Below are 102,438 nucleotides of genomic sequence, written 5' to 3'. Positions count from 1 at the left end.
CCTTTCTGAGCCTGACTGTCCAACCTGGACAGAAATACTGCTGCAAGATGCATGCTTTTTCTGGATACCATTTGGAAACATAATGAAGAGTTCACTCAGGACCAACCATCAGGATTGTCTAGAAGGGACCCCAGGAACTGCAATCTGACTGCAGAGTTAAATACTTAAAAAGAAAATGAGTGACACAAGCTTTCATAATCTGGGTGAGGAATGTAGGTGGCAGAGCTGGAAGTGGGCCTCGGAGACAGGGAAGAGTGCAGTGCACAGAAGGACACCACAAGATCAGTTGGAATGTATGCCATGACACCATGAGCTTTTAGGGATAAGGCCAAGGAAATGAAGGGTATGACATATGCCCTTTATTTGGGAGTGCAGCTCGAATATATGGAGCTCTGCCTAGGGGTGGACAATGGGCCGACTGAGAGTTTATGGGTAAGGATTAAGGAGAGGGAAAAAATGGGTGACATTGTTATGGATGCTTGTTATAGGCCACCTAATCAGGAAGAAGGCCGCCTTCTGGATAGAAGTAACGTTTAACCACCCTAGTATCTGTTGGAGAGACAATACAGCAGGGTACAAGCAAGCTAGGAGCTCCCTGGAGAACATCGATGACAGCTTCCTAAGAATCTAGTCCAGACCTGAAGTACTTACAAAAACAGAAGGACTGCTTGTGGATGTGAGGGTTGGGGGAATCTTGGCTACAGTGACTGTGTTGGAGTTCTGGATCCGGAGAGAAGGACGCAGGGCAAAAGGCAGGATCACAACTCTGGGCTTCAGAAGAGCAGGCTTCAGGGATCTGCTTGGAAAAATCACATAGAATATGGTCCTAGAGGGAAGGAGGCTCCAAGAAAGCTGGTTGATATTTAAGGATCACGTCCTCCAAGCTCAAAAACAGTCCATCCCAGTGAGAAGGATGTTGAGAAAAGGTGGCAGCAAACTCGCGCGGATGAGCAAGAAGCTCCTGGCAAAACTCAAATATAGGAAGGAAGTGTGCAGAAGGTGGAAACAAGGACAGGTAGCCTGGAAGAAATACAGAGGGCATTGCCCAAGCATGCAAGAATGGGGCTGTGGAGGCCAAGGTCCACTTGGAGCTGATGGACACAGAGTTCCTGCAGTGAGTCCAACAAAGGGCCGCTAAAATGATGAAGGGACCGGAGCATATCTTATATGAGAGAAGTCTGAGAGGGCTGGTATTGTTTAGCCTAAAGAAGAGAAGTCTCAGAGGGATCTTATCGCCGTAAATAAGTATCTGAAGAACAAGTATAAAGAAGACAGAGCCAGACTCTTCTGAGTGGTGGCCACTGACAGATCATAAGGCAATGGGCACCAGCTGAAGCACAGGATATCCCATCCCATCTGACTATGTAGAGAAAAACTGCTTTCTTCCTGTGAGGGTGACTGAGAACTGGAGCAGGTTGCCCAGTGAGGCTGCGGGTCTTCTTTCTTGGAGATACTGAAAGCTCCTCAGGCACAGTCCTGGGCAGCCTGCTCGAGGAGGTGGGTTGGACCAGGTGATCTCTAACGGTCCTTTCCAACCGCAACCGTCCTATGATTCTGTATGAACAGGCCTAAGGCTCCCCTTCAAGCTACATCCAGCTACCTCTTCTGACTTTATGATGGGATGGGCTGCTGGATGGAGGTACCAATATGTATTGACGTCTTCTTTTTAAGGTGGTTTAGATTCCAAAACTAAAGCCAACAGAGAGAAAAAAAGCCTGTAAAGATCATGGTCCATCATACTGAGAAAAAAAATGCAAAAGGGTCAAACATGGAATTGCTGGGAGTTAATAGAGCCGTTGAGATGACACATCAGTCACTGTTAATCAGGAAACCTTGATTAATAATCCATAATCAGCTATGTAATTAAAGCTGTGAAACACATATACTTGAAGATCGAATGTCTTGCCAAAACACCTCTGTCCCCAATATGCCTCAGTTGTTTTGTATCTGGCTGTTTTGTATCAGCTTTAAGTAACAGAAGCATAAATAGTGTTACCAAAGATCAAGAGATATACTAGACTACCAGCATGTAGTTATTTGCCTGCTGGAATCCTCCAACGCTTCCCCTAATTTCTGTGGGGCCTGACTGCTCACCTATTTTACCGTGTGGCTGTGGCTATAATTTAGATGCTGTAACTCTTGAACTGTCACCCTTCAACTAATTATGTGCCTCAGTAAACTTATATCCCTATCTTTTGAGGGGTGGTTCTTAGACTTCGTGGCGTTTTATCAAGTGTGGTATTTGAGCGAGGGAAGGGAGCACGCGGTGATTAGGAGTATGCATGGGATGTGATTGTTAGGATTCATCCATAGACCTTGACCTGCCAGGCCTTGGGGAGATCCCCAGAACATTCAACACACCCCAAAAATGGATCATGATAGTGAAAAAAAATGAGAGAGCACAAAGTGTGAGATGCATGATAAGTCATCTCTGCTATTTGATTGATTGAGTCGCAGCACTAGTCATCCAGGAGGGTTCTGGCACGGAGCCTGATCCGCCCTACTGATGATCAGCTTCCAGCACCATCAATTCCTGCCCGTCTCAGTGTGCTACCCAGCAAGAATTACTCGAGGGTGTGACAGACAGCTTCCAGAAAGGGACAACTGGCTCACTCCAGCACCCAGAGGTTTTCCATAAGCATGCCTGGAACTGTTTCGGATTTTGCAAGAAGGAACATCTTGATGTTAAGAAAGTGGGATCCCAAGATGCTGAGACCAGAGCGGGCTGAGGGGTGGTGGCATGTGTACAAGGCCTCTGCCTGGGCAAAGATGAAACTTTCTGGATGATGATTACAACAACATCCGCTGGGAGATGATGAATTACAGTTTCTAAGGCATCTTTTTGAGCCTAATGCTTCTCCGTCTTGCATTCCACAGTCAGGAGCTTAAGGGATTTCACTTTGACAGTTGTCATTGCAGAGCTGCCCCCTTCAACTTTCTCCCATCGTTAGCAGTTCCTAAACTACCCACAATTGAGGAAAACGTGCTCCTTTCCCCCTGCCAGCTTGGACGGTGGGCAACTGATGGGAAATATTTCTCCTATTATTTTTACCTGACTGGGCAGATGAAGGAGGCAGTTCCAGAGAACTGCTGGGACACAAAACAACCCAGTGCTTTGGCATACGTTTGACAACAGACTGATTTAAAGCTCCTTGGCAGCTAGTGGCAACTAAGAGACAGCACTTGCCCACTGAGGGTGTACACGTCTTGAAGGGGGAGCTCTGGCTTGGCCTCAAGGCAGATGTTGTTTAATAGACACTCCTTGGACAGAGGTTGGAGGTCCTGTTTACCCTTCCCGTGTGGGTTGTGGAGCAGTGGTGGAGATTTCGTGGAGCATCCTCAGGTTCTGTAAAAGTGAGAGTGACCATATCACTGACCATCCAAACTGTGAGATCTTAGTGAATTTGGATTTGTGAATATTTTCTCTTCTTGGCACAGCTAACTACATCCATACCCTGGGAAGAAGTAGCTGGGAGCCTACATCTTTCTCCTGAACACGTCCTATGAAAGCACTGGTTGGCATCTTGCTCAACATCCTGCCAGCTGTGCTTGCCCTCTGACACACTTTCTCTTCATGCACTCTGATAGCCAGCTGCTAGGTTAGAGCTGTGTATCCTTTGGAGGAATTAGGTGCTTAGAACATAGATGTGGCTAAGCTGAAGTCCTCTCTGTTCCCAGAACACGGCCAGACTGCTCAGGGCCACCAGAGATCCTGAATGGAGTTCCATTGCAACTGGTGTCTCCTAGAAGATCTGCTGAATTGCACAGCTGTACATTTGTCAGGAGGCCAGGCAATGTTTCCTTGCTAGAATTTATATGTAGAATTTATTCATGAAAATGAGATTTTTCAAAACTCATATATATATATATATATATATATATATATATATAAAATAATCAAATTATCTAAGTTGTGAAAGGTATGTATATAAAACACACATATGGTGGGTAGCAAGATCTCCTGGAGAGGAGCACTATAGTGTGGGAAATGCTCTGTGTACATGTGGTGAGCTTGCCATGTAGACTGCAAGGACAGTAAGAGTACTGCAAAAAAGAGCTGCATGAGTTGGGTCAAAACTCTTGGACATGCAACATATTTCTACTGCTGAACACCTAGCAAAAGTATGTGGCAGGGGCAGGAGGCACCGGGTGAGGGTGGGACATGATAACTCACTAATTAGGAACTGTGCAGTAGCAGCCTTGCTGAAAATGACCTGGGAGTGAGAGTGGATGCCAAGCTGAATTTGAGCCAACAATGTGCTCTGATTGCGAAGAGAGAGAACCAGATTCTGGGCTACGGGAGTAGGAGTGTGGCCAGCTGCTCTTAATTAGCTGTCACCCCCTTTATGCAGTGTGAGAGTGACCACACCTGGATAGTGGGTCCAGTTTGGTCTCCATGGTGTTGAGAGGCATGTGGAGACACCATCCAGGCCCCACGAAGGCTGCCAGGGTGGCAGTGTCCCTGCAGCAAGAAGCAGAGGGAGCGGAGTTGTTGGGTCTGACCAGGCAGGGGTTGAGAGGACTCTCACAGCAGTCTGTGACTTCTCAGAGGACAAAAAAATGATACAGTTAAGTGCTTCTTTTTGGTGGCAGATATGACAAGGGACAACTACCTTTTGCCAGAGAGAAGCGTATTCTCTATCTTCAGTTAGAGGATAGTCGGAGCGGTCAGTGTTTGATCAGTAGTCAGATACTCAGTCGGAGTAGTCAGTGGTTGACCACCCAAAGGCAGGGACAATCTGATTCAGTCCTGGGAAAAATTTTGCTCCTAGTGCAACACTGAAGTAGAGCCTTCTAGAGGTCGTTTCCCACCAGCATGAGGGAAATGTTGACCTTGTTTGAGCCCTAGATTATGTAATGAAGCTCAAGGGGCCTCACCTTCATCCTGGTCAGCCACCGCAGCCGTGATGCTTTAGGAAGGAGTGTAAATGACCTTTGAGAAAAATCACCTTGACCTGGGCATCTTGCAAGACCTTTGACAATGTCCTCACTCTTGCAAGTGCTATGGGAACTCTTAGGACTATGGCTTGCACCTTTCAGGGAGGACAATGCCTCTGGATGAGTATGAGCAAAAAAATCCCTAAACTTTCCTGGGATTATAGACTTCAGTTATCCATTTCCTGAGAAAATGAAAGACAATACATGCTTTACACATGAAACTCTGGCTTCTGTCCCTTAAAAGCAAGGTGCTTTTTACCCTCAAATCTCTAAAGAAAGCAACAAAGTTCTAGTATGGAAACATGGGACCAGATGTGCTCCTAAACTGCCAAATCCTGATGTGGACCTTGGGCATATCTTAGGTCCCTTCAAGGTTGACAGCTGGAACGTATCTTTCGCCATCATCTGTGCACTGGGATTTTCAGGGCAGAATAATCAGGAGCACAGGGCAGAAGACAGACACAGCCCTACCATGGATGAAGGAAAAGGATAAACCAGCACTGTCTGTGTGTTTAGGGTCTCTTAATGATTTCTTGTGAGGGTGTGAAGAAACAAGGATGCTTTCACATGGTGCCTGGAATTTAATCTCAAATTGACATTTAATAGTTTTCCCCAGTATTGCTTAGCAAAGTGGTGCATCATCATTTCTAAAACATAAGATCTGCCATTAAACTTGCTGTTTAATCAATTAACCATTTCTCTTGTACTAATTAAATAAGAGGGCCATCGAAATGTGAGGCTCGAAACTTTCTTCAAGGTTATCGGTTAAAAACACTTGGAGATCACCTGTAAACATCTGTCATCACCTGTAAGCATCCATCTTGACACTGCTTAAACTGAATTTGCCAGATCTGATAAACAAATTCCGGGCAGGAGAAGACCTTTCTAAAGTATGTTATTGCCTAATGATTTCTTTGTTTAATATCTCTGTGTTTACGTTTGGGCTTCTCCATTCTTGCTACTCCACCCTTGAGGCAGTTCAAATAGGGTTGTCTTCAGAGAGGTGAAGAGCGCCGTGCAGCACGTTGGCTAGAGGTGACAAACAGTGCCTTGCTGCTGCCTTGTGCCCCAACTTCCTCTCCTCCTGCCTCCGCGCGCTAGAGGTGGCTTTGGTACCGTGTTCGTCCATCAGAGGCATTGACGTTTCACTGTCTTCTATAGGAGCTACTCTGCCTCTCAGCTGGCCTGGTAGCCTTTGCCTTTTAAAGGTAAGCCTGGGAAAACTCCCTGTAGAGCTGGTTCTCTCCCTATTTGTGCCCATGGGTGTGAATGATATTTATGGCTCTGACCAAAGGAAAACAACTCCTAGCTGCCTTGGTTGGAGAAGACAGGAAGGAAATCTGATCTGCTGGGTCAGAACAGAGATTGGTCTAACCCGGTTTTCTGTGCCCAGTGTTGGTAAAAGAAGAGGTTATTCATGAGGAGCATGTGGGACTGGCCACTTTCTGCATCTGTCCATTTGTAGTCCCCCAGAACCCACAGCTGTTGTTAGCAGGGATGTCCCCATCCCTTAGTATCTATTTACATACCTGTTGTCCATAAATTTGTCTAAAACCCTTCTGACTTTGCAGTTCCCCTTTGCCTTCTCCACCTTCCACTTTCCACTGTAAAAAATCTACTTTTACCTATTTTAAGCCAATCACCTACCAGTGCTAAGTGACTCCTAGAGCTGCTAGGAGATACATTGCTCCTGTGTAAGGTGGCACAAGTAACGCATACATTTACACTTATGTATCTCCTTCAATGAATGGTATGTAATTAATTCGGTTGCTTTTCTAGGATCAAGGAAAAGGGTGGGCGTTTAGAGATTTTCTTTTCATTATCTTAATTCTATTTAGAGAACTCATGAAACATTGTTGGCTCATAATAAATAGAGCAGAATCAACCTGCTCTCCTCACTCTATCACCTGGCTAAACTAGGGCAGCTCTCTGAACAGGTGGTGCAAACAGCCTGGTGATGTTATAAAGCTCTCCCCGAAAGAGTAGCGACTCGATCACACATTCTCCTCTAGCGCAGTAGAAGTGGCGGGCACTGTATCATCATTTCACAAATACCCCCCTACATGCTTTGTGTATTGGTAAGAGAAAGTCTAGGTTAGGATCTGGATACAACAGGAAAGCAAGCTAAAAATATTTGGATTATGTAAAGGAGAGAGTGGTTTATCAGATATTGCGGCAGTTGTGTCATCACTAGCTCGTGCTTGCCCCAGGCTCAGTGGGACACACCGCTGGACAAGGATCGAAATTGGAAGTTCAGGCATGGAATAACAGAAGAATTCAGTGCTCAGAGCACCCTGGAGCTCTCTAGTCCAAGACCACCTTGCAGCAGAGCCGACACCAAGGCTACGTCCAGGCAAAGCTGTCCAACTCTGAGGATGGAGATTCCCTAGTGCTCAGGGACCTGTTCCAGGGATGCACCATCCACATGGAAAATGAATATTTTCTTAGGTCCAGCTGGATTTTCCCAGACTGTAGCTTCTGATGGTGTCTCTAGTGCTTTTTGCCGTGTCTCTCAGAGCAGAGTCCTTCCCAAACATTTCTGTAACCCCTTCAGGCTGTGGAAAATGCAGTTGGATCCCTCTTCACCTTCTCATCTCCTGGATGGACAAGCCCTGCTCCCACAGCCTCTCCTTGTATGCCCTGGCCTTCAGTCCCACCATGTCCCTTGCCCTGCGCTGGACATTTTCTCAATGGCTCCTTCACTGGGAAGACCCAAAGCAGTCCCTGTACTGAGGTGTGCCCAAGCTGGGCCTGCTTGCTGCTCTGCAGCCAGTGCAGCCCTGCATGTGGTTAGGCTTCATCCTGCAAAGGTGCAGCCCCAGAGCTTCTTTCTTTCTAATCTATCACTTTTTATCCATTCTACCCAGCTCGTACAGTTGTGTGGAGTTTTCCTTGGATTCCAGCAGCTAACCATGTCCCTAAATGCCTCATCTGCAGTGTTAAAGAAATGTGTAGATGAGGCACTTAGGGACATGATTTAGCAGTTACAGTGTTGAAGGGCTGACGGTTGGATTAGATGACCTTGAAGACCTTTTCCAACTATAATGATTCTATGATTCTCTGATCCTATTGATCAGGGATTTGTTCTTTGCATGGCAGACGGAGGCACAAGAGTGTTTTCAGGGTTTTGTCGTTGGAGCAGATCTATTTACACCAACACTAACAGAGAAAAGCGTGTGATGCTATTTTTCAACCCACACTGCATTCCTCAATGGCCTGTAAAGAACACGGTGGTGATTGCTTTGCCTATTATTCAGATTTCTGAAACTCTGTTCCACCCCACTGAAAATATTCTGCCTGGGATGTATTCCCTTACCCAGTACATATACATTAATGCTTGAAACAGTTATCAAAGCCACCAGGCTAAGTCTCAGTCCTGTCTGAGTTGTTTTCCTGCTCAGGTCTCTCCTTTAGCTGCTGTAAATCCCCAACTTATAAAGAAAGCACACTTTTCCTTTTCCTTTGCAGGAGCTTCTGGACCTCCTGAATTTTGATCGGTAAGCAGTGTTTCTTTCTGAATATCAAGCAGGCCCTCTAAGCAGCATGAACTCAGAATTTCGTAAGTACAGATAGAGCTTGAAGCTCTGTTGATTTTGATGGCTTTGCTGCAGTGGATGTGCCGTTCTAGGCAAACCCAGGATGTGGTGGCTGGCTTTATTTCTGATCTCCTTGGCCCACGGGATGGTATCTGAACATCAACTCTTTCGTCTTCCACTTGCTAAGAATCCAGAAGCACATATGAATATTGTAAGTATCGGGGCAGTGGCAGCAGCATTTCTCTGGGAAATAGCCAATGTAAATTACTGAAAGTTAAATACTAATTTTATGGATTACCTTGATGATTACCTTTATTAATAATACATCTATATTATTAAATATATATATTTATTTGTTTTTACTTCTTGCAGAGTGAAATGATTTCCTTCTGGGGTTATCCCAGTGAGGAGTATGACGTTATAACAGAAGATGGCTATATTCTTCAGATTAACAGAATTCCTCACGGGAGAGAAAATGCTGAAAACCAAGGTAAAGCTAATGTCTGTATTATACAGAAAACTACACCTTAAAGCATTGGCTTCTGCACAAGAAACCAGGGATTTGTGCAGGCTTTTCAAGATAAAAGGGATAGCTGTGGTTTTGGTATGTGCAAAGATTTTTTTTTTTTTATCAGAAAGAACTTAGAGGAAAGGATATTTCCCTGCAGTGACATGGCAGGGTTTTCTTCCCCCTGGGTGTGGGTGATGTCCTATGCACCCAGCAGGCTGCAATCCTGCCATCCATCCCACCCACTGATGCCCTCTACGCTCCTGGCACCATGCGTTTTTTCTGGGAGCTTGGCTGCTCTTGCCCAATCTTGCACCTGCACGGAAGATCAACAAAGCAGTTTCATCCTCCAGTGAAAACCTTGAGCAGCTTCCGCGGGGCCATGTGTGTCCTGTGGAAAATGACACTGAGGGGAAGCACAGACATCCTAGCACCTGAGGGGGGCCCTGGCCCTCAGTCCTTCCTGTGTTCACAAAAGCAGAAGGAAGGGAGGGGAAAAGTGAAAGACTGGGGAAATTGAAGGAGGCAGAGATTTGAGCAAAATTAGGAGGCTCTAGATTTGAACTGAGAAGTTCCATCTTACCACCTTACCTGTCCAGGCCCCTTCATGTTTGACACTGAGTTCTGCTAATGCTCCTGACAGAGCAACTTTGCCAAAAACACTCTGAAATGGAGACATCTCAAGTGCTGTCAGACTGCATTAAAGAGAGATCATCCTGATGCCTGTCTTTCAGGTCCAAAGCCCGTGGCGTTTCTGCAGCATGGTGTACTTTCAGAAGGAAGCGTATGGGTTACCAATTTGGCTAACAACAGCCTGGGCTTCATTCTGGCGGACGCCGGCTACGATGTTTGGATAGGAAACAGCAGAGGGAACACTTGGTGCAAACGGCATCTGACTCTCTCCCCGGTGCGAGAGGAGTTCTGGGCTTTCAGGTAAACAGTGATAGACTGAGGACCTAGCTCCTTTCGTGTTCAAAAATGGGTGCTGTCTTAGCTAGGTGAGAAATGAAGTGGGCTGAGTTAAAGCATATCCACTTATTTTAAGTGCACTATAAATAAACTTTTTCAGATGTGGTGAAAAAGCATGGCTACAGTCATCCTTGACAGATGCGAGTCAGACTGTTGTTGTCTCTGCCTGCAATTCCCCTATTCTCACCTGAAAATATTGTCCTGGTGGACCTTATTAGTTCTTTCAAAAAGCTATGCAGGAGGAAGGCAAGTGGCTTACACAAGGACTCTCTAGGAATGCACAGAAAATGTCTCAAAGATAGGAGCTTTCCTAACCATGCGCTTACCAAAGGACACACTAAGCAGCATGGAGAGATTTATGGGGTGGTTGTATCACCACACTGGGTTTTTGGAGGGATTTATTGATGATTGAGATTGAGATGTAGATATTGCATCTATCAGTAAGACAGCTAATATTCCTTTTGCAGCTTTGATGAAATGGCTAAATATGATCTCCCAGCAATGATAAGTTTTATTGAACAGAAAACCGGACAAAAGCAGCTGTATTACATTGGTCATTCACAAGGCACCACTATAGGTAAGTGGAGTGAGAAACAGCTTTCTGCAACATTATTTCTAATCCTTACCACTTAGGCCATATTGTTTTCTTTCCACTGTGCTGGAAACTGAACATGAATATCTCAACCTGCTGTCTTCACCTTGGCCAATGAACCAACCAAAATACAATTCCTTCAACCCACCCATACTTGTCTTGATTGGTAGCACATGCACTGCACTGTTGACAGAAATAGCAGAACAATTTCTATTATTTATCAAGCCTCAGTTTTGGCCAGTATAGACAGAATAATAGATAATTCCCAAAGTAAATAGATGTCACTTAATAACTCATTTTTGGAGTGACAGTCAGATGTGAGAGAGAAGTTCAGCCTGAAAATTGAATCTCAAGCCATCCGAAGCAGGAGGAGCACTTGCAAATTGGCTGGATCACTGCTCCCCCATGAATGTCAAGGCAAAGTTTTAGCAGGTTTACTCTTTTTGACTTACCTTATGACAACATAGGTGGTCTCCACATTCTCTGAGATTTTTAAGAGAGTTCTTACAAAAGTTAACTGTGTACCTGAGTGCCTTAAAAAAGTAAGATATTTTTCTCTCCTGTTTTATATTTTTTTGCTTTGTTTGTTTGTTTGTCTTTTTAGCTTTTGCTGCCTTTTCCACTATACCTGAACTGGCTCAGAAAATCAAATTGTACATTGCTTTAGCTCCTGCAGCCTCTATTAAGTTTGTTCGAAGTCCATTAAAAAAGCTTGCACTCTTTTCTGACTATGGGCTTAAGGTATGTTGGTCATAATGGATTCTATTTTGCTTAGCCGAGATTAATGAGATTTTTATAGGTATTCTGAAATGACTCACATAGCATGTTTCAGAGCATTTACATAGTTTTTGACCACAGATGCTTAGTGCTCTGTCTGTTTTTGTAATGAAGAGAATCACCCATTACAATTCAGATTTTTTCTGTGTTACCCTGAATTTAATATCCCAAATGTTACAGAAGAGCTAGGATCTAGAAAGCTAGTGGTATGGACAGATGTGCACACAGCAGGGTAGCAGAATGTTAAATAAAAATGATATGGAGAACCCTATTATTTAAAGTAAAAGTACAATGAATGTGGGTTGTCATGCATATAAATGTATGGAAAGAAAAACATTTTTACTGAACACCATAAAGGGCTACTTATGAGCAAGATGGATGTCTCAGTATGGAAGGAAGATAAAAGCTAGGAAGTGGTAGCCCTTTGAGGAAAAGCATGACCAATCTATGTATTTTATTGGTACCTCTGTTTGTAATCTTACAGGCAATGTTTGGCACCAAAGAATTTATGCCACACACTTCCCTTTCAGAACTGCTCCTCGGAAAATTATGTCCTTATTCAAAGACCTGTAGGAATTTCTTGTTTACACTCATCGGCTTTAACTGGAACAATGTAAATAGGGTATGTAGGACCAATTTACAGCAGGCCCTCGATATCTTTCCAAAATATGAAGTCTTGAGACGGGCTGCTCTGCTTTGCAGAGCGGAGTGAAGCCTGTTGAGAAAGGCCCTTGTTTCCTTTCAGAGCCGAGTAGATGTGTACGCGGCGCACGCCCCAGCAGGAACATCAGTGCAAAATCTCATCCACTGGATTCAGGTAAACTTTCTCAGCTAGTCTCCTGTCCAAAACAGTGTACAGAGGATTTTAATAGTCCTTTAGGGTTGACCTCTTGTATACATCTGCTGCAGCATATTATCAGCATCTGCTGCAGTGATATCTGTGTTGGTTCTGTGCTTTTCCCGTCATAAAATGCAGGGTAGCTTCTTTGGCCATCTTTAGGAAGTGTTGTTACTTAGATATTTTAGACCTCATTCTGTATATGTCCTAGGACAGACATGTGAGATGCATCTGAAAAATCTTCAGTGATGATCACCAATTTCACAAACCAATTGGCTGCGTCCCCAAAGAGTTATAGTCTAGACCATAATGCCAGGTTTGCCCTGAGAGCGTCACGTGCAAAAGTCCCTCTAAATTTAGCAAGCCAAAGACTTTCTCTCTGTGTACTCTGCCACCAGAAGGAAATGAGAAGGGACTGGACGTGTCCTAATCAAAATGGACTTAAGCGGTCTGTGACCACCATTTATTTTCTGGAAAAAACACAAACCTTTAAGAAATCCGCTTTATCCTTGCAAATATATCCTGAAGTCTGCCTTCATGTCAATCTCCCCGTTCATTTAAAAAAGATGGAAGGATTTCCTTCCAAACCTGAAGAAAATGCTAATGTTAACAAATAATTCAGGAGCCAACTTTTGCATACTTATTCCGACTAGGTCACTAAAATATTTCCCTGTGATTTTTGCTGTAGGGATTTCAGAGTGGTACACTGAAAGCTTTTGATGGGGGAAGCATCTATAACAATCTTCGCTATAGCCAGGTAAATTGCTTCAATTATGAGAATTGTGACTTTTTTTTCACTCACATGTTCTGTTCCCATCTGTCTGTGCTTGCCTAAGCCTGTTCTTATTCCCCTGAATTTATTGACCTCTCTTAACAAAGCACCCAATTTTGATATGCAAACAGTAAGTCAGAAGAACCTTGGCTTGAATCAACAGTGCTTTCTATTCTAAACTTTATAAGTATCTTCCAAATTGATAAAGTATTAGATATTTTCCACTTCTCCAGAATTTTCATTGGGCACCATAATCCAAAATACAAAAGCTATAATTACTGCGTGGCCAGTTTCTATCTGAAACTTGTAAAATGGAAGTCTTTGTCCTGGTTGTAAATTCTATCTGCTTTTGATGGAAATTGAGGCAGTAAACCCTTTTGGTACCCAGACCTGACATGGCAAGGTGAAAGATGAACAGTTAAATTTGCAGCTTTTGGGAGCCTAGGTAATTCTTGTTCAATGGCAAGAAGAGTATCAGAGCTATGTAAGTTATGTAACAGTGCAAAGCAGGAGATTTGGCTCTGAAAAATCACCTGATGACAAGACCTTGTGGTGCTGAGATAACCCAAACCTCCAGATATATCTCATTTCCAAAAACCTGCTTCCAAAGCTTTCCTCCTATTAAAAAGCTGAAAGAAAAGCTATTGCTTGTGTGAGGAATTATCACAGAATCACACCAGAGCAGGTTGCAAGGGACCTTTAGAGGTCTCCAATCCAACCTCCTGCTTGAAGCCAGGCTATTGCCAACATTGGATTAGGGTAAACATAATTTTGTCTGCTTATCAACTGACTTACAGAATAAGGACTAAAGTCTAGGTGCAGTCCTGAGGCTGTAAAAAAAAAAAGAAAAGAAAAGAAAAAGAAAGAAAGAAAGAAACAGGAGAGAGATGCATTTGGATTTGTCTTCCTGAAGACACTGTCCAGCTGTGCCTTAGGATGTCCCCTCCCAGTGCTGCAGCCTATTGTAGTGGAAGCCACCACTGCCAAGGTCAGTGTGACTTCTCCAGGCCCTTATCTTCTACTACATGCTGAATTAGATCCACTTAGAACAAGAACCAGAACTTCTAGCATGGAAGAAGCAGTTTACACCTGTTCTCTGGGCAAAATTGTAACACATGTAATGCGTCTGCATCTTTTAATACAAATTTCTCTCCTTTCTAAAAGAAAAGCTTTGCAGTAAATTTTGTTTAATTCGAAATTAATAACAATTGCTCCTTTTAGAACCTTTTTTCCCTTTGCAGCACAAACTTGTTCTCTTTTGTGAAACTTTATTTCCACCTCCTTTTTTTAGATGGCTCCACCGTTCTATGATGTGAAAAACATGAGTGTACCGACTGCCATCTGGAATGGAGGAGCTGACTGTCTGTGTGATCCTAGGGATGTTGCCCTTCTCCTTCCACAAATACCTAACCTTGTTTACCACAAGTTAATTCCTGAGTGGAACCATTTGGATTTCTTACTGCATCTCAATGTGACAGAGGTTTTATATAAAGAAATCATTGATGTGATGAAGAAGAATCCATAGACACACTGTTTGTGGACCGAGGATTTGATATGTTGACATGTCTTGTTAGATCAATATTATTTTAAGAATTTTAAAATTTGTGACTCTTTTGACCATCTGAATGTACTCGAATAAAAAGCTTTTATGTGGTTACCTTTAAAGTACTTGCAGATCCACTGAGACCACGCAGACTTAGAGACCTGGGTGTCTAAAACCAGCCCTAAGTCTGGATACTAGCAAAATTTATCAGGCCTAGGGAATTCCCTGTTCCTATTGGCTCACACTGCTATTCCTGGACTTGTCAAACTACCAGGATGGGTCAGAAAGAGATTTAATAAATCCAACAAACAAACAAACAAACAAAACAGCAATAATACATATGTGAAAAATACCCATACCTGCAATGCTAGTGTCTCCAAAATTGAATAAAAGTAATAGTTAATCCCATTTTGAATGTTATCTTTTTTTCCCAGAAGGATTGAGAAGTCAAAAATGAAGAATCTACAGAGAAGCAAATGATCAAATGCAACTATAAGAATTACACTCCAACAGTTGTATAATGCAAGATACAAAAGCTAGAGAATGCACAAAGTGCCTAAGTCTCAAGCTGTATCTGAGGTGCTCAAGTCATGCATTTTGAGCAGTTTATTTGCTGACTGAAGCACTTGGTTCAAATTCAATTTGTGCAGCACCAAGCAATGCCACAAATACCACACATGCATACAGTTAGTAACAGAGGGAAGAGGTGGGTTTAATTTCTGTGTTAAGTATAGTGATGACACTTTCTCCTGTTCCAAAAGATAGCAATTATCAATGCTTTAGATATAACTGGAGAGTGATGAGCAAGAGCAAACAGACCAGGAGGTGCCTCAGGTTATTCCAGTTCTTAAACAGGTCCATCTACTTTCTGCTTGTGAAGGAAGCCTTCTTATTCCATGGGATGCTCACTAGTTGTATCATGTTGAGTAGCTGTTGTTTAAAAATAGACACTTTTTCTTCTCTGCATGAAATAACTTTAATCTTTCAGTGTAGAGGCACATCCTTCAACCTGGTTAGCTGCCCAACATACAGGACCTGCTATGATGGGTCTTTGCATGTTTTGCCCTGAAAAGATCACAGAATCCCAGAGTGGTTGGGGTTGGAAAGGGCCTCTAGAGATCATCTAGTCCAAATCCCCTGCTCCAGCATGTGGCACAGGGTGGCATCCAGGTGGGTTTGAAGACTTCCAGAGAAGGAGACTCCACAGCCTCTCTGGGCAGCCTGTGCCAGGGCTCTGGCACCCTCACAGTAAAGAAGTTCTTCCTCACATGGAGGTGGAACTGCCTGGGGTTCAACCTGTACCCATTGCCCCTTATCCTGACACTGGCCACCACGGAGAAGAGTTTGGCCCCATCCACTTTACATTCTCCCCTCAGGTATTTGCACATATTGGAGAGATCCCTTCTCAAAGAGGAGAGAGAAGAGGGGCCATCATGGTGTGAACAGGACTTGTGAACTGCAACAGGCAGCCTGGATGTCTTGCATGGGACCAACTGAATTGCTGCTGCTGTTCAAAGTGGGAAACTCCACTTACTGCACCTATAATTGTAAAAAACTGCTGCAAAATGTAGTTCCAGGGAGGATGTGTTGCAATTTCTTGGCCTTTTTCTCCTTAGCATGAAGAAAAGCAATTATTTTATAACATCCTTACAACATTCTGCCAGTCAAACTCCCGAGATCCGTCAAGAAAACACAATAAATATGTTAACAATGTGTTTGTCAGAAGAGTAAGGATGATGAGAAATATTTTTTTAAACACCGAAAAAAAATTCAGGTAAAGAACAGTCTTTCTAAATGCTGTTGTGGGGGGGTTTCTTCTTTTTTTTTATAGTATTTGCTTGGTATGAGTGAATGATAGTAATCATCCATTGGGAGTCTGGGAGTCTCCAGTCCAGCCCCAGCTCATTGTAGGGCCAACATCACAGGCAGAGCAGGTTGCTCAAGGCCTCAGCAATCACTGAGGATGATGATCACCTCTGCCCCAGGGCTGCCCTACTCCAGTGGGGAAGGATTTTGTCCTTATGTCTTTATGACCTTTTCTCCATGGAGAACAAAGTCATCAGCAGAAACAAAAACCTAGGAAATGTTATGCATGGAGAAAGGTGTGCTTTAGTTATGGTTTCCTTGTACATCACAAGGCCCATGAATTGTAGTAGCTGATTTATGATTTAGCACTAATTTTCCGTGCTTTTCTCCAAAGCATTTTGCTTTTCCTAAAGCAAACATATTGGGATTTTGCTCATTCAAGTAGCCTGGAAGGTCTGCTGAGCAGTTCCGCTAATGCATGGTTTGAGAACTTCTCTATCTCCCAGTTTTCTCCTCTCTGTCCAAACTAGTAACTCGCCGCATAAATCTATAGGAAATTGTTGGAAGGACAACATATTCCAGGGTATTTTTACCTCCATCTCTGGATCAGGAGGAAAATTCTGCCCAGTGATTTAAAAACTAGCCATAGATTCATGGCAATTAGGACCCACGTGGGAAGAAATACGCCCTCGCCCTATTTTTTTAATTCTAAATAATTAAAGAGGTCAAAACATTATGTGGGCTGAAGGTCAAATTGAGCTCATGAGAGCATGGATAAAAGTTAGCTATTGGCCATTTGGGCTGGAAATTTCAGCTCCCACCCGAACTGGCAAGTCTTAGTAGGGGCTCTGTTGGAACAGGGGGCAAAAAAAAGACTCCAAGAGAGTTTTTGAGTGCAGCTCAGTGTGTTTTATACCCAAATAACATTTTGATGTGGCACGTGCTATAGCAGGAGCTGTGTCGGCTGGTCCTTGGCTCCTGTGTTTCCATAATTTGCTGCAGCAGACCAAAGCCGCATCAGAGGCATCATGATGTTTGAGAGGATGAGATTATGAATTGGGGTACTCCTTCCAACAGCTGGATACCAATCAAGAAAGGGCTGAATTGGAGCACAAAAGGCTCGGTCCTCTAAAGCTGAAGGGAAAGTGCCAGCTGCCATCTGTGATGCAAGATGCCACCACCAAGACCGCAAATGCCTTTGGAAAGGTGTCAAAGCCAGGAGCTGCAAACAGGGCTTTAATGGAGTATCTCCTGCTCGATTTTGCTGACAGCTGCATTAAAGGTGGGTGAAAAAGATCTTGGGTTTTTCTTTTTGTTGTTCCTGCTTCCTAATGGAGGCCAGAAGGCTTCAATTATGGAGCGTTTGAGCCTGTAGATATGATATAAGAGTCCTGCATTAAGCAAAAAGTTAGACTAGAGAAACTCCAGAGGACCCTTTCCACTCAGTTTCTCCTGCGATCCTTTGTTTCAGGGCTAGATGCAGTAATAGGGTAAATGCTATAGCACTTCACAATTCATTCTGTGTAAAAAATCCCCCTTTCAAAAGCAATGTAAAGTTCTGTTTAGAATTTTTTGAGTTCTTATCATCTTATCAAGGAGATAGATAAGATAAGTAAGAATTCATTTCACTTCAAAGAGGAACCAAGAGTGTATTATTTGAAGCTGAACTACTAATTACACATGCGATCAGTCCATATTAACCTTGGTTTAATTTGCACGCTGGTGGCAACCGCTTCCAAGTCTGCATACCAATTTATAACTTACTGTAACTGAACTTCTACTGGGCAATCTATTGACAGTTTAACTTTGATTAATGCTGCCTGAACTGACTTTTTTTTTTTGTCTCCTTAAAGAATGCAGAGGAAGAGTTTTTTGTTTGGTGCATCTTTATGAAAGCTGCACTTTGGCCTCTGCAAGATGGGGAGACTACAAACACCCTCTTGCTCTCCTGTATCTCCAGAAAGCTTCAGAGCAACCTGATGCTGTTGCATGCTGCCTAGGAGCAAAGGAAAGCCAGAGCTCAACAAGTGGGAAAGCAGAGGCCTCAGGTATTTTGGCAAAGCTCAAACTGAGAGACGGTGTGAAACCTTTCTGCGTGCTTGTTAACACTAGGGCATGCAGCTCTTCCTCTATTCCGTATTCATCATAACCAATTCCATATAGCCACTAAAATATAGACAAGGGTCAATTAATCTCACTCAGGACTGGATTCATTAAGAACAGGTAGACCGTACATAGAGATGAGCATGAGGAACAGGTGTCCAGGACACAACAAAGGGTTGGGACTGACTGGGGGATGTCTTCTTCTCTGTAGGAAGAGATGTCTTCTTCCCTACTCATCAACGTCCCCTTGCTCTGTTATGCTCTTGCCCCAAGCTCTGTTGCAGCTTTATCCAGAATCTTTCTTTCTGCCATCACTTTGAAGACTGCTACTAATTCACTGTCCTACGAATTCCTGCTCTATTTAATGTTACATAAGTGTTTGTTCAGAAGATGATTCAGGTTGTAATTTTATGCTGGGGAAAGAGCCATTAACTACTTAACTCCTCTAGGGCAATTGGAGTTAATGGCATGTGCTTCTCCTGTCTTAAATTTTCACACTTAAACCACTCAGAAGCTGAACAGGAATAGCAAGAAAAACTTGACAGGAAACAGTTTGATTGGAGAGGTGGATTCATGAGGTGACGAAGGGCTCAACCCCTTTCAGCTCCTTTAAAATACCTTATAGATAAAAATCAGCCATCGACTTAACTTGGAGTGGGAAGAAGGCTGTGGTGAGTACAATCTCCTCTCACTTTTGCAAATATTTTCTTGGAGGGATTTACTGTCACAAAATATTTGACTGGTCTTTTCCTAGTTATCTTGTGGTGTGAATGATGATATCTCACACCCCTTCTGCAGATACTTCCTCTGTTCAGAACAAGGATAGCTAAAGTGAAGACTTGCTCCTTGAAGTAAGCAGGTCAGGGACAGCAGCACCAGGCATTTTCCTGCCATCTCCTCCGTGTGCCTCTCAGCTTCCCCTGGCTTGGCTGCATGCTTTCCAGGTGAGGGCGGCAGACCAGGAGACAGGAGACTCAGGGATCCCACATGCTTCCTGCACTTCATATGCCCACCATGGGGAGAGCATCAGTCCTGGACACCAGCACACCTTGCCCTTTGGCACAGCAAAACATGCCAGGCTAAAACACCTGCAGCGCTTTGCAGCATCGCGTGGTGGAGGCACTGCCATCAGGCCTTGAAATCAGTGAAGTCTGTTAGTGCATTGAGTGTGTTGACCACCCCGGGCAGGAGCAGGAACGGGAGAGGGAGGCTGCAGGGAGGTGCCTACAAGCATGTCCTCCTCTCACCAGCTCGGTGCTCCTCTCTCCATGTCCACCACGGTTCACGGCCTTCTCTCCACCAGGCAGCTCAACCTGCTCACCATGACCCATGTCCCTGGGCTGTGTTTCAGGGACGCAGGATGTGGCTATGCCTCGTGGCCCTGCGTTTGATCCTGGGAGTGAGCGATGCTGTCGTGCTTGAAAGAAGAAGCCATGAGAACCCGGAGCAGTTCATGAACATTGTAAGTTCCTTGGTGTGAACCCAGCTCTGCGTCATAGTATAGTTCAACTGAGACATGATGATCTGTTGTTCATGCTGGGCTTTCAGTGGTTTGTGTGAGGATGAAGGATGTTAGTGTAAAGTCCTCTCCTGTGTGACCTCAACTTCTACCACAAGTGCATTGCCTCAGGCATCTCCACTGACCTATGAGATGACACCACAGTTTTTTTGCTGAGTGTCATATCACTATGAACAAATTCTTTGGTTCAGAAGGGCTTTTCCCAAATGTTTTTAGGTGTCCTTTGGATCATCAGATCATATTTTACATTTCAGGCCATTCCATGTATAGGAGAGATGGTTACAGGGACAAAGGGGAAATCTGAGCGTTCTTTTTGACACAGTATTTCTGCTTATCACTTACTCTTCACATTCCTTCCTGACCTCATCAATATGTACTTCAGTAGGCTACCAGCTATTTCACCTCTGACATGCCCTAGCTTTGTCATATTTCCTCAGTGATGTACAAGTAAGTACAGCAACACACTTATTTCTAATTAGTTGTATTAATGTACATTGTATTCATGTAATGGGTGTTATGCTGGAGTGGGGGATTTCCTGTCCAGCTGGGCTCTCAGCATAGCCAAGAAATGCAATGACAGCACTTGAGCTTTGCCATCTCCAGCATTAACTTAACTTCCCATGTGAATCCTATTTGGGGGAAGAGCTGCTGAGAGTTCAAGTCAAACACCTGCCTCCTTCTCCAGTGTTTTATCTCTGCTTGCAGACTCAGATAATCCGTTTTCATGGATATCATAGCGAGGAGCACCAAGTCCTGACAGAGGATGGCTATTTCCTCAGCATGAACCGAATTCCTTATGGCAGAGAGGATGCTGCAAACAGAGGTGGGGCACATTTCTCCCTCTGATGAGTCAGAGGATGGAGTTAGGAGATGAAGGGGAAGAAGGTAAAGCAAGGAACATTGCTATTCTGGAAACTACTCTTAATGGCCTGAATTATAATAAAATTCCATGCAGTGTTGTGCTGTCAGCCTTCCTCTCGACATCACAAGAAATACCTTTCCAGAAAGATCAATGTGACTAGAATCCGGTCTGGGGAAGGACATAGAGAAGGAGAGAAGTCGCTTCTTCTGGGAATCCCAAACACTTGCTGAGTAGTGTGAGCTGCTGGTGTGAGGTAGCCCACAGGATGCAGGAACTGATGAGCACTTTTAGTTGAGTGCTGGGCAGTGCCAGGGTGGGGCAATGCCAAGGACTGGACCACATTGTATGTGAAAGAAGTGGTTGTCTTGCTCCTTCCTTGGAGTATACCTTTATCACTGGCTCCCAGATTTCAAAATAGCTCAGGAAATGCACGAAGAAACCTAGGAAGTTGGCTCTGCCTTAAGACAGATCAGGAAATACAAATTGTTTTGAAATGAAGGAGAAGGAGGAGACCCTACTTCTCTTCCTCAAGAATTTTGATGTATCATATATGAATACTCTTCCCACCTAGGTGAGGGGAAAAGATAGCTCTTTCCCACCTCGCAGGAATTCTTATTAAACAAACGTCTTCTATTTATTTTTCCAGGACTAAGGTTACCTGTGTTGCTCCAGCACTGCTTCCTTTCAGATGGTAGTGGTTGGGTTTCCAATTTCCCCGATACCAGCCTGGGCTTCATCCTCGCAGATGCAGGATATGATGTTTGGATAGGGAACAACAGGGGGAACAGCTGGTCCCGCAGACACCTGAACCTTTCGACTGACCAAGAGGAATTTTGGGATTTCAGGTAAGGCAGCTCATGAGATGAAATGTTGGGGGATGCTGACCTCTCAAGGCTGCCCGTGTGTCCTCACAAGGGTCCATGTGGCCAGGGTGGGCAAGTCTTTGTGTTCCAAGGAGGTAGGTGCTGGCTCCAGAAGAGCCCTCACTCATTGGCCATGCCAATGGACACCGGGCACTTTGCCTACAAGGCAAAACGGAGAGCAATCGCTGCACTTGGTGGCCTGGACGATGCTCTGGGGAGTGAGAGCCCCAGGAGAGAAGGACAGAGGTAGGCGATGGGAGAAATTCTGCTAAGCAGAGTCACATCTTGTGGGTGTGACCTGCAGCCATGAGGCAGCCTGTGGTGGCCACATGTGTGGAGGATGCCACTGCTCTGCACAAAGGGCAGGAAGTAGGCACCACAATCAGCTTCTCTCCTTGCTTTCCAGTTTCCACGAGATGGCCATATATGACCTCCCAGCAATGATAAACTTCATTCTGCAGAAGACTGGGCAGCAGAAACTCTACTACATCGGCCATGCTCAGGGCAGTGCTCTTGGTGAGTGAGAAGGAGGATCAGGGCTCTGCTTGGGAGCAATGTGCTAGGATGCCAGGAGGGAAGGGACAGCTCTGCCTACAGTGCTCCTCAGGGACTTGATGTCCAGGGTGAAGTGGAGACTGGTCAGGGCAGAGACTTTTCCAAGACTGTGCTCAGTTGTGCTGGCCCAAAGAACCACATTCTCCACCTGATGGTCTTTCTGCACTGTGCAGGGTGGCATTTCAAATGTCTTGCCCAGTGTAGTCCTTAGCTGTGCAGAAACTGTGTAGTTTCCTTTTCAGGCACTGTCTCCTGAGCACGATGGAAAGATGGGTGAGGAGCAGGGGTTTGGAGGTACTTGGATTCATGCAGTAATTTCTGGAAGGACTTGTGTGATGTCTTGTCATTTTTTCAGGTTTCATAGCATTTTCAGCTGTGCCACAGATGGCTGAGAAAATCAAAATGTTCTTTGCTTTGGGTCCTCTCTACACTTTTCGTCGTGCTAAAGGTCCCGTGCTAAGTATTCTTTATCTTCCTGAGAAACTTTTGAAGGTATGTATTATATTCGGGTTTTCTCTTTCTATTTAATTCTGCAGTTAAAACTTGATGACATAAATCATAAGCAGTTGGTTATGCTGCTGCAGCAAAAGTCTCTTGGAGCTCTTGCCCCACAGCTCTACATCCACATGGCAGGAAATGGTGTAATAGAACTGGTTATCCCCCGGGAATGCCACCAGCTGGAATGGGGAATTCCACTTCCCCATTCTCATTCCCTATGACAATCTGTCTTGTCACAGGAAATCTTATCAGGAAGGTTTTTGGAAAAGAGAGTAGTATAGAAACAAGATCTTTGTGGGAAGCTCATATTCCAAGAAAATGGAATGTGGGAGAATGTGGGAAGCTCATATTCTTAATTTTGCTCCTATTCCAGACACTGACGCAGGGAAAAATGCTTGTCTTGGAGTTGAGTTTTTCCTTGTTCGCACCTTTGGAAAACAGTGGCTAATTCATGAGCACATGTGGATCTTCTTCAGAAGACACAGGGAAAAACACACTGATCTTCCCCAAATGACTCTTCCCTCAGCACCCTAGTCTGCCACAGACAGATGTCTTCTCTGGGCTGCAACAGTCCGGCCACAGAGTGGTCAGGGACTGACCTGCAGTGTCTTATGTTGTTGCAGGTGATATTTGGCACAAAAGAGGGAGGTTTACTGGGAAGAACGCAGAGAGCTGTGCTTGCCAAGGCCTGCAGCTGTCAACTGCTCCACGTACTCTGTGCAGATGGACTTTTCCTCGTGGGTGGATTTGACAAGAAGAACTTGAATGCAGTAAGGACGTTACTCTTTGATTTAGGGTGACCAAATACTACATGTCGTAATGTGATGATATGGCAGAAATGTTGTACGTGTCTGAGTTACTTAGCAGTAATGCTGTCATGGGACAGGGGCACTGAGGATGAAAACAGTGAAGAAGGAGATAGGAGATTATGTTTTCTTTCAGATCCCTATTATTTTTATTGGCAGTTCAAAACAAATCGTAAGTGAAAAGGTCTTACCTGAAAGGTTGTGCAAACTAATTTTGAAGGGTTATTTTGCTCTCAGGGGATAATATTGAAAAACAAAGAACCATTCTGAGGGCTCTTCACTGTACTGTGTTGTTTTAGAATTGAAGAACTCCCTGCACAAAGAATATAGCTCTGAGAGTCTTGTATAGTGAACATTCACAGGGCTATCCATATGTTGGCAACTCAAAGAGCCATCAGCTGTGAAGCTAACAGAGATCCTGATGGCTTGTGACAAAGACACTCATTATCTCTATAGCTATTTTTGAGTGTTTTCTTTCATTTGCATTTTCTTGAAGTGGGCATCAGTGGAAGGCAAGGGAATTCACATACTAACAACAAAACACTGATGGGATAAGATCTTTGCTTTGCTGTTGACATTAGTCTTTATTGGCTAAAGAGAAATGGAAAATTTTGCTTCCTATCACCCAAAGGTGCCCTAATGTATTAATGTCTGTAACTGATAGGCCACAAGGTCAATGGGGCAGCACAAAGCAGAAGGTGCATAATTAATTTTCCTGTCCTTTGGTACTTCCCCCAAGGTTCACTGCATCCAGCACTTGGACAGCCTAGAAGAAGCCAGCAAGTAACAGGCTGAATGATAATCAAGCGCTTTTGACTGCAGCAGTAAACAAGTGCTAATTCCTTTCTTAAGTAAAGCTTTTTTTTTTTTTTCCTATTTTTACTTTTTGCAGAGCCGAACAGATGTGTATATATCACACTTCCCAGACTACACATCCGCCAAAAATATTATCCACTGGAGTCAGGTAGGAACTCTTCTATTTGTCGTGCCTGATAATCTTGTGATTATTCCTGGATAAGTTGGTCCCTCAGGTAGCTCCATTCACTGTGTGGACAGGGAAGGTGGCAAAAGGGGTGAAATGCCCCCTTTTCCAAGGGTTCCTTCCAAGCCTACAGACATCTTGGACGTCAGCCCAATTTTCCACTCTACACATTGGCCTGTTCAGATGTACCGTCTCTGAGACTCACTTGCCTGGCCAGTTCCCTTCTTTCCCTTAGCCTCCCCAAGGCACATGCTGGTCCTTTGGATGGATACCTCTTGGCCAGACTATCCTTTGCAAGCAAGGTGACCCTCGAGGGCTACAGACACCTCTGTCTCTCAGAAGAGGCTCCTTGAGTAGTGGAAGCCAAGACCTGGGGGATGTGCAAACCATGCTAATCTCCCAGGGCAGGAAGGGGACATGAACATGTGAGAGGCCTCTGGAAAAGGGTGAGGGGCAAATAAATGTGTGACTGCTAGTGCAAGAATGCATGAAAATCCATTGCCAATCATAAAACAAATCAGAGTGAGGGAAAAGGCCCATATTTTCAGCTGAATTTGTCCAATGTACACCTCCTTTCACCTCCACGATGAAGACAGTCTAACTTGTTAAGGAAAGAACACATCAGTAAGACCATAATTTGGAAGTAATGGTTGGTAATAAGCCAGGAGCATGATTCTAGACTGACAGAAGTTAAGTCAAGTCCACATGGATAAATCCTCCTTGCATCATCCCTTCCTTGAGAGAATAAGGTCATCAAGTTGATTTAAATTCTAGTCTAGAACCAGAAGGGTCTGAATGGTCATGGCGGGTGGCTTGAGAGTGGGAGATAGAATGCACTTCACCTTTCCTGCTGATTAGAAATTGCTCAGGTCCATCGTCCATCACCTCCACAACCAGCAGGTCAGCTATTGCCAGACATGGTCATGCTGCCATTGCGACCTCTGATGAGCTGTGCAGAACTGGCCGTTCAGAAAAGACCTAATAGGACTAATTTCCCCATAGACACCCAAGAGATAGGCGCCGACAGACACCAGGCCACCCTCATGGCGTTAATTCTTTGCCTATGTTTTGCAGACTGCCAAGACAGGGGAGTTCAAGCAGTTTGACTACGGGGAGAAGAACCAGGAGAAATACCACCAGGTGGGCTGGGGACTTGTCTGGGTGAATGAGGTAGTGAAGATGGGAGAAGAGGGCAGATTGGGATGAAGGCACGCTATGCATTATGCACCTGCGAATTCAGCATACTTGTTCTCTCAGTGGCTGGATTATCCATCAGGGGACAGGTGTTCAACTCTCCATTTTAGCTTGCTCCTCCCAATGGCACCTTGTTGGATGTTTGTCTGTCCCTGCTGAAAGAGTCCCAAGGGGATCTTGCAGGACTCACATGCCACATGTCACTTGCTCAGGTTTCTAAAGATATGTCCCAGGATGTGAATACTTTGTGGTGGCTTCCCCAGCTATCCTGAGAGAGGAAGAGGCTTTCAGCAGTTCTCATGACACCAGATGATACTTTATTATTTTTTTCTTTCTTTTTTTTTTCTCCCCAGCCCTCACCTCCTTTTTACAGGATAGAAGACATGACTGTGCCAACAGCCGTGTGGAGTGGTGGGCAGGATTGGTTTGCTCGCACTGCAGAGACGAAACGCTTGCTCCCTCGCATTCGTAACCTCATACACCATGAGCACTTCCCTGACTGGAACCACTGGGATCATATCTGGGGTCTAGATGCCCCTCAGCGCCTCTACAGGAAGATTGTTGATCTGATGCAGAAAAGTCAATGAAACCTCCATGTTTTGCTTTGTGACGAAGGAGCCACTCATTCCCACATGCTAGGTCCAACTGTTTTTTACAAATGGTTTTTCTTAGGACTATCGCTCTGCTTTTTTTCTATTTTTCTTACTGAACTTCTATTGGGCAATCTATTGAGAGATTAACTTTGATTAATGCTGCCTGAACTGACTTTTTTTTTTCCCCATTAAAGAATGTAGATAGAGATTTTTTCGTTTGGTGCCCCTTTATGAATACTGAGCTGAGCTCTGCGGATTGGGAATTAGCTTCTCTTTTCTTTGGACTGCAGGTGCTTAGAATTTCTGGAGGTTGGGCTTCTTTAACTCTGTATGTTTGGAAACGAACATCTAAGGAGGAAAAAATGTTACCTTTTTTCACTGTATTTCTGTGCTACTGTTGGCACAATTAAAACCCTGTTCTATTTTTTTTTTAAAAAAGCAAATTTTAGATTAGTACCTCTGAAACTTTCCACACTTTGCATCACTGTAGGCATCTTTTTCTATGTACAGAGACTTGCAAGGAAAATCATGGACAATTTTGCATGCAAACAATTATTTTACTTACTGGCTAGCACATGCAACAAATAGATGGGACGGACATAGCATTAACTTCAAGCACAAATATGTTTGCCACACCCGATACAGGCACTGATGAGTCTCTCTCCTGCCCAGGCAATTATCAGTTGGGTGCATATACTGTGGCCTATGTTGTTCCAGGGAACAGACTGATCCTTGCTCTTCCTGAGTCACTGTTTTTAGCCTCTCCATCTTTTTCATGGTGTCTTCATGATGGGATTTTTCTCCTGAGTATTCAATTGGCTAATGAGAAGCCGTAAATACGTCTAACGCGTGGAGGTCCCCCTGAACAGCAGCACAGACCCAGCCACTCCTTCCAGTTCCTCCTTGTCCACTCCTCTAGCCCTCATCAGTTTGTTTACAAGTGTGTAATGGAAGACAGTCTTGAAAGCCTTGCTGTAGTCAACATACGCAATATCCAAAGCTTTACCCTCACCCACTGAGCCAGTCATGTCATCGTAGAGGACTAACAGGTAGCTTAAGGATGTCTTCCCCTTCGTGAATCCACTTTGACTTCTCCTGATCACCTCTTTGTCCTTCACATGTCTGGGAATAGTATCCAGGATGTGCTGCTCCATTGCCTTCCCAGGCCTCGAGGTGAGGCTAACTGGCTAACTGTAGTTCCCTGGATGCTCCTTCTTGCCTTCTTAGAAGACTGGAGTGACATTTGCTTTCTTGCGGTCTGCAGGAAACTCTCCTGATAGCCATGATAAGTGAGAGTGACTTCCCAATGACATTGTGCAACCCCTCAACACCTGTGGTGCACCCCACCAGGTCCCATAGGCAGAAGAAGAAGCCTGAAGATCTCCCTGCAAGTTCTGGAGTAGAGACCCAAGGAGGACTTCTTTATGCTAAATCTCCTCCTCATTTAAAAACACTATTTGTTAGTTCCTATCCCTATCAGTTTCAACATGGCCAGCTTTTCGCCGCTCATTCCTAATGCTCTTGTGCTTGACTTTCCAAATACACACTCATCTTCTCTTGCAGATCTAAATTTCTCTGTATATGAGCTGTTCATTTTTCACTCCTATGCTGATCTCACAAATCAGTGAGAACTAATATCCCCTTTTCACCCCCACAAAATCATTGCTGAACATATTGAGAAGGCTGTGAGAATCCCAGGAGCGGTAAGTACCTTCTCTAGGCACAGAGACCTCCTTGGGAATTACTGTGATGTTCAGCAGCAAGATAGTTCTGGTCCAAGTAATGGTCCCCATTGAATGTAGGGTTCTTTTACATTTTTTTTAATCCTCAAATGATCGTTTATTAATTTATTTATTTTCTGTGTGAATAACCTCAGATTTTTCTAGGGACACAGTGAGACTGTGCATAGGTCACCATAAGGACGACAGTCACTGGGGAAGCCCATGTCTCAGAGCACGCTCCAAGACCAGTTTCCCACCATGGTCTTCTCCATCTGAGAGTGGGAGCAGTGAGCTGCTCTTTCGCCTCTGCAAGATGGCGAGACTATTTCGCCGTAGGGGCATCTCACATCTTGTGTTGCCATCACTGATGATTCTACAAACACCCTCTTGCTCTCCTGTATCTCCAGAAAGCTTCAGGGCAACCTGATGCTGTTGCATGCTGCCTAGGAGCAAAGGAAAGCCAGAGCTCAACAAGTGGGAAAGCAAAGGCCTCAGTTATTTTGGCAAAGTTCAAACTGAGAGATGGCGTGAAACAGTTTTGCGTGCTTGTTAACACCAGGGCATGCAGCTCTTCCTCTATTCCGTATTCAACATAACCAATTCCATATAGCCACTAAAATATAGACAAGGGTCAATTAATTCCCCTCAGGACTGGATTCATTAAGAGCAGGTAGACTGTGCATAGAGATGAGCATGAGGAACAGGTGTCCAGGACACAACAAAGGGTTGGGACTGACTGGGGGATGTCTTCTTCTCTGTAGGAAGAGATGTCTTCTTCCCTACTCATCAACATCCCCTTGCTCTGTTATGCTCTTGCCCCAAGCTCTGTCGCAGCTTTATCCAGAATCTTTCTTTCTGCCATCACTTTGAAGATTGCTACTAATTCACTGTCCTACGAATTCCTGCTCTATTTAATGTTACATAAGTGTTTGTTCAGAAGATGATTCAGGTTGTAATTTTATGCTGGGGAAAGAGCCATTAACTACTTAACTCCTCTAGGGCAATTGGAATTAATGGCATGTGCGTCTCCTGTCTTAAATTTTCACACTTAAACCGCTGAGAAGCTGAACGGGAATAGCAAGAAAAACTTGACAGGAAACAGTTTGATTGGAGAGGTGGATTCATGAGGTGACGAAGGGCTCAACCCCTTTCAGCTCCTTTAAAATACCTTATAGATAAAAATCAGCCATCGAATTAACTTGGAGTGAGAAGAAGGCTGTGGTGAGTACAATCTCCTCTCATTTTTGCAAATATTTTCTTGGAGGGATTTACTGTCACAAAATATTTGACTGGTCTTTTCCTAGTTATCTTGTGGTGTGAATGATGATATCTCACACCCCTTCTGCAGATACTTCCTCTGTTCAGAACAAGGATAGCTAAAGTGAAGACTTGCTCCTTGAAGTAAGCAGGTCAGGGACAGCAGCACCAGGCATTTTCCTGCCATCTCCTCCGTGTGCCTCTCAGCTCCCCTGGCTTGGCTGCATGCTTTCCAGGTGAGGGCAGCAGACCAGGAGACAGGAGACTCAGGGATCCCACATGCTTCCTGCACTTCATATGCCCACCATGGGGAGAGCATCAGTCCTGGACACCAGCACACCCTGCCCTTTGGCAGAGCAAAACATGCCAGGCTAAAACACCTGCAGCGCTTTGCAGCATCGCATGGTGGAGGCACTGCCATCAGGCCTTGAAATCAGTGAAGTCTGTTAGTGCATTGAGTGTGTTGATCACCCCGGGCAGGAGCAGGAATGGGAGAGGGAGTTTGCAGGGAGGTGCCTACAAGCATGTCCTCCTCTCACCAGCTCGGTGCTCCTCTCTCCGTGTCCACCACAGCTCACGTCCTTCTCTCCACCAGGTAGCTCAACCTGCTCACCATGACCCATGTCCCTGGGCTGTGTTTCAGGGACGCAGGATGTGGCTGTGCCTTGTGGCCCTGTGTTTGGTCCTGGGAGTGAGCGATGCTGTCGTGCTTGAAAGAAGGAGCCATGAGAACCCGGAGCAGTTCATGAACATTGTAAGTTCCTTGGTGTGAACCCAGCTCTGCATCATAGTATAGTTCAACTGAGACACGAAGATCTGTTGTTCATGCTGGGCTTTCAGTGGTTTGTGTGAGGATGAAGGATGTTAGTGTAAAGTCCTCTCCTGTGTGGCCCCAAGGCCTACCACAAGTGCATTGCCTCAGGCATCTCCACTGCTGAGGCTTCCTTGGAGAGGGAGGACGTGGCCTCCATAGGCTTCCCTGACACTCTGTGCAAATGTGATCTGGAGCCTGGTCTCGCTTTGCCAGTGACAGACCATTGTGTGCTAGTGCACATCTCATGAGGTGTCCCGTAGACATTGGGAGCTCATGGCCCACTCAGGGATCTGTTCTATGAGACAACACCACATTTATTTTGCTGGCTGTCATAAAACATGAACAAAGTGTTTCACTTCAGAAGGGCTTTTCCTAAATGAGAATGGTTTTAGGTGTCCTTTGGCTCATCAGAATATATTTTACGTTTCAGGCCATTCCATGTTTAGGAGAGATAGTTATACGGACAAGGGGAAATCTGAGCATTCTTTTTCACACAGTATTTCTGCTTATCGCTTACTCTTCACGTTCCTTCCTGGCCTCATCAATATGTACTTCAGTAGGCTACCAGCTATTTCACCTCTGACATGTCTTAGCTTTTCCTCAGTGATGTACAAATAAGTACAGCAACATACTTATTTCTAATTAGTTGTATTAATGTACATTGTATTCATGTAATGGCTGTTATGCTGGAGTGGGGGATTTCCTGTCCAGCTGGGCTCTCAGCATAGCCAAGAAATGCAACGACAGCACTTGAGCTTTGCCATCTCCAGCATTAACTTAACTTCCCATGTGAATCCTATTTGGGGGAAGAGCTGCTGAGAGTTCAAGTCAAACACCTGCCTCCTTCTCCAGTGTTTTATTTCTGCTTGCAGACTCAGATAATCCATTTTCATGGATATCATAGCGAGGAGCACCAAGTCCTGACAGAGGATGGCTATTTCCTCAGCATGAACCGAATTCCTTACGGCAGAGAGGATGCTGCAAACAGAGGTGGGGCACATTTCTCCCTCTGATGAGTCAGAGGATGGAGTTAGGGGATGAAGGGGAAGAAGGTAAAGCAAGGAACATTGCTATTCTGGAAACTACTCTTAATGGCCTGAATTATAATAAAATTCCATGCAGTGTTGTGCTGTCAGCCTTCCTCTCGACATCACAAGAAATACCTTTCCAGAAAGATCAATGTAACTAGAATCCGGTCTGGGGAAGGACATAGAGAAGGAGAGAAGTCGCTTCTTCTGGGAATCCCAAACACTTGCTGAGTAGTGTGAGCTGCTGGTGTGAGGTAGCCCACAGGATGCAGGAACTGATGAGCACTTTTAGTTGAGTGCTGGGCAGTGCCAGGGTGGGGCAATGCCACAGGACTGAACCGCACTGTCTGTGAAGGAAGTGGTTGTCTTGCTCCTTCCTTGGAGTATACCTTTGTCTCTGGCTCCCAGATATCAAAATAGCTCAGGAAATGCACGAAGAAACCTAGAAAGTTTCCTCTGCCTTAAGACAGATCAGGAAATACAAATTGTTTTGAAATGAAGGAGAAGCAGGACATGTTACTTCTCTTCCTCAAGATTTTTGATGTATCTCATATGAATACTATTCTCGCCTAGGTGGGAGGAAAAGATAGCTCTTTCCCACCTTGCAGGAGTCCTTATTGAACAAATGTCTTCCATTTATTTGTCTAGGACTAAGGTTACCTGTGTTGCTCCAGCACGGCTTGCTTTTAGATGGTAGCAGTTGGGTTTCCAATTTTCACGATACCAGCCTGGGCTTCATCCTCGCAGATGCAGGATATGATGTTTGGTTAGGGAACAACAGGGGGAACAGCTGGTCCCGCAGACACCTGAACCTTTCGACTGACCAAGAGGAATTTTGGGATTTCAGGTAAGGCAGCTCATGAGATCAAAGGTTGGGGGATGCTGACCTCTCAAGGCTGCCCGTGTGTCCTCACAAAGGTCCATGTGGCCAGGGTGGGCAAGTCTTTGTGTTCCAAGGAGGTAGGTGCTGGCTCCAGAAGAGCCCTCACTCATTGGCCATGCCAATGGACACCGGGCACTTTGCCTACAAGGCAAAACGGAGAGCAATCGCTGCACTTGGTGGCCTGGACGATGCTCTGGGGAGTGAGAGCCCCAGGAGAGAAGGACAGAGGTAGGTGATGGGAGAGTCTCTGCTAAGCAGAGTGGCATCTTGTGGGTGTGACCTGCAGCCATGAGGCAGCCTGTGGTGGCCACATGTGTGGAGGATGCCACTGCTCTGCACAAAGGGCAGGAAGTAGGCACCACAGTCAGCTTCTCTCCTTGCTTTCCAGTTTCCACGAGATGGCCATATATGACCTCCCAGCAATGATAAACTTCATTCTGCAGAAGACTGGGCAGCAGAAACTCTACTACATCGGCCATGCTCAGGGCAGTGCTCTTGGTGAGTGAGAAGGAGGATCAGGGCTCTGCTCGGGAGCAATGTGCTAGGATGCCAGGAGGGAAGGGACAGCTCTGCCTACAGTGCTCCTCAGGGACTTGATGTCCAGGGTGAAGTGGAGACTGGTCAGGGCAGAGACTTTCCAAGACTGCTCAGTTGTGCTGGCCCAAAGAACCACATTCTCCACCTGATGGTCTTTCTGCACTGTGCAGGGTGGCATTTCAAATGTCTTGCCCAGTGTAGTCCTTAGCTGTGCAGAAACTGTGCAGTTTCCTTTTCAGGCACTGTCTCCTGAGCACGATGGAAAGATGGGTGAGGAGCAGGGGTTTGGAGGTACTTGGATTCATGCAGTAATTTCTGGAAGGACTTGTGTGATGTCTTGTCATTTTTTCAGGTTTCATAGCATTTTCAGCTGTGCCACAGATGGCTGAGAAAATTAAAATGTTCTTTGCTTTGGGTCCTGCCTACACTTTACGTAATACTAAAGGTCCCGTGCTAAGTATTCTTTATCTTCCTGAGAAACTATTGAAGGTATGTATTATATTCGGGTTTTCTCTTTCTATTTAATTCTGCAGTTAAAACTTGATAACATAAATCATAAGCAGTTGGTTATCCTGCTGCAGCAAAAGTCTCTTGGAGCTCTTGCCCCACAGCTCTACATCCACATGGCAGGAAATGGTGTAATAGAACTGGTTATCCCCCGGGAATGCCACCAGCTGGAATGGGGAATTCCACTTCCCCATTCTCATTCCCTATGACAATCTGTCTTGTCACAGGAAATCTTATCAGGAAGGTTTTTGGAAAAGAGAGTAGTATGGAAACAAGATCTTTGTGGGAAGCTCATATTCCAAGAAAATGGAATGTGGGAGAATGTGGGAAGCTCATATTCTTAACTTTGCTCCTATTCCAGACACCCACGCAGGGAAAAATGCTTGTCTTGGAGTTGAGTTTTTCCTTGTTCGCACCTTTGGAAAACAGTGGCTAATTCATGAGCACATGTGGATCTTCTTCAGAAGACACAGGGAAAAACACACTGATCTTCCCCAAATGACTCTTCCCTCAGCACCCTAGTCTGCCACAGACAGATGTCTTCTCTGGGCTGCAACAGTCCGGCCACAGAGTGGTCAGGGACTGACCTGCAGTGTCTTATGTTGTTGCAGGTGATATTTGGCACAAAAGAGGGAGGTTTACTGGGAAGAACGCAGAGAGCTGCGTTTGCCAAGGCCTGCAGCTGTCAACTGCTCCACGTACTCTGTGCAGATGGACTTTTCCTCGTGGGTGGATTTGACAAGAAGAACTTGAATGCAGTAAGGACGTTACTCTTTGATTTAGGGTGACCAAATACTACATGTCGTAATGTGATGATATGGCAGAAATGTTGTACGTGTCTGAGTTACTTGGCAGTAATGCTGTCATGGGACAGGGGCACTGAGGATGAAAACAGTGAAGAAGGAGATAGGAGATTATGTTTTCTTTCAGATCCCTATTATTTTTATTGGCAGCTCAAAACAAATCATAAGTGAAAAGGTCTTACCTGAAAGGTTGTGCAAACTAATTTTGAAGGGTTATTTTGCTCTCAGGGGATAATATTGAAAAACAAAGAACCATTCTGAGGGCTCTTCACTGTACTGTGTTGTTTTAGATCTGAAGAACTCCCTGCACAAAGAATATAGCTCTGAGAGTCTTGTATAGTGAACATTCACAGGGCTATCCATATGTTGGCAACTCAAAGAGCCATCAGCTGTGAAGCTAACAGAGATCTTGATGGCTTGTGACAAAGACACTCATTATCTCTATAGCTATTTTTGAGTGTTTTCTTTCATTTGCATTTTCTTGAAGTGGGCATCAGTGGAAGGCAAGGGAATTCACATACTGACAACAAAACACTGATGGGATAAGATCTTTGCTTTGCTGTTGACATTAGTCTTTATTGGCTAAAGAAAAATGGAAATTTTTGCTTCCTATCACCCAAAGGTGCCCTAATGTATTAATGTCTGTAACTGATAGGCCACAAGGTCAATGGGGCAGCACAAAGCAGAAGGTGCATAATTAATTTTCCTGTCCTTTGGTACTTTCCCCAAGGTTCACTGCATCCAGTATTTGGACAGCCTAGAAGAAGCCAGCAAGTAACAGGCTGAATGATAATCAAACGCTTTTGACTGCAGCAGTAAACAAGTGCTAATTCCTTTCTTAAGCTTTTTTTTTTTTCCTATTTTTACTTTTTGCAGAGCCGAACAGATGTGTATATATCACACTTCCCAGACTACACATCCGCCAAAAATATTATCCACTGGAGTCAGGTAGGAACTCTCCTATTTGTCGTGCCTGATAATCCTGTGATTATTCCTGGATAAGTTGGTCCCTCAGGTAGCTCCATTCACTGTGTGGACAGGGAAGGTGGCAAAAGGGGTGAAATGCACCTTTTCCAAGGGTTCCTTCCAAGCCTACAGACATCTTGGACGTCAGCCCAATTTTCCACTCTACACATTGGCCTGTTCAGATGTACCGTCTCTGAGACTCACTTGCCTGGCCAGTTCCCTTCTTTCCTTTGGCCTCCCCAAGGCACATGCTGGTCCTTTGGATGGATACCTCTTGGCCAGACTATCCTTTGCAAGCAAGGTGACCCTCGAGGGCTACAGACACCTCTGTCTCTCAGAAGAGGCTCCTTGAGTAGTGGAAGCCAAGACCTGGGGGATGTGCAAACCATGCTAATCTCCCAGGGCAGGAAGGGGACATGAACATGTGAGAGGCCTCTGGAAAAGGGTGAGGGGCAAATAAATGTGTGACTGCTAGTGCAAGAATGCATGAAAATCCATTGCCAATCATAAAACAAATCAGAGTGAGGGAAAAGGCCCATATTTTCAGCTGAATTTGTCCAATGTACACCTCCTTTCACCTCCACGATGAAGACAGTATAACTTGTTAAGGAAAGAACACATCAGTAAGACCGTAATTTGGAAGTAATGGTTGGTAATAAGCCAGGAGCATGATCCTAGACTGACAGAAGTTAAGTCAAGTCCACATGGATAAATCCTCCTTGCATCATCCCTTTCTTGAGAGAATAAGGTCATCAAGTTGATTTAAATTCTAGTCTAGAACCAGAAGGGTCTGAATGGTCATGGCGGATGGCTTGAGAGTGGGAGATAGAATGCACTTCACCTTTCCTGCTGATTAGAAATTGCTCAGGTCCATCGTCCATCACCTCCACAACCAGCAGGTCAGCTATTGCCAGACATGATCATGCTGCCATTGCGACCTCTGATGAGCTGTGCAGAACTGGCCGTTCAGAAAAGACCTAATAGGACTAATTTCCCCATAGACACCCAAGAGATAGGCGCCGACAGGCACCAGGCCACCCTCATGGCGTTAATTCTTTGCCTATGTTTTGCAGACTGCCAAGACAGGGGAGTTCAAGCAGTTTGACTACGGGGAGAAGAACCAGGAGAAATACCACCAGGTGGGCTGGGGACTTGTCTGGGTGAATGAGGTAGTGAAGATGGGAGAAGAGGGCAGATTGGGATGAAGGCACGCTATGCATTATGCACCTGCGAATTCAGCATACTTGTTCTCTCAGTGGCTGGATTATCCATCAGGGGACAGGTGTTCAACTCTCCATTTTAGCTTGCTCCTCCCAATGGCACCTTGTTGGATGTTTGTCTGTCCCTGCTGAAAGAGTCCCAAGGGGATCTTGCAGGACTCACATGCCACATGTCACTTGCTCAGGTTTCTAAAGATATGTCCCAGGATGTGAATACTTTGTGGTGGCTTCCCCAGCTATCCTGAGAGAGGAAGAGGCTTTCAGCAGTTCTCATGACACCAGATGATACTTTATTATTTTTTTTCTTTCTTTTTTTTTTCTCCCCAGCCCTCACCTCCTTTTTACAGGATAGAAGACATGACTGTGCCAACAGCCGTGTGGAGTGGTGGGCAGGATTGGTTTGCTCGCACTGCAGAGACGAAACGCTTGCTCCCTCGCATTCGTAACCTCATACACCATGAGCACTTCCCTGACTGGAACCACTGGGATCATATCTGGGGTCTAGATGCCCCTCAGCGCCTCTACAGGAAGATTGTTGATCTGATGCAGAAAAGTCAATGAAACCTCCATGTTTTGCTTTGTGATGAAGGAGCCACTCATTCCCACATGCTAGGTCCAACTGTTTTTTACAAATGGTTTTTCTTAGGACTATCGCTCTGCTTTTTTTCTTTTTTTCTTACTGAACTTCTATTGGGCAATCTATTGAGAGATTAACTTTGATTAATGCTGCCTGAACTGACTTTTTTTTTTTTTTCCCCATTAAAGAATGTAGATAGAGATTTTTTCGTTTGGTGCCCCTTTATGAATACTGAGCTGAGCTCTCTGGATTGGGAATTAGCAGTAAGAAGAATGTTTTAAAGAGTTCCATGACGTGGCCAATGGCGGTGGTGGTGGCAAAGGATGTTTTGAAATCAGCTTTCCAGTCTCACAGGCTGCTTGAGTGGTTTACATTTTGGTCATTATTTAAGTATATGATGCTATGCATATCTTCTTTCTATTGACAAGAAATTTTCTTCTCTATGTCCAATAAAAAGGGATTGAGAAGTTTTACATTTATCTCATTTATGCTTAATTCTCTGCATAGGATCAGAAGTCTTCTTCTCTTTGGACTGCAGGTGCTTAGAATTTCTGGAGGTTGGGCTTCTTTAACTCTGTATGTTTGGAAACGAACATCTAAGAAGGAAAAAATGTTACCTTTTTTCACTGTATTTCTGTGCTACTGTTGGCACAATTAAAACCCTGTTCTATTTTTTTTTTAAAAAAAGCAAATTTTAGATTAGTACCTCTGAAACTTTCCACACTTTGCATCACTGTAGGCATCTTTTTCTATGTACAGTGACTTGCAAGGAAAATCATGGACAATTTTGCATGCAAACAATTATTTTACTTACTGGCTAGCACATGCAACAAATAGATGGGACGAACATAGCATTAACTTCAAGCACAAATATGTTCGCCACACCCGATACAGGCACTGATGAGTCTCTCTCCTGCCCAGGTAATTATCAGTTGGGTGCATATACTGTGGCCTGTGTTGTTCCAGGGAACAGACTGATCCTTGCTCTTCCTGAGTCACTGTTTTTAGCCTCTCCATCTTTTTCATGGTGTCTTCATGATGGGATTTTTCTCCTGAGTATTCAAGTGGCTAATGAGAAGCCGTAAATACGTCTAACGCGTGGAGGTCCCCCTGAATAGCAGCACAGACCCAGCCACTCCTTCCAGTTTCTCCTTGTCCACTTCTTTAGCCCTCATCAGTTTGTTTACAAGTGTGTAATGGAAGACAGTCTTGAAAACCTTGCTGTAGTCAACATACGCAATATCCAAAGCTTTACCCTCACCCACTGAGCCAGTCATGTCATCGTAGAGGACTAACAGGTAGCTTAAGGATGTCTTCCCCTTCATGAATCCACTTTGACTTCTCCTGATCACCTCTTTGTCCTTCACATGTCTGGGAATAGTATCCAGGATGTGCTGCTCCATTGCCTTCCCAGGCCTCGAGGTGAGGCTAACTGGCTAACTGTAGTTCCCTGGATGCTCCTTCTTGCCTTCTTAGAAGACTGGAGTGACATTTGCTTTCTTGCAGTCTGCAGGAAACTCTCCTGATAGCCATGATAAGTGAGAGTGACTTCCCAATGACATTGTGCAACCCCTCAACACCTGTGGTGCACCCCACCAGGTCCCATAGGCAGAAGAAGAAGCCTGAAGATCTCCCTGCAAGTTCTGGAGTAGAGACCCAAGGAGGACTTCTTTATGCTAAATCTCCTCCTCATTTAAAAACACTATTTGTTAGTTCCTATCCCTATCAGTTTCAACATGGCCAGCTTTTCACCCCTCATTCCTAATGCTCTTGCGCTTGACTTTCCAAATACACACTCATCTTCTCTTGCAGATCTAAATTTCTCTGTATATGAGAGCTGTTCATTTTTCACTCCTATGCTGATCTCACAAATCAGTGAGAACTAATATCCCCTTTTCACCCCCACGAAATCATTGCTGAACGTATTGAGAAAGCTGCGAGAATCCCAGGAGTGGTAAGTACCTTCTCTAGGCACAGAGACCTCCTTGGGAATTACTGTGATGTTCAGCAGCAAGATAGTTCTGGTCCAAGTGATGGTCCCCCTTGAATGTAGGGTTCTTTTACATCTTTTTTAATCCTCTAATGATCGTTTATTAATTTATTTATTTTCTGTGTGAATAACCTCAGATTTTTCTAAGGACACAGTGAGACTGTGCATAGGTCACCATAAGGACGACAGTCACTGGGGAAGCCCATGTCTCAGAGCACGCTCCAAGACCAGTTTCCCACCATGGTCTTCTCCATCTGAGAGTGGGAGCAGTGAGCTGCTCTTTCGCCTCTGCAAGATGGCGAGACTATTTCGCCGTAGGGGCATCTCACATCTTGTGTTGCCATCACTGATGATTCTACAAACACCCTCTTGCTCTCCTGTATCTCCAGAAAGCTTCAGAGCAACCTGATGCTGTTGCATGCTGCCTAGGAGCAAAGGAAAGTCAGAGCTCAACAAGTGGGAAAGCAAAGGCCTCAGTTATTTTGGCAAAGCTCAAACTGAGAGATGGTGTGAAACAGTTTTGCGTGCTTGTTAACACCAGGGCATGCAGCTCTTCCTCTATTCCGTATTCAACATAACCAATTCCATATAGGCACTAAAATATAGACAAGGGTCAATTAATCCCCCTCAGGACTGGATTCATTAAGAGCAGGTAGACTGTGCATAGAGATGAGCATGAGGAACAGGTGTCCAGGACACAACAAAGGGTTGGGACTGACTGGGGGATGTCTTCTTCTCTGTAGGAAGAGATGTCTTCTTCCCTACTCATCAACATCCCCTTGCTCTGTTATGCTCTTGCCCCAAGCTCTGTCGCAGCTTTATCCAGAATCTTTCTTTCTGCCATCACTTTGAAGATTGCTACTAATTCACTGTCCTACGAATTCCTGCTCTATTTAATGTTACATAAGTGTTTGTTCAGAAGATGATTCAGGTTGTAATTTTATGCTGGGGAAAGAGCCATTAACTACTTAACTCCTCTAGGGCAAATGTAGTTAACGGCATGTGCTTCTCCTGTCTTCATTTTTTACACTTAAACTGCTGAGAAGCTGAACAGGAATAGCAAGAAAAACTTGACAGGAAACAGTTTGATTGGAGAGGTGGATTCATGAGGTGACGAAGGGCTCAACCCCTTTCAACTCCATTAAAATACCTTACAGGTAAAATTCAACCATCAACTTAACTTGGAGTGGGAAGAAGGCTGTGGTGAGTACAATCTCCTCTCACTTTTGCAAATATTTTCTTGGAGGGATTTACTGTCACAAAATATTTGACTGGTCTTTTCCTAGTTATCTTGTGGTGTGAATGATGATATCTCACACCCCTTCTGCAGATACTTCCTCTGTTCAGAACAAGGATAGCTAAAGTGAAGACTTGCTCCTTGAAGTAAGCAGGTCAGGGACAGCAGCACCAGGCATTTTCCTGCCATCTCCTCCGTGTGCCTCTCAGCTTCCCCTGGCTTGGCTGCATGCTTTCCAGGTGAGGGCAGCAGACCAGGAGACAGGAGACTCAGGGATCCCACATGCTTCCTGCACTTCATATGCCCACCATGGGGAGAGCATCAGTCCTGGATACCAGCACACCTCGCCTGGTTTTCCCTCTCACATTGCCCGGAGGTGGGACACTGCTGCCAAGCCACCCTTTGGCAGAGCAAAACATCCCAGGCTAAAACACCTGCAGCGCTTTGCAGCATCGCGTGGTGGAGGCACTGCCATCAGGCCTTGAAATCAGTGAAGTCTGTTAGTGCATTGAGTGTGTTGACCACCCCGGGCAGGAGCAGGAACGGGAGAGGGAGGCTGCAGGGAGGTGCCTACAAGCATGTCCTCCTCTCACCAGCTCGGTGCTCCTCTCTCCGTGCCCACCACGGTTCACGGCCTTCTCTCCACCAGGCAGCTCAACCTGCTCACCGTGACCCGTGTCCCCGGGCTGTGTTTCAGGGACGCAGGATGTGGCTGTGCCTCGTGGCCCTGTGTTTGATCCTGGGAGTGAGCGATGCTGTCGTGCTTGAAAGAAGGAGCCATGAGAACCCGGAGCAGTTCATGAACATTGTAAGTTCCTTGGTGTGAACCCAGCTCTGCATCATAGTATAGTTCAACTGAGACACAAAGATCTATTGTTCATGCTGGGCTTTCAGTGGTTTGTGTGAGGATGAAGGATGTTAGTGTAAAGTCCTCTCCTGTGTGACCTCAACTTCTACCACAAGTGCATTGCCTCAGGCACCTCCACTGACCTATGAGATGACACCATTTTTTTTGCTGACTATCCTAAGACTTTATGAACAAAGATTTTTACTTCAGAATGGCTTTTCCTAAATGAGGATGTTTTTAGGTGTCCTTTGGCTCATCAGAATATATTTTATGTTTCAGGCCATTCCATGTTTAGGAGAGATATTTATTGGGACAAGGGGGAAATCTGAGCATTCTTTTTCACAGAATATTTCTGCTTATCGCTTACTCTTCACGTTCCTTCCTGGCCTCATCAATATGTACTTCAGTAGGCTACCAGCTATTTCACCTCTGACATGCCCTAGCTTTGTCATATTTCCTCAGTGATGTACAAATAAGTATAGCAACATACATATTTCTAATTAGTTGTATTAATGTACGTTGTGTTCATGTAATGGTGTGGGGTATTTTCTGTCCAGCTGGGGTCTCAGCACAGCCAAGAAATGCAATGACAGCACTTGAGCTTTGCCATCTCCAGCATTAATTTAACTTCCCATGTGAATCCTATTTGGAGCAAGAGCTGCTGGGAGTTCAAGTCAAACACCTGCCTCCTCCTCCAGTGTTTTATTTCTGCTTGCAGACTCAGATAATCCGTTTTCATGGATATCATAGCGAGGAGCACCAAGTCCTGACAGAGGATGGCTATTTCCTCAGCATGAACCGAATTCCTTATGGCAGAGAGGATGCTGCAAACAGAGGTGGGGCATCCGGTCTGGGGGAGGACATAGAGAAGGAGAGAAGTCGCTGCTTCTGGGAATCCCAAACACTTGCCGAGTAGTGTGAGTTGCTGGTGTGAGGTAGCCCACAGGATGCAGGAACTGATGAGCACTTTTAGTTGAGTGCTGGGCAGTGCCAGGGTGGGGCAATGCCACAGGACTGAACCGCACTGTCTGTGAAGGAAGTGGTTGTCTTGCTCCTTCCTTGGAGCATACCTTTGTCTCTGGCTCCCAGATTTCAAAACAGCTCAGGAAATGCACGAAGAAACCTAGAAAGTTTCCTCTGCCTTAAGACAGATCAGGAAATGCAAATTATTTTGAAATGAAGGAGAAGGAAGAGACGCTACTTCTCTTCCTCAAGATTTTTGATGTATCTCATATAAATACTCTTCCCGCCTAGGTGAGGGGAAAAGATAGCTCTTTCCCATCTCACAGGAGTTCTTATTGAACAAATGTTTTCTATTTATTTTTCCAGGACCGAGGTTACCTGTGTTGCTCCAGCACGGCTTGTTTTTAGATGGTAGCAGTTGGGTTTCCAATTTCCCCGATACCAGCCTGGGCTTCATCCTCGCAGATGCAGGATATGATGTTTGGCTAGGGAACAACAGAGGGAACAGCTGGTCCCGCAGACACCTGAACCTTTCGACTGACCAAGAGGAATTTTGGGATTTCAGGTAAGGCAGCTCATGAGATGAAATGTTGGGGGATGCTGGCCTCTCAAGGCTGCCCGTGTGTCCTCACAAGGGTCCATGTGGCCAGGGTGGGCAAGTCTTTGTGTTCCAAGGAGGTAGGTGCTGGCTCCAGAAGAGCCCTCACTCATTGGCCATGCCAATGGACACCGGGCACTTTGCCTACAAGGCAAAACGGAGAGCAATCGCTGCACTTGGTGGCCTGGACGATGCTCTGGGGAGTGAGAGCCCCAGGAGAGAAGGACAGAGGTAGGCGATGGGAGAGTCTCTGCTAAGCAGAGTGGCATCTTGTGGGTGTGACCTGCAGCCATGAGGCAGCCTGTGGTGGCCACATGTGTGGAGGATGCCACTGCTCTGCACAAAGGGCAGGAAGTAGGCACCACAGTCAGCTTCTCTCCTTGCTTTCCAGTTTCCACGAGATGGCCATATATGACCTCCCAGCAATGATAAACTTCATTCTGCAGAAGACTGGGCAGCAGAAACTCTACTACATCAGCCATTCTCAGGGCAGTGCTCTTGGTGAGTGAGAAGGAGAATAAGGACACTGCTTGGGAGCAATGTGCTAGGATGCCAGGAGGGAAGGGACAGCTCTGCCTACAGTGCTCCTCAGGGACTTGATGTCCAGGGTGAAGTGGAGACTGGTCAGGGCAGAGACTTTTCCAAGACTGTGCTCAGTTGTGCTGGCCCAAAGAACCACATTCTCCACCTGATGGTCTTTCTGCACAGGGTGGCATTTCAAATATCTTGCCCAATGTAGTCCTTAGCTGTGCAGAAACTGTGTAGTTTCCTTTTCAGGCACTGTCTCCTGAGCACGATGGAAAGATGGGTAAGGAGCAGGGGTTTGGAGGTGCTTGGACTCATGCAGTAATTTCTGGAAGGACTTGTGTGATGTCTTGTCATTTTTTTCAGGTTTTGTAGCATTTTCAGCTGTGCCACAGATGGCTGAAAAATTTAAAATGTTCTTTGTTTTGGGTCCTGCCTACACTTTACATAATGCTAAAGGTCCCATACTAAGTCTTTTCTATCTTCCTGAGAAATTATTGAAGGTATGTATTATGTCCTGGTTTTCTCATTCTATTTAATTATGTAGTTAAAAAAATGATAACATAAATCATAAACAGTTGGTTATGCTGCTGCAGCAAAACTCTCTTGGAGCTCTTACATCACAGCTCTAGATCCTTGTGAAAGGAAAATATGTAAAATAACTGGTTATCCCCCAGGAGTTCCACTAGTTGTGTTCTACTTTTCCATTCCCGCTTCTCGGAGATAATGAAGGGGTTCAGCTGGATCACCGGATGGAAGCTGGATGTAGGGGGAGATACAGTGCCAGATAAGAAGAAAAAGGAAGCAGTTCCTTCTATATTCCCATTGGAGAGGGGGAATCACTATCACAGGAAGATTAGTTTGGAAGGGGTTTCTGGGGATCATCTAGTCCAACACCCCTGCTCTCCCTGCATCTACTTAGGTAGTCATTCCATCATGGAAGGCTATCAAGTTGATTAAGCATGATTTCCCCATGGAGAATCCGTGCTGACCATCCCTGATAACTCTCTTTTCTTTCCCATACTCAGAAATAACATCCAAGATGAGCTGCTCCATCACCTTTCCAGGGATGGAGGTGGGGCTGACTGGCCTGTAGTTCCCTAGGTCCTACTCTTGCCCTTTTCAAGGACAAGAGTGATAGTAGGTGGAGGGAAAAAACGCAATCAACATCAAACTTCTGTCTCATGGTAAAAGGCCAGGCTTTGAAAGGAGGGAAAAAAAAAAAAAGAAAGATAGAGGGGATCAAAGGAATAATGAATCTCTCAGGAAGACAGCTTCTTGTCACAGGCACCCTAATCTGGAAGGTTTTTGGAAAAGAGAGTAGTATGGAAACAAGATCATTGTGGGAAGCGTGTGCTTCTTACCTTGCTCCTATTCCAGACACCCACGCAGGGAAAAATGCATATCTCAGAGTTGAATTTTTCCTTGTTCGCACCTTTGGAAAACAGTGGCTAATTCATGAGCACATGTGGATCTTCTTCAGAAGACACAGGGAAAAACACACTGATCTTCCCCAAATGACTCTTCCCTCAGCACCCTAGTCTGCCACAGACAGATGTCTTCTCTGGGATGCATTAGTCCTGGCCCCAGAGTGGTCAGGGACTGACCTGCAGTGTCTTATGTTGTTGCAGGTGATATTTGGCACAAAAGAGGGAGGTTTCCTGGGAAGAAAGCAGAGAGCTGCGCTTGCCAAGACCTGCAGCTGTCAACTGCTCAACAAACTCTGTGCAGAGGGACTTTTCCTCATGGGTGGATTTGACAAGAAGAACTTGAATGCAGTAGGGACGTTATTCTTTCGTATGGGGTGACCAAATACTGCATGTCGTAATGTCATGTTATGGCACAAATGTTGTACGTGTCTGAGTTACTTGTCAGTAATGCTACCATGGGACAGGGGCACTGAGGATGAAAACAGTGAAGAAGGAGATAGGAGATTATGTTTTCTTTCAGATCCCTATTATTTTTATTGGCAGCTCAAAACAAATCATAAGTGAAAAGGTCTTACCTGAAAGGTTGTGCAAACTAATTTTGAAGGGTTATTTTGCTCTCAGGGGATAATATTGAAAAACAAAGAACCATTCTGAGGGCTCCTCACTGTACTGTGTTGTTTTAGAATTGAAGAACTCCCTGCACGAAGAATATAGCTCTGAGAGTCTTGTATAGTGAACATTCACAGGGCTATCCATATGTTGGCAACTCAAAGAGCTGTGAAGCTCACGGAGATCTTGATGGCTTGTGACAAAGATGCTCATTATCTCTATAGCTATTTTTGAGTGTTTTCTTTCATTTGCATTTTCTTGAAGTGGGCATCAGTGGAAGGCAAGGGTATTTACATACTAACAACAAAATATTGATGGGATAAGATCTTTGCTTTGCTGTTGACATTAGTCTTTATTGTCTAAAGAAAAATGGAAAATTTTGCTTCCTATCACCCAAAGGTGTCCTAATGTATTAATGTCTGTAACTGATAGGCCACAAGGTCAATGGGGCAGCACAAAGCAGAAGGTGCATAATTAATTTTCCTGTCCTTTGGTACTTTCCCCAAGGTTCACTGCATCCAGCATTTGGACAGCCTAGAAGAAGCCAGCAAGTAACAGGCTGAATGATAATCAAGCGCTTTTGACTGCAGCAGTAAACAAGTGCTAATTCCTTTCTTAAGTAACGCTTTCTTTTTCTATTTTTACTTTTTGGAGAGCCGAACAGATGTGTATATATCACACTTCCCAGACTACACATCCGCCAAAAATATTATCCACTGGAGTCAGGTAGGAACTCTCCTGTTTGTTGTGCCTGATAATCCTGTGATTATTCCTGGATAAGTTGGTCCCTCAGGTAGCTCCATTCACTGTGTGGACAGGGAAGGTGGCAAAAGGGGTGAAATGCACCTTTTCCAAGGGTTCCTTCCAAGCCTACAGACATCTTGGACGTCAGCCCGATTTTCCACTCTACACATTGGCCTGTTCAGATGTACCGTCTCTGAGACTCACTTGCCTGGCCAGTTCCCTTCTTTCCTTTGGCCTCCCCAAGGCACATGCTGGTCCTTTGGATGGATACCTCTTGGCCAGACTATCCTTTGCAAGCAAGGTGACCCTCGAGGGCTACAGACACCTCTGTCTCTCAGAAGAGGCTCCTTGAGTAGTGGAAGCCAAGACCTGGGGGATGTGCAAACCATGCTAATCTCCCAGGGCAGGAAGGGGACATGAACATGTGAGAGGCCTCTGGAAAAGGGTGAGGGGCAAATAAATGTGTGACTGCTAGTGCAAGAATGCATGAAAATCCATTGCCAATCATAAAACAAATCAGAGTGAGGGAAAAGGCCCATATTTTCAGCTGAATTTGTCCAATGTACACCTCCTTTCACCTCCATGATGAAGACAGTATAACTTGTTAAGGAAAGAACACATCAGTAAGACCGTAATTTGGAAGTAATGGTTGGTAATAAGCCAGGAGCATGATTCTAGACTGACAGAAGTTAAGTCAAGTCCACATGGATAAATCCTCCTTGCATCATCCCTTCCTTGAGAGAATAAGGTCATCAAGTTGATTTAAATTCTAGTCTAGAACCAGAAGGGTCTGAATGGTCATGGTGGGTGGCTTGAGAGTGGGAGATAGAATGCACTTCACCTTTCCTGCTGATTAGAAACTGCTCAGGTCCATCGTCCATCACCTCCACAACCAGCAGGTCAGCTATTGCCAGACATGATCATGCTGCCATTGCGACCTCTGATGAGCTGTGCAGAACTGGCCGTTCAGAAAAGACCTAATAGGACTAATTTCCCCATAGACACCCAAGAGATAGGCGCCGACAGGCACCAGGCCACCCTCATGGCGTTAATTCTTTGCCTATGTTTTGCAGACTGCCAAGACAGGGGAGTTCAAGCAGTTTGACTACGGGGAGAAGAACCAGGAGAAATACCACCAGGTGGGCTGGGGACTTGTCTGGGTGAATGAGGTAGTGAAGATGGGAGAAGAGGGCAGATTGGGATGAAGGCACGCTATGCATTATGCACCTGCGAATTCAGCATACTTGTTCTCTCAGTGGCTAGATCGTCCATCAGAGGACAGCTGTTCTACTCTCCATTTTGGCTTGCTCCTCCCAATGGCACCTTGTTGGATGTTTGTCTGTCCCTGCTGAAAGAGTCCCAAGGGGATCTTGCAGGACTCACATGCCATGTGTCACTTGCTCAGGTTTCTAAAGATATGTCCCAGGATGTGAATACTCTGTGGTGGCTTCCCCAGCTATCCTGAGAGAGGAAGAGGCTTTCAGCAGCTCTCATGACACCAGATAATACTTCATTATTTTTCTTTTTTCTTTTTTTTTTTTTCGCAGCCCTCACCTCCTTTTTACAGGATAGAAGACATGACTGTGCCAACAGCCGTGTGGAGTGGTGGGCAGGATTGGGCTACCCCTACTTCGGAGACGAAACGCTTGCTCCCTCGCATTCGTAACCTCATACACCATGAGCACTTCCCTGACTGGAACCACTGGGATCATATCTGGGGTCTAGATGCCCCTCAGCGCCTCTACAGGAAGATTGTTGATCTGATGCAGAAAAGTCAATGAAACCTCCATGTTTTGCTCTGTGATGAAGGAGCCACTCATTCCCATCCCCGTGGGACAGCTGGTTTTGTCTGAGGACTATCACTCTGCTTTTTTTCTTCCCTTGAGCCTCTCCTACCAGTCTGGCCTTGTGTATTTAAAACTTTTAATATTTGTCTGTCGCTCCTGTTTTATCTATCTTGCTTCTTCCTGGTGTGCAGTGATTTCTTTTTTTATGGGGAGGAAGGGGCATTTTTCAATAGCTTATGCATTACCACCACGGTCTGACCCTTTCCATCCGTCCTTGGTAGGCACCACTACAGTTGCACTTACACCCCATTACTGCAGGCTAGGTGGCTGCAATTGCTTCCCGGACACCCATCTCTTGATATTACAAGCACCTTTCCAGGCACTCATCTCACATCTAACCCTCTGGGACATTGGAAGTGGCAGACAGGGCACTTTCAAAGTGCACTGAGTATTTGGTGCCAGTATATGAATCTTCTCTCTCTCCTTTTCCACTGGTATACCCCGGCCTCGATACCCCATCCTTGCAGAGGCATTGGCCACTCAGCGTGATGTCCTGCAGAGTTCCTGTTCAAGGCCAATGACTGCTCAGCCAGTTGTGGCCATGTGCAGTCTATTTTCCCTGCCAGAAATTCATTAATGCTGGCAAGGAAGAGACAGGGAGAACATGACTTCCTTTTTTTTTTTTTAGTTTTTTGTATACAATTTTCATCAGTCGATGGCATATTGGTTCTTCAGCAATGTTAAATCCATAACGGGGTTACTTCGGGTTTAGTGGAAAGCTGCAGGGGATGAGGTTAAGAAGACACTTCCCCTGTAACCAGCTTAGGTCCTGTGGCCTCATTTCAGAAGGTTTAGGCAGGTGCTCCAAACTGACAGACCCTTGCCCTGAGCCCACACAGCAGTTCCTACCACTGCAAGCCCCTTCCCTGCGTTAGGCACAGCATACCACCCACAGACTAAAGGATCCCAAGGAGATGGGACAGGGAAGTAGGAGGCCAGATGAGGGCTGGCAATGCACGTCTTCTCCAGCTCCTGCAAAACCTGAGCTTGCCTTGAAATGATGCTCCTGGTTGCACCTGGATACAGAAAAGTGCTTGGTACTTAAGTTGTGAATCAACCTGAAAGCCTCCTGCTCCTACCAGAGTCCTTCCTGTGAGAGGCAAAGCACTGCCCTCTCCTGGGAAGTGAACACCGTGGCTGCCCCCAGGCTGTAGGAAGGGAGCAGGAAATGCGAGCAGCACATCATCAGGGCCACCACATGGGAACACAAATGGTATTAATGGCATATCTAAGAGGCCTAAAAGCTGCTGCCATGGAGGATCTGAAAGGGAGGAAAAGGGACATAAAGTGGTGCTCACTTCTGGACCATGAGTGAGCAGCTTTATTGTAACTCAGGTCCTATCAAGTCACCAGGTGATGGCGTCTGAGGGCCCCAGGGTTCAGATGGATGGGGCTAAGGGCTCCAGGGTGCACCCAGAGGGAAAGCTTGTCCCCTGCTCCTCACAGCCCCAAGGCATACATCCCTGTAGAGGATGGACAGGCACATCTACAGCAATCTCTAGAAGTTAGGTCAGGATGAAGGGAAGGTCGCCTTGCATGGGTTGGTATTTCCACGTGCTTCCCTGTCCAGTCTCCAGGGTCCTGGGGCTCTCAGTTTGGTAATGTGTCCTTGAAATCACCAAAACTTTTGGGTATCCCTTGCTCTGAACCCAATAAAATGGCAGTGCAACATCAGCTAAAATCTGGCGAAACTGAGATGCCCGTTTCTTCCCTCTGTGAAAAGAAATTGTCTCTTCAGCCCCCGCCTATTTCTTCCACACAGCGAAAACTTAGCAGCAAGCTGTCCAGCAAGACAGAAGATGACACTTGCTTTCCTAATCTTTAAGGTATTTGAACAACTCCAGGTCTCTTGTCCAACTCTCTGCTCACTTCAGGGCCAGCTTTGCAGCGACTGAAGGTTGCTGAAGGACCAGACCATAAATGAGGACTTCTTAGAGCTTCTCAGCACATAATGCTCATATTTTGTGCTGCTGTAAGAAGAGCAGAACTGCATACTTCCCTGCACATGAAGCTTCAAACTCCTTTTCTCTGTAGAACTAGAAATTCTCTTGCAGCAGAAGACAGTTTTGGATCAGAAATACTGGAGCAAATTAAGGCTTCTATGCAGGTTCCTGATCATTAGAGATAAGAGAAATCTTCTTGCTCAGATTAGAAACATGTCCTGCCCCTCTGCAGAACTTGGCTTCTAAGTGAAACCTGAGTCCACCACGTGGGAGCCTGGAGAATGAACACTTGTTCACATCCCATGACGACTAATAGTGTGGAAATTTGGGGATAACTTACCAGGGCACTGGAATGAATGCAAAGAGAACATGTCTAACCCAGCCAAAGCAGCATAAACACATTCAGTGGCGTTACAGCTAGTAATATGAATTGTGGAAGGGCTGATCCCAAGCAGAGCTGGTATTTCCCCATCCTTCCAGCAGAGAGGGCTCCATGACCACAGTGCTTCTGTCCTTGGGTTCAGTGCTTCTGAGCTCCTCCACACTATGTCAAACACGGCCAAAGAAGAACCGGTTCACAGAGGGGAAGACCATGTTCTGTTGCTCTCCATCAGTTGTCTCACCTGCAGCCACAGAGGGTCGTGCTCTGGACGTAAAGGCAACAAGCCTGCTGGGGTCCGATAGAGTTCTATGTGACTACACCTCGTACTCGAGGGGAGGTGCACAACTTTTTTAAAAGTTCAGAAACACAACCTTGAGGATCCAGGAGGTTCTTTCATCTCTCGAGCGCTTTCACAGCACCCTCTGCTGCCCAGACTTTCCCTTTTTCTTTCAAGGGAGCAGTGCACCACGCACAATATAGCATGTCAGATGTCCATGCTTATACAACCAGAGAGTAGCTCACTGAAGACCAAGTTACACAGAGCAATTAGGAAAGACGACCAGCAATTAAAATCTGAGTCCGGCCCCTGCATTACCACATCTCTCGCTTTCTCTATGTAGCTATGCCACAAGAACCCCAGGAAAGAGAGCAGCTCACACCTCCCCATGGATTATCCTGTGCTCTTGGATAACCTCCCAAGTAGGTGTGGAATCATAGGTCCTTTTCATGGCATTCCAGGATTTGTAGTGAGTCTGCTTGGTTGCCTTCTCTCTCCAAACCGCTGTGACCCCTCCATCTCTCCACTCACTTCTGGTGTGATGCCTTTGCAGGAAGTCCCCCTGAGAGCAGTGGGCTTTGTGAAAGTTGCCGTTTTGTTATGTAAGTTGATTTTTACTAAAACAAACAGAAACTGGCATTAGGGATTTCCTCTAGCATCTTATATCTTGAAAAGAAAAAAAAAACTCATTCAAAAAAAATTTTAAAGGGCAACAAAAACTGAGGGAAAAGAGAAAAACTCAAAAAAGGAAACTCAGAAAAAAATAAAAATTCAGAAATTTAAAATTCCACAAAGCTCTACTTCAGAATTCTGAAAAGTCCAGAATTTCCCCTTTCCCCCACAACTATCATGTGGGTTAATGCTCAGCAATATCTTCAGACTTTTATTTGACCTCCAAGTGTCTGAAAAGTAGAAGAACAGTTTTTTATTCACTTTTGGTGGCTCTTGCTTACTGTTTTACAACTAGACAGAAACAGTGTCCTCAAGAACTATCTGCAAATAAAATCTATATGTTGGAAACATTTTCACTTGCAATGCACTCAGATCAATTCTGCTGGATCTAATGATAAGAGGAAAAAAATATGAAAGCAAAAAAAATCCATAAAAACATATTAAATAACTTCAGTTTTAGGCTGAGAATTCTTAATTTTTTCCTAATATTTTTGATTTTTCCGTTGTCTTTCCTTCTTTCCTTTTTTTAGGTAGACACAAGAAATGTTTTAGTTCTACAATGACAAATATGGCCAGTGGGATAAATATGGTAAAACATTTTTAGGAGAATGAAGGGAAAGGAAAAAAATCAAAATATCAACAAGTGAGTAAATACTGTGAGGAAGATGGGGAAGACCCATGCAGGGAACATTTTGGGATATACTCTCCCAGTTACGGCAGCTGTAAGAAAAGGTTCATCCTAGAAGCATCTCCTTTACTAAATTTTTCTCGTGTGGGAACTGCTGTGGAACTGAATTTCAGTGCTGCTATTTGAGTCATCTTACTTCAGCTTCTGCACAGAGAGTTGGCTGGATGCAAGACCAAGTCATGGTGCCTGCTTCGCCTCATTTGTGCAGTTCCCATGCCCTTTATTGGGAACCCACGGTGTTTTGTGGATCACTCAAGATAGTGGAGTCCCACCAGCGCGCTTTGCCAGAGACCTAGTCCTACTGGTAATGTCTTGTGAGGAAGATTAAGCTCAGATGGGAGGCTAGAGCCTCTGCAGGTTGCCTATCAGTGATCTTGGCAGCTGGAGAGATTGCAGATCTGAGCTATAGGCTGATGGTGTTAATCATTCGCCTGACGTCAGGGAGTCAAGTCCTCTGATTCCAGGAATGAGATGCTAAGCTGGTACTGCTAGATCCATAGCTCACACTATGGAAATGTAATTTTTCACCCTTGTTCTTCTCAGTTAATACTCAGAGAAGAGCAAAGATCTTTGTTTGAAGATCTGTAGACATCTATTCATAAACCGGGCTAAAAAACCATAGGTCAGGTTCTTCCCCAATGAAAATGCATTTTAATTGTCCCATATTAATTTCTGTCAGTTGGAAATGAAGGAACTTCATTTTTAAGCCCGGAAGTGTGAATTGTGTGCTGTGGTACTGAGACCAACACGGCCTCCAAAGCAACTCCTTAGATATCAGGTGATATCAGAGACATATCAAATGCCATGGAGCCCCGTTCACTGCAGGATGCTGACAAAAACTAGCAGTATAAAACTCTCCTACAACCCTCTGAGTGACTGGGGATACAGCCACAGCCCAGATGTTCCATGAACTACAAGCTGCAGCATGCACAGTTCTTATTTCAACTGATGACAGATAAGCTCCCACAGCAAAAATGCTGATGCTTCAGGAGATCTGATTATGGATGTTTTTATTGGCTTCATGGTTAATATTCAGTGTGGTAGTTCATTGCAAACTGTGAAAAAGGGGGAGGTGGTTTCTGCTCTTGCCATATTTGATCCTGTTTTTCCACCTTCCCTCTTCTCCCTCCCGGGCAAGAGTCAGGCTCAGGTCTGAGTCACTCCTCAGGAGAAGGTGAGCCAGGATTGAGCCAGGCCTTCACTCTGCCTCAAATTAGTCTTTAGTAAAGACCAGTTCTTCTAGCTTTGAATCCAATAAGTCTTATTTAGGCTTTCCAAAGAATGTATGTTTGCTTTTTTAGCTAATATTGCTTGGCCACATCTGTCAGGTGTCAACATCAGGAATTAAGATAGGAACCAGACCAAAGTGTGAACTGTGCTTCTTCAGCAAAACACTCATTTGCTGGGACTTGCAAGCACGTGGGCATGTTGCAAAGAGCCAAGAGGCACCTTGGAAGGTAACGCTGCAGAAATTACACCCACAGTCTGTGCTCACTGCTTGCCCACCTCAAAGTAGAGCGCTCTACAGCCACTGGGCACGGGGGACAAGCGCTTGGCCAGAAACATTGCCCACTGGAGAGGGATGAAGTCCAAAGCAGAGCTACGGGACACCCCAAAATTGCCTAATAGGGGCTGTATATGGCATACAAATACCTGAAAATAGTTGGCTAGATGGAGGCAATTGAAAGATTGTGCATAGCCACCCAGCAGAAGTAACCTCTTGCTGTAGTCCAGCCAGCAAGAAACCAGCAAGGAAAGACAGAAATCTCCCCCTGAAACTGCACCCTATGGCTGGTGAAAGCAAAACCCAGTTTTGTCTCATTTCTTCCATCCCCTGGGGATGGATTTATTTTTATTTTTTATTTTTCTTGAAGAAGGCTCCAACAGTCGTTTTGGGGAACATTAAGGGAGAGGTTTTCCTTTTCCAGACCACTTGTTAGTTTCACACTGAAAAGCAAGAGAATAGCAAGGCAGATTTCCTGCACGAGCCCATTGGAGTGATTCAGCCAGGCTGTGGGACCACCGGCCCTGCTCAGCACCATGCCTCAGTGCACCAGCCTCAGTGCACGTCGAAGGCAATCAAGATGCAGTGCAGTGTCAGCCCACACTCTGATGCATCAGAGAGAAATACACTTTTTTTTCTGATTCTCGGCTGTTCTATAGCACCACAATAAATTTTTGCAAGGGAGCTTAGGTAGGGCAGGTGTCTCCTTTCAGAGCAGGTTCCAGCCCCCAGGTAAATTACAGGTTAGCAAGATAATGGATTAGAGGGAGTGGCAATTGGTGACACTCCCCAGTATGTGGAGCAGCAGGAGTAATAGCCCAATGCGTGATAGGAGCGAGTGGCAAGTTTGGGCAGCGGGGACTGTGCTCTGCTCCCTCCTGCTTCAAGGATCGTGTGAAGGAAAGGACCTGCACCCCTTCTGTGTCTGCAACTGAACTGCAACGGGTAATCGCCTCCTCCTTTTTGCACCAACGCTGTGCGTGAATTGCCTTTGTACGGGCTGCCTGCAGACTGGCAGCCCCTGGGGGTACTAGGATAGAGCTGTAGGTGGTTTGAAAAGTCCCAGAGATGCGATGGCGAGATGTCTTCAGAGAATCATCTGTCGGAAGGAAAGTTGTCGCTGCTCTCAGGAGGGGTGGGAATGTTTGGCAGTCAGGAAATGTGCTGCTACTTCAAGAGGGTTTAACATGTTGCAACTCTTAAAAGATCAGGAGCTTTAAACAAGGCAGTTCGCTGAGCTGAGTGGGACTTGTGTTTGGAACACCACGAAGGGATTATTCTTCCAGGTTGGCTGATATGAGAAACAGATCACAGCAAGCAAGGATCGTCCCTGGTTTTGCATGCTATTCTTGCAACATTGCACTATACAGAAAAAAAAAGAAAAGAAAAAAAATGCTTTTTTTCTCTTTCTATCTCATCCTGCATTGCTAAGACTCAATATCTTAGGAGAAGTGAGACCAAAGTCTTCAGGGGCCCATTGGCTGCAGGAACACTGCCCTGAGAGCAGACTACCGCATACAACTTCTGCCCTGCTGTGTCTCCCATCTCTTCCTTGGTGTCCCAGTGACACAGGTGCTCCTTAGGAGTGCCACAAGAATGAGCTCTCATCCCCCTTTCCATGGGAAAGGAGAGCACTGTGCTGCAAGGATGCCAGCCTTCCTTGGCAATCATGGGGCATATAACAAGGGGCAATGACCACAGGTTGCGGCTCCAGGGGTTCAAGCTGGATGTGAGGAAACATTTTCCACTCCCGAGGGGGACCAACTCTGGGATAGTCACCAGGAAGCAGGGGGATCTCCATCTTTGGAGGGTTTGGGCCTTGGCTGGGCCAAACCATGGCCACCCTGGTCCCAGCACTGGTGACTCCTTCTGTACTTGGGGAGTTGGGCAGGGAGTCCCTGAGATCCCATCCACCAGTGCTGGGATGACTATATGATCCTCCACGCATGCACTCCAGGAACAGCAGAGGGAGCAGGTGTCCTTCTCCCTGGCTATGAAACCACCTCCCACAGCGAGGAAAGCTAATTCCTCAAACAGAAAGAGTGGAGAAAATTAGGGTCAGCTAGGAAAACACAGAAACACTTAGAGTCTTCCTTTCAGCCACCAGGAGGATATTTTGGAAAGAGGTTGTTGCAAGCCACCTGCACAGTCTTCAAGCCATTGGCACCTGACTTTGGCCACAGCTTCATGTGCAGACTAGCACAGACCCATGGACTTGGCTCCTCTCCAACGACCAGAATGATGATAATAGGATGTCGTGGTAGGGCCTTGCTGAAACAAACCCTTCTCAGGAAAAACAGCAGGTCTCCTGGGACAGATACCTGCTTTGGTTTGCAAAAATAGCTCAGAGGCATTCAGAAGTCGCTGCAATATTATTTTCAGTGATTGTGCATTATTTAATTTCTTATTAAGAACAAAAACCTAAACATCTCAATGACGATACTGGGATGATTTACCTCAGACTCAGCCTGCTAACAGTTTAGCCAAATAATCCATTCTTCTGACTATCTTAGCTATCACTTTAAATGAACAGACTATAACCATATCCTCGGAGATCAAATGTGCGCAAGTTGGTGGAGTGCAGGTGTCCTGATGCATGTATTGGTGAAGTTATTGGTATGGGTGTGTATGTGTACATGCACATAAACTATTTTTTCTGAATATGATGGAGAATACATTGTTAAAATGTAATGGAGCCTGGCACTTTATAAAATGAGCAATTAGAAAAAATGCAAAATTTCAATTTTAAAATTATTGCACTGGTCATGCGATCAGGGTAACATATTAATAAAAGCGTGGTGCATGTCAAATGCAATACATGTAATCCCTGGCTTCTGTGTTAGTAAAGTCAATGCCTATGGATGCTCACCCTGTTAACATGTTTTGCAGAGACCCATGATGTGGCTGTTAGTCACCATTGCTTATTTAATGTGCGGTAATGAAAAGTTAGAAGGACTGATTGGAAAGACAGAGGCAAGCCCCGAGGCATTCATGGATGTGGTAAGCTGCGTTTTCTCTCCATTCCTTTGTTGCTGTGTGATCCTCTCATCCATCCCAAAAAGTTCAAAGCTTGGGCACACAAGTCATTTATGTGGCTATATTATATATCAGTATATCAATATTAGCCTTCTTTTTGACCAGCCTGGCCAAAACTCGTGGTCTCCATACATTCATCTTTACCAAGGATGGCTGTGGCTTGGCCCAGCTGAACACTGAAAGCCCGCAGGATGGAGATGCCCAGTGACTTATCCAACTCTTTTTATTTTCCTCCCTTCAGGGTGACATTGTTCGCTACCATGGGTACCCCTACGAGGAACACGAGGTTATGACGGATGATGGCTATTATCTTATCATGCAAAGAATTCCTCATGGCAAAGGCAACTTGACAAGTGCAGCTACTTCCCATGTGGCAGAGTCACAAGGCTCCAGCATGTTCTGCCCCAGTAAGCACTAGAAGAAAATCTGCTTGGTCCCAGAGCCCAGAAAGCTTTTGCTTGGCACGGACTGGCCATTGGCAAGACTGCCTTTTCAGGGGATTCAGAGATCCTGAATCTCCCAACAAGGATCCTGGGGGAGGCTGGGGGAGGCATCCTTCCCTGTTGGATTAGCCCCGGAGTCAGAAGAAATGCATATACCCACCATACCAGCTTTGTTGTTCTAACAGGATATTCTTTACAAGAGGAAAAAGATAGGGGGAGTGACCATGGAGAAATCTCACCCCAAATTTTATACCCATCCAAAGACAACTAAACTCATGGCCTAAGAGCCTATGCGTTTGTAAGGAATTCCTTATGGTGGAGCGGCTAAGAACCATTTATTGGTAAAAATAAAATGCCTACCAAATTGAATGTTATTTCACCATTTCTGCTACTTCTGACTCTTGAATGGAACCACTATTTCAAAGTGGAGAGGGTAATGCATACTTGGCAAGACCTCACTCTTCTGTGAAATGTGAAATATGCATGTGATCAGCAAGTGTAATAGTTCAGACTTCTGTTTAGGACACCTTTTTGTCTTCAGCTCTCCAGGGTGAAAATGTAATTATTAAGCTGAGGTCTAAGAAACAACAAAACAGAGAGAACAAAGGAAAGGCAGGAAAAAATGACTTTGAATCCAACTTTTTAATGCTGCAACCATTCCTTGCAGCTCAAATGTATGGATTCAGATATCTTTAGGACGACCCTACTGTAACTTTGAGCATGAGTCTCAAGGGGACCTTTCCAACCTAAATCTTTCTCTACTCTCTCTTCCAGTCCACTAACCAGTAAACCACTCCTAACTAACTAGAAACCAATGACATGTTGGGGGTTTGGGGCTTTTGTAGAAAAGGTCCAAACTTTATCCTGAGGTCCTGGGGTTTGCCCATATGTTCTGAAGTGGGCAGAAGTGGGTGGAAGAGCTGTTCTTGACTGCTCTGGGATTTGTATCTCTTTCAAAGGAGCAGGAGGGTGTTTGTTATGCCATGAAAGAAACATATATAAAGGAAGGGAGCCTAGATTGTGCTGTCTTTTCAACATCTCTTGGTCAGACCCAAGAGTAGCTGGGCTGGAAAAGTAGCACGAGGAAAGCAGTTTCCACACAGAAGGCACACTTGTTCAAAGAGACAGGGGCGCAGCTTCTTTCTTGTGAGCATGAGTCACCATGCTGCATCAAGTTTGAAGCCCCGCTTTATTTATCAGCTCCAGGATATAATTTTTCTCTGCTCTGGGATTACCAAACAGCCTACTCTCTCACCAAAAACAAAACACATTTTGGAAAAAGTAGGCTGTGTAGTGCAAATGAACCCGGGTAGGGTGCTGCCAAGATGATATCTGAAGTGTGAGTGTTCAGTTGTTTTAGTTGGGAGACAAAATGATCCATTTCTTCTTTCTTCAGCTCCAAAGCCTGCAGTGCTCCTACAGCATGGCCTGGTGTTGGAGGGAAGCAACTGGGTTACTAACTTGCCCAACAGCAGCCTCGGCTTCATCCTCGCAGATGCTGGCTATGATGTCTGGATAGGAAACAGCAGAGGGAACAGTTGGTCAAGAAAGCACAAAGACTTTGCTTTTTACCAGGAGGAATATTCAGCTTACAGGTATTTTCAAGAAAGTTGCAGGAATGCTGGCAAATATACCTGTTTTTTTCATAAGATTGTAAGTTCATAGGCTGGAGTCCCACTGACGGAGCTCTGGGACCTACCAGTGGGCATGTGTTTGCACAACTATGACAAGATATGCATCTATGTGCTAACGCCCCAGATATTATTTTCCTAATGCAACTGGGAACAACAGGGATAATTTTACCTTTTTCTGCATACAGAATAGAGATTCATGTTCAAACGGTGCTCATTCAGCCTCCGCAAGTCCTGCAGGTGACAGGAGCAAATGGTACTTCACTGTGCAAACACAGAAATCTTCTAAGACAAAGAGCAAATCCATTTTGCAAACCAGAGGGGTGAAGCACAGATCAACAGTCAAGCTGTTGGGAAGGCTCAGCAACACAATTTGCATGTAGCTCCTGGTCTCTCAGCATCCACGGCCAGCAACGCTGATGTTTTTATGTGCTCACCTTCCTTGCAGTTTCCATGAAATGGCTATGTACGACCTTCCAGCAACAATCAACTACATTCTGCAGAAAACTGGACAGGAACAATTATATTATGTGGCTTACTCTCAAGGCACCACCACAGGTATTTATGTGGAGACCAGGGCACTGACAGAGTTACGTGAGCTGTGCACCTCATGAAAGGTGGGTATTTTTCCCGAAAGCATAGCGGGTGGAGATAAACTGCAGCACATCGTAACTATGAGGGGAAAAGAGCAGGCAAAAATCCTCATTTGTATTACCAGGGCAATTTTGACAAGGACAATGTAAAAGTAATTGCAGCATTTTTTTCTGATATAATCCATCATGGGAGCTGCAGCTGGAGAGAATTATCAAGGTGGGAACTGAGATGAGCTTCAGGTCACATCGCCGACGAGCTGTAGCTGGCAAAGTATGACAGCCTCCAGGGGTACTTCTAGCCAGCACATACATCTAGGAGTCAGTAACTCCTGCAGAAACAACAGGGCAAGGTCTGACTCCTTCCCACTCTTGCAGGTTTCATTGCATTTTCTTCCATTCCTGAACTGGATCGCAAAATCAAGATGTTCTTTGCATTGGCTCCCATTACAACAAACTCAAATATGAAGTCACCCTTGGTGAAAGTGCTAGACCTTCCTGAGGCACTGATTAAGGTATGTCTTCCTCACACATTCCCTGGCTCTGCTCCTCTTTTGGTACGAAGTCAGGCAGGAAAGGTCCTGGAGGTTATCAGTGAAGGCGAACGAAGAACGTCATTACCCTTTATTGCCAGCAATCTCTTTTGGGAAGAAGAAAGCAGAAGGGTCTGAAAGCCTCAACTGGCAGCCAGTTCTTGAGTTAGCGCTTCAGAAAAATCTCAGCAGGAAGAAAAGGTTTGCAGAAGCTGATGAGACAAATGGACTAAGGCAGGAATGTGAAAGTCTCAGCACCTGAGATGCACAGTATTTATATGTTACTTCCTTTTCTTTGCCCTCTGTATTCCCATTCCCTTTGTTTCGAGTTCATTTGTTCTGAAAAGGTTACATTTGTACCTATAGTCTCAAGACTATGATGCATTAAACCATGTGAAACCTCTTGCTGTCCAGCTCTGGCCAAAGAGCTATTTCCAGATATTAATTCTGGATCCTTCAACTTTTAGGAGAAATCATCCTCTTTCAGGGTCCTGATCATTTCTGAAAATTCAGAAAAGACAGAATTATGATGCATGGCAAAACTATGGGAGGGCACACAGCAACATTCAGGGATGAGCAAAGAACTGAGAAACACCTGGACACTAAATAAGAGTATGAGTCCATTCAAAAAGAGGAGAGGACCTGCCAGTCTTGCCTGCAAGCCAACTCTCATGCTCATGTAGAAGGCATGGGAGTGTGTGTATTCAGGGCTCATGTCTGTGTTACACCATGCAGACATGCAGCAAAGGCAGGTGCAGGGTGAGTTTGGGTGGTCTGAGACGTCCCCTGAGACAGAGTTGCAGCCACATGATACCAGGACTTAGGTTCTTGTCTAGGGAAGCCATCTCCAGAGATTTGTTCTCTCTTTGAGGGACCTCTTTTGAGTGCTGTGAAAGTTATATGGCCTTCACTGATAAAGTGACATTGAATTTCACAGCTCATTTTAGGACGCACAGTGGTCTTCGATAATGGTGAGATATTGCAGCAGGTGATTTCTCGACTGTGTGGCTATTCAATCTTCAAGAGCTTTTGTTCCTTGGTCCTTTACTTGCCTGGTGGGTTTACCAACAGCTTAAATGTGGTATGTACATTCCAGATTCCTTCTTAAGCAACCTCGTTTTGCACTGCTTAAATACGATGTGGATGTGTAGTTAACTTCAAAAAAGGAATAAGTATCCTTTTTGCATTCACTTTTGAAACCGATTTCTAGACTGTATTCTCCTGATCTTTCACATCTTTCATTCTGGCAAAAAAAAAAAAAGGCATAAATGCTTGATCTTAGGGCTGGGATCTTTTGCATTGATCCCATAGTGATGTGAAGAGGGAAGACTTAAGCACAGGCAAGCCATGAGTTCACTTAACTTGTTGTCCGGCTAAAGTGTATGATGTAGAAGAGGAGAAAGCAGGAATTAATTCATTATTTCTGGGACCTCGGTGGTTTCTTTTTCACTAAGCAGGTCATTAGTTCACAGATGTTTTAATAACAAAATGGGTTATTATGAAATGAGCTCCCCTGCAAGAGACAGCCAAGAGAGATAGGCCCTCAGGTTCTTCAGACTACGATTCTTTAAAAAACGTTTAACCACCAATATAAGCCTTTCCCTGTGCTCCACTTCACTGAGCATAGAGTCATAGAATAATTCAGGATGGAGGCACCCCTGAGTGGGGGGCTCCGGTCCAACCCCAACTCAAGCAGGGCCAAGATAGCAGCTAAATAAGGTCACACAGGGCTATGTCCAGACAGTCTGAGAAATCCACAAGCACAGAGCTGCCCCACCATTTGAGGCCTGTTTTGGATGGCATGAACCATATAGGAAAGGAATATCAAGGGCTGGAGCCTCTGAGGGAAGCTTCTGCAAGTAAAAGTGGTGTCAGATTCATTGAGACCAAACAACAACTTGGCCAAGCCTGGGTCCAGGCAGAGCTGGGCCACTGTTTTTGAAGAAAAGAGTCAATGTTGTTATTTAGTCTTCCAAGAATGGAAGAATATCCCAAGAATGGGATATGTTAGCAACAATGTATGAGCAGTCACCATATGCTGCACGTTGTCTTTGCAAAATGACCCTGAGCTCAAAATACCAAGTTCTCTTTTGATCTGAAAAAACATTATTTTCTACTGTCATGACCCAGTACCTCATGAGAATTGCTGGGCTTACTGAAGGGAGCTCTGTGGCACCCTTTATGCTGCTGTCTGCAAAGTGTCTTCAAATGGAGTGAGGCTGAGTGATGCCTTCGCAGAGCCAAGGTGAAATAGTTTGCATGGATAAAAGATCCAGCCAGCTTTTGTGGGTGAAACAGCCATTTTTTAGCTATTGAGCTGGATCAAATTTATTTCAAACAGTACTCTCCTCCAAGCAGAGAATAAATCTCTCCAATGTGTGTTTGCAGAGCCGCATAGATGTCTATCTGGCCCACTACCCGGATTCAACATCCCTGAAAAACATGCTACATTGGCGCCAGGTAATATATCCTGCTGCAGAATAAGATAATGTGCAACCAAGGCCCATATTGTCTCTGCTGCTGAGATATTTAAGTATTTCAATACTTAAGTATAATTCCTGCACTGCCATCCCTACACAGTTAGATTAGACAGAACGAGTAAATCTGACATGAAATGGTGGTGCAGATGCAGCTCTTTTGACCATGGCATTCAGCAAAAGATGAGCCAGAGTTTTTTGAGCTGGTAGATGCTGAAGCTTGAAGCAAATGACTGAATATAAACCAACATAAGAGACATAAGAGTCAGGCTGAGAGCCAATAGAGTCATCATCAATAGGCACTGAGTGAGATAGCTAATCATTGAAAACATACATTGATTCATTTGTGTGATGAATCAACATTGATTCTGTTGTAGAAATTGACAATAACAGTCAATGAAAATTTCCCCAGAGGCCTGAACTGCCTCTTCTTTGAAGCTAGGTCTTGTTTGCACTCTAGATACCACCTCGGGTGGTGGACAGACCTCAGCCTCCTGGCCATCTCCAACCACGCAGCTCTGACAGCCAGCAGCAAACTCCCTGCTGGCCCCAGAGCCCAGGCTCCAGCTGCCCAGCCTGGACCATGAGAAGGAAAGGAGATGGTTACACCAGAGGTGCCAGGTCTCCCACTCTATTACAGTGCAGGGACCCACATGTGACAGCTAGACGAAGGACAAGCTGGCTGCCTGCAGTAGTGCAGTCCACCCAACGACAGATGGGAATTTGATTCCTGTAGACATCATCATTGGAAAAAACTCTCTACTGATTGACAGTAACATATTTTTTCCTGAAAAAACTCCTTCTCCTAAACCCCAGAGGAATATGAAATCTGGCATTCTGTCTACATTTGAAATGTCCCATCTGCTGTTTTGAAAAAAAAAAAAACAGTCATAAAACATTGCTCAGTCATAAAACATTGCTATCCAATTAGTCTGTCAATTATTACTTTTTTATGAGAAATATATCTAAGACATATATAATGTCTATATTTTATATAGACATTAATATAATATTATAAATATTATATAATATCTAAGGAAATATAATGTCTAAGGCATCAGCTAGTACTCTAAATTTGTTCTTTTTATTTTTTTTTTCTCTTAATGGAATAGATTAAAAGATCAGAAATTGCTTTTCATTCAGATCTTTCAAAATATGTAAGCATAAAGCAGTTGTCCGCCTTTTCTCATCTGCTTTTATCATTTGTAAGAATTCCCTGTTGTATCTAGAAAATAAACGTATCTCTCTCTATTTTCCAGCTCTATCTAACAGGGGAATTCAAATATTATGATTACGGAAAGGACAACATGCTCCATTATAACCAGGTAAGAGAAAACTGTTTATTTGTCAGTTTTAGGAGAAAATGACAGTGAAAATATTCCAAGGACTCAGACTGGCTAGGCTGGGATTTTGGAAATGACCTTCCTTAGTCGAATTTATACCTTTCTTACAAAGAAGAGCTCTATGATGTTTTCCAGTGCTGATTTTTTGGCTCTCTGATGAAAACTGTGGAAGTCCAAGGCATAGTTGGGATCTCCAGTGACATTCTGTATGTTGTTTCTTTGGATAGACAAGAAATTCCAGTAGCAATCCAGCGATGCAGTATTTGTGTGTGTGTTTGTGTTTTAGACTTGCAGAGGACTTTATAGCCTTTCCCTTTTCAAGCTATCTTATTTGTCTTCCAGACATCTCCTCCGTTTTATGAGCTGGAAAATATGAAAGCACCTCTTGCTGCATGGTATGGTGGCAAGGACTGGATTTCAGCTCCTGAAGATGTTAATATAACATTACCACGCATAACCAATGTGGCATACAAAAAGTATATCCCTGAATTTGTCCACTTTGATTTCCTCTGGGGTGAGAAGGCGTATGAAGAAGTATATGGAGAAATTCTTGAACTGATGGAGGAGAACCTCTAGAGTTGGAATAGTAGCAGTAACTGTTGAGTTCTCGTTTCTCTTCAGGGCTTCATTTTTTGTTTTGTTTTGTTTTAAAATAGTGAGAAAAAAAAAGAGGGGGAAAAAGGTTCATTAATCTGTTACACTTTGTTTGTATTTATATTACTTTGGCAACTAGATTAACCAGCTCAAACCACTGATTGGGAAATCATACAGGCTTTGAATTAAATAGGCAGGGGTGCCTGTGAAAGTTTGGCATGACCCTTTGTCCCTGAATTTCCCAGGAACCTCACACATGTGGGTGTCCATGGACAAGTGATTTCAGTGGAATTGGGTACCTGGTCGCTGTGGTTGGGCTCTGGCCGCCCTGTGCTTCAGTTTCCAGCTGCCAAATGGAGATGATAGCTCAGTTCCATCCTGGATGCTGTGGTTCAATGAGAATAGGTATGCTCAGCCAAGACCACATGGTGCTCTGAATGATGTCCTGCCAGTGTAGCTTTACCCGTTGTCTTGTGACTCTTCTATATCAAGAAATGCAAGAATCTGAAGTTTCTTATTTTCATTTGTGGTTTGAAGTAGCTAGAGACTTTCTATCCGTTATAAATGAGAAGAGCAGGCGTTTTTCAATGGGAACTGTACACTTCGCTAATGCATGCAACATCTTTTCTCTAAATGTGTGTTGACACACATAATACTTGCTCATACACACATGTTTTTCAGTAGGTTCTACTAAGAAGCATCGTTTTGCATCATTTTAAGAATATTCCCAAGGCACAAACCTATTGCTGACTTTCAGGAAAAGCTTTTGTTTTGTATATCCGTGAGAGAGAAGAGTTTGGTGGAAGCCAGGAAGAAGTCTATTTTCAGCTTTTGGGCTATGCTTCATAGTAATATTTTGACCAGGAGAGGAATTATGAATTTACCTATTTGCATATCTGCATTTTAAAAATATGTCCAGGAGCAGGGCAAAGGATAAGGCCTGCTTTCCACAACGTACAAATAAAGATAAAGTAAAACAAGATCTGCTGACCTCTGTCTGCCTATAATGCCTTAAACCTCTTGAGAAATGTGGTGATTTTCAGCACAGATCTTTAGCTGTTTGTCCAACACTCTACACATTGCACTGAATGGCAAATGCTCATTGGTGGCAAATGCCCACCAAAATGGTTCTGTTGTTTCTGAGAACAAGGCTGAACGAAAATGTATTGTGCTGCAGTATATTAAATAAAACTCTGATGTTGCTCGCTGGAGAAACTTCAAGTTTTGGAGCTGTGACTAGAAGTTGGTCCCAGCAACCTTTGTGGCAGGATGTTGATTTCAGCCCAGGTTGGGCCAAACTGCACAAACCAAGTTTCACACATGGCTGGTGTAGACTGGCTCAAATTTGAGAGAATTTCCCTTTGTTCAGGATCTCAAGTGATCCCCAGTGTAGTAGCCATGGTGCCCCTCATCTCATGGTGTAACCAACGGCCCTCATCCCATGCTCAGTGAGGAAGAGATCCAACCTGGAGGGCAGGCTGGAAGGTGAGGAAGGTAATCAAGCTTAACATAGCTGTTCTGAAAACCAAGTTGAGGGTCTTCACAACAGCCTGCATCATCCAAGTGTTTGGAGATAGAGGGGGGAGCTTTTGAGACACATCCATATTGGGAGGACAGAAATAAGCAGTGTTTGAGTTAAAGGAAACCACTGAGGACGACATGTTGTAAAAGGCCCTCTTTTCCTTACAGCAAGCATCAACCAAAGAAGAAAATCAGCCTGGGTTAGGTAATCATTGGGCATATAATTTAGGCTATAGGTTAGGTTTGATCTACCTGGAAATAGGGTGATTATGTACCTGACTTGGTATCTTTGCAATGACTTATTTTTCCATATGATTAACTACTTAATGCCACACTCACACAACAACAACATTCCTCCAGCATTGTATTACCTCCATGCTATGAGTGTCAATGCACATGGCAAGAAGACCCTCATATCTTTGCAAATAAACATCTGTAGCCTTGCAAAACTTTTCCCCAACAGGCTTCAGAAAGCCTGTATGAATTCTTTTTTTTTTTTTTTAATGAGAAGTACTAACTTTTTACCTTCTGAAAGTTTATAAGAAAAACAGTGTTTCCATTATTTTCTTCCCCTTCAACAGCAGTGATTTGTATGTGACATTAAGCCACCAAGTCAGTTGTTGTATAGTTACATAATGCCACGTCCACAACTCACGCAAGTCTAAGACCTGTAAACAATTTAGGATCTTCACTAAGGAAGATTTAAGAGGACTTAAGCGGGCTAAGCATAAAACCTGAAGCCTTGCATGCAGCTCTTGACACTCCTAGGATTGATGCATCTTCCATGAGGCACCTCTCTGCAGGAGGTAGATGCTTACCTTTATCCTTCTGCATCTTCTGGGAGAGATTAAGGTGACTATATTCGTACTGTTCTGCTTCCCCAACCCTTGGATCAACAAGCAAGGTGCTGCTGGTCCCCTAAAGGATCCAGGCTAGGAGATGGCCTCTTGCAAGAACTAGAGTCCTTCATGGTCTAAAGCCTGTCACTTTTGGACCTGAGCTTTCTCTTGGTAGAACAAGGATGCCAGAGTTGATGTCTACCCCCCGGGGGGTCTGGAGCCAAGGAAACTTTCCATGCTGGCACAGCCTCTCCCACTGCCACCACAAGGGAGCAGGGCAGGCTGGGACAGCCCCGGGCCAAGAATCAGTCTTGTCAGTGGGGCTGAAGGTGGGCCAAGGCTGGGCTGGGACATCAGCCTGCATATCAGGGTCTGAATCACCTCCATTTGCCACCCTTAGACCTCATAGCCCAGCATTCAGACCTCCACCATCGCCATGGATGTTTTCATGGCAGAGCAATTCTTTCTTTATGTTCTCCACCCATCAACCTTCATATCCACACATGGGTGCAGGGTATTGCTCATTCAGCCACTTACTTAACTTTCTGTTGATGTGCACATGCAAAACAATTCATAATCTGCTTGCCTGTGGTGTACAAGGCAAGAAGGGCTGAAAAGTGCCATATCCCATTCAAAATACAGCAATTGCATTATATTTGCTGGACAAAAACATAGCACACGCACGAAAAGCCTGTTTTTATGAAGCAAACAGGCTTACAGGGCTCTCTCTGCCCAGAAGATGTGGTGAGCATCTCTTCTGCGTTGTCTTTGCTGTATGGGGACTGTGCAAAGGGAATGAATAAAATAAAATTACATTCTTTAAGTAACCCTGAGATTGCTTTAGCATCTGCTTTAAGCAACTGACTGGCGTATATTATTATTTACAATCTGATTTGTGCTAGGGTTAATCTAGGATAAGGTTTCACTGAGTTACATCAGATGATACACTGCCTTTTTTTTAAATCTGTAACAGTAAGTATGATGAAAGTTTCCAACACCCTGGCATTACTGAGTAAATCCCAAATTTTACTGAATTAGTGACATGTAGGTCTCTTATTTTAGTAACTACGATAATCTCTGTGCTAGTTCCTATATTATTTCCTAATCCTCTTTCAAGAAAATAAATGGAGAGGAAGGGAAGGACCAAGAAAAATACAACTACACATTTGATTAATATTAGCATTTACTTACAGAGAAAGCTTGCTGAAGCTGGCCCAGGACTGTTCATGAACAGAGAAAACCATTTTTTTTTTCGAAAAAACCCTAAAAACCTGTTGTGGAAACTAATTTTTTGATAAATTTCATAGGACAAGCACAAGAAGCTCAGGGTTGTTGTCCTGGCACTATCTGAATGAAGACCCAGGAGAAGGAATAGCTGAAACAAACCATTGGTCACCACCTCTCACTTACTTCACAATCAGCATATTAGGAAATATTTATAATTTCCTCGGCTCAGTTTTACTACTGTGTATAAAATGATTATGTGAATAAATCTAGCAAGGTGATGTAATAATTCACCCTTTCACCAAGCTTGACTATGCAACTTTGCCATGGGTAAATTCCTACTAACTGCGTAATCAGAGATGCTGGAGATATCCCAGCCAGGTTGAGGGGCTTTAAACTAGGAGAGGTGCAACCAGTTCAGCACAAGTTTCTTTATCAGGTTCTTTACTTGGGCAAGTCTCCCTCAGGTTACTGCGAAGAAAATTGTATTTGGCTGGCAGGGATTACACAAGAGTTGATAATCCCTTATTGCTGATATCAGGATGATATTCTCTTTCCCTAGTCAGGCTGCGAAGATCACATCAGGGCTAGTTAAGCAACTTCCTAGCTGTGACCTTCTTACCCTTTGGCTTGGGCAGAAGATAGAAGTTAACTTCTGTAACCCAGTGCATGTTGTCTAGAGACTTGCATATGCATGGAAGCAACAGAAAAAATAACACCAGAGCAAGAGATATAAGATGGTAGTCACAGCCAAGGTCTTGATTAATAGCAATCAAACTGGTAAGCGCTGAGGAACGTGTTGCTTGTGCCATGATGCCCCATGACTCATCAGCAGAGACCTGAACCTAATAAAAGGAGGACAGCCATGGAAATGCAGCAAATTTCATGAGCTGCTTCTTGTCCTGTTACCACCACAGGACCAATGTTTCCTAAGATTTGTGAAGGGTGAAGTCAAAAAAAACAACAATAACATCACAACAACGTTTGATCCCTAAGGGATCTTAGGGACCTGTCTGAGAACAACTTTGTCATTTCAATCGAGACGAATCCAGAAGATGTACTGAGGACTGTCAGTAGCTGGCATCCTTCATCTGCCATGTGACCCTGGTCAGTCCACTTGGATACGCACATTTCGGTGCCTCTGACAAAGCATGCACGCACGTGTTGATGGATAGGGTCTATTTGCTTAAAAAGCTAAATAAATTATCTTCCCCTTTCTAACCAGTCTTGATTTTTTGCAATAGTTCCCACAACAGTACTGTAGAATCATGCTATAAGTGTGGTTATGTAGTTTAGTTTTTCAGGCACATAGGATAGTCTCTCTAATATTTAGTTACGTGCCGTGATGGGATACTGACCTTGTAGGTTAACACTAGTGCTTATTTGCAATTCTGTCCAATGTACATTCGCAGAAGTATCACAGTAGTACTGCTCTTCCCCCTTAACTTACATCCGTGGGTCTGAATGTCCATTTAAACTAAGCAAGCCTCTAACATTAATTTCTTCTTTTGAATAAACTGCACAAGAAGGTAAAATGTTAGGTGGTCTCGTCAGTGGTTTCACTGGCTCTTACCACCAATATAAGCACTGGTGCTATTTGTCACACTAAGCTCTGTGCTGACATATTGCTATATGAAATGCATGAAAATATGAAAGCCCGGGGTCTAAGGATGCTGAAGAAAACTCAGATGCCTTTCCAAACTCTTAAACTACTACCCAGCAAAGGTGGAAGATCACAAACCTCACAGCTGCTGAAGAAATAGCCGACCATACGGGGAAAGTATATTCTGAAGTGCTGAAGAGGCTTCCATAGTGCCTGCTTTGGAAACATTCCTGGGACTAAATTCAGATAACTGGTAAAAAAATGCAGGCTCTTGTCTGACTGCTTCAAAGACAGTCATGTGAAAGAAGCCACTTCTGCAGATGGAACCACTGCAGGAAACTAGACTCACTAATAGTTTGAGAAGTGCTTTGAACGGGCAATCCTGGATTTGAATTCCCATGGTTGAATGCACATCTAGAAACCTTTCTCTGCATCCTGCTCTTTAGAGATGCTGGATATCTAGCAGTCTCTATGATGACATTTATGCATATATCAGAGATTCGTTTTGAGGATACAGTGACAAGCCAACTCCACCCTGTCTTCATCTCCTATATTTTGGTGGTGGTCTGCACTTGGACCACAGTGTGACACGGTGCTGATGGCCAGAGATGAGCAGTGGTTGGTACCACCCGTAGCTGATGGGTTACACATCTGCCATTATGAAGAACTTGGAAGAGGGATACAAGGCAGATCATTTAGCTGAGAAACAGTGAACTGAAGACTGTAATTGTTTCCAGGTCCACTGAAGGAGGATGTAGTAGATTATGCACTTACTTAGGGATATGGTTTAGCAGGTACAGTGTTGAAAGGCTTATGGTTGGACTCTATTATCTTGAAGGTCTTTTCCAACCATAATGATTCTATGATTCTGAGACTTATTGCAGTTAGAGACCACTTAGGAGTGGTCTATCTCTACAATGTTGAGAGGAACTGGATGGTGCACAGAATACCGTTTTTTTCATCCACAGGACATTTTTTCAGTTCTTTTAAGATGGGCAGAGGAATTGCTCTTCTTTAGAAAGAAACAGGTGAAGTCCATCTTAGCTTGTTTCGAGTGGGTAGAGACAAAAATAAACTAATGAAGCCTCACCCACCATAGGAAAGGTAGAGCCCACGCGTGTTGTCCCTGTGTGCTGATGGTTGCGGCACTCATAGCAGATTACAGCTTGGAGAATGCAAGGTGCAACATCCGTGTTTTGTAGAAGTCAGAGAGCTGAGTGTGTTTCATAACTCACATACCGTGCACATTGACTATAGCTGATATGAGCCTCTGAAATCCACCTAGCCCGTGTATGTGCAGGAAATGTTTAATCAAGCAGTGGATCAGATAGCCATAAGCTTAGCCAGGTCTTTGGGGTGGTCCCCAAAGAGCTGCAGAAAGGCAGTGCTTACCACATCATGTGATGGAGATGGACAACAAGCATATTTGCTCCAGGCAGTATATGCAACTTCAGCAAAACAGAGGCACCAGATGAACTCTGCTCTGCAAAGCAGTGTCAGGATGTCTTGTAAAGCTGGCAGAGAATCAGTTCTCTCTGGCCGTTCTTCAGGGACTCAGAGTTGGCTGTGAGAGCAGGCCTAGTCCGTTCCTTGCCACAAGAGTCCTCTCAATGGGCATTTCGAAGGTCTCTGGGAGTTAAGAAATGACCCTTTAGAAACCAAAGGTTTTGGCTACAGTTATCCTGAGCTTAAGGTGCTGCTCCATAGCTGAAATTCCTGATGGCAGCAGCACTCTGGCTGCTTTCTGAAGCACAATCCTATGCCAGCATGAAAGTCATTGCCACAAGGTGAAGCAGAGGAAGTCACCAAAGATAAGACCAACCAATGTGCACCTCGTTTAATTGGAGGGCTCATGCTGTGGTCTGGCATGTCACCAACATTCCAGGGCCCTGACACAACATACTCTTTTTAACACCGGTGTTAATAGAGCCACTGTCATTCATGCCACTGGCCGGATCAGATACGACATTGGGCTCCATCTGGTAACGTATTCTCTACCTCCTCATCTCATTTTGCATTGGAGTTGCAATGCAAAAGGCATTGGTTGCTATTTTCTCGCAATTTGCTTCTTCTTAACATTGTAGAGTGAGTTACTGTGAGCACTGGGATTATTTCCTTGGACAGAAGGGGTACCTTGTGGTATGGGAGAGCAAATAGAAAGAGGGAGAAGAAAGACAACCATCTAGCTGCTGAAAAAAAAATGCAGCTAGCTCAGCTGAGCAGAACTTAAGCAAACTTCTAAGCTAAGCATTATAAATCACATAATAATAATATATGAATTGTGCTTTAAGAATAGATCTGTGCTCAGGACAGGAAGATCCGACACGATGAAAAGCTTTCTGATGTTTTCTGGATATATTTATTTAATAGACTGCCTTCCTACAAGTCTCCATGAGATTCAATACATAGGATGCTTGTGTGAATTGTGGTTTACGATTGCAATAGTTAAGCCATAAAAAAAAGTAAAAGTATGGACAAAACCATAACCGCTCCAACCTAAATGTTTTGCATGCATAGTTCAAATATTTACTTATCACTCATGTATTATTATGACCTGTTGAAAAGCAGTTCTGCAGAGAGGGATTTGGGAGTCCTCGTTGACAACAACTTAACAATGAGGCAGCAATGTGCCTTCGTGGCCGAGAACGCAAATGGGCTCCTGCATCAGGAGGAGCGTTGCCGGCTGGTCAAGGGAGGGGATCCTGCTGCTCTGCTCAGCTCTGGGGAGGCTGCAGCTGGAGTACTGGGTGCAGTTCTGGGCTCCCCAGGACAAGGAGGACATTGAGCTTCTAGAGAGGGTCCAGTGTAGATCCATGAAGATGGTGGAGGGACTGGAGCAGCCATCGTATGAGGAAAGACTGAGTGAGCTGGGCCTGTTTAGGGTCTCTTTAGAAGAGAAGGCTGAGAGGATGATCGAGGGACTGAAACATTTATCATATCATAGAACCATAGAATCATAGAATCATTAAGGCTGGAAGGGACCTCCAGAGAACATCTAGTGCAACCCCCCTGCACACGCAGGGTCACCTAGAGCATGTGGCACAGGACTGCGTCCAAGCCGGTTTTGAAGATCTGCAGAGAAGGAGACTCCACAACCTCTCTTGGCAATCTGTTCCAGTGCTGAATCACCCTCACTGTTAAGAAATTTTTCCTTAAGTTCCTAATGAACTTTTGGTGCTTCCGTTTGTGGCCATTACCTCTAGTTCTGTCAGTGGCCACCATTGAAAAGAGACCAGCACCATCCTCCTCACTCCCTCCCTTGAGGTACCTATAGACACTGCTCAGGTCCCCTCTCAGCCTTCTCTTCTCCAGGCTGAACAGGCCCAGCTCACTCAGCCTCTCCTCATAGGGCAGATGTTCCAGGCCCCTGACCATCCTTGTGGCTCTGCGCTGGACTCTCTCCAGCAGCTCCACATCCCTCTTGTACTGTGGAGCCCAGAACTGGACACAATACTCCAGATGTGGCCTCACCAGGGCTGAGTAGAGGGGCAGGATCCCCTCCCTCGACCTGCTGGAGATGCTCTTCTTAACGCACCCCAGGATCCCATTGGCCTTCTTGGCCACGAGGGCACACTGCTGCCTCATGGTCAACTTGTTGACAACCACGACGCACAGGTCCTTCTCTGCAGAGCTGCTCTCCAGAAGGTCAGTCCCCAGCCTGTACTGGTGTTATTCCTCCCCAGGTGCAGGACCTTGCACTTGGCCTTGTTGAATTTCATAATTTCACAACTTTCCTGTGAGGGTGACAGAGCCCTGGAACAGGCTGCCCAGAGAAGCTGTGGAGTGTCTTTCTCTGGAGATCTTCCAAACCCGCCTGGATGCCACCCCGTACCCCGTGGTCTGGGCATCCCTGCTGGAGCAGGGAAGTTGGACTAGATGATCTCTAGAGGTCCCTTCCAACCTCAACCATTTTATGATTCTGTGACGATTCTAACATACTGTTGTTATGTATATATGACATTTAACCTACTGACATTTTCCATCATTTTTCATTCTGGTATTACCAAGCTGTTTGTCTTCATTTTATCAATAAAATTATAAAAATGAGTCTTGCATAGTACCAGATCCAGTATGTATGGAGGATTAAAGAGAGCCTTGCATGGATTTGGGAACTCCTTCCCACCTCCAGCTTACATTTATGGTGTTTGGATACAAAGGAACTTACGCCTGCATGAGCAATAGGGGATGGGCATTCATAACAACGCTCTTAACAAACACACTGTTGCACTTAGGTGTGACATGTGGATGTTTATTGCAATCCTGCTTTTGATACGAGCACCTGTGAACTCCAAGGATATCATCGGGAAGGAAAAGGAAGTAAATCCAGAGACATTCATGAATACTGTAAGTCTGGAGAAGTTCACTTTCCCGCTAAGTCTGAAAATGTGCAGGTGTGTAGCTGGGGAGAGAGTGTGGCAAAAGAAGGTATGAGGCTTGAGTTACTGTGGTCATCACCAGGTGTGCTGGTTTTGTTGAGCCGTATAACGTTGTATTGTCTCCACCCCTTCATTAACCAGTCCTGCTTCCTGAACGACTCTTCTTCCTCCCAGCAACATCAAGTGTAATTATAAGCAGATCAGCCAGAGGAGGAACTAATCCCATGAGTATATTCGATCAGACATCTTCCTTGAGGGTACAAGATTTTGAATGTTCTTCTCCTGGTTCAAACAGTTTGTCATTTTTCTCTAACCCTTGATAAGGCAGGATCTCAGCCAGGAATTATGAACCCCAAAAGCTATCCTATAAAGAACAAGTGAAGATAGTGCTTTACAAAGCACAAGTGCACAATCACAACCAAGCTGGTGGCACCCTGTTTGGGGGTCTCCAGCCTGACCCCAGCTCACAGCAGGGCCAACGTCGTAGCTACAGCAGGTTGCTTGGAGCTGTGTAAGGTGTCTCAGAAGGTCTTAAAAGTCTCTGACAATGTATTGAGATGGACTGAGGAGTTTGGCATAAAATTGCCAACATGGCTCTCTCCTGCCAACCACATGAAAAAACAGGCATAACTATGTGTTGGTAGGATCACATCTCAATTTCACCAGGTTGGACTTTCCCAATCAGTTGAATTTTAACCATTAATAAAGTTTAGGTGGAATAGCAGGAGTCCTGCCAAATCCTATAGAGCTTCTCTTACTGCCGTGAGAGGCTCTTCCAGTCAGCCCAGCTCTGCTATTTACATAAACTTGTGATCTTATCTGCTCTGCAATCTGGCTCTAAGCAAGACATAACATATTTTGCTACGAATATCAGATGCCAGTAACCTCTCTGTTTTCAATCTTCATTTTTGGAAATGTTTTCCAGAATGTATATTCATTGGCCATGTCACAGCTGAGTCCCGCTACCATCTCGCCCCTTGCCCAGTTCAGTCCTGTTTAAGTAGCTGCTCACTGGCATGAATTCGAGAGTGCATGTGTCATTTTCCCTTGTAGTCTGCATTGCTTGAGCTTTATTTTTCCTGAGATACTTCTGTTTCATGCAAGCCATTTGAAAAGACATGCCAGCTGATAGGAACGCACTCCAAATCAAACAAAACATCTTAGCTATGAAAGTTTTCCCAACTTCGGTTTTCTTCTCTCAGAGTCAAATGATCTGCTACCAAGGGTACCCGTGCGAGGAATATGAAGTTCTGACTCGTGATGGTTATTACTTGGCACTGAGCAGAATCCTTCATGGGAGAGAAGATCCTAGGAACAAAGGTACGACTGTATCGGACAAGCAAGCCAGCAAAAAGAAATGGCATATCAAGCCACCGCCTGGAATCCAAGGGAAAGGATTAACTTTATGAGGTCAGGGGGACTTTTCGTGCTAAAGCAAAAATCCCAGACCCGTGGAACTTCTGTGATTTACAGTCAAGGCTTTTTCAGCCACCATAGGAAAATGTGCTTGCAACACAGGAACTGTCTTTGACAAGAAGCAATGACTTGGTTTTGAGGCTGTTAAGGTACAAAAAATCTGAAGAGAGATCCTTGTGGGGTTATTTTGTTTGTTTGTTTGCTTGCTTGCTTTTCCATAAATCCGTGGCAGTTGCATTTTAACTGTTTCAGGGACCAGGCTGAGCTTTTGAGGTTTCTCATGGTTGTCATGACCAGATGGGCCTTGCCCACCAGCCTGAGACAACTAGAGGAACAACCACAAGGCAACTACAGCAAAGGTTTCTTAATCTCTCTGGTTTAATCCTTTCTCTCCAGATTTTCTCTTCAACAGCAGATATTGAGATATAGAAAGGTATTGTACATTCTCCCATAGTAACACTGAGGTTTTGTAGAGGCATGAGTATAACAGAGAAAACTGGTTTAATGAAATATGCTGTTTCTTTTGCATCCAGGCCCCAAGCCAGCTGTGTTTCTTCAGCACGGATTTCTTGTAGAAAGCAGCAACTGGGTGGAAAATCTGGCTAAAAACAGCCTCGGCTTCATCCTAGCAGACTCTGGCTATGACGTCTGGCTAGGAAACAATCGTGGGACCACCAACTCCCGGAGACACAAGCACCTTTCAGTTGACCAGGAAGAATTCTGGGATTTCAGGTAGAATAAGGATTACAAAAGCCAGCAAATTTTTCTGCCTCTCGCTAACCTCTAGACAGAGGCGGGTACCTCCAGGCAGGCAAGTCAGTGTAGCTAATTCCCCCACTGTGGCCTCCTCCAAAACTCCCCGCAGAGGAGCACGCGCAGATGTTGGAGGTACCGGCGCAGACTTGCCTTGTGACAGCGCTAGCATCTCCGAGCAAGCGCCCAGCCCTGCCAGGAGCGCAGAGCGCTGCTGCCTGTGTATGGAGACACTGCAGGACCCTGCAAGGACTTCCCAGGCCAAACCTTCCAGCAAGGTCCCCGCAAGCAGTGATGCAAGATCCACATGTCCCACATCTTGCCTAACCCAGCCATGTGCCACACAAACCACGTCCCCCAGAAGGGGCAGGGTGGCTCAGGTAGTGAACAGAGTGTGCCTGGCCCTGGTGCCCCCATGTCACCAGTTCAAGGAGGCAAGGGATGTGGTTTTAAACTGCCACTGCCTATCCAGAGCTGATCACAAGCACGACCCTCCTTTTCCCAGGCAAATAAATATGCTTGAAGTAGAAAGGTTAGCAAAATAGGTGCACTGTGAAATACAGAGATGACTAGAAATGTGGACGAGCAGCTGTAGCACATGGTCAGTTCAGCTCGTTTTAGTGCAAGATTGTGATTCACCACATCATGCCAAAAACTAATAAGCAGGAACTAGCTCTCCAACCCCTTCTGAGAAATAGCATCTTCTAGAAGCAGACATGACTTTGGTACCCTGATAGGAGCCAGCTCTGGGTTTTCAGAGTTCGCTGTATTGAAACCGTACTGGGGTATTGCACTGCTAGTCATGGTCTGCACAATTTATCAGCAGCTGAACAGTGTTAAGAGGAGAACTAAGGCATTTCAAGGAGGGTCAAGGCCATTGCAGAAAGAATATCCTTGCATGCTTTTTAGTTCCACCAAGTACAAGGTTCCCTGTGGTAATAAGAATTTTCCTTTGGAAAATTAGCCTCAGATATTAAGCCCATTAATGCAAATCAGTCAAAATTCGCAGCTTTTGGTCTTACAGTGTTACCATGTAACTAATGCACTGTTACTGTATTTCAGTTTCCATGAAATGGCTATGCATGACCTCCCAGCAATGATCAACTTTGTTCTGTGGAAGACTGGACAGAAGCAAATATATTACATCGGCCATTCCCAGGGCTCCTCTATAGGTGTGTTAGGAAGAACTGAGTATCATCTTTCTCTTTTCAGCATGGGAGACTTGGCCCTTTTTGAGGTCCTTTTACAAGGACAACCTTGAAAACTTGCATTTTGGAATTTGAAAGCAGACGTGTAGAACATGCCTATCTTTGCAGGCCATTGAACCTGCACCCTAAGACAACATCCCGGGTGTGTCTTGCAGTGAGAAGTCCCACTGCAGTCAGGGTTTCCATAAGAAATCTGTGTGGACCAACATGTTCCTGAAGAATAGAAAAGTTCTTGGTGGCTTCTGATCAGCTCCACTTCTAGTAAGCTCCTAGTTCCCAATAGGTCATTTTACTATACTTCAGCCTAGAAAACTTAACTGCCAGTGCTCCACAACAAAAGGAAAGGAGTTTTGCGTTGAAGGTCACAGTTTTTACTTTCACATGAAACACAGGCTATTTGTTTTCACTAGCCAGGCCAGCGTATTTATAAGACAACCTTTAGGTTCACTCTATCCATTAGTAGTAAGTAATGGAAGATGACAGTGCTGTTCTCTTCATCTCGATAACGTGGCAGGTGTTGGTGACAGTCATTAAAGCATTTTATCAGCCACATCTAACTATAAAAGTAAAGAGGTTGCCCCACTTTAAATATCTCCTACACTGACATTAAACAGAAGGGAGGGAAGAGACACACATCCCAGATTTCTAATTCAAAGCTCTAGATGAACATGTAGATTAAGCATCTGAACAGAGATTAACAAGTCACAGGTTGCTTTTCTGTTAAATTTGCTCTTCTCTTTTCTCAGCATTCATAGCATTTTCGTCCATGCCAGAACTGGCTCAGAAAATCAGGATATTTTTTGCTCTTGCTCCTGTAACAGTAATTAAGCACGCCAAAAGTCCTGTCACAAAAATACCATTCCTCCTTGACAGCCAGTGCAGGACACTTAAGGTATGAGATTGCGCTATATTCTGCTCCACTGAACACATCAATGTTAGAAAAGATATTGTACCCAGCCACGACCCCTGAGCTAGTTGATTTATTAGGTACAAATTCAGGTGCAGGAATGTTACTGCATGGTCACTTCATTGAAATTATGTCTTCCTGCTCTCTCTGGTCTTTTCATGTTTTGAAAACTGTTCTTGGGGGGTACTTAAGAGATTCTTGGCCAGACCACCTTGCAATGCTCAGTTCTACTGCGTATAAAATTGTTGGTCTCAGTGAAAAATGAAACCAAAGCTTGGCAGATGCAGTAGAAAGAAGAGGTGCCCGAACATTCATTTTTCTAGTGTGTATTCAGTGAGCACATCAGCATGGCATGAGTAGTGCATCCCTGAGCGAGTTGTACACATCTCACCAAGGGCAGGAGCATAAATGGGAAGCTGGTTGCACTGCCATGGGTATCCTGGGAAGTATGTCTCTTCACTGCATAGTTCATGGGACAACTCCTGAGGGCGTAAGCACATCTCTAGCCAACCATGGGTGAAGGAAAGTCAATGGAAAGTTAGGCTGCAGGAAAGGGAATACAAGATGCTAATTTTGCCCTTCGTTTTTACAGTTTTTTCTTGGCAAAACAGATGCCTCCTTGAGAATAAAAAAGTTGCAGAAAATGCTACCTGAACTGTGCCGCCACTCATTCTTTCACAAGTTCTGCGCTAGCCTGTTTTTCCTTGTGGGTGGCTGCAATGAGAAGAATTTCAATATGGTATGTATGCGTGCACATTTTCCTCTGCTGCCTTCAAGTGTGGGCTGGGAGGAAGCCGTAGCATCCGGCATTCAGCAGCCAAGAATGTCCAGCACCACTATCTGAATTATCAGCTGGCTGCCTCTGTGCAATGTGCTCTAGGTCACCCTGTTTGTGTGTGGGGTTGGACAAGATGATCTCTTAAGACACCTTCCAATCTTAATGCTTCCGTGATTCTTAGTATTTCTACATTTGAGCTATCTGTCATCAAGAGACCAGGAGCATCCCCCAAGAGTATCACAGAGTATCTGATGTGCAGAGCCACTATTGCCTGCTTATAGCTCCTAAGCAGAGTCTAGAGAACCGTGGATAGTCCTAAGGTCCTGCACACAGCTACTGTGCTAAGACATGGTTCCCACAGCTCAGCTCCAGCTACAGTCTCCAGGGACCTGTTACAGCACCAAGCCCAGGTTTAGTAGAAATTCATTCACATGGTTACTTGATGTCCTTTTTCAACCGAGAGGAGGTGACCAGCTTCCAAAGGCCACTTGATTTCAGGGAGGTGATCTGCACTCAAAGGTGGGGAGCCAAGTTCTGCTGACCTGCCAGGAGCTGTCTTCCACCTGTGGAGGAAGGGAGACTTTGATGAAGATTTATGATTGATGATCAAGATGATAGAGTTTACTCATGGACTGTTTCCTTCCTTCTCCAGACCCATGTCAGAGCAACTGATTTTTATCAGAAGTTCTACTTCAGAAGCCAATCTAATTCTCTGAATGTTGTGACTTAGCACTTCTTGGTCTGGAAAATATATCTTCTGTGAACAGGCTTTCTCCTGTCCCTCTTCCAGCAAAAGCAATGATATTGAATATGTTTCCTTGCAGAGCCGATTGGATGTGTATACAGCCCACTTTCCTGATGGGACATCTGTTAAAAATATGATACACTGGGCTCAGGTGGGTTCCCTGAACTATGTAAATGCATATGCTTCTCCCCCTGGCTGGTCTCTCCACTAACAGTCTTATGTGTTCAGAATAGATGTGGAAGGTGAACCCAGACATGACCTCGAGCAATCTGCTGGAAATCAAATGGTTGCTCTGTAGAAAAGGCAGGAAATCTGTATTTAGCATTTGTGGGGAGGTGGTATTAGACCTGAAACAGCTCATTCAAACACCCTCTCTGTGATATGGTCCCTCAAGGAGGCTTTGAAACCCCAGGCCCACCTGTGAGTGACACTCACCAGTCTTGCTGTGTGTCTAACTTGAGATCTATCTTCTCTTCGTAGGGGGTTAAATCAGGAAGCTTCAGAGCTTTCGACTACGGCAGTGGCAACCAAGCCATGTACCACCAGGTAGGGGGCCAAGTAAGAGGCCAGAGAAGCAATTCTGGTTTCCAGAGAAGGGAGATGGGAACACTACGCAGGTGGAGGGCCTAGGAGAAAACCTGTGGCCTCTGCATTCACCTCATGAACAGTCTCCCTCTGAAACCATGTCTAGGCCTACCCAAAGTCCCATCATGCATGTTGAAGGGCCTAGTTGGCTCGTAAGGGTTGGTGGCAAACGTGGTTTCTCAGGGATGACCATGCCTCTCCAGGAGACACCTCCCCCCTACAAGATTGAGGAGATGCCTGTGCCGACTGCAGTGTGGTCAGGGGGCGAGGACTGGTTAGCCGACTGGAGGGATGTCAGCCTTCTCCTGCCCCGCATCGCCAACCTTGTTTACTACAGGAACATCGCTGACTGGAACCATTGGGATTTCATCTGGGGCATGGATGCTCCTAAGCGCCTCTACCACGAAATTATTGAGCTGATGGAATTGTTCTAGTAAAAAAAAAACAGCTCCTAGGCTTAGTGTGGAACAGGCCACTGCTGGAAGATGCTGGTGGCCTGAGCCCTTTCCCACCTCCCAGGGAACCCTGCTGGGGACAGCACAAGGAGCTGTGAGAAGTGCCCCTTCCCCCGGTCTGTCTACTTAGCACCTTCCTCATGCTAGTCTGAAACACTTGTCCCAGTGCTTCCTGCTTATCCTTCATCCTTGAGGATCTGCCCCTTCTTTCCTGAGAGTTTCTCGTAGACTACACTCAAGATATGACCCTCTTAATGGCCCAGGGAGGCCCCACTGAGTCTGAGATCAGTGGGGCAAGGACAAATCTCAGGGAACATGGCCCAATAGACACCAGGAAGGCTCTCACTAATGTCAGTTGGCCCTTGGGGACTGTTGGGGACAGAGATGGGGACATCAGCAACCCTTTCATCTCCTCACAGACAAGGGCTCAAAACCTCACAGGGCTTCTGAAGTCCCCCAAGATGCCCCTAGAACCACAGCCCTTCTTGGGTCATCTCATGCGGTATGAGCAACTGCCAGGGGAACTCCTAGCAAGGCCAGTGACAGCATCTTAGCTAGCTCTGCTCCCGAGCCTAGTGTCTGTCTGCACTCTTTAATCCTGGGGCTTAAGGACAGATCCCTCGGGATGACGCAGTGAGACAGTGTGGAAGCGCTGGGGAATTCCCTCTGTTAAGCGGGAGCGGACAACTCCAGCAGATGTCAGACGGACATCGCTTGTGCCTCAGGGCTGCCATGACGCTGCTCTGCGGGTGGGCTTGCTTTCCTGCTGTTATGCACCGCCTCCATTCACGCGCCCGTCCTGCTGCTTACTGGAAAATGACAGTGGCAGGAAAAAAAACCCTCTCACCAAAGAAATGTTTGAAGGGGATTTTTCTTGCATGGGATGAACTTTTCTGTGGTTTGAGGGGTGTGGGAAACTATGGGCCTGGAGGGATTGGCCAGGGCGCGTGTTTAGAGCCAACACGGGGAAAAGGTCTGCTCAGCAGACAGATGGTGCTGGCCCCAGATGGAACCCAACAGAGGAGCAAACATGAGCGTGGAGATTGTGCTGATGAGCAGGGACCTCTCTGCTCCCACATTCCCTGCAAAGCAGGACCCTCCCTGCCCTGCTATACGGACCACAGCCAGTCGGAAAAGTCTTTGACAGATCATTACATGGAGCCTGTTTGATTCGCAGACTCCTTTGAGCTCCTTGTCCCTGTGTGACTTGTGGCCCTGGGTTCTGGTGGGCAGAGAACCTCCTTCTCCCGCTGCAGGTGCACAGGGCGGCCACTGCTGCTCTTGCAGGGTCTCCAGCCACAGGCAAGGCACCTGCACGGCTGCAATCCCGTGAGCTTGCAGGAGCAGGGGGTGGCCTCCTTCCTGCCATCTGGTGGCCGGATGTACTACGTGGAGACCTAGTGCCAGCCCCAAGGGCCAGCGACCCTGTCAGTCTCAACACCCCAGGCTGGCCCAGAGCCACTGCAGGAGAAGAAGGCAGCTGTGGGAGGTGAGGGGCTGATCCTGGTTGGGATTTCCTCCCAGCGGGCTATGCTGCTCCTTTGGCAAAGACAGAGCGCTGCCGTGCACCCGAAGCAGCACGCGCGTGCTGGGAGAAACGTCGCCTCCTGTCAGCACAGCGCCCCGCAGGGGAGGGAGCGCACGGGGCCATCGCCTCCCACATCCTGCAGGAAGCTAAACTCATCGCACAATGGCTTTTCCTTCCCTATTAATATTTTCCAGCCAAGGGGAGGCATTAGGTTGTAGGAGGAGAGGAAAAGCAGTGGCAGAAGGCCCTGAAGACCAAGTGCTCTGTGGGTCAAATGGACCTGGAGGTGCCCTGTGTGCAGGGCATTTAGCTGGGCTCTGCTTCGGCTTTGATTTCAGGGCCTCAGCTTGGCTAGGGGAAGTTCTAATCCCGGCATATCCACGTTGATGTGGCGGGTCATGCCTGGAGTAGCTAGCTGGGGGCATGGCTGGACCCAAAACCTGAGCGATCCTCAGGGTCTGCAGCACCGGGGACGCACAACAGGCCCTGCTCTGGAGGAGGCAGCTTGAGAAAGGATTTGCTGGCTGCTGAGACCTGCAGTGGAGCTCCACACACCATGCTCCTTCCCCACGGACTTGCCACGCAGCCTGGGACAGGGAGGGCTTTGTGAGGCCCTGATGCACCCCTACCCCAGGCCAGCCTGCATTGGTCCTGCTTGCAAACGTGTATGAGGGTGGTTGGAGTCAGAGGTTTGGCCCTGGGCCAGCGGGGAAGCTGAAGGATTGCACGTGGGCTTGGCTGCATCCCAGCACATTTCCTGCCCACCTGCATCCTCTGTTTACTCCGGGACTTGGGGCCTGGCAGGGTGCCCTTGGCCTTAGTTGGCCTCAAGGCGGAGAGAGGAAGCCCAAGAGGAGCAAGCCCTCCCTGCCCTTGTTCGCTTGAAGTGCCGCCCCATGAGAGCTGGACTTTCATGCCCGAGAGTCCACTTCACCCTCCCCACATCTGAGCACTCACAGCTCCGTCCTCAACCCGAGCAAGCTACAAAGATGCCAACACAGACGTCTCTGCCCCAGCGCTTTACCCGCTCCCCACCACTGCTGGGTGTGCTGGGGTGACCTGGAGGCACCAGGGACACGTGCCAAGGGAGCCCCAGCAGGCACAACCCTCCCCAGTAGAAATGAGCACTGGTAAGGAGCCACTGGGGAGCCTCTGTCCTGCAGAGCTTTATTCATGTCCATCACAACTCATAAATCACAGGCAAGCACGGGCGCTGGGGCCGGCCTGGCCAGCCTCTGATGGCAGAGCCGTGCAGGGCTACCCGCCTGCGGGACCGCTGCCAGCGACATGGCCTCTCTGCAGGAATAGACAGGGGGACAGCAGCGAACGGCCCGGGGGCTGCGTGCGGCTCTGACTCGGGGGCTGGCTGTGCGGGATGAGCTGCAGTGCTTCTCGTCTGCTGCTTGGGGCCCGCCGGCCCGTAGAGCCATGCCAGTGGGTCCGCAGCGCTGGGGAGCCCCGCGGCGCACTGCCGCCCGCTGAGCCGGGCTGCACTGTCCTGCAGCGAGGTGGCGGCGGGCTGGCTCCGGTCACTGATCCGGCTCGCGCTCCCTCTGGCCCGGCCACGGGCGCCTCGGCAGGGGCACGGGGGCTCGCTGCCCGCCGAGCACGGCCGGGCCAGCTGGCTGATGGAGCTCACGTAGGCGTCCAGCGTCTCCTCCACGCTGCTGGGGCTGGCGGTGCCGACGAGGAGCAGCGCCGCGCGCATGCTGCATGGCAAGAGGCAGGCAAGGAGTGAGCTGGTAGCACTTCCAAGGTGTCCCTCATCTTGGCACAGGGGGAGCCCCCTTCTCTCCCAAATCTTCATGCCCGCAGCCCACACACGGCCCTGTGTGACCCCATCAGAAGACCCATCTTACACCACCCACCTCTCTGCGTGCAAAGCCACCACAGCAGCACGACCTACTAGGCACCTCGCTACTGTTAGGTAGCGTTACCACTTCTAACAAGCCGTTTCTGATCCTGTGAACCCATCCCATTGCAGAGCGGGGTCAGATCCCCACCCCCGAGCTTTGTTCCTTGCCACTGACCCAACCTTCATTCAATGTCCAAGATCCATGATCTTTGACCAGGCAGAGGAAAGCGCAAAGAGCAAAAAGGAAAAAAAAAAAAAAAAAAGCCTGTGCTGTTCCCAAAGATAAGAAACTGGGCTCCGGCTCACCTTGCAGTCAGGAATGGCCTGGATTTTGTTTGGATGGGTTTCTCTGTTTGCAAAACAAGAAATCCTCAGAGAAAGAAACCCTCTGCTTCTGCTGCTGTCGGAGGTGTGGAGTTAGCCAGCTCCAGCCCGTGCTCACAGCCGCTGCAGCGGTGCGGCTCCGGAGGCCTCGGAGTGCTCTCGGCGCGCCGGCTCGCTTTGCTCCTGCCTCCCCAGCGCCTGAATTTATACCTCCCCGCTGCCGCAACTCGCAGGCAGCTGCTTCCAAAAATAGCAAGGCCAGGGGAGCACGCACAGCTCCGGAAAGGCACGGGGAGCACGGGCAGTCCTCAGCGGAAAAACCCCGGCCGCGGCAAGGGAGGGCCCCCGTGCTGTTGACCGTCGTTCCAGCACGTTTTGTCTTTCGGAACCACCAAGCACATTGTTAGAGCCTTGGGAAAGGCTGCGGGGCCCGGGGCTGGCGTGGGAGCGCAGCGGAGTCCCATCCCCGTCGCACACGTGTTCAATGGGGTTTTGTTTTCCTGGCAGGGAGGCTGTTGCTACAATTCCCTGGGAAAAATACATGTATGTATTTATAGGCAGCTGAGGGACAGGGGACACCCAGGTGCTGCTCGGCCGCAGCAGCCGTGACTCCGTAAGCCCACGGGGGTGGATGGGTTTTAAAGGCGGGTCCGGTGCCAGCCATGGGGCAGCCCTCGGGGAGCCGGGCAGGAAGGTGGCTGCTCTGGTGCTCTCCCATCCCAGCTCTGCAGGATGGGACCTGCTTCCCCCGCTTTTTTTTCCACCCTGAGAGCGGGCCGGCCCCTCACCAGCACAGTTGCTGCCACTTCCCTCTGGTGAAAGCAGCCGAGCCAGGCAGCTCACCGGAGGGGGATGCTGAATATACCGAGTATACCTGCTCCCCTTCCCCAAAGCCGGACAGCCCGAATAAACCTGGAGTGGCCTGAGGTGGCCCGGGGCACCAGGCAGGGGGAAGGCTGCTGGGGGACAGCGATGGGTTCCTGCTGGGGAGGCCAGCTCCTTCCTGGCAGGAGCTGCGCAGGGCCGGGGCGAGGGCCACGTCGCGCCGGCGGGGCGGGCCAGGCCGCGGGGCGGGCGCCATGGAGGCGAGCGGCGGCGGCGGCCCGCGTGTGCTGGTGGTGGGCGCCGGGCTGGCGGCGCTGGGGGCGGCGCGGCGGCTCCGCGCCGCCGGGCACTTGCGCCTGCTGGAGGCCGGGCCCCGTGCGGGCGGCCGCATCCGCACCCGCCCCTTCGGTACAGCCGCCGCCGCCATCGCCGCGGCCTCTCCCGGCACCATCGCGGTCGGGATCGGGGAGAGGAGCTTCCTGGGGATGGGGAAGAGCATCCATGTCCCCAGGATCCGGGTTTTGCTTGCAGGCACTTGGGGTGGGGAGGGGGGGGAGGGAGTCTGGTCCCAATACATTGGGACCAAAGGGGACAGAGCTGAGGGCGGCACCGCGGTGAGAAAGGAATGGGGCCAGGGCGGCTCAGAGCGGGTCCCATCAACTTCCGAGGGGCCGGGGCCCAGCCCTGGCCGCGCTTCGGCGCGGGGTGACCCTGCCCTCCCGCAGGCTCGGGGCTGGTGGAGATGGGCGCGCACTGGATCCACGGGCCTTCGGAGGGCAACGCTGTGTTCCAGCTGGCCTCCCGCTACGGCCTGCTGGGCCCCGATGCTGCTGACGAGGAGAGGCAGCGCGTGGAGGCCGGCGGGCACCCGTTCCTGCCCACCATCACCTACGGCAGCTCGGGCAAGGTGCTGAGCGCCGAGGTGGTGAGCGGGGCCCATGCCATCTTCTCCGAGCTCCTCGACTCCACGCGCCTCTTCCTTGGCGCTCCGGAGCTGCCGGCGCCCAGCGTGGGCCAGTACCTGCGGGCCGAGATCGCCCGGCTTGCCCCGACCTGGGAAGGTGACGAGGAGACCAAGCGGCTGCGGCTGGCCGTGCTCAGCGCCTGCCTCAAACTGGAGTGCTGCATCAGCGGGACCCACAGCATGGACCTGGTGGCCCTGGGGCCCTTTGGCGAGTACACGGCGCTGCCAGGCCTTGACTGCACCTTCCCTGGGTGAGTGTGCAAGGCCGGGGGTCGCCTCTGCTCTCAGGGCTTGGTGTGGAGGGCAAGGAGAGAAACACCCAGGGCAAGGGGGTCCCAGGGGAGAAAGACCCTCTCCCCTCGCACCCCATGTGGAGCCACGGGCTGCATCTCCTCTGCCAGGGGCTACAGCAGCCTCCCGGACCGCATGCTGGAAGCCCTGCCCGAGGGCACCGTCCTGCTCAACAAGCCGGTGAGGACCATCCGGTGGCAAGGGGCCTTTCGTGAGGACGGGGACTCACAACGGGAGTTCCCTGTGCGGGTGGAGTGCGAGGATGGCGACTCCTTCCTCGCGGACCACGTCATCATCACCGTCCCACTGGGTGAGACCTTGGGGCCCCTGCCCCATGTCTCCCACCGCTGTTGGTCTCCATCCCACCTACCTATTGGTTTGCCACGGCACAGAGCCATGAGGCTGCAAGAGGCCATTCCCGTCCTGTGCTGGGGCCAGCAGCACGGGAGCAGATTTCTTACAGCCAGAGAGGACCAGCCCAACTCCCAACCCAAGCTCCCCTTTCCCACCAAGGGATCAGGGGAGAAGAAAGTCTTGGACTTGAGCAAAACTCCATTTGGAGCCCCAACCCCCTTCCAGACTGCTGCATCAGCAGACTCCACCGTCTCCGTTGTCAGAGGCAGGACTAGGGATACAAGGATGAGGGCAGGCATAAAGAAACCCTGGGAGCAGGGCTGGATAAGCACATGTGGGAGACGGGCTCTGAGCTTCTGTCCTCAGGCTGAAGGGTGCTTCATCTCACGCTTCTCCACTGCAGCCCTGGCCTGAGAACGGGCTCGGGAGACGGGCTGTGTGGCGCCGTGCCACACGCCAGGTGTCACAGTGGAAGAAGTCGCCCAGTTTTCTGTCTGCAGGTTTCCTCAAAGAACGCTACCAGGACTTTTTTCAGCCTCCTCTGCCCGAACGGAAAGCAGAAGCCATTCGCTGCCTGGGTTTTGGCACCAACAACAAGATCTTCCTGGAATTTGAGGAGCCGTTCTGGGACCCGGACTATCAGCTCCTTGAAGTGGTGTGGGAGGACGAGTCACCTCTTGCGGAGCCCAGCACGGACTTGGAGGCCAACTGGTTCAAGAAGCTCATCGGCTTCGTGGTCCTCCAGCCACCAGAACAGTAGGTGGTCGTTTGTCTTCGGTGGTTCTTGACGTAGCACTTCTCTGCTTTCACCTGGGAGAAAGGCCTCCTTCTCAGCTTGCGGGGCCTGGCAGCTGCCACGCTTGAGGGCGAGGGTTGTCTCTGTGTGTGGCAGAGCAGCACGCTGGGCTGCAGGTCTTCTGTATCCTGAAGGACCTCGCTGATAGTCCTCGAGCAGAGCCCTGTCCCCTGCTTGGCAAGAGCTCTCTGGCCCTTCTCTGTGCACAGAGGGAGAGCCTCTCCTTGGTGAGAGCTCTCTCTTTCTCCCTAGGAATGGCCACGTCCTTTGCGGCTTCATTGCTGGGAAGGAGTCGGAGTACATGGAGACCCTCAGCGATGAGGAAGTTCTTAGCACCTTGACACGTGTCCTTCGTATGCTGACAGGTACTTCGCGTGCTGACGTGGTAGGGCAGGGAGGAAGCCCTTCCAAGGTGGCCACATCTCCCCTCCGTGTCCCTGTGTGCCAGGAAACCCACACCTGCCCGCCCCCAGGAACATGCTCAGGACCCGGTGGCACAGCGCTCCCTACACGCGGGGCTCGTACAGCTACGTGGCTGTCAGCAGCTCGGGGGAAGACATCGACGTGCTGGCGCAGCCCCTGCCCGAGGACGTGTCTGACCCCAGGGTAATCGCTTCGAGCGAGCGCTTGGCTGTGGGAAGTAGCGGCCAGGGGCAGGACATACGTAGGGCCCCACACGCATGGGTAGGAACGGGTGCTCTAGGACGCTGGGGTCAGGATGTGAGAGCAGCGGGCAAGGAGATCGCCTTCTTCCCGTTGCCCTCAGACTGGAGGTCCCTGGAGGTTGAACTCCATGCTCCTCCTTAGCTCTTCCCACTGTGCTCTATGAGGGAAGGGTACTCATCCCACATGAAATGCAGGGAGCTCTGAGCACGCTGGAGCTGGAGGGGAGCTTTGCCTGTGGTGGGTCATGCCGAGATGGGCATCTCCCATGCCAGACCGCAGAGAAGAGGCCCGTGGGCCTCTCGGGGTCGCTTTAGCGCTAGGACCTCCCTCTCCGCTGGGCTCGGGAGGTTGGTGGCTGCGGCTCGCAGAGCTCACGTGCGGCTCCCGTGCCCTGCACGCCTCTTGCCACAGCCACTGCAGCTCCTCTTCGCCGGCGAGGCCACGCACCGCTCCTTCTACTCGACCACACATGGGGCCCTGCTGTCGGGCTGGCGGGAGGCCGAGCGCCTCAACGACCTCTACGGGGCCACCAAGCCGTCCTGCCCCGCTCCCTGCCTCTGACACGGGACCTCAGGGACAGCCAGGCAGCACAAAGGCCCTCAGGAGCAACAGGAATAAATTCTTGTTTGAGACCCCTGCGTTGGCAGCTCTCCCTTCTCTGCCCGGGCTTGGGGCCGCAGGAGGCCACCAGTCCATGCCTCCCATCTCCCGGCCGTCCCTCTGCCCGTACGGCCTCACATGTGCACGTCCAAACAACACAGGAGGTGCCAGAAGGGCAATTCAGGGCCCAGAAAGCGGGGTTAGACCCGTCTTGCCCTCATGGTGCCCACCTTGTCCCTGCTCGTCTTTGTTGCTGTGGGCAAGCTGTGGCCTTGCCCCTGCAGCCATTCTCTTCAAGACGTGCACCAGGCTCAGGGGTTTCGGGAGGCACCGGCGCGGTGCCCACAGGCAGACAGCAGGCTCCAAGGGAAGCACGAGTTTATTGAAGCCAAGCAGCCCGGGCACGGGGCCACCCTGCGTGGCCGCAGCAGTGCACCGGGCTCACGCAGGCCCACGTGCGCTCCTAGTACCAGTTGGTGCTGGCAATCATGTAGCGCACGTCGTCCAGCGGAGCACTCGCCGCCGTGGGACGGGTGCCGGGCTCCACGGTGGGACGGGTGCCGGGCTCCACGGTGGGATCGGTGCCGGGCTCCACGGTGGGACGGGTGCCGGGCTCCACGGTGGGATGGGTGCCAGGTCCCACGGGGGGATGGGTGCCAGGCTCCACGGGGGGATGGGTGCCAGGCTCCACGGGGGGATGGGTGCGGGGTTCCGCCGCGGGTGAAGCGGCGCCGGGCCCCGTGGGCGCCCCGGCAGCTCCCGGGACGGCGGAAGCTGCTGCCGCGGCTCCGCCGGGCTCCGCCATGGCCCTGGGGCAGGGGAAGGAGCTCCCGTTGGCACCACCGCCCCGCGCGCAGCAAGCCCCGCCCCCTGCACGCCCCGCTGCCGATTGGCCCGCGCGCAGGCTAAGCCACGCCCCCGGCCACGCCAGCCACGCCCCCTGCCTGGCCTGTGGGCCCAGCCGCACGCTGATTGGTTCCCCCGCTGCCGGGTGACCCCGCCCCTGCGATCAACCCCGCCCCCGCGCCGCTTGGCCCCGCCCTCTCCCGCCGCCGCCGCCGCTCCGACCTCGCTGCAGCCGCAGCCTCGCGCCGCGGTTCCGCCCCCTCTGCGCGCTTGCGTCACCGCGCCAGGCGGCCCGGAAGTAGACGCGACGGAAGCGGAAGCGCCGGCGAAGCCATGAGGGGGGTGGCGGCGGTGCTGCGGGCCGCGGCGGGCCCGGGGTCCGGCGGCTTCCGGAGCTGCTTCGAGTTCGGCGGCCGCGATGCGGCCTCCTGGTTCCCGGGGCACATGGCGAAAGGTGCGCGCGCCGCCGCGCTCCGACCGTATCGGGGTCGCGCTCCGGTCCCGCTCCGACCGCGCTCCGGTCCCGCTCCGGCCCCGTTCCGGTCCCGCTCCGGCCGCGCTCCGGCCCTGGTCAGACCCTGCTGCGGCCCCGCTCAGACCCGGTTCCGGCCCCGCTCAAACCCCGCTTCGGCAGTGCTCGGGTCCTGCTCAGGCTCCGCTTAGGCCACCCTCAGACCCCATTCAGGCCACACTCTCTTGCAGGGCTGCGGCAGATGCGGGCCGCCCTGCGCCACGCCGACTGCCTCGTCGAGGTGCACGATGCCCGCATATCCTGCACTTGTCCCCCCACGCCATGTCCCGCTCGCCTTCCGTCACCCCCTCCTCGCCCCCGAGGCGCCGTCGCTTTCCTTATCTGGCCGCACATCCCGCTGTCGGGCCGCAACCCGCAGCTGCGCGAGGTGCTGGGCATCCGCCCGCACGTCCTGGTGCTCAACAAGATGGACCTGGCTGACCCGCGCCGGCAGCCGGTGAGTGTGGCCGGGGGCAGCGGCGGGCGCAGCCGCAGAGGCGGCGGTGGGTGACACGGCTCCGCATGCCTTGCAGGAGGTGCTGGAGCAGCTGAAGCAGGAGGGCTGCACGTGCGTCATCTTCACCGACTGCCAGCACGACGCCAACGTCAGGAAGGTAACGCTGCCCCCGGGACGGGACGCAGAGCTTTGTGCGTGCTCCCCTGTGGGGACGGGTGTCCTCAGGAGGGCACCAAGCCCCCCGCTAGAGCCGCTTCTCCACAGATTGTGCCGCTGGTGGCCAAGCTGGTGAGCAGCAGCCCGCGCTACCAGAGAGCCGAGGTGAGGGGCAGCGCGGAAGGCGGCGGCGCGGCCTCGCGTCGCCCTGGGCCTCCACAGGGCAGAGCCGCTATCAGGCAGACTCCACAGCTGGAGTTTGCAGGACATCTTTCCCCCTTTCTGGAGTTAAAAGGGGGAAGATGTCTGCGTTTCTGTTAAAAATGCAGGGTGGGCGCGTGGGGGCTTCTGATTGCTGCCCTGACTGCTTGAGGCCCCTACGTGGGGCGGTGGGGCTCAGCTGCTCCATGCACGCGTGTTCCCCTCGCTTCCAGAACGCCGACTACAGCATCATGGTGATCGGCGTGCCCAACACGGGCAAGTCGTCGCTCATCAACTCCCTGCGAAGGCTGCACCTCAAGAAGGGTATTCCCCCTGGCTTTGGAATGCTCCTGGGTCACGGAGCGGCTTGGATCACCTCGGACTCACCCACTTTTCCCTGCAGGAAGAGCCACTGCAGTTGGGGGCGAGCCAGGCATCACCAAAGCGGTGCTGACCAGGATCCAGGTACTTCGCTTCGGGCGCAGCAAACCGGGGCAGCGCTGCCCTTGCAGCTGGCCCCCCATGTCCGTGTTTATCCGTGTTCACTTATTCATCCAGCTGCTTTATTTATCCTCGTGCTTTTCCCCTGCCTGTGGCAGGTCTGCGAGCAGCCCCTCATGTACCTGGTGGACACGCCGGGAGTGCTACCCCCAAGGCTAGGGGACGTGGAGACGGGCATGAAGCTGGCACTGTGCGGTGAGGGGCACGCGGTGCCCAAGGCTGCCTTTAGCTGGGGGCCGGGGTGCTCATGGGTGGCCCCGGGTGGCTTTGAAGCCCCTGGTGCTCGAGTGTGGGGTGCGACTGCGCCGGGGCACGCGCAGCCTCCGGGGCCTCGGAGGCTGAGCGGGGTTTGCGGCTGTTCCGCAGGCGCCATCCGTGACCACCTGGTGGGCGAGGACGTCATGGCCGATTACCTGCTGTACACGCTGAACCGGCAGCGGCAGTTCAGGTGGGCACGGCAGGGAGCGTCGCCTCCGTGCGCACCGCTGCCCGGGCCCTGCCGGTGTCCCCGGCGGGGCCAGAGCTGCCGGGGCACAGGTGGAAGCCCGCGGCGCCTCCCCGCAGCTACGTGCAGCGCTACAGGCTGCCCGAGCCCTGCGACGACATCGAGCACGTGCTGAAGCGCGTGGCGCTCGCCCTGGGCAGGACGCACAAGGTGAAGGTGCTCACGGGCACAGGTGAGCACCCGCCGCAAGGGAGCGGGAGCTGCCGCCTCAGCTGGTGGGGCAGAGCTGCCACCTTCCCTGTGCACGCTGCCACCTCCCGCAGGGAACGTCAACGTGACCATGCTGGACTACTCGGCTGCCGCCTACGAGCTCATACGGGCTTTCCGGGCTGGACGCTTGGGCAGGGTGACGCTGGACTGAGCCCTGTGGGCATGGCATGGGCGCCAGCGACGCTGCGTGTCCCCAGAGTGACGATGCGAGGAGCTCCTGGATAGACACCCGTCTCCCCCTGAGGAGCCACGTGGTTGTGGGACACCAAGCCCTGTTGTTACCCAGCCACCAGGGGCTGCGTGGAGATGGCGGCTCAGCCTGGGGCTTTTTGTCTCCGGACTGCACGGGGTGATTAAAGTGACTTCTCTACTCAAGCGAGTCAGGAGTCTCCTTTGACCCCGTAATGGGTGCAAGGGGACAAGAGGGCCATCCCTTGGAGGGCCGGTACCTTCCAGGAGACCCTTGTCTACCTGGGAGTAGGTTAGTTCCACACGGACTGCAGGTTGGAGACTCAGCCTTGGGCCTTGGTGTGGGGCCCTTTAGGCCTGCGTGAAGACCCCGTGCCAAAGCCTGTCCTCGCTCAGTCCACATGGCACCATGTGCGCTCTGCCCAGCTTTATTGCCGTGTTGTCCCACGTTTTAAACCCCTGTACAAAGGGAGAGGTGCCAAGGAGGTGGTGGGGAGCAGAGGGGTGCACGAGGGGCTGCCCGTGGGGTCCTGCCCTGACGGGGTGGCAAGGGCAAGCGCCGCGCTGGGGCCACGGGTGCTGGCGGCGGGCGCTGCCGCTCCTGGCCCCTCATGCTGCTGGACAGTCCCGTCTGCAGAGCATCTCGGAAGAGGGAGAGCCGGAGCAGGATGGCACTCGGGGCACCCACAGGGGGATCCAACGGCCAGAATGGATCCGTGGGAGCCCTCAGAGGCGGAGGAAGGCGGCGAGTGGGCAGAGCCAGGACACGGCCCAGGCAGCAGCACTGCTGTCACGGCCTCGCGCAGCCGACGTCCAGGCGCCGGCACGGTGCCGTTGGTGTCGCCGTAGCCGCCATCCCCGGGGAGCTGCGCCCGGCGCAGGGCGGCCCCAGCCGCCACCCCCAGCCGCGGCGCCCGCAGCCGCCGCCCCCGCGACACGCAGCGCGGAGCCGTAGCGCGGCACCGTGCGGGGCCCCGGGCACGTGCGCTGCCCCGGGCCCCGCGTGCGGCTCCCCGCGCGCCGCCGCGGCCACCTTTGCCAGCCGCCGTGTCGCACAGCGCAGCCGCCAGCAGCAGCAGTGTCCAGCAGGCTGCCGCCGTCCTCCTCCTCCTCATGCCGCCGGACCTGCGGGAAGCGGCAGCGCTTGGCTCAGCTCGCAGGGCGCTCGTGCAGGCAGCACCCTCTGCATGCGCGCGGAGGACGTCGTGGCAGCCCCTGCATGCGTGGCTGTGCACTCCTTGCACACGGGCAGCGCAGCAAGCAGGATGCACGCCTGCATCCCCACACGGGCACCTGCGAGCCCCGTGCATGAGTTGCATCTCTGCGCGTGGCCCTGTCTGCAGCTCGCGTGCATGGAGCAGAAACCCCACGGCACCCGAGAGGGGTCGTGTGCTAGCAGACGCAGAGCCACACACATGTGCATACATGCTGTTTCCATGCACACGTGTGCTACACGCGATGCAGCGCATGCACTTAAATGTGACGTGTGCGTGTGCAAGGGTTGCATGCAGGTTTGCACTTGTCCAGGCCCCGCATGCACGGGATTTGCACGCGTGAAGACATTGGCGCGCCCCTGCAAGCCCCGTCCCCCACCTCCACCAGCGTGTGCGCGCCCCCATGCGCGGCTACCTGCGCGTGCCCGCGCACCTGCGCCTGCCCGGGGGCACCTCCCGCCCCGCGCGCCTCCGCTCACCGCGCCGGGCGCCGCCGCTCCGCACTGCTCCGCTCCCGCTGCCGCGCTGCGTGCGGGTGCGCGCGCGTGGGGGGGTGCTGCGGGGCTGCGGTGCGCGCGCGGGCGCGCTGGTGCATGCGCGTGGCTTTGGGCACGAGCGCGTGCGCACCCCGCGCACGCGGGGGGCTAAGCGGGGCACACGCGCCGGCGCGGGCGCCCGCAGGGGGGCGCGCGGTGCGGGGAGACGCGGCTCCGCGCATAGGCGGCCTCACGGGCTGGATCCATGGGCTGGATCCAGCCCCGCACGGATCCACGTTATTTATAGGCTCCTGCAAGCGGGCATCGCCCGCGGGCGCTCAGCGCGCGGCCCGCGCCCGTCACGGCGCATTGACGCCAGCAGCTGCTGAGCCCCTTAATCCCCCTCCGCCCGGGGGGGCGGGATTGGCCCTTTGGCCGCGCGCGCAGGGAGCGCGCGTAGCCCCCTGCCACGCGCCGCGCCCCGCCCCGGCGCCGCCTCGGCCAATGGGCGCGCGGCGTTGGGCCGTCTCGGCCAATGGGGGCCGGGAAGAGGGGCGTGGCTGTCGCCCAGGGCGGGGGCGTGGCCGTCGCCGTGTTCCGCCATGGCCGCCGCGTTGCGCGCGCTCCTGCGCCCCAGCGCTGCTGTCGCGCGTCGCCGCTGCGCGCTCCCGCCGCCCCCCGCCGCGCGCGGCTGCAGCGCCGGTGAGCGGGGGCGCGCGGGGGCGCGCGGGGCCACCGCGGGGGCGCCCCGGCCGCCGGGACCTCTAGCGACGACCCCTGCGAAGGTCGCGGCGCCGTGGGCTGCCGCGGCAGGGAGTTGGCTGGGTCTCCGGTGATCAATGCGTTAGCGGGCGCGCGGGCACGCTTGTCACGATGTTATCATCATTATCATTGTTATGAGGGCGGTAAATTTTTGTTTCCCGTTTCGCTTCGCTGCGACAGGCACCCCCTTCCAGTACATCGTGGCAGAGAAGAAGGGGGTGAAGCAGAATGTGGGGCTCATCCAGCTGAACCGGCCCCAGGCCCTCAATGCCCTCTGCGCGGGGCTCATACGCGAGGTGAAGCAGGCGCTGGAGGCCTTCGAGAGCGACCCCCAGGTGGGCGCCATCGTCATCACCGGCAGTGAGAAGGCCTTCGCAGGTGAGGAGGATGGCAAATCCTCCCACCCGCCTCTGGGAGGACGTGCCATGATGCCCCGCAGCACCGCAGCAGGTCCCCACCGCCTCCCCGGGGTCCTGCTCAGCCGTCTCTATGTTGTCTGAGGGACTGCATTCTGTTTTACTTTATTTTATCTTATGCATGCCTTCTGGGAATGCCTGGTGGGGACCTTTTTGAAGCTCCCAAGCCCTGAGGGCACTCGGTGGCATCTATCTTTGCAGCCGGCGCTGACATCAAGGAGATGCAGAACAACACTTTCCAGCAGTGCTACAGCACTGGCTTCCTCGACGAGTGGGACAAGGTGTCGAAAGTCCGCAAGCCGGTCATAGCCGCCGTGAATGGTTTCGCGGTCAGTCCTAACACGGGCACGTTCCCTGCGAGGACCCTGTTGCGTCCCCTTGTCCTGGTGCCAGGGTGCGCTTGGATGCTCTGCCCTGGCTCCTAACACCCAGCTCTCCTCTCCCAAGCTTGGCGGCGGGTGCGAGCTGGCCATGATGTGCGATATCATTTACGCCGGGGAGAAGGCGCAGTTTGGCCAGCCTGAAATCCTCCTGGGGACTATTCCAGGTAATGCCCATGAGAGGAAGTCCCCACGCAATCTGGTGCGGGTGGGCATGTGGGGCTGAGGGAAATACCAGAGTTCTGGTGTCCGGCCCAGCCACCTTAGCACCTTCTTGAGATGCACCACGTGCATCTCCTTGAGGACCTCTCCTGATAGAGGTGGCAGCTCTTCCTTGATTAACCACAGGAGCTGGTGGGACACAGAGACTCACTAGGGCTGTAGGGAAGTCGCTCGCAATGGAGATGGTCCTCACTGGGGACAGGATCTCTGCACAGGAGGCAAAGGAAGCAGGTAGGAGCCAGGTGGTCGTCCCCAGCTGCCCAGCCCCTAGCCCAGCAGCCTGTGGGTGTCCAGGAGCTGCTGGGATGAGGGGAGCCATCTGCCCCCTAACCTCTCTCCCATCCTTCCTAGGTCTCGTCAGCAAGATCTTCCCCGTGGACAAGTTGCTGGAAGCAGCCATCAGCTGTGCGGAGAAGATCGCTAGCAATTCCAAGCTGGTGACAGCCATTGCGAAGGAGTCTGTCAACGCAGGTACGGGCACATTTGGGGATACCGAGGGCTTTGGGTGCAATGAGCCACGGCCAGATACACAGCAAGCTCTGAAATACCTAACTCCTTTCACTCATGGGCAGAACCAGAGAAGCTGGCTGTGGCTTACGGTCCCAGAGATGTGTGGGCAGCCCTGACCCACCCATGCGTGGGTGCCTCGGACACGTGCTGGGAGCTTCCCAGCCACAAGCCAAGCATGTCCAGAGCTAGCTCTGGGGTTAACCATGGCTGAGGGGTCATCCATGATGAGCTCCCCATTCGGGACGTCAAGGAGAGGGAGGAAGGGTTTGGGTGTAGCTGAGACTCTCACGCTTGGGCTGGGCACGCGCGGCCTCCTCCTGACTTATCTCCTGCTCCTCAGCCTTCGAGACGACACTGACAGAGGGCAACAGGACGGAGAAGAGACTATTCTATGTCACCTTTGCCACCGTGAGTATCTATCTGGCTTCAAAAGCAGGATGCGGGCAGGAGCAGGTGGGAGCAGCCCCTCAAGCTTCTCCCTCTCCTCGCAGAATGACCGGAGGGAAGGGATGACTGCATTCGTGGAGAAGCGCAAGGCGAAGTTCACCGACAGCTGAGCGCGGCATCCCCCTGGGGTCCTGGCCAGCACAGGATGGGGACAACGGTCCCTTTTGTCCCCTCGGACCCCACGCTGCCCAGCAGCCCTCACCACACGCCTCCTCAACTGACCCATGTGCCTAATTGGGGCTGACTCTTCCCCTTCGTGGAGGAAAGGGGCAGAGCCCCCCAGCGCCGCACCGCACCGAGGGGCTGGGGACCCGGCCAGGACCGAAGCCTTTCCTTCGGAGACATGATCGGAACCGGGGCTCGGCTCGCAGCTGCTATTAAAAGGCTTTCCTGGTGCTTTTGCTCCTCATGTGTTAGGGTGGAGCCCAGCGTTGTTCTGACAGCCATAGAGTGAGTTTGCCTGGCCTCAGCCCACCCTTCCTAGAGCTGGCAAGCAGCAGTGGGCAATCCCTCGACACACCCCGGCACTCGTCTTCCTGCCACGCAGCTACTGCAGGTTGCCTGGGGTCATGTGACCCTGAGCAATCCCTGGAGACTGAGGCTGCATCTCGAGGGGTTCCTATTCCTAGCAAAAATGAAGAGTCTGCTGGGGTGGGCAGCAGAGGCAGCGAGGTTTATTGAGGGGGTTTGGAGGCGAGGGAGGGAGTGGAGATCTTCCTGAGGATCCCAGGGCTGCAATGAGAAGCCACCTGGTCAGATGTTAGACCAGTTGGAGTCATATCCCCTCCTCTTGGCCATGGTAGATGTGGTCCCGGTCTTCTTCTGGGCCGCTCTGCACCTGGTGGGGCAGAGCTAGGAGCCGCACATGTGCCACATCCTCAGCAATGTTATCTTCGGGATGGTGGAGGTGATCGAGGTCCTCCTCAGGGCCTGCAGTGGAGGACAAGAGACCCAGCGTGGGGTGGGAACCCAGAGCAGGCCATGGCGCAGGGGTGGCTGCTCCAATGCGCTTACCTTGCCAGGCTTGCGCCTCACTAGAGAAGACCTTTATTTCTGGAATTCTGCCTTCTGGAGGCTCCGCGGCTTTTACGCCCAGGATGCTGGAGGAAGGAAAACAAAAACAGCCGATTGCTGCGGGCCCCTTTTGCAAGGGACAGAAAGGCCGGAGCCAAAGGTGCCAAGGAGAGAGGCCCTGGTGTCTCTTACATTTCCTTCAAATCCAGCTTGGTCGGCGGCTTCTTTTCTCTGGTGTTGCTCAGCGCCTGTGAGGAGAGAGGTGAGGAAAGGGGGAGTTGCAACACGAGCTCCCATGCTTTCCTCTCTCAGCTAGACTGTCCAAAACGGTCTTCCCCATGAAGGACGGGAACAATACACACGTGTTGCATCGGGCCTTACCTGGGCGCTCCCAAGGACTTGCAGGAGCAGGGCTGCGCCCACGAGGATGGCAAAGCTGCGGAGACGCAAGGGATTTGCTATGGCGGAGAGGCAGCACCCACCCCGTGCCTGAGCTTCCACCCAGGAACCCAGTCTGCACTGCCAACCATCGATCCCTCTTGGACCTCCCCATTCCCAGAGCTGGGTGCCAAGCCGTGAGGCAAGGCCTGGAGGTTACTGCTCCGGGCATGGCCCCTAAGCCCTGGTGCCCGCAGGGACCCATCCCTTTCCTCACCGCTTCATGGCTCGGCCGTCAGCAGACTCTGGCCGTGTGGATGTCGGCCAGCAGGCAAAAAGCAGCGTCAGGGCGGCCACCGGCGGAGCCCGAGCAAAGGGCAGCGCCAGGCTGGCAGGGCAGCCGCGGGCAAAGGGCAGCGCCAGGCTGGTGGTGTGCAGCCACGCTTCACCCGCCACCCCAGGGGTCCTCACTCTCCCCCTCTCTCAGCTTTCCAGAGGAAGAGCAGTGTTTATGGTAAACTATTCCCTCAGGGAGCAGCCTGTCTCTTTGACTTGTGCAAGCAGCCCCCATAAATAGTTTACGAGTTGCGCTAACTCAGAAGGATAAAGGAGCTAACTGGAGAGCTCCAGGCTTTGTCGTGCCTGTGGTGGCACTTTAAATGAACCCCAGGGTACCTGCACAGCAGTGCACACACAAAAAGCACAGTTTACACCCTGCTTTGATATTAACATTGAAACCTTGCAGGCTTTACACTCGCTGGTTTGGGAAAACGATCTGGCTCGGGGAGGCTCCCCAGGAAGGGGAGCTGCAGACCAGGAATGCAACCCCCTGTAAAGCCAAACGGTTCTTCACGCTCGGCGCAGGCGCCCGCCGGCGAAAAAGCCTAAATACATAAACAAATAAATAAAATATAAAATTAAGCGCGGCCGCACGCCGCATATACCCGGAGCGCCCTCCCCTCAGCGCGAGCCCCGCCGCCGCCAACCGCCCTAACGGCCGCGCGTGCGCACGGCCCGCCGCCGCCAACCGTCCTAACGGCTGCGGCGTTGCCGGGCAACGCGGCCGACGCGGTGCGGGCGCAGCCCGGTGAGGCGACGGCGAGAGCGGCTCGCTCCGCGCTCCGTGCTCCGTGGCGGCGGCGGCGGCGACGGTGAGTGCGGCTCGCTCCGCGGTGGCGGCGCCGCGGGCAGGAACTCGGCGCGGGAAGGCACGGGGGGCACCTCGCGTTGGGCCGCCCGAGCCGCGCGCGGCTCCCCCGGCGGCCGCTTCCCCGCCCACTGCGGCACCGCCGCCTCCTTGTCCCCTCCCCTCCGCGCCGCGGGGCCCCGCCGGGGATGGGGGGCTGCGGGGCCGCGCTGAGGGAGGCAGGGTGCCCAGCCGAACACTCCCGGCAAACGTTAAGCTCAGGCGTCTCCCCGAGCCAGGTTTTGGGACTGAGCGAGGAGCTTTGTTAGCATCGAGGGTGAATGGGTGCTACCAGAGATCGGTTTGCTTTGCTCCTGATCTGTCCCTCCCCTGTTTGAGGAGCTCTTCACTAGGGGGTGTCCTACAGATTTCTGAGCATCCCCAAACCACCGCAGAGGAAGGAGAGGACGGGCTAGATCCTTTGCAGGAGGAGATGCTGCACGCTCGTTCCTGATCTAGAGTGTCGAAAGCCCCAGTGCGTTCGCAGCCTCAGCAGGGAGCCCTTGGAGGTTGCCCTGGCTATCACAGGCCCCTTTGTATTCCTTTTTTTTTTGAGGGAGTTGCTGATCCTGACTTCAGGCATCTTCCTCCTCATTTGAGGAGACCTGGCTGAGACACAGCATCTGTTGTGCCCATATTTACATGCTGCAATGATGGCTCCTCGCTGTCTGATGGTAATCTAATGGCCTTAGGCTGTCCATCTTGCTTAACACTGCACAGTTTAAGTCCTCGTAGAGGAACTTGAGATCCCCAAGGAGGTGAAAACACCCCCAAAGAAGCCATGGGCTGTGTGTCCTGGTAGGTTTTATTTCTCATTTCCTCTGCTTTTACCATTGGAAGGGTGTTGATGCCAGGCAGGCAGCTCCATACCGAAGGATGCAAACACAGCAGCTTTTGAACCTGTGGTTTCTGCTCCCTGAGAACTCAGCCAAGAGACCGTGACTCTCTGCGTCCCTTGGGAGACTTAGTCTCAGCCTGCAAAGGGGCTTTTCCATCTTGGTTGAAGTTGTTAAGTGTGGAGATCCACACTGCTTTGAACACCCAGGTACGGCAGCTTTTCTCTGAAGAGGCAGAATATCTGAAAGGAGAAGAGGGCACCTATAAAACACGTATAAAAGCGGCGTATAGAGCTGATTTTTTTTCTTTAACCTGATAGTCATGTTCTTCCTTTCCTTGCAGCACCAGACCAGGGCCATGGTGAAGCCAGGGGCCAGCGTCTCCGAGAAGCCTGAAAAGGAGCGGCGTGGAGGCGGTGATGACTTCGATAACGTTCCCTTGATAACCCCGCTGGATGCCAGCCAGCTGCAGCAGCCCTTCCCGGACAAGGTAGGCACAAAATGTGCCCTGTGACGGCCAGTGTGCTTCCTCGGGGCCAGCTTTGCTTGGCCACGGAGAGAGGGGTGGCTTCTTTCTTCCATTCCCTGCCAGACACATTGCACAGTCCTGAGGGCATAATGTGGGCTGCAGGGGCCAGGATTGGTGCATGCCAAGCAGTGCTGAGAAGCTGCCACTTGCACCCCAGGTTTGTCCCCAGAGCCTGTAAACCCAGGCTCATCTCGTAAGTGCAGGGGTTACTCTGTGAGTCCTCGTTGGGTAGCTCTGCCTTCTGCTGCCTGGCAGTGATGTTTCTCACTAGTTTCCCCCTTTTCAGATGATTGTCAAGACCTGGACAGAATATAAGCTCCAACAACATCAGCAGAGGAAGTTATACATCCCAGGAATTAAAAAGCTGAATGTAAACATCTACGATGAAGTAGCAGAAAAAGTCAAGGTAATTCCCATCCCTCTCTGCACCCACAAGCGCTTCCACCACAGGCGTGCAGCAAACTCATGATGCCACAGCCTTCCTCCAGGGAGGAGAACAGCCACTGTCCTGCCAGCACTGGCAGTTGCTTTTGAGTGCTGGAGAATAAGCTGTTGAGCTGAAATAGGGGAAGGCTCTTCACTGCAAGCCAGGACAGAGGTATTTGGTATTTCCTGGTACTTTCCAGGACATTCGTGTGCCATGTGTGTGCTGCCACTCACATAGGTGAGGAGATTTAGCAAGAGCTGGATGTGTCTAGCAAGGTATGCAGTGACCATCACAGCCAAGAGCTAAAAGATCTGAGCCAGGTACATTTTTGGCCTCGCGAGGTACAAAGTGATTTGAGCCAGACAGAGTAGCAGGTTGCTACCTGCGCTTGCAGCTGGATCAATTCTTCTCCCACATCTCCTCCTATCTTGTCCCTGACTGCTCTCCAGGGCTCCCTCCCTTTCTTTTCCCGCAGCTCACGGGGCTCATCCTCATCACCATGGCCTTCCTCGCCTGCCTGCTCATGCTCGTCATGTACAAGGCCCTGTGGTACGACCAGTTGAGCTGCCCCGAGGGTTTCGTGTTCAAGGTAAGGAGGACGTGTGAGCCTGGGGGTCGGTGGACACTTTCCAGCAGAGTAATGCCGTTCCCACTGCAGCCTGCTAGCTTGGAGGGCTTTGTGCTGCTGCTTTGAGGACTGCTGCGGCTTCCGCTTTCCTTGGACATCTCTGCCCATGGAGAATGAGCTGGAGACCCCAGCAAACACCTCATCTATGAAGACTCCCTTGAGGAGGAGTGTTGGGAGAGTGGTGGGCCTCGCCCGGTCTCCTGTGGGCACCACCAACTGCCCCAACCTCACAGCTGAACCGAGGAGGGAGCACTCAACCTGCCAAGGGTGTGCAGACAGCCTGGAGAGGAGTGCAGACCCTCAGTGGCTTCGAGATGCTGCTAGCTCCTCCTTTGGGCTCACAGGAGAGGGAGGAAGCCCTGTGCTCTCACCAAGAGCAGCCAGGTCTTCCCTAGCCTTGCTGAGCATGCAGGGGTGCTGACATCCTTGCTTGTTTGGGATACCAGAGGCTTGGAGGTGGGAGCCAGCCTGGTTGCCACATGGTGCTGGTGGATGTGGTGGGTGTTCCCCGAGCCATCATGGGAGAACACAAAGGATGAGCTCGGTCCCAGGGCACCTAAAGTACTCGTGCCAGAGCCACTTGGGCGCGAGGTGGCTGTAGGCAGCTGGGCTCTTCCTATTTGTCTCCTCTTACTTTCTTCTTCTGCTCCCCAGCACAAGCACTGCAGCCCAGCCGTCCTCGAGATGTACTACTCAGAGCAGGAGACAGCACCTCGGGGAAGTCTCTACATGGCCATCAACCACTTGAGCCAAGGCAAGAAGAGTATCCCAGATCTGCCATCCCCGTGGATACCACCAGTCAGTTCCCTGAAGGAAGCAGAGAACGTCAAAGAAGTGGCAGGAGGCCATCGGGAGTAGGGCAGGGATCCAGCACACGTGCCAGCTCTTGCTCCACAGAGCAAAACTCTGTCAGCACCAGTCCTGTTTCCAAAACCAAGCAAGTAAAAGACGGTCTTGAGTGGGCACGGGGCTGCAACTAAGGGTTTATGGTGTCCTGTGGGGATTGCTTCGTTCCCCACCCTTCTCCCATTGGTTGGAACAACGTTGTCCCAATGGTTATTGCCTACATTTTCCCTGTCCGTGTCCGCAGCTCCCAGAAGGCAGGATCACACCATGGAAACCCTCTGCTGCTCGTGGTTTTCAGCTTCTCCGTGGACCGTTCGAATGGAGTGGGTCATGGCCCGCCCTTGCCAAGCACCGGGGCTGCCTGCGTCCGACAGCCACTTCCAACTGTGAGCACTAGTTCCTCGGTGGCGTTGCTTCAGTTTTGATGGGTCTCTTTTGGGTGTTGCAGCTGCTGGCTGGCCAAGATAAGGAGAGGAAAGATGCAAGGCTAAGAATGACTCCATTTACT

General features: G+C 48.8%; 11 protein-coding genes across 11 annotated transcripts; 10 read left to right on the top strand and 1 right to left on the bottom strand.

Moving 5' to 3' along the window:
* Nucleotides 1–8,640: 8,640 nt before the first annotated feature.
* On the top strand, nt 8,641–14,469 carry LOC104573661 (lipase member K). The gene is made up of 9 exons (XM_010220884.2): nt 8,641–8,685; nt 8,847–8,964; nt 9,717–9,915; nt 10,419–10,528; nt 11,148–11,284; nt 11,805–11,942; nt 12,066–12,137; nt 12,847–12,915; nt 14,222–14,469. Exons 1-9 carry the CDS (start codon nt 8,677–8,679, stop codon nt 14,453–14,455), a joined length of 1,086 nt encoding a protein of 361 aa, XP_010219186.2. The 5' UTR covers nt 8,641–8,676; the 3' UTR covers nt 14,456–14,469.
* Nucleotides 14,470–19,742: 5,273 nt separating this feature from the next.
* Nucleotides 19,743–26,248, top strand: LOC148596258 (lipase member M-like). The gene is made up of 9 exons (XM_088524789.1): nt 19,743–19,844; nt 20,607–20,724; nt 21,410–21,608; nt 22,033–22,142; nt 22,537–22,673; nt 23,303–23,449; nt 24,378–24,449; nt 25,542–25,607; nt 26,015–26,248. The coding sequence occupies exons 1-9, from the start codon at nt 19,743–19,745 to the stop codon at nt 26,246–26,248; spliced, it is 1,185 nt and encodes a 394-aa protein (XP_088380915.1).
* Nucleotides 26,249–29,884: 3,636 nt separating this feature from the next.
* On the top strand, nt 29,885–36,551 carry LOC104568177 (lipase member M). The gene is made up of 9 exons (XM_088525656.1): nt 29,885–29,986; nt 30,919–31,036; nt 31,723–31,921; nt 32,346–32,455; nt 32,847–32,983; nt 33,613–33,759; nt 34,681–34,752; nt 35,844–35,909; nt 36,318–36,551. Exons 1-9 carry the CDS (start codon nt 29,885–29,887, stop codon nt 36,549–36,551), a joined length of 1,185 nt encoding a protein of 394 aa, XP_088381782.1.
* A 3,949-nt stretch (nt 36,552–40,500) lies between these two features.
* Nucleotides 40,501–47,291, top strand: LOC104566856 (lipase member M). The gene is made up of 9 exons (XM_088525637.1): nt 40,501–40,602; nt 41,360–41,477; nt 41,971–42,169; nt 42,594–42,703; nt 43,094–43,230; nt 44,359–44,505; nt 45,421–45,492; nt 46,584–46,649; nt 47,058–47,291. The coding sequence occupies exons 1-9, from the start codon at nt 40,501–40,503 to the stop codon at nt 47,289–47,291; spliced, it is 1,185 nt and encodes a 394-aa protein (XP_088381763.1).
* Nucleotides 47,292–55,718: 8,427 nt separating this feature from the next.
* LOC104566851 (lipase member M-like) lies at nt 55,719–63,514 on the top strand. Its single transcript, XM_010213655.2, has 9 exons — nt 55,719–55,823; nt 56,101–56,266; nt 57,699–57,897; nt 58,382–58,491; nt 58,902–59,038; nt 59,994–60,137; nt 61,445–61,516; nt 62,793–62,858; nt 63,219–63,514. The coding sequence occupies exons 1-9, from the start codon at nt 55,719–55,721 to the stop codon at nt 63,450–63,452; spliced, it is 1,233 nt and encodes a 410-aa protein (XP_010211957.2). The 3' UTR covers nt 63,453–63,514.
* A 9,382-nt stretch (nt 63,515–72,896) lies between these two features.
* Nucleotides 72,897–79,859, top strand: LOC104566855 (lysosomal acid lipase/cholesteryl ester hydrolase). Its single transcript, XM_010213659.2, has 9 exons — nt 72,897–73,001; nt 74,236–74,353; nt 74,983–75,181; nt 76,265–76,374; nt 77,157–77,302; nt 77,910–78,056; nt 78,920–78,991; nt 79,321–79,386; nt 79,629–79,859. Exons 1-9 carry the CDS (start codon nt 72,897–72,899, stop codon nt 79,857–79,859), a joined length of 1,194 nt encoding a protein of 397 aa, XP_010211961.1.
* Nucleotides 79,860–84,661: 4,802 nt separating this feature from the next.
* PAOX (polyamine oxidase) lies at nt 84,662–88,044 on the top strand. Its single transcript, XM_088525699.1, has 7 exons — nt 84,662–84,820; nt 85,138–85,627; nt 85,778–85,977; nt 86,522–86,777; nt 87,070–87,182; nt 87,266–87,423; nt 87,895–88,044. The coding sequence occupies exons 1-7, from the start codon at nt 84,667–84,669 to the stop codon at nt 88,042–88,044; spliced, it is 1,521 nt and encodes a 506-aa protein (XP_088381825.1). The 5' UTR covers nt 84,662–84,666.
* Nucleotides 88,045–89,262: 1,218 nt separating this feature from the next.
* On the top strand, nt 89,263–91,658 carry MTG1 (mitochondrial ribosome associated GTPase 1). The gene is made up of 10 exons (XM_088525647.1): nt 89,263–89,383; nt 89,632–89,897; nt 89,974–90,054; nt 90,162–90,218; nt 90,488–90,578; nt 90,658–90,719; nt 90,854–90,950; nt 91,122–91,203; nt 91,320–91,432; nt 91,524–91,658. The coding sequence occupies exons 1-10, from the start codon at nt 89,263–89,265 to the stop codon at nt 91,619–91,621; spliced, it is 1,068 nt and encodes a 355-aa protein (XP_088381773.1). The 3' UTR covers nt 91,622–91,658.
* Nucleotides 91,659–93,951: 2,293 nt separating this feature from the next.
* On the top strand, nt 93,952–96,493 carry ECHS1 (enoyl-CoA hydratase, short chain 1). The gene is made up of 8 exons (XM_088525542.1): nt 93,952–94,051; nt 94,292–94,489; nt 94,729–94,856; nt 94,975–95,074; nt 95,256–95,360; nt 95,481–95,600; nt 95,980–96,047; nt 96,131–96,493. The coding sequence occupies exons 1-8, from the start codon at nt 93,952–93,954 to the stop codon at nt 96,194–96,196; spliced, it is 885 nt and encodes a 294-aa protein (XP_088381668.1). The 3' UTR covers nt 96,197–96,493.
* A 352-nt stretch (nt 96,494–96,845) lies between these two features.
* Nucleotides 96,846–97,804, bottom strand: PRAP1 (proline rich acidic protein 1). The gene is made up of 4 exons (XM_088524772.1): nt 97,756–97,804; nt 97,482–97,536; nt 97,293–97,348; nt 96,846–97,186 (listed from the first exon to the last, which is right to left on the bottom strand). The coding sequence occupies exons 1-4, from the start codon at nt 97,761–97,763 to the stop codon at nt 96,862–96,864; spliced, it is 444 nt and encodes a 147-aa protein (XP_088380898.1). The 5' UTR covers nt 97,764–97,804; the 3' UTR covers nt 96,846–96,861.
* A 2,037-nt stretch (nt 97,805–99,841) lies between these two features.
* On the top strand, nt 99,842–101,966 carry CALY (calcyon neuron specific vesicular protein). Its single transcript, XM_010213654.2, has 4 exons — nt 99,842–99,990; nt 100,316–100,435; nt 100,932–101,045; nt 101,739–101,966. The coding sequence occupies exons 1-4, from the start codon at nt 99,859–99,861 to the stop codon at nt 101,940–101,942; spliced, it is 570 nt and encodes a 189-aa protein (XP_010211956.1). The 5' UTR covers nt 99,842–99,858; the 3' UTR covers nt 101,943–101,966.
* Nucleotides 101,967–102,438: the final 472 nt, after the last annotated feature.

The sequence above is a fragment of the Tinamus guttatus genome, unplaced genomic scaffold (genome assembly GCF_059628265.1).
Source record: "Tinamus guttatus ecotype Peru unplaced genomic scaffold, ASM5962826v1 Tinamus_guttatus_pri_ptg000023l, whole genome shotgun sequence".
NCBI lineage: Eukaryota > Metazoa > Chordata > Aves > Tinamiformes > Tinamidae > Tinamus > Tinamus guttatus.
Note: the sequence above shows the minus strand (reverse complement) of the source record. Positions and strands in the feature narration are given on the sequence as shown.

What these genes read in the sequence shown, in the direction of transcription:
- LOC104566855 (XM_010213659.2), top strand. Translation starts at nt 72,897, where the DNA reads ATGTGGATGTTTATTGCAATCCTGCTTTTGATACGAGCACCTGTGAAC. An exon ending in AGAAGATCCTAGGAACAAAG is followed by an intron (nt 74,354 to 74,982) that starts GTACGACTGTAT and finishes TTTTGCATCCAG; the next exon opens with GCCCCAAGCCAGCTGTGTTT. An exon ending in GCCAGTGCAGGACACTTAAG is followed by an intron (nt 77,303 to 77,909) that starts GTATGAGATTGC and finishes TCGTTTTTACAG; the next exon opens with TTTTTTCTTGGCAAAACAGA.
- LOC104573661 (XM_010220884.2), top strand. An exon ending in AGAAAATGCTGAAAACCAAG is followed by an intron (nt 8,965 to 9,716) that starts GTAAAGCTAATG and finishes CCTGTCTTTCAG; the next exon opens with GTCCAAAGCCCGTGGCGTTT. An exon ending in TTCACAAGGCACCACTATAG is followed by an intron (nt 10,529 to 11,147) that starts GTAAGTGGAGTG and finishes TTGTCTTTTTAG; the next exon opens with CTTTTGCTGCCTTTTCCACT.
- ECHS1 (XM_088525542.1), top strand. Translation starts at nt 93,952, where the DNA reads ATGGCCGCCGCGTTGCGCGCGCTCCTGCGCCCCAGCGCTGCTGTCGCG. An exon ending in CAGTGAGAAGGCCTTCGCAG is followed by an intron (nt 94,490 to 94,728) that starts GTGAGGAGGATG and finishes CTATCTTTGCAG; the next exon opens with CCGGCGCTGACATCAAGGAG. An exon ending in ACAGGAGGCAAAGGAAGCAG is followed by an intron (nt 95,361 to 95,480) that starts GTAGGAGCCAGG and finishes CATCCTTCCTAG; the next exon opens with GTCTCGTCAGCAAGATCTTC.
- LOC148596258 (XM_088524789.1), top strand. Translation starts at nt 19,743, where the DNA reads ATGTGGCTATGCCTCGTGGCCCTGCGTTTGATCCTGGGAGTGAGCGAT. An exon ending in AGAGGATGCTGCAAACAGAG is followed by an intron (nt 20,725 to 21,409) that starts GTGGGGCACATT and finishes TTATTTTTCCAG; the next exon opens with GACTAAGGTTACCTGTGTTG. An exon ending in TGCTCAGGGCAGTGCTCTTG is followed by an intron (nt 22,143 to 22,536) that starts GTGAGTGAGAAG and finishes TCATTTTTTCAG; the next exon opens with GTTTCATAGCATTTTCAGCT.
- LOC104568177 (XM_088525656.1), top strand. Translation starts at nt 29,885, where the DNA reads ATGTGGCTGTGCCTTGTGGCCCTGTGTTTGGTCCTGGGAGTGAGCGAT. An exon ending in AGAGGATGCTGCAAACAGAG is followed by an intron (nt 31,037 to 31,722) that starts GTGGGGCACATT and finishes TTATTTGTCTAG; the next exon opens with GACTAAGGTTACCTGTGTTG. An exon ending in ACCAGGAGAAATACCACCAG is followed by an intron (nt 35,910 to 36,317) that starts GTGGGCTGGGGA and finishes TTTTCTCCCCAG; the next exon opens with CCCTCACCTCCTTTTTACAG.
- MTG1 (XM_088525647.1), top strand. Translation starts at nt 89,263, where the DNA reads ATGAGGGGGGTGGCGGCGGTGCTGCGGGCCGCGGCGGGCCCGGGGTCC. An exon ending in ACGACGCCAACGTCAGGAAG is followed by an intron (nt 90,055 to 90,161) that starts GTAACGCTGCCC and finishes GCTTCTCCACAG; the next exon opens with ATTGTGCCGCTGGTGGCCAA. An exon ending in CGCGCTACCAGAGAGCCGAG is followed by an intron (nt 90,219 to 90,487) that starts GTGAGGGGCAGC and finishes CCTCGCTTCCAG; the next exon opens with AACGCCGACTACAGCATCAT.
- PAOX (XM_088525699.1), top strand. Translation starts at nt 84,667, where the DNA reads ATGGAGGCGAGCGGCGGCGGCGGCCCGCGTGTGCTGGTGGTGGGCGCC. An exon ending in CATCCGCACCCGCCCCTTCG is followed by an intron (nt 84,821 to 85,137) that starts GTACAGCCGCCG and finishes GCCCTCCCGCAG; the next exon opens with GCTCGGGGCTGGTGGAGATG. An exon ending in TGTCCTTCGTATGCTGACAG is followed by an intron (nt 87,183 to 87,265) that starts GTACTTCGCGTG and finishes CCTGTGTGCCAG; the next exon opens with GAAACCCACACCTGCCCGCC.
- CALY (XM_010213654.2), top strand. Translation starts at nt 99,859, where the DNA reads ATGGTGAAGCCAGGGGCCAGCGTCTCCGAGAAGCCTGAAAAGGAGCGG. An exon ending in AAGTAGCAGAAAAAGTCAAG is followed by an intron (nt 100,436 to 100,931) that starts GTAATTCCCATC and finishes CTTTTCCCGCAG; the next exon opens with CTCACGGGGCTCATCCTCAT. An exon ending in CCGAGGGTTTCGTGTTCAAG is followed by an intron (nt 101,046 to 101,738) that starts GTAAGGAGGACG and finishes TCTGCTCCCCAG; the next exon opens with CACAAGCACTGCAGCCCAGC.
- LOC104566856 (XM_088525637.1), top strand. Translation starts at nt 40,501, where the DNA reads ATGTGGCTGTGCCTCGTGGCCCTGTGTTTGATCCTGGGAGTGAGCGAT. An exon ending in GAGGAATTTTGGGATTTCAG is followed by an intron (nt 42,170 to 42,593) that starts GTAAGGCAGCTC and finishes CTTGCTTTCCAG; the next exon opens with TTTCCACGAGATGGCCATAT. An exon ending in TTCCTGAGAAATTATTGAAG is followed by an intron (nt 43,231 to 44,358) that starts GTATGTATTATG and finishes ATGTTGTTGCAG; the next exon opens with GTGATATTTGGCACAAAAGA.
- LOC104566851 (XM_010213655.2), top strand. Translation starts at nt 55,719, where the DNA reads ATGATGTGGCTGTTAGTCACCATTGCTTATTTAATGTGCGGTAATGAA. An exon ending in CCGAGGCATTCATGGATGTG is followed by an intron (nt 55,824 to 56,100) that starts GTAAGCTGCGTT and finishes TCCTCCCTTCAG; the next exon opens with GGTGACATTGTTCGCTACCA. An exon ending in GAGGAATATTCAGCTTACAG is followed by an intron (nt 57,898 to 58,381) that starts GTATTTTCAAGA and finishes CCTTCCTTGCAG; the next exon opens with TTTCCATGAAATGGCTATGT.
- PRAP1 (XM_088524772.1), bottom strand. An exon ending in AAGTCCTTGGGAGCGCCCAG is followed by an intron (nt 97,349 to 97,481) that starts GTAAGGCCCGAT and finishes CTCTCCTCACAG; the next exon opens with GCGCTGAGCAACACCAGAGA. An exon ending in AAGCTGGATTTGAAGGAAAT is followed by an intron (nt 97,187 to 97,292) that starts GTAAGAGACACC and finishes TCCTTCCTCCAG; the next exon opens with CATCCTGGGCGTAAAAGCCG.